The sequence below is a fragment of the Anoplopoma fimbria genome, chromosome 20, assembly GCF_027596085.1.
Source record: "Anoplopoma fimbria isolate UVic2021 breed Golden Eagle Sablefish chromosome 20, Afim_UVic_2022, whole genome shotgun sequence".
In the NCBI taxonomy this organism is placed as follows: Eukaryota; Metazoa; Chordata; class Actinopteri; order Perciformes; family Anoplopomatidae; genus Anoplopoma; species Anoplopoma fimbria.
This window is the reverse complement of record NC_072468.1, coordinates 3,903,431-4,047,609: the sequence shown is the minus strand read 5'-3', so window position 1 is coordinate 4,047,609 and position 144,179 is coordinate 3,903,431. Positions and strand designations below refer to the sequence as shown.

General features: G+C 40.2%; 1 protein-coding gene and 1 long non-coding RNA gene across 2 annotated transcripts; both read right to left on the bottom strand.

Moving 5' to 3' along the window:
- Window positions 1–46,581: 46,581 nt before the first annotated feature.
- Window positions 46,582–124,644, bottom strand: LOC129110012 (uncharacterized). Its single transcript, XR_008532109.1, has 3 exons — window positions 124,307–124,644; window positions 75,142–75,278; window positions 46,582–46,939 (listed from the first exon to the last, which is right to left on the bottom strand). It is a non-coding gene; the product is annotated as an uncharacterized LOC129110012 (long non-coding RNA).
- Window positions 124,645–133,800: 9,156 nt separating this feature from the next.
- On the bottom strand, window positions 133,801–136,277 carry sox4b (SRY-box transcription factor 4b). Its single transcript, XM_054621165.1, is given in 2 exon segments — window positions 133,801–134,708; window positions 134,711–136,277. Coding segments are annotated over 2 exon segments (1,254 nt in total). The 5' UTR covers window positions 135,588–136,277; the 3' UTR covers window positions 133,801–134,331.
- Window positions 136,278–144,179: the final 7,902 nt, after the last annotated feature.

The following is a 144,179-nucleotide window of genomic DNA, read 5'->3' as shown; positions in this document are numbered from 1 at the left end:
ATAGAGGTACTTTAGTGTGTGAACACGCTGTCAAACACAGATGTTTACAGGCTTTATTTATGCCAAAACACTTGATTGTTATTGTTATTTGATTTAGTGGATTGAGTTTTAATTGTTTCATTGATGTTTGTCAAATGCACATAGCACACAAAGTAATAATACTCTGTGGATTATCTGGGTAAAATAAAGTGATTGATTGACTGAGTGACTTTTACCATATCTTCAGTGACAAAAGAAGACACAATGGCGGAGTAGATGCTATAGAAAGATGGTATCTGATGAAGGTTATTTCTTGTGGGACAGAGAAAGCATTCAGCAGATCTTTTCGATCATTTGGATGGAGGTAGGTTTGCTTACCTAGACATTTTGGACATCTAAAGGGATGAGGGCAACAGGCCTGGTGAGCTTCTTCTTTTAAACTTTACAAAGTGGGACAGATTCCGGGTTGGCTGCTGGAATTCTACACTGAATATGGTCCCCCCCCATCCCCCTTTGTCTGTGCAGGAGCAGATTTATTGTTGTCAAGTGTGTGAAGTCTGTGAAACCAGTTATGGAAGGGGCTCCCGCCACAATACCTCAACTTATTCCAGATTTGACCTAACATGATGGAACGTCAGATGTATGTAACACTTGTTTAATAAAAGAAGACAAGATGGTGTTTTATAGTTGTTTTATCGTACATCTGAGGTGGTGAGCAGAAGGAATGCCAGCAGGTCCACTGCAATGTTTTGTCTCACTTTCATCACTCTCCATCCTGGAAGTGTGCTCCAAGAAGTTGCAACATTGCTTTTGTCCAGCTGATGACAAGAGCAGGTGGTGCACTTAGGATAGACGAATGCATCACAAAAATGAGGTCTGGTAAAAACTGAGAGTAGTGACCAGGTCAAGATGGTTGGTACCTGACAAGCACATAGACGGACAAGGTAGTTCATTATGTTGCTGCGGAGGCTAAAGAAAAGAGAAGGAGAGCTGCTGTTGCCCTTTAGGAGAACAGTCTGGTCCAGATGCCAGGTTAAATGGTGAAGTTATTGTGTGTGTGCAATGGAATGCAAAGCTAGTGTTAAAATCAACATGACCGAATTCAGTGGGATGATCAAATTCTGAGGCAACACTGGCTAAAACTATTCAAAGTGATATTCGCTGACTCAGCTCCAGGCTTCCAGTTGTCAGTTAGACAAGGAGAGAGAAACTATCACCTGCCTGCTAACTTAATCACAGTTTGTTTTCCCTAAGCTTCATGCTCCAGAGATCCCCACAGGAAAGACTTAAACATAAAACACCTGTACTCTCTCTCTCTCTCTCTCTCTCTCTCTCTCTCTCTCTCTCTCTCTCTCTCTCTCACACACACACACAAACACACACACTGAATAATTTCAGAACAGAATTGGGGATGAGTCTTTGACAGCATCAAGGGTAAACTTTAAAAAATACAAGGAGTGGAGTTCAAAGGTCAGCATAGCCTCTAGCTACTCAGATGTTAATGTTCTTTCCTTCTCCAACAAATTACCTTAAGTTTTCAACCCTTTTGTTCTCATCTCTGAAGTGTATTATGTCGAGTGTGTGCCTACAGCACTTTGCTGATTCTGTTATTTTCTTTAAGAGGTCATACCAATGCTGCATCCTCTGTGGACTGAGACTTCATGCTGTACAGAAGTACTCACAGGTTTAGTTTTATTGTGTTGTACAATGTGAAAAATGTCTGTCTATAAAATGTGCTGGGTCTTTGCACATGTTAATGTGGAGATAATAACCATAACATACCAAAATAATGTGGATAATGTCAGAAGAATAAGTTTTAAGTGTTTCATCTGTTTATGTATCCCTGGATATGACTAGTGCAGGACTGCATAGCCTTACCATCAAAGTAGGCTATTTGACCTGAACAAAAAGAGCACTGCCTAGCTTGTAATAAAGGCCTGATCTTCCTCAAAATGGCAAACTTAGGGACTTTTACTAAAACCATCAGCTGTGTTATTTGGTAATAAAAGGTTAAAAGATGTACAGAGGAAGAGCCAATTTGACAGAATCAAGGAAAGATCCAACTGAACCTCAGCCAGGAGATTTCTTGTACTAAACATTTAAATGGAGACCAAAACTGCACTTTCCTGAATTTATTTATTCACTAAACTTTCTATATTCTCTTTAGTTTTCAAGTCAGTAAGGGCCCATCATTTGAAAGCTGTTTGTTTTTGTGTAAAAGCTGGGTTCTTGGAAATACACAATTGTGTGTGTGTCTCTGTGTTTGTGTGTCTCTTTGTGTGTGTGTCTGATAAAAAAAAGAGTGCATGATTACTCTCACTGCAAATAAGCCAATATTTATTTTTCTAATTCTCACTCTACTGATTTTAGAAAAACAACCAGACTTTAGAATACTAAACAACCAATATCTAAAATAATTTATGATTTCATTATAAGGGTCTTTTCGACGCTTTTTAAGCCTTTCATTCCATATTCTGTTTAGTGCTCTTGAAAACACAATCTGGGTTTAAAGTACCACTGAAGCAGCTTGATGTGGCAAGCTAATGACATCAAAATGCAGATTGGAAGCTTTGGCTTTGGCACAAAAACACCTCTCACTTCTCTGACAACTGTATGCTGTACGACACACACACACACACACACACACACACACACGCACATACACAAATGAACACACATGTGTAAGCTAACTCATTCAGACAGACAGGCACAACTATGGTAGCAACCACTCCTCCCAAATGCCACACACACAACACAGTCCTCAACTCACACAGTTTGCACAGTTAAATCAAACTGATTTGCTACCATTGTGAGAGGAAATTAGCATAACAAGGATGGGATCAAATGAGGTAGTTACAGCTTGAATCATAAATTGCAGACTGAGCGAACGTGCGGCTGCAAATGGATTGTAGTTCACATCAGTATTCATGAGAAGAGAAAAGTAAGCTCCGGAATGGTTTGTGGTATTTTTTTCTTCATTGTCAGTTTTATGTAAAAACCTTGTATCTCCATTTTTGTCTTGTTCTGTAAATGACCACTTACAGTTCATTCAACATTTAGTTTAATTAAGTTTTATGACTCAAGGATGAAGCTAAATATTTACACAGCATTATTAATGTTTTGTTAGTGGGTAAATTAACCTTTTTTCCCAATTTCTTAATAGCTCATTTCTTGAATACAATTGATGATACATCCACTTCATTGCGAATCCATATTGCACTGGTGGCAATATTACAATGACGACACATTACTTCCTCAGATCAGCACCACCCATATCTATACAAATGTCCATTAAGTGCATATAAGATGGATGCTTAAAAGGTTACAATACGCAAAGCATTAAGACAATGATCAGCTACAATGATGATATGTTTTTCATGCCATGATCGCAGGTTACCCAGCCCCAGTAATGGTTTATGGTTTATATTCCAAAAATAAAAGTATTGGTGTTATTTATTAATAAAGTGCTTAAAGTCACACATAGCCTACATTAATACATCAGGATATTCTGCAAAACATTGAGGCCATTAACTAGGATCATATTCATTTTTAATATACTTCTGTCTTTGAGTTGATGTTAATTAAAAACGTAGGATTAGACATAACAGTGAAATATACAGTACTTGCATAACATCTGTTTGGCATTCTCATTACAAGTAAGATAATCTTTGATAATGTGCCTGAGAACACTTATTTATTCATTATAACACTGCATTAATGACCCATAGTCATTGTTAGAATTTTATAACTGGTGGAGTTTATATAATGATAATTAAAACGATTTCTCTCTCTCTTTCTGATTCAACATTTGTACTGTCTCACATCCCATCCTTTCTCTTTTAGTCTCTCACTTCTTAACATGTTTAATTCTTCTTTTTCTTCCTCTTATCATTTTCTCTCCATTGAAGAGTGAATGTTTTCATGCACTAAGCCAGCTGTTGACATCATGCTTATTCATAAAAAATTAAAGCAAACTCTTTCTGAATCGCTTGTGCCTTTGCAAATGCCAAAGCTGTGGTTATGATTGGATTAACAGGGGTCATAATGCATACCAATAGTAGGCCTGAGTCATGACAAGAAAAAAAATATTAAATACACGTCAAAAATATCACGCAATTTCAAAATAACTCAACACCAGTCTCAAACACCTGGTGGAAAATCCTGTATTTGTTTGTAATGGTGAATTTGTAATTAGGTAACTGTTTGCTCTGTTAAACTTGTGGTGCTGCCCCAAAGTGGCCCAAACATTTTTTATTAATGCAGGTTTACGAGCAAAACCTGCTCTTGAAAAGAGAAGAGCTAGAAAAAACTGGACCAGTGTAATGCATTGAGGTCTGTATTCTTATTTAGTAATGAATTGTTAAGTTATTAAATTCTTCATTATCCGTTAAGTTGTTACTGCATTCGTTCTTTTGAAAGTGCTACCATGCAAAGTGCCATAGCATTGAATTAATGTTGTTTGTCTTTAACCACCAGAATCATCTTTTAACTGTGGACAGAAAGTTAGATGGGATATATTTCCTCTGATGAACAACTGATTTGTGTTTTCCTGTCTCCTGTCACAGAAAGCCTGTCTCAAAATAAGATTACATTGGGTTGCTCAAATATCTGAACCGGCTGGCATCTCTTGTATGTGTACTTGTATCTTGATGAATTAAACAGACTTACGCATGTGCCTCTTGTAACAGTTGCATGACAGCTACATGGCATATAATCAAGAAGACTGGTGCATACTTCACGTCAGCCCTCATACAGTATTTATGAAATACCATTTTGTTTGGCACTGGAGCTTCAATTTATTAAGTAAATATTACCAAGCTAAGTGAAGTGGAACCATGTTCGAATTGTTTTTTCCGTGTGTGTTTGCATGTGTTGACAAAAAGATGCGATTGATGATGAGGCATACTGACCTTCCTCACCAAAGATGCACATACAAACAAAAGCACATACACACATACAGAGGCTTCATTTGGAAAGAAAAAAAATATGTTAATAACTTGCATAAGGACGTTTCAATATTATAAGGTTAATGACATATTCCTTTTTGACATTTTGCTTGCTAAATATTCACCATCCTGGATTTGGAAAGCTTAAACTTCCATATGAATATGGGGTTATTGAAAAATACATCCCAGCTTCCAGTCATGACTGATATCACAGAGAATCCACATATTAACTAATAAGAAATGGAACCCAAAACAGAAACTTTCGGTCTTAATCAAAAAAGCCTTCGTTACTTATTCTGCTCCATGGCTGATAGTGACGTTTCCCTGAATGTAATTAAGCTTGAGCCTGTAAGGATAAAAAGTAAGCTTGTTAATACGTTCCGGGAGTAATGAAAAAAAGAAATACAAAGAATAAAATACACACAAGTACTGTCTCCCATTTATTGCTTTAGAAATGATATTGGATCTAATAACCCAGAGCTGTGAGACCACATAGCAGGCTATCATTACGCCAAAATAACACCTGGCAACCGAAGGATAGAGGGAGAGAGAGAAGATAGAGGCGGAGGAAGGAATAGAGAGGGATTAAGAGGCGGAGGATAAGGGGAGGGAAAAGTGGTGAACACTTGTGGGGTATAGTGAAGAAAAGAGAAGAGTCTGGACATGAAGAGGAAGCAGAAATGCTTGAAGATTAACACGGACAGTGGGTAGACAAGACAAAACAATGGAATCAATAATCCACAAGACATGCTGTTGTCTTTGCATTTTAACTCATACGAAATCTCAATTAAACCAATGAGAGCAAATTGCACCAAGCCAAAGAGCCCAAGCTGGGAATGATTAATGAGCTGTAACAAACCACCGTGTGTTAATTAACCTGGGATTGATTTTAAGGTCAAATGTATTGTCTTTTCAAAGTTAAGTGAGACTTGGCAGCTCAGTGGCTTACCTTATTGTACATAGGGGATTGTGAAGAGGTATTATTGACAATAAAAAGGCAGAATGCATGAGAAGTTAATGGAGAAGTGAAGAGAGATTCCGTTAATACAACTATAATAAACTACACTCTTAACAAATTTAACACCAACAGTTATCCTCTGCAATGTTCTCCACAGTGATGTGACATGTTTATTAAAGTATCTGCTTTCCCTAGCCGTATAACATTTCATTACAAATGATTATACAACAGTAACAATATTTTAATGAGAAAATCCACAGCTTCTTCTTTATGGATCATTTTTATCTCCATTTGTATGGATTTAGACCACCCACTTGATGTTTTACTTTGCAGTGAGCACAGAAAACTGAGGCAATTATTCAATCTACTAGTTCATGACCTCCGTTTCTCAAACTGCCACGCTTCAACTTTGAGTTCATGCAGTTCATTCAAATGATAATCCTCACTTCAAACAAACAAGCCAAGACTTCCTGCAGACAGCTCTTGAAAACACTCCATCATCATCTCCACTCTCGTTACTATATGCATGCCTTCAAACATGCACATATACAATATCCTCGCTACACATAAACTTCACTTAATACACACACATGCAAACTGCAAATCTCCATATCAGTGCTGCAGAATAGCAGATCTCAGCAGGCATACAGTACTGACACACACATTTGTGCATCTTAACAAACAGCCACAGTGCCAAACAGGAGCACACACTCTGACACATGCGCACAGGCGCAGGCACACCTCTTTTGAAACTACATACGTTTCTTTTTTACAAGAAAGGGAAGAGGCAAAAAGGGGGGGCAGGGGAGCAATCTCCTCAGCAGCCCAGAGTCTTTACAGTGAGTCACCGTGAAGTCGGTTGGAGATGGAATATCCTACCGAGCATGGATCGTGGTAATTGCCTCTGTGTCTGTGTATAGGATAGAAAGAAAGAAAAAGAAAAATTATGTGTGTGTGTGTGTGTGTGTGTGTGTGTGTGTTGCCAACACCACCTCCAGGCTGAACTGATGAGCTCATTATTTTTGCTCCCAGAACCCCCTCCAGTCCCTGGAAACAGCAACACACAGCGGAGGTCCCTGTGAGTGTGTGTGTGTGTAGGACCATGGCCTTTCCCTTGGAGTTCTGCCTCTGAACTATTTATTGTAAAAGTGATAAAGAGAGATGAGAGATGTGGTAAGGGAGAGAGAGAGGAAAGTGAAAAAAAAAAAGAGACAAGCAGGGAGAAAAAGAAGAGCGAGAAGGGGAGCGAGACAGGGAGTGAGAGCTCCCATCACGTCATCGGCAGTGAGAGGTGGAAGATATTAGGTAAACTGTTTGTCTTCAAAGTGCAACACATGCGGTGCCAGCTGAGATGCATTTCGCTCACAAATCACAATTTTCCCTCAACCATGTGAAATCCCAAAAACAAAGACGTATGTGCATGAGAAATGCTTTAAAACAACAACAATATATAAATCCTGTGGTTAGAAAAGATCCATCTTAGTCGGGACAGACGTTCCCTGTTTAAGAATCTCACGCAGACAGCAGGCTGATATATGAAGTTAATCCCAGAATGACAGCAGAGTCACTGTATAATTAGCATTTCAATCTTCTTACTAAGCAAGATTAGGGAGGTTCATATGAAGGCACGCGCACACAAACATACACAAGGGATAGGATCCCTATCATTTTGATAATTAATGCCAATATAATAAAAGGCAGGACGTCTAAATTTAAGACTTTGGGAGAGACAGACATATGGGAAAATTAAGATGCATGATACAAAACAGACACACACACACCCAGCTGTGCTTTCATGTGGTTTGAGTTTGGAAATGGCGATGTTAGTGCATCAGTGTGTGTGCGTTCAGTTAGTTCAGTTCATCCAAACTGAAATTTACAGTCTTATTCCATCTTTAGTTTGTGCATGTTGTAGCTTGATTTTATTTTATTTTGTTTAATCTTTAGTAGTTTTCTTTCATTAGCAAGCACAGTTCAGGTCAGGTCAACTAAGCTGTTTTTATCATTTTCTTTTTCAGATCAGTGTGTGTGTGTGTGTGTGTGTGTGTGTGTGTGTGTGTGTGTGTGTGTGTGTGTGTGTGTGTGTGTGTGTGTGTGTGTGTGTGTGTGTGTGTGTGTGTGTGTGTGTGTGTGTGACTTAATCTCAGACAGCATGTGTATAATTAACAGCATGATAAACCCTACTGTGTTAAAATGCAATTAACACCACCACACATATCTCATATCAGAAGATCACACAGAGGCTTGAGCAGAGTGCTTCATCATATAAACTGAATTTTCTCTGTAATCATATTTAGAAAAAAATGTATTTGCATCCGAGCATCTGTCCTCTTATTCAGTACCCCATCTATCAATCTCCAATGATATGTTTTGGCATTTTTTTTCCTTTTATGCCACTTTCTGCATCCCTCTTTCCTTGTCTTTACATGAAAAGACAAAGTTACCTACTCTTTTGTTACTATTCACAGAGAGGACAAAAGTCAGATGGAGAACAGAGGCTGTGGTACATTTACTTGTAGTCTGTGATACTGCCTATCTTCCATTTTACAGTATACAGTGAAAGGGACCCAGATTTTGTTTGTGTTAAAACAACTAATATCAGTTATATTAAGATGTTGGATGTCTGAAACAGGTCCTGCCTGCTGGTGCATTTATCATTGTGTTAAGGTGTTCGGTTACAGAGCGTGTTTATTATTGAGTGAGAGGTGCTAACGTCAGATGTTTAGAGTATGAATGCTACCATTCATCCTCTAGAGTCTGGTTCACATAGTCCCTCTGTGGGACTTGTGATTACATCAAATGTGTCTGTTATAGCCTGGCCCTGAGAGAAGCAGGGCGGGAGGACACAGTGTTTTTTTAAAGATGTACAAGGTTGGAAGTATAGAAAGGGAATTCCTGTTGAAGTATGTGAAAATTGCTAGAGTCATTTATGCTGATCCAGTCATGACGTCTATGAGTTTTATTATGTCCTCAGAGATATGGACATCGTTGTTGTGAAATGAATGCAGTTCATTGCATCTGTCCACATGTGCTAGTAAAGAAAATCAACAATGCACAGCAGCTGCAAGAGATTGCAATGGTACATCAGGAAAAACTAATGCGCAGGCAACAAGCTTATCATCGCTTTAAAGAAAAAATTGTAAAACCTGACACAGTGCAAATGCACCTTATGTCTTCTATGACATCAACTGCTAAACTCTTTCACCTACCAGCCCCGAGTTACTATAATATCCAATAATCTAATGGATTAATTTATCATTTAAAAATGGGTGGCACGTTGTATGTATCACAGTCCAAGATCTTCACTTTAATGATGATGTGGCAACAATATCCAGTCCTAGTTCTCATTGGGCTCCAACACCAGACCTCTCTGTACGTGTCTGGCCTCGTCAGCAGCTGGAGCTGCAGGCCTCATTTACCAGATTCAGATCAGGTATGTTGCGCCACAGTTTAACTGCTGAAAGTACAGGAAAATAAAGAAAGATAGCATCTGAACAAAGAACAAACCCATAAAAATGTCCTCTAGCCGTGGCTATTACTGCGTTGTGTAATGCTATGACATAAAGCCAAACAGTGTTAAGAATTACGTTTTTGCCAGGTCAAAAGCAACTTCCAAAGCAGTTTTTGCAGTTTTTGCCTTTTCGCTTAGGTCTCAAGTAAAGTAGGAATAGAAGAGATGAAGGAGGTGATGTAGGCTACACTGTTGATGTAGATAAAAACAGACAGAGAGAGATTATAAAGTCAAAGATACATTAGGAATATTAAAAGAAATGCAGATTGATGTTATTGTTTACAGTGGAAAATGGGCAAAAATAAAATGGATTAAAATTACAGCTCTGAATGGAAAGAAGTTGTATTAAGCGTTGCCCCATGTATTACAGTATGTTACACAACAGAAACTGAATCAAGGTCCTCCCACTTGGCACCGGGGCAGAGAGATGATAGTAGAGAGGATAGAGTTGTCAGATCTGCTGAAGCTACGGGCATGAAAGCATGGGAAACAGCAGGAGGAGGAGACGGAGGTGTAGAAGATAGTGCGGTGCAAGATTGTTGCAGAAAAGAGAGAAAGAAAGAGGAACAAGGACAGGGGGAAAGACAGAAATCATCTGCATCGTGGGAAAGTGGAGTTAAGCAGGCTGGTGTGTCCAGCCATTGCTAAACTGCATGTGAGGGGGCAGTTAATAAAGATCGGCGTCCCGTGACAGAGCAGGTTGGCTCTGCTTCACTGCACCATCAAGCTGCTCACTGGCAAAAAGAGTAGAATGTTGATTTTGCGGTATAAAATTAGCATGAAATTATTATGTTTAGTTTCCTATATCACCACTACTATTACAAACGAATGATTATTTGAAGCATTTAGAGCTTTTTTTTCAGTCCACATATTATCAATTTAATTTTATTCTTGAATTATCTAACATAATGGCATGTTCAATACTAATAATAAGGAAAGTTAAAGGTACTAAAAATGAACTGAAGTACGCAATAAAGTACGGTTTCTGTATTTTTCAGGGTTAACCTTGTTGAAAACTGGACGGTGGGCACAATGCTTCCATGACCAAACCACGGGTCAGCAGTAAGCACAGAATGAGCACAGAGCAGCTGCAATTAGCTAGCCATTGGAGCGCACACACTGGGACTTGCGTGCACTGCCCAGGTTTAAACAATCTGTGTTTAAAATGTTAAACTGCTCCTATAGCCACTACAGTATATCAAACATGCAGGATAATAGCCTATTCAGTGTTAGGACAATTTAGCCTAACACTACAGTCGTATCACTTATTGAAGTTAAATGTCTATCTGAGTATAGTTCTTGTAACAGAGGAACTATTTGTTGTACATTTTATATGAGAAGGCCTTTTATTATTCTATTCAGAAAATAAATCTGTAGCACACAATCAACACAAGTAATCTAAAGCAACAGCAACAGCAATTTTGTGATGAAAGATTTATTAACTGGATTTGAATAACAGTGAGTTTCTGAAATAGCCACTGAATGGACGTGTTAATACACAATGTCACACTGAACTGATAAAAGGTGAAAATAATAGAATGTCAGAGGAGGGAGACAGTGAGCCAGCTTCAACCAGTTGAAGTGATTTTTATTTGTTAATAGAGAGACCGAGACAGAGCAATAAAGAGGATCATTTTCAGATACGTGTCATTTCTACAGCTCAGCTAGTAGATTGAATTTTGACATCCCACTTCACACCTCATCAGTGGTTTGACCTGCAACAAAGTTCTTAAGGAGAGGAGAGGAGAGGAGAAGAGAGGAGAGAAGAGGAGAGGAGAGGAGAAGGGGAAGTATTAGGCGTGTCAAAAAACGGATCAAAAAGAAAAGAAAGCGCTCACATCATCGAGAGCAAAACGATCCAGGATTCTTTGCTGAAATCTGCATCTTCAGCTTAGGGGCTGAAAGAGAGAGAGAGAGAGAGAGTGTGTGTGTGTGTGTGTGTGTGTGTGTGTGTGTGTGTGTGTGTGTGTGTGTGTGTGTGTGTGTGTGTGTGTGTGTGTGTGTGTGTGTGTGTGTGTTTGTATGTGCGTGTGTCGTCACATGACTGACGCAGCCAATCAGAAAACTGTGATTCAGGTTCACTACTAAGTTTACTGGGTCAAAACAGATGCGAGAAGAGGGAGGGAGCGCATGAGGGAGAGGAAGGGAGGAGAAAGGCGAGCGTGCATTAAGTACCAGTAACACATTTTCACTCTTGCAGGCATTATCTTTCTTTTGCACAATGTTTCTGTCATTCTCTGTCAATTTCCTCCCTCTCCTCTTTATCATCATTTTGTCCTTTTTTTTCTCTTTCACAATACATTTTTTATTGTATTGCAATAAAACTCAGTACCCCTTACTGAATATTACTCAGGTTCTAAATATATCTGTGTTGCCTCAAGTTTTATTAGAATTGTTCCTAAAATGCACAAGAAAATGAACAGAAAATATTTTGCAGATTAGTTCCCCTAGCAGAGAATTTTTTTTTACTGGGTGTGAGTTTACATAAAATCATGATAGTTGCTAAAAAAAATTCCTTCCAGCTAAACTCTTCGCTGTTTCTGAATTCAGGTCCCAGGTGGTTCAAAGTAAATCTCTGGCAGTACAGCAGTGGGGATATTGAGGTTGTTAAAAATCTAAATGCAGTATTCATTGACAGCATCAAGTTTATTATCATTCCTAAATTGCAATCACTTTGTCTACCTTCTTCCCCTCTGTCTCTTTCTTTCCTTTGCCCTTATTACTGTCTTCACTCCTTTGCGCCTCATCCTGATGCAAAGTAATTTTCTCTCTTTATTCTTGCATCTTTTTTTTCATGCTGGTTCTATTTCTTCTCTCTTCAACTGTTCTATGTTTGCTGTTATTTTAGACACCCAGCAGCATATTTGCATCCGTCACCATCCGAACTGGAGCTAAAAAAAGATCCCACTAAACTGTGTAGGGTGAGTAATTCTGTAGAATTTGGGAATTTTGGAGGGGAAAAAGTAAGTAATTTGAGGGATGAGATCCTGCTTTTTACTAAACATGCTTGTGCAAAATTGCATCGAAATACACTCTACGGTTGGGGGGGAAAAGCAAGAGGCAAAAGAACAACAGTAGATGAAACAGGGAGATGCTGGATAGGGACGAAAAGAAATCACAGGCAGAAAGATCAAGAGTAAAAAATAGAGTGTAGGAGACACTGAAAACACAAACAGGGGAAATAATAATAGGCTGAGGCAGCTGAGAGATAAGAATGAAATGTGAAATGGAGGCTTGATTGGGATGAAAATGAGATGACACAAATGAGATGGAGAGAGAGAGAATTGATATAGCGTTTACTGACAACACAAAGGATGCCACACACATTCCTTCATAAACAATTTAACTATATTTCCCATATAACACACCCTTAAGTTATTCTGCACCATATGCTTGTCCCATTTACTTATGGTTTCACATGCAAGCAGTGCTGTGGCTATAATTTAAGAATAATTTGTTCCTGCTGTTTCATATGCCCGTATCTTATTGCTACCCATATGGCCAAGCAGCGTGGCATTCAGTTTACATACAGTATGCCTCTATTTCCAACATCTCCATCAGATAGCATTCAGCACAATCACAGTCAATATTGGACTGGCTATTCTTTCTCTCATAGCACAATGTTTTTCTGATTACCATCAGAGGCAATATGGTGCACCGCAATTCACTTGCAAATGCTGCATGTATAAGACCGTATTATGCTTTTATTGGCATCTGAAAACATTTCTAATATAAGGACGGACATGGGGGAGGAATAAGAAGGCACTGTGCTGTGTGCAGCCTTCAATAATACAATTTTGTGTTCAGCAGCAATAGAAGACCCCCTCCTGTGCCGCACATATACTGCACTGGCCTGTCAAACAGGCTTTTATTATGAGAGACAGAGAGGGAGAGAGCATCTGAGACAGCAGGAACAATTACAGTATTATTTGGGCTTTGGTTATTTCCTGGCACCCTGTGTGTATTTATGGGTACATGCAAGCTGGTGTGCGTGGTGGGGTTTATCCTGTGTCTTTTGCCACATATTCTTCTTGGTTCACTTAGATAACAAATGAGAAATGCTTGCATTTCCTAAATTCATAATAAAAGGGCCACATGTGGAATATTAGATTGACCAGACTGATAGTTTTCTAATATTTCTTTCTTTGAACATTTGATTTTACATAAGGGCATACACGGTTTTTTTTAAAGTCAACATCAAACTCTCTGAAAGGTATATTTTTTCTTATTGTATGCATGGATATGAAGCAAAAAACTGTTACAACATACAGCTGACTAAATGCAATATATTCATGTGATGTGAAAACTGTGCCGATGATGATGACTCTTGTAAAGGCGCTAATCACTCCATCACTAATCTAGCAGCCTTTATTTTAACAGTGAGTAGACCTTTGTTGAAAGGGTTTACTTTTACTTGGTCACCATAAAACAAAATATTCTTAGTATTATATTATGCTGCCTGTGGCATCAACATGGCACCTTTCAGTAAACATGGTTTTTCGGTTTTGTTTATTTGTTGGAAATCCCCAACTATTTGTGTGCGATCACCTGTTGTTTGGCCTATTCTTTGAATAGAAATATGATACTCAGACTATAAACTTTATAGAGCAACATAAAATCTGACCTATTCTTTTCTTTGTGCTTGATTTAGGCTAATGGATTATAATGATCCAATACTGAACTGAAGCCCAGAATTTTTATAACAGCAGCAGCTCAACTCCAAATTGGCCTTTTGACTTAAATTAAGGAGGAAATTCTAGCCAGAGTGCCTATTGGCCATGGGCCAACCAGGTCCTCTCAGGTCTAGCTAGTCTGGTCAGTGGATAATGTTTATTGGCTGCCAACAGGGACGTGTTACGAGAAGCAGGTTTTACTGAATTGTCTGGTACTTCCAGAGTACCAGACAAGAGTAAATCCAGGAAGGCTTTTTACATCTGTTAATGTTTTTGAGGGGGGTTCAGATTTTAGGGGGAATGACATATTTAACTCAAAAAATGTATCAAGATATCTCAGTAAACCTAATTCTTGGACAGGCCACACATTCTGGAACAACTGCTGAGCTGTGTTTGTCACATCCAGTGTCTGGTGCTCAGAGGGTTGTGTTATTAAGTGATTTGCCATAAACTAAGGTAGAATCTTTGATGAGATAATATTAACAACAACAAAAATGGGGTTAACATACAGATCCTTGTGTCACAAGTATTTAGTACATCACCATGCCATAAAATCACCAGAATGACAATCACCTCTTCAACCTTAAAAAAGATGTGTTAATAGCTTGGCAGTTGTAAACAAAATAAGGTTCCTTAAATTGGAGCCCTCTTTCAGTGTATCACTATGTTGACAATGTAATAATAGGACGGCCTCTACTTTGATGGCCGTGTTAAATGTAATCAGCAGTACAGTTGCTGACACAGAGCTGTGACATTGGCAAAGCCAGCGGTAAGGGACTGAAAAGGTGGAGCTGATAAAAAATAATGAGCTCCCTCAGTTGCCTGCATATGAACCATAAGCTATTGATATCATTAACATTTGTCCGTTAAACATGACACTTCTTCATATCAATGAGTTTACAGTTCAATAGGGAAATAAATAATGAGCCCTCAAAGAAAACAAATCACATTTGCCTGACTTTAGAGCCACAAGACATTAAACAGCGAGGAAACCGAGCATTATTTGCTTATTGTGTTAGGCACGTTGCAAAAAACTTGCTTCAATGGCATAAATACAACACTCCTTTCAAAAGTCAGTGAGCTGCAAGTGATATGTAAGTTATGTGTTATCTATTTTTGAACATGAGGGAATTGCATCTCAGTATACAGGTTATTTTTAAGAATGTAACAAAATTGATGAGATTATACATTTTCATGCATCACCATGTTTGGGAATCAGTGCATAAAAGTTCAAACCCTGGCATATAATGTAATTAGTGTGATGCTTATTTTGAAACACAGAGTTTAAATATTTATATTATTATATTATATCTTAACCCCTACGTACTGCAATGGTCGCTGATCATCCAGTCACAACTATGCCACTGCAGAGTTCATTGCCACAGATGTAAGTCAATGAAAAGTAATTGGCTGAGCCCCATACGATTGAGACTGTAACACATTGATTGATGTTTTAGCACTCTACTGTTATTACTTTACTGAATATAAAATGACACTGTTAATATCAGGTAGAAGACTGGTGATATTCATCCATATGGAGTGAACAATTAAATAACTACAGCCATTTTACCTCCAAGGTAATCAAAACATCCAACAATGTGTCACTGTCAAAAGACTTAGAATGCAGAGAATCACTGAAAAGGATGAGCTCAATTGCTAAAAAACATTATTTTCCTGTGAAATTCTGACTCCCTGTGAGCTTCTGGGCTTCAGTGGTGAGGAAAAGATAGTGACATGTTGACTGGTGCTGTGATGTATCACAGAAACACAAAGTTGTGTAGTTGTAGTGCAGATATATAGGTATATTTATTGTTACAGCATTTTAAACCATTTCAAGAAGAGACAGACACACAGATGCAAGATCAGATGATAGTAAACTATGTAATGTGACATGGTATTATGTAATACGTCATATCATTATCAGATCTAATATGCGAAGTGGAGAAAGGCGATGGTGTGACTGCTGGCCACTGACATAGAGAAGAAACAGAGGAATGTAACACAGCAGATATGTTGGCTTTTGTGCACTGGTTTAATTGATAACATAAAAACAACAGCATTCCCTATAGTTGAATTAGTTCTAGGGTCCTGGTATTGTGATTGTTAGCTTACTGTTGTGCCATATCAGGTCACTTGATCGAACTGAGAACTGAGTATCAGATTTGCTTTTCCTGCTACAACAAGTCAAATTGTCTGCTGTGAAAAAATCAATTGGTCCATCAAGAGATATTCATATAATTAATGACATTTATGAAAAAGCATTATGGGAAAAACATTAGATGCCATTAATCAGAAAAAGAAGAGGAGAGTTTAATCCAACATCATCCCACTTGTAGGAATGCATATTAATATTATTACAAGATAAGATAATGAGAAGATAACAGATCTATTATTGATAATGACCCTCTATAACTACTTTACTGCAATACCAAGCGGTGCCTGGTTACTCAGCAGGCTTATGCATACACTGTGCTTACAGTATCGCAAGCTCTAATCTTGTCCTCCAACCACTTCTCCGTCATCACTCACTTTTCACTGATAAATTAATAACACCACGTTCTAGCAGATTGGTAGCACAAGCAGGAAGAGGGACAAGCTGAGCTGGAGGCAGCCCAGGAGGAGGCCAGATCTGTGAGCACTGAGCGCTTTAAAATGAAGAACTCCTATAAGGAGGCTTTAGGTCAATTAGAGACCCTTAAGAGGGAGAACAAGAACCTGCAGTGAAGAGTACATGGAGCAGGTTCTTATCCAAGGTTAACACTTAACTTTCTGTTCAAGTTTAACGAATTCAGAAATTCGAATATAAGACTTGAATACATTTTTCTTACATTTGCTCTCATATTTACATATATATATGCCTACAGCTAGACAGTAAATCCAAGGGAAAACACTGGGTCCAGTATTGTTGAAATTATGAAAAGTGTCTTTCCAACACTTTAATATTGGCATCTTTGCAGCGTTCTGTTTCTAAAGTGGCCTATTAGACCAACTAATTTCTCTCTGCATATGGAATAATATGGAGATGCATGCTTCAATACACAAGACTTAAAAAACTCACCATCAGAAACATGCACAATAGATAGCTTACTTTCAATTATTTCGATAGTATTCATCCATGACAGAAATAAAATTAAAAGGCTACCCTTTATAAATAAACATCATCTTCTGCTAGTTCAGTTAATGTGTTAGAGCCAAACATGATTTTGGGGAAAACACTATTAACAAGTATTGCAACATTAAAAGGAGCCCTTATAAAAACTCTAAAAATGTCTTATGGGAGACTTCGGATGATGACTTTACATTGTAGTGTTTTACTTTGCAACTTTGTTCTCCTTTAACATCTTTAATGTGGTTGTTGAGTGGGGGGGGGGTGGGGTTTTTTTTTTTTTTTTTAACCATAACATACAGGAGTGTGTGTTGACAGTTATCAAATGGTTTCAGTATACTGTGATATTACAGGGACTATTTGAATTCTAGCATCAAGAAAGAAATTTGCTTTTGTCTGATTGTTTTGTCTGTCGCTGTCACAGATGGCAATGTGCTAGTTAAACTATCAGTGTCGATGGAATATTCATAACATCAGGTTTGCCAGACCAGAATATGTTTAAATTTACAATGCACTGCAAACTTAACTAAAATAACTTCAAGAAGTATTTTTAATTAGAAAACTATGATTAGAAATGTCAGTAGAGTATGACATTTAAACTGCAATTATGGTATCATCTCCCTAATGCATTTCATCAGATTGATTTATTGAATTATTCTGCAACATTTAAAGATCCTTGATAAGGATACCTTTAAGCATGAGGAGTCCAAGATTCTGTGTGTTCAGATTCAGCTGAACATGGAGGTCAAGAGTGAAGCTGAGAGGAAGTTGGCAGAGAAGGATGAGGATATGGAACAAATTAGGAAGAATAGCCAAAGGGTGATTGACTCCATGCTGAGCATCCTGAAATATGTAGTGAGGAGCAGGAACAATGCTGTGTTGATCAAGAAGATGATAGAAGGTGACATGAATGGCGTGGAAATCCAACTGAGCCAAGCCATCACCAGGCTGTTTAGGCCAAAACACAGGCTCAGAGTAAGTTTTGGTTTTTTGATTCAATATAGCTGTAATCAAAAGGGTGCAACCAAAAGCCCAAGTTGTAATGCACAATCCTAACTTTTCCAGTGAAGACACATGATTTGTGTTATTCCTTTTTTGTTATTTATTGATTATTTGTTTATCTGTTTCTTTGTTTTTTTCTATCGTACAGTTAGGAACCAAATGAAAAATGTGATTTTGTTTGCGATTCTTTCCATCATACACTGCGTGAACAACAGGCCAAAAGCCACTCTAAACTGCACAGGCTGATTATGGGCTTGAGTTTAAATTACACAACTTCGGTTAAGTGGGGTGATTTACAGGATCTCCACTCTCCAAGCCAAAAATTCTGAAGGAATGGGCCACAAAAGATACCTGCAAGAACACAGAGGTAGTGATGAAACTTGCCTTCAGGCTGCGCTGTAGGAGTGAACAACAGAGGGAGCATCTATTTCTTACGTTCATCAGTGGCAGGTACACACACAGACACTCACACTTCTACAGTACACAAAACTACTGACGTTGATTTATACACATGCACAAACAAATAGGCACACACTCAATAGGTGGTCTGACAAAAGTGGTTTATTGTGCATGAATGCTCCTCAAATTTCACTGTGTTGCATCAGCCAGCCAACTGTGTTTTTGCTAAATTAGTTTGCCCTCGTATCCCTGAGCAAATGAAACAGCAGAGTATGCAGTGCTAATGACATTTAGATCTCACATTTAAAATGAACCATAGCTGTTTGGATATGTGATGTTTTATGTAGTTTCATCCACTGTCATTTTCCACTTACTTTTTTTCATCCTTATAATTTCTTTGATATACAGTATTTGTAATGACTTCAAAGCATAACACATTTTACAGACAGAACTTGGGGAAGAGATTGTTGAACTGGAACATTTTAGCATGGGTTTCTTAAGAGGAAAGTAAAGTCATATTATATTCACCATATAGGAGTTTGTTGCATGAGTAGACAGCTGCTTTAGGATCAAAACAAAGGGCCATATTGATCAATTTATGACAAACACTTGAAATGTACATGCAGGCATGTCCAGTCATTTTGCGTTTTTATGTTTTGTTTTGCAAATTTGATCCTTCAGGACTTTTTAAAAGTAAAATATTAACGAAATACTTCATAGTCTCTCTTTACGATATTCATAGCATTAATACAGCAGCAAACAACTATTTGCTGTGTCGAGATATAGTGGAGTAATGTCTACTTGAGAATGAAGTCACTCTCCCTCTGTGTGTTTTGTAATCCGGGCTGCAGCCGCATGTGTCTTTTTAGTGCATGTTAGTGCATGTGAACGTGCCCCACTAGCCAGCTCATGGCCGCTGCTCTGCCCTGTGCTCATATGGTGGTTGCAGCTGATAATGCTGTCCCGACTGACGGCATCCTGGAGGAAACCTATAGCGTTCACCCTCCTGTTTCCCCTCAGGTTGCACTGTTAGCTGAGTCAGCACTTTTACCGTTGTTTGCACATTTAGAGCTGTTAGCTAAGCCGTGGCCATTCAGAAAGCCATGTGGAGAAAAATTGATTTGCTCTGAATTTCGAACTAAGCATATAACATAATTTGGCAAGTTGCAAAAGGACAAGCAACACATATACAAACGATAGATTTGTTTAGGATCCTTCTAAAAAGCATCTTCCATCTCAAGTAAATATTTATGAAATAGATATTAAATATACATATTGTAATATAATATAACACCTTTTCTGCATTTTTGTAAAGAATTTAAAATACAATTCTGTTATCCCTAAAAAAAATACATCTCGTTCTGTGGTTACATTTTTCAGAAAACACTTTCTGATTATGCAACTGATGAGATTTTGGACCACTGTCAGCCTCTGACACACGTTTGGTTTGTTGAACTAATTTAATGATTAATCATTTCATTACCATTAATTTACTTGTTCATATATTTGCATATATTTAGTCATTCAGTGAGTCATATTATGAGATACAAAGACATTAATACCATCATACATTAATTATATTTTTGGGGCATAGTTAAGTCAACAGTTCACAGTCATGACAAATAATATCTTCATATTTGGTGTTATGCCCGGTGATCAGTGATGATTACGATTGTCTGTCTCCCTTTTTTCTGTTGTTAAAGAGTCAGATCTGCAGACAGAGAGAATCATTTTTTTAACACCCCCAAGTATAAAACAGGCCTGCAACTACTAAGTAGCACCATGCACACATCTCTGTCATCTATTATTCAAGTGTGTAAAAGCATCGCAACATTACAACAGCCCAACAAAGGTGTATTCCTTTGTCATTAACATGTCAGGCACCCAGATCATGAGACAGGAACAGAAGATCCAAGGCAGACAAATAAATGAAATTGTGATTGACAACAGCAATATTCATATCTTTACTTCGTGGAGCAGTGTCAGTGGACTTCAGCAGCCTCAATCCATCTGTTCTGAGGTCCTTAAAATTTAACACAAATCAGTCATATCAAATATAACATAAACCCTAAATAACAAGCAAGTTTTCTTCCTACCAAAGGCTTGTACTGTGCCTCAAAACAAGTGTTTTGTTTGTATCTATGTATTTTATCAAACGGCTCTTGTTCTTGGCTGTAGGTGATAGCTGGCACTGTAAATGTTTCATCATTCTTCCTGCCTCCTGTCTCAATAAGTACAAAAAAAGAAAAACGCGTGTTGTTTTTCAATCTCATAAAAAGCTGAAATTCATCTGCTTGTGTGCACCCTGAAATACACGTATACACATGCACAACATCAACACACACGTGCACACTGCAGGCCTGTCAGGCCTCGTTTCCTCGATGAAGTTACAGTGTGTCTTTCATCATGGTAAAGAGAATGTGTGCAGGGCATAGTGACAGTTTCACATACACAGACACTGAATTAGGCCCAACCCTGCTTGTATTTTTAGCTACCGAAAAACAAAATTCAAACTGAATTTGTTTGATAGTTACTTTGTCGCCTTTTATCCCCTTTTACATTGTACTGAACGCTCTTTCTTCTGCACATTGCTGGGTTTTGTTTTGTTCTACTCTTGGTTTAGATTGTTTATTTTTGTCATTTTCTACTATTGTATTCTATCCTATTCTATTCTAATATATAGCAGCACAAAGGGAAATGTGTACCATATGCTGTTGCAGTTACATACAGTGCCAGAATTCAACCTCCACCCCTTCACAGATATTTTTAACTCCTCTGACAGAATTTTTTCCAACAGAACCTATCTTTGATACAGACTGATGGTGAAAGTTGTGGTGAATTATTTGCTTTCTTGTGTCACTTTTCTCTTTTCTGATGTGCTGTGTTTGATTTCTTTGTGTTGTCTGTTCTATTTTAAGCTGCTTAAACTTGTTTCCCTCATTTTGTGTTCCATTCCAACCCTGCTGTATCACATTTGTCTATTCTATTCTTTTCTGACCTTCCTGTTATTCGCTGTGTTTTGTAGTATCTCTGTATCAGGTGCAGTGAGTGACAGTTATTGGTCTGGTGTCAGTGGCTCAGGCGTTACCTTTCTTTAAGGCTGATCTCATTTCCTGCACACTTCCTCTGTGGGGTTAACGGCTGGCAGGCTCATACACATCCTGGCTGAGGTACATGCTGTAGGAGGGAAAACAAAATAGGAGCCATTGCTGTCATGGGAGCTAACAAGTGGAAGATAACATGTGTATGGTGGCATTTCACAGCATAATGTCCAATTAAGCCAGTTGATTACAGGTGTCATAAAACACTATGCAGCTATGATAACCATAAGTCTTCCTTAATTGTCCCATAAAACCTGTCATTTTTCATTCTTGCTCTCCCTTACACAGTTTGTATGTGTCTGAACCCTAGTTGATCAAAAGAAGTGCACGAAACATCCCTTTTGCTTTCTAAAAAAAATGTTTTTACTCTGAAAACAAAGTTTTCCATGCCTCTCAGGAGGACAACCGGTGCTGCAGACGTTTGAAACGTGAGGAAAAAGTGCATTTTGATGTGAGGTATTTGTTAAGTGTTAAAATTGATGTCATTAATAAAATTACTTCCTCCAAAAAATTGAAAGATAGGCCTTATTTTGCTTGCAGTGACTAATGGCTTGAGAAGCCCCGTCCTAACTTTTCATCCTGTGTGTAATCAGCTTATTATTGTAGCTTGAGTGGAAAAAGTAGGGAGAAAATGAATGGTGAGGAGCAGACAGATTATGTTCAATAATGAAAGGTACGCACTAGTGGTGGTAATGTTTTTCATGGACTTTTTAAAAAAAAAAAATCACCTATTACAAGTTTAATAATAGAATTTGGTCTTAAAATGGGTATGTCCCTCACAGAAGACATGGTGAACACAAGTTGTGAGACACATATTGCATTAGTAGGCTATTCTATAACTTATGTTTGCCCTACTTAAATTGAATGTGTTATTCTGTATGCTACGCATATGTTTACTACTTCAGTGGAACTGAGTGTTCTACCTCACATGTACATGTGCTTAACGAAATATCATTAAAAAGTAAGAAGCAGGGAAACAAGGAGAACTTTTTTTTTAAACAAGAGCTGTATTCCCAATACAGCTCAAATGCTTTCAACCATGTCTACTCTATTCATCCAGAAGGAAATTATGTTCCTATTTTTTTACTTAAAGCTGATTCTACATTTCCAGCACAATTCATGATCCAGATAGCAGCTAGCAGGAATAAGGCCAGATGTTGGACAGAGCAGGTTCTACCCTCTGTTCCCTCTTAGGAAATCTGTTCATGAATGTCTCAATGTTTGACGGTATGACTGTGAAGCCAGGCCAGACTGACAGAAAGTATGACAAACTGCCTTAGAACATAATAAAATCCCTTTACCTGGCATTTAGATCCATACCATATAATGACGGTGAAATCAACTGAATCATGAATGATTTATTAAACCCCTTATTTAATCAAATTCAACCCTATACTGTTCCTGCAAAAAAACCTCAACAGACATTCAAGTAAAACCGTTTTACCTACGATTCAATTCCATACCATCCAGTATGTACAGGCTCATTTCGGCTAACGTTTAATCAATCCAATGTGTGCTTCAGACATTTATGTTCACTTGTGAGGGTTATTAAAGGAACACTCAGCTCAGACCTGCTTCCTTTTTTGTGTTTACTAGTGAGACTTTAATGTTATATATCATCAGCATGCTGTAGAGTGCAATATACCAATTGCACTGTAATGGTATGTCCCAAGTCTTTGATTTTCCTGTATGGCAGACTTACTGGGGGCCCAGAGCAGAGGGAAAGGAAGTGTGATAAACTGCCCATCGACAGCTGGGACCCAGGTCTGACCACTGTAGCTGGAGTTAGTAACCACAGACAAAGATGGAGGGAGGCAGATAGGGAAGCTTCAAAACTGTTCACTGCAGGGGTGTGATAGGGCTAACCCAGCTACAGCATTTTGAATTATTTACATGTTGTTGTTCTTATATGAAGAAAAGAAGCTTTTAATTATATGACTAATGACATTTCACTGTTTTGAACTTTCAAAGCTGTTAGCCCTGCAAGCAGCCACTCTGGTCTAGATTGAAATTTCACAAAAACTATTTAAAAGTCATCTGCAGAGATGCATGGTTCCCATAGGACGAAGCCTTTTGTGATTTCCTAACTTCATTAGAGCCACCAGAATGTCAAATTTTAGGATTTTAGTTAGATGTCTTGACAGCTGTTGGATTGATTGCCATTTAAGTTGGTACAAGCATATGACCAAACTAAGGCCACTGAAACCAGCCTCAGCTCTAAGCATGCTAACACGCCATACTAAGATGCTGATCATGGATAAAATAAGCATTTGTATTATTATCATTGTCAATATGTTAGCATGCTGATGTTCGCATTTAGCTCAAAAACATTTCCAAAGCATGCCTAGCCCCACAATGCCGCAAGCATATATTCTACGTCTTGTTTTTATTAGCCTATGTCAAGTCATCAAAGAAATAACTCTATCTAGACTTTAAGAGAAATTACATAAAAAGTAACCAAGGACCAAGGACAAATATAGTTAATAAGATACTGCAAGTGACAAGAGTTTTGTCATGAAAATATGTAATGTTTTTTTGAAAAAAGAAAATAAATAAACAAGGTCGTACGGTTGAGTCAAAAAGAAAACCGCATAATTGTAGATGTTAGGTAAAGTAAAGTATATTATTATTTTTGAAGGTGTTTCTATCAATTGCCGTCACAGGTAGGTGTGAGGCCCTGCTCATTGCAAGATATTGGCTGCCACAAGGGGGCTAAGGCCCACCCTCCTGTTCCCCTCGAGGTAAACCGTGTTAGCTCTGTTTGCAATCATGGTCATGTTCTGAATTTTTAAATGTAGCACCTTTGGACTTGATGTACCTATAGCGAAAAATAAAAAAAAAACAGCAACATTATTGCCGAGATACTTGTGACTGTGCTGTGCGTTGGTATATAAGCACCTACACACTCACAACTATGTCCGTACCACTGAAACAGAGCGGAGGACAACAAGAGACAGACAGACAAACAGTTCACATCACTTAGTTTGCTTTTCTTGGTTGTTATTAGAAATTTTGGCCATAAGTCCAATCTCCCACCCATTGTAGCAATCCACCGAGAGGGGAAACAAGAGGAAATTGTTCATCGTCCGCACAGGTCTCTCTCTCTCTCTCTCTCTCTCTCTCTCTCTCTCTCTATATATATATATATATATATATATATATATATATATATATTAATATGCTTTTGATATGCTTGTATTCCCATGTGGGATGGGCAAAATGTTTTGCATGACACAAATAAAAATAAATGAGATGAATGACTATATATATTTATATAGTATATACACACACACAGACCTGTGTGGTCACTATTTGCACAGCCCATGCGTCAGTTCTGTCCCTATCATTTTAGGTCAAACTGGACGTGCAAAAATTAAAGGATACACAGTAAGTGAACTACAAACATGTTACAAAACAAGGCTTGAGAAGGCTTTACTGTATTTAAGACACATTGCTCACTTTGCATCTTAAGTCTCAAGTGACATTACCACAGCACCCTGCAGCAAGCCACTCAACTCTTAAATACTTAAAGGGCTTTCCAACACAGTTGTGGTAGATGTTGCATAGGAAGAGGTACTTTATACAGTGCATCATTCCTACACTGCTAGATTCTCATATGACAAGTGTAGTCCCATGTTTTCATGAGTCCATTGAGACAGTATTAAAAAAATCTTTATTCAACCTTATATTACCTAGATTTGTCGCAGAACAATACAATGTTCATTAATAATCTATGGTGGGATGATAAAGTGCTACGCTGTACATATATTGTCACATTAGAGCTGTACTATCTGGGAATATTACTCCACAGAGCTTTACATATTGTATGTGAGTACATGTCGTTAATGTTGTATTTGGTCCCCCATGACCACATTGGGATTATTACTTCTTAACAGATACAGTGCACATACATGACTATGTTGTTGTACCAGACACTAGGACTGTCAAAGCTGTGTAAAACTGTGACTCTTGAGATGCATACATTGTTCAGACCACATGTTCTCTCAAATGTACATACATGAGAAGAATTAGGAAAAAGATATGTCCCGTGAAGAGTGCACTATTGTGGAACTAAATGTGGACAGCACTTTCACATGTATCGGTTAACATGAACACGAAAAAGTATTTTCATATATATATCATACACACCTACAGCGTAGTAGAACTCATGTTGGTCCTGAATTTTTTTGTAATCAATGAATATGTCAATTTTCATGGAGCTCTATACAAACTCATATTGTCTTAAGAAACATGAAGAAAAATTTGCAGCAAGAGCTGTCATGATTCACACCATATAACACATACAAAATAGCATCAATGCATAATGATTTTCAAACTTCAGTGATACTCGTCAGTGATATCCTGTGAAAAGTAACACTTGAGTGCATATCCTGATTTCTAATTTAGACCCCAAGGCAACCAGATGTTGCTAAAATATTTAAAGTGAAATACTTTAGTTGCAGGCAAAGGATTTATATTACAACAAAGATGATGAACATGTTACCATATATGTGAATGAAATGCATAATTAACTGTTAACTCCATCAGTTTTCCTCTTTATCGTGATTTTCTTCTTCATTTCGAAACAGGTTTCTTTGCACATCTGTATTATACACACAGAGCACACATATTCAAAGATGAATGCATGTTAATATGAACACATTAGAAAAAATTCAAAATATTAAAGTATAAAACAGCTGTCATTTTTTAATTACCCATGTTGTGTCTGTGGCGAAAATGCACACAATCAGCTTCAGTGAGACAGTCACACTGATAATCACCAAGATCATTTGTATATTAAATATTTATTTACTGTTTCATTGTGAATTTCTTTGCCAAAAGACTCACTAACATAATCTTTCACTCACCGTCAGAATTATGATATGTAAGAACATGGACGCCTTGACTGTATGTCTCATAAAAATAATGCAACCCAAGACAATGATGCTTTAATCACAGTAGACCTTAAAACTCTAGAAAAAATATAAGAAGTAATTGTAAGAGACTCTAGCGGCCCCTAGAGGTTGTGCTGCTCTTCACACCCATGTGCACAACCCTACTACCTGACTGCCATCCTTAGCCCCCTGTACTGTTGCTCTTGGACTGAAAGCCTTAATTCAGAGGACCAACTTTGCCTGTAGGAGCTTATGGTCTCTCTGATGGTCCCACATGTTGCCTTTACTGTACAAATAACAATTAATGCACATACTTGTATTGCATTTGCACTAAAGGCTATTATCTATATGGAGGAGTTCTGGAAGATAATGACGTTTGCTATCTGGGGAACTCAACGTATTATCATTACTCAGCATGTTGCAGAGTGTAAGCTAAACCCTGAGTCTGAATCTGAGTGTCTATGCAAAATGAAAATGGCCTCATAAATCACTACTCTTTAATACTATATCATTAAACAGGAACTGACATATAAATCACTACAAAGTCTATATTATCCCTAGGGGGTATGTGCGCTTCGCATCAGGCTGTCTGTCTCCCAACATGTCAGTCTGGCAGACTTCACTTCTGGATAACTGTTATTATGACAATCATAACATTTAACGGGGTATGGTATTTTAAACTTTCAAAATTGAAAGCCAGTGCCTTCACAGAGACACAGGATGTCTATATGTACAGTTTGATTTTAGACCTGAGGATATACAAGGGAACAACTGACAACTGTTGGTTACGCATTTGGGTCTCACTTTTGAATTGCATGTAAACTGTAAGTGGAACTAAATACAACTGATCAATACCTCAGATACAGCATATGAATATAGATTTAAGTCCTTGACACATTTTCCCATGTCTGTGTAAGCAAAGTAACTTTATGTGAAAGAATAGAACTCACAAAGGGTGACTTTTCCTGGTAGCAGCAAACTTGATTAGTCTGGTTAAGGGTTAAAAAGTAGCCTCCATAGTCATCAAAATGTTAAGATAATAGGTATGTTGATTAATAAGATAAACATGAGTGCATTTTTATGAGCATGGTTGAAAAGGCAATTTCATATGATGATTACGATCCAGGGGTGGTTCATAAATAGATAAATGTATAGTGTATTTAAAAGACAGAGATGTACAGATGTATGCATTTTGTTTTATTTTGAAGAGATCATGTGGTTAAAAGGAAGTAGGATTCGTGAATAAAGATAATACTGGTTGTTCATTGGTTGAGACAAGCGGGGTCACGAAGTAAATGTCAGAGTGTTGCTTGCGTTGGGCGGTTTGACGAACGGAGGCGCGACGCGAGCTCATGTGACTTATAATCGTCATGTGAAGATTTCTGAAAGTTTGTGCAAATAAGTTGTAATTGGTGTCTTAAAAAAATCTACTTGATAATCTTCACCAGACACTCATTCTACATCTAACCTGCAAATAACTGGAGATATTTCAGCTCAAAGTTTATCGTACAGTTATCCAAATCTTTACGCTCGTATTGTAGCAAACAGAGTGCTTTATTGGCATTCATTAGCAAAGTGAATTGACTCTTAGCCACTGTATAGCTAACACAGCTTACGTTATTGCCGCTATGTCATCGTTTACCACGTGAGGACCCTGAGGATTCAAACTATGGTAGTCAACGTGCAGTGACGGAGTTCATCGTACTCCGCGGTACGGGCCACGACATATCGGGACATCCCTATGAAGTCGTGTTTATCGCCGACGACAGAGAGTCAGGTAAAGCCTTTATAAACGACTCAGAAGTCGTTATCAAGGTACCACACGTTTGTTTTAATGGCTCTCTGAGTGAAGAACACTCGTTGCGATTTTCCACGCGCTCAAGTTTCCCATCAGGCCTGCAAGTTCAATCTGATTTGAGTTATAGCCTAGTAATTCTGACAGAAAGTTATTGTTGCTAAAACTAGTGTTACTTTAATAGAAAGACAAATATTGAAGTAAAGGTGCATGAATTATTTATTTTTTATATTTTAAAATTCCCCAAATAAATAAATTAAATGTGATATTTCTAAAACTTGCTTACAGTGTGGTGTTTGCTCATTTTCCTTGATAGAGGTTTTTAAAGGTTAATTGTAAAAAGTAGATATTTATCATATCATGCATTTATCTTTTGCAGTATGGCGACAGCTCAGATGTTGCTCAGCTTATTTTCCAGTGTGCAAATTTGGTAAAATGTTTGAGTAAAATCGTAGGTTAATAATGCTGCATTTCATTCAAGGTGAATATAGAAACTCAAGACAACATTGCCAATAGAGTATAAGTTAATGTAAAGTGAGTTATCTTTTTACATGAACTCAGGGCCCTTCCCTGACTAAACTAGGGATAAGTGGGCTTCAACCGCTATATGAAAACGCCTCATCTGAAAAGGAACCCAGTCCAAATAGGCTGGTAAAAGTCATCAAACCTAAATATAGTGAGATATTATTGATTTATGCTCAGAGCAGCAAATTAGACAAAATTACCCACCAGACTGTGTGTCTCCTATATCAGACAGTCAGACTATAACAGTGTGTCATCTAACAGGGAACACTGTCGTGACTCACCATGACAAATCAGACAGAAACACACGCAGCCACACGGACAATTGCTTCCTGTAATGTGCTAAAAGTTATCAATAGCTTGTGTATTCTTGCACAATTGTTGAAAATGTACAATTGTCTGCACTTCATTGTAATAGCCTTATCTTATCGAACGTGAAATCCTATTATTTTATTTGTCCAGAATATGTGTGCACGGTTATCTCAGTGCTTTCCTTGTCATCCTCATCATCCCTGTGGTCACGCGAGACCAACAATAGCCCTTGGTTTAATATTGAAAACATGAACACATGGTTTCTGACTAGCACGAGTGTCAACAAGCAAAAACAAAAGCAGTCACCAATCAACACATTAACAACAAGTCAGCTCATGCCACGATGATGTTGAAGTGAAGAGGCGAGAAAAGGAAGGTGTGTGAATAAAAAAAATGTGCATTGTGATGGAAGGAAAGGAGAAATAACCCGACACAAATTAAATCCCAATCTTCTTTTCCCTCCCTTCCTCTGTGTTCTTTTTTTCACTCCCTCACTCTGCTCTTTCTTTTTCAACTCATTTTGCTGCCTCACTTTCTCTTCACCCCTCCTCCCCCCTTCCATTCTTTCTGTCAGTCTCTGTCTCTCTGTGTCTCTCTCTCTCTCTCTCTCTCTCTATGAGCAGACAGGCAGAGACAAGGAGACTGTTGTTGTGCTTGCAGTCTGACACTATCAGCTCATAAATCCCTGTCAACAGCTTGTATGTCTCCTCTACTCTCTCTCTCCCCTCTCTCTCTCCTCCCTCCCTCTCTCCCTCCACTGGTGAAGGAGTGAAGGAACCCAATGACCTGTCAGTACGGGTTTGACTGGCACAGCCACACAGACACACAAATAAAAACACACATTTAGTATAAAAAAACACACATACACACATGCACCCATAGATGTGCTATAGATTGATAGATAGATAGATAGATAGATAGATAGATAGATAGATAGATAGATAGATAGATAGATAGATAGATAGATAGATAGATAGATAGATAGATAGATAGATAGATAGATAGATAGATAGATAGATAGATACAAACAAAGCCATGCTTCTATGATTCAACCTCCCCCTTCCTCCCTCTCTCTCTTCCTCCCTCTGTCTTTCCCTCAGGCGATGTTTGCCGGCAGACAGTCATCACTGACAAGCGCTTCCTGTGGTTGGGGGTAAACACCTGGGTAATGAGGCCACACTGCACAACAAGCCCCCCCCCCCCCCCCCGCAAAAACCTCCCACCAAGGTTGACAGACCTTTCTCACTGCAGACCTTTCTCACTGCACAAGACACATGCAAGCACAAAGGGGCACGCACACAGTCAGTCATTCACACACATGCACACAAATCCTGCAGGAAAAAAAAAATGCAAGGGCAGACATGCATGCACATAAACACACACACACACACACACACACACACACACACACACACACACACACACACACACACACACACACACACACACACTCAGACAGTCGCACATGCACATGCTTGGCTCAGACTGCTAAACAAGCAGTGAGCCAACCCAGCCATGTCAGCCAAAACTCGATACCCAGACTGACTGCAGTGGTGAAGGCAAGCTGTAGTGAGCCGAGGTGAGGGGGAACGAACCGAAGTCAAGCTTCTTCTGTTCCCTCACCGTCACTAATAGTTTATTCTCCAAACTTAGAAACAAATACTCGCTCCCAAGTGTTGTCAGTGGGAAACTCAGTTTGAACAATTTGCAGTATGTCTAAAACCCTGACTGACTGAAGTGCAGTGTTGTGCTGTGGTGAAGTGTGAGAGCTACTGCAGCGAAGCTAGAGCTGTCAGTCTGACTGCAGTGTTATGCTGCATGTCACTGAAGGAGTTTTTCTCTGTGGAATTATTGAGCCTTTAGAAGGGGGGTCCTCTCACCGACCCCTTAGCCTTATGTCACAATAATTAATGTATAAGTGGCAACCTAGGAAACTTAATATAAAGTCAAATGATGGTCGTAATGGTTTTGTGAAACATGTCTGTCATACCATAACTGCAGTGTGAAGATAAGTCAATGACCAGTATGCACATAATTGCATAAAACAGCTAGTTATGCATGCGTTTGCAGTATCAGTTAATTCTCGAGACTCAGATTCTATTTACACTGAACTCAATGTCCCCTGGATAGATTTAGACATGTTAAAGTATATATTTTTTGCTTTTAAAAGAGCTAGGCATATATTTCCTCTTGCCAGGCTAACACATTCCGGATCTGTTGTAGATGTACTGGATGCATAAAGATGAAACCGATATCAATCTTCTCATGTAACGATGGATTTGGCAGCACACACAGTTACTCTTCTTCTTTTTCTTCTTCTTTTTTGTATTCCGCTCATTTGTGGAGAAAATATTTAGATGTGAACATTCTCAAAGGCTTAAAACAGAGGAGAATCTTTTTGAGGCAAAAAGGATAGGAATATACCCGATAACTGCAACCAATTGTAAATCTTCATACCGCTCTTGTTCTGTACAATGCACTGATAAACTACTATTGTCAGATTGACATCTTTCTGCTCCACTGCCCTCAAAATATTGTGTACATATCAAAGCTTCAAGAATGTTCTGTGTCAAAAGCACTACAGTGCAAGTGATTCACTCAAGAATCATCTTGCTGTGTTATCTCTGGACAGTACGGCGCAGCCTGCATCTCATGTGTCATAGAGACAACAGGGAAGCCTGTGGTGAATCATCAGCCCTGCTAGGTTGGCGAAGCTAGAAAAGCCTTTGAGCACTTTTAGTTTTCCCAAGGTTTTAAAGGCCAACGGACATTAAGCAATGTTTTTTGTGTTAAGTGATATTAACTTTGTCCGAAAACACTATGTTACACTAATTATGTTTCCTCATATGGCAATGTCTGACTCTGCATGTGTCTGAATGCTTGCTTGTTTCTGTGGGTGTGCGTGCGTGTGCGTGCGTGCATGTGTGTGTGGCCCACACATGTCTTTTTGTGCAGAAGGAAATGGCTGACAGTGAAAAATGTGACCAATTCTAATTTTAATTGCCAATGAAAAAAAGGCCTCAATATTTATGGGCTCTGTCCAGACGAACTGACGAGAAGGGTTTAAGCATGAAAGCATATTCCTTATCACAATTAAAAAGTGCTTTAACATGACTGCAGCCCTTTGAAATTAGATTAGCAGTAATATTGGACAGATCGGCTCCGGCTTCGAACAATAGAAACTGAATGGGGAAAAAAATAAATTATTTAACAGAGCCAAAGGTAATGCTTCCCTTTCTTTGTCTCTTTTTTGACTTGAATTAGCCTCATGCTATTTTTTGATAGATTTTCTTGTGTGGAACCACTAATTTTTTCTGTCTTTTCAACATGAAATTACTTCACATATACATGAAAAAATATGCTTGTAGTCCAACCTGGGGACTTGATTGAAGGGACCAAAGAAGAAAGGGAGGGACAAAAGCTCATTTGAAAGCCCAGTTTGGAATCCTTTTTAGAGCATTTGAAGCCTGGAGTGAAATAAAATATCTACTCTGATGTAAACATGGGACAGTTGCTGAAAAAGATATTATCACAATGTATTTTGAGTCCTCATCCAAGTGTCTTTATTGTAAGGATTTTGCATGTGTGTAGCAGCCTATGTCTACACATACAGACACACAGTAAAAGACACAACAAACAAACAACTGTGAACTTGTGGGTTAAAATTCCCACCATTACAGAAGGAAAAAAAATATAATTCAGCCAGTTCTTACATAAGGGCATGCAAACCCATGGGAAGACACAGGACTGCAACTAAGGGCTGTGTAATTAGAGAGAATGAGAGGAGACAGAAAGAGAGAGAGAGAGCTTAACCCCCAGGCACAGAAACAGGAGAGAGAGAGAGGGAGGGAGGGAGGGAGGGAGGGAGGGAGAGGTGACAAAGTTGAGAAAAATCCTTCTGTGTTATCCCTGAAAGAGAAAAGAGAGAGGAACAAGAAGGGCACAAAAAGCAAACAGAGAGCAGCTGCTGAGGATTTATGTGCTGTAAATAATTCATGTAATCAGCTGTAGTAGCACAGAGAGAGAGAGATGGAGACACAGAGACAATAAAAGAAGAAACAAAATCAGGGCTGCAGAGAGAAAGAAAGAGAGATGGAGAAAGACAAACAGGTATTGTATAGTGTAATAGACAACAAAGAGAGATTGTAACACTTACCCCGGTAATAGTCCTGTCTAGACCCAGTGGTCTTCCCCTCTGACTCTCTGCCACACCTGAAATGTGTTATTCTCTGGTTACATGCACAGCTTCAGATTTCTGCTTCCAGGTTATGAATGAAAACTAAACCTGTACAGGAGTGAATTTATATTCCCATTGAACAGGTTGTCTGTCAGCTTTAGACATAATGCATGGGCTTTATTAGTCTTCTTAGAGGTTTGTGTATAAGTCTGCTATAAAGCCCACTACTATGAGTGTTGCAGGCCTATGGTGACAAAAAGAAAAGTTGGACAGGCCTCCAGTTTTGACTTCATGCTGCCTGGGACATTGCACACTGCACAAACTAAAACAACTTCCTGAGCAATGACCATGTCTAACTTCTCTGATCAGGTATTTATGTACTGTAGCTTCATTTGCTGAATGCAAATATCCCTGCAGGCAATATTGTGAATATTATCATGGGAGCTGAATTTATACAGAGTGCAAAACCCCAACAGCAAACATATTACATATGTAACAGCAATTATATATAACTACAGCTCACCATGTTTGAGTGTTGAAGCTTTATTTTTAAGTATTCAGGTTGATTAAATGCAGGGTGAGTTAATAAAGAGCCATACTTTATCAAACTTTCTGCAGTACTACTTTCTTATAATATATTATTTACTTAACAAAACTCGGGCAGAATAATCCAAGTGTCCTTTATCCAGCCCTATGATCAGTACTTCCCAAACTAAAAACAAGCATTTTATCTAAAATCTTACTAGCCTATTTAAAACTCTTCTGCCACTACTGTCCAACTTGCCCATGTGCACTGCGGGTCGTTGTGCACATAAAGCCGGAAGTGATTTAAATATATAAAGGTTTTTCGTCAAAATGCTTGTGTTTGGAAGTACTGAGCATGCGACTGGATAAACAAGACTTTACTTAAAGGCATAAAGGATTTTCTCCGTTTTCGTCTGATTTCGTTTTATACGTTCACTGTGGAGGCATGTGAGGGTTTCTTTTAAGAACTCAAGGGAACAGCAGTGAGTAATTGATATACAAATTTTAATTTTAAGGGCAAAGTATTTGAGCTGTATGAAAAACTTAGGCAAATAGCAATATAAGGTTGCAGGAATGCATAATTGGAAAAAAGGGACGGATACAAATTTAGAAAAAGACCCATCCAGGTAACATTAACAAAATGTAATACATCAGAGGTGAATTTTTAACCAGTATGATCAGTTTTTTAGAGTCTGACTCTCCTACATTATATCACCACTTGTCTTGTTCTCCTTTCCCCCCCTTTCACCCTCCACTAAAAACTGTTCTATACAGATTAAATCATAAAAAAGAGAAAAAGAGCTCATAAAAATAACGACCTCATTGCACTGTTTCTTTGCTGAGTTACACTCTGACGCCCAGCAGCTGTTTGAGAAGATGCTGATCCTAAAATTCCCATGGGTTTGGTGGACTGGACCAGAGCCAGTGGAAATTGCAAACAAACATTGGAGCTGTTGTGTCTGATGTGAGCACAAACAACCTCAAAGCCCTCATTCTCACACATCACATCTGTTCGTGCGATTGTGCATGCGTTTGGGTGTGCATGAAGGAAAGTGAGAGAAAGTGGGAGAAAGTGAGAAAGAGATTGTGTGTGTCTGTCTTTTTGTGTGTGAGATTTCAAGGCCTAGAAGGCGTTTCAAAGGCATTACAGCATTAGATTTATGAGGGCATTCGCAGTAACACTGGCAATTAAACAAAGATCCCAGCTCCTGTCAAAAGTTCACATTAGGTCTTACTGTGGCGGGAGAGTGTGCGAGGAAGCGAGGCAGGGGGAAAGAGAGAGGGTGAGAGAATGTGAGAGTGGGGATGGAGGGTAGAGAGCGAGGTGAGTCTGGTGGACCAGAGGAAAAAGACATTGAGAACAAGAGCTGGAGAGCAGAGGACACAAACAGAAAACCATTTCAAAACGGGGGGGGGGGGGAGAAAAAACCTCTTATGACAGGCCAAAGGCGACAAAGGACACAGCCAACAATTCAAAGAGCAACCAAAAGAAACTGTTACCAGCTCTCCCCTCCCCTCCTGTCTCTCCACCCCATGGTTTTAGCCGCCAAGCCCACACCACATTATGGGTCCCTGGGCTTTTTATAATGGCTGGGTGTGTTCTGATCCAGCACTTAAGTCATCGGCAGTTAAATCCCATTCCTAATTAGTGGTGGGAACCAGAATGAAAAAGGGAACAAGCAGATCGGTCGAGGAACAATTAAACATCAGTGAGGGAAAACAATATTTTCGAACAATATTTCACATCATGGCGTGCGATGGTGCCACACAAGGAACATAACATATACTCATGATGCTGTGGATTTCAACTGATGACTGGGAATATCTCACATCTCCTCTTCTTCTCTACTTGATACAGTATAGTTGTCGCTAAAAATTTCCTAATGTCTATTAAGGTAAATCCTATTATCCAACCAAAATAAAATACTATTTTTCATTGTTGTTTTTTTGGATACAGGGATTAACATAAATGGAAGGGATCATTTGAATCTTAGCTTCGTAAAAATTGTGAAGCTTATTTTCTATAAGCATATCTTGAGAAAAGTGAAATAAGATATGTGGTAATATTGGTGCAGAAATCTCTATTTTTAGTAAGAGCTGACATTTTTGGGTGAATTTTAATGCTTTTCTAGCTCGTACTGTAGAACAGAATGCTGTGGTGTGTGTGAGACCACATCTTACAGAATGTCTCAGTCAAAACACATTGTCTAATGACTAAATAAAGATTTTCATAGGAATTCCTGCAACTATTGGAGATTAGGAATCTTCAGCTAACAGATGTATGTGGTGAGCAAAGCTTTGAAGTCTACAAATGTGTTGAAAACTGTAACATGCATCACAGTATGGGCATTGCATGATGTCAAAAGGTATTCTTGCTTCTTAGTTCTTTGTTCAGATCACATTTTGGCTCGAGTAAGTTTGTTTTCTTTCTTTCAGTAAATTAAACACATAGAGAACCATACGCACACTGACTTGTCACAGTAACTGATGTTAATAATCTTAAGAATGACTAATGTAAAGGTGTCAGTGATGATAAATGCCGTTTTAATTGTATGTTTATAGATGAGTGAGGAAAAAAAAATATTTAGGAAGTGTGGATTAAAGGTGCCACTATATTGGTGATCTCTATTATCTCCAATATAATGGTGATAATAAAGATCACAACTATATACTTGAGTATGTAGTGTGTACCCACTGCATTATATGTAGATTTTGTGTTCACAAGAAATGCCAGGATGTATACTACAATAGCAGGAATTTCTGCGTATGAGATGTGAGCCTACTGCACACACTCAACTGCCCCAGACTGATTGTCAGTTTTGTGAGGTTTTGGGTCAGGCTAAAAGCTTTAAAATGTTTTCATGCGAGAAAGTTACCGTTTAGATTACCAATATGTTGAAAGTTTAGCCGAATATCGACCGTTTGGAAATTTGCTGCAATAGTTTTCAGAGATGTGAGGGAGCTCCTGGCGGGGTGCCTTGACACAAGCCCGGCTGTCAGTTGAACATACTTCAGAGTGAATAGTCTGCTAGTAAACTAAAATGTGTAAAACGAAATAACAGCAATATATCAATGGATTGCTCAGTTCACCCTTGTCGCACGCCTTACGATACTATCCAAGTGTGGCAATAATAATATACATTATTCATTACACTCACGATATTCTGCTCATTACTTTGGTTGTTGCCCAAACAGCACTGATCTACTGACACTAGAATGTGGTGAATATCATGTTATTCCATTGTGCATGGCTTCTTGATATCAGCACTGTAACGCACACATGGCAATTAAACAACACAGTCTCTAATTCATCAAAAGAATCGGCCCAATACATCATGGCCTACATCTGGCCCTCGATAGGCTTCAGCTAACGCCAACAACAGCTACTTTAAACTCAAGAAAATGGGAAAATAATCATAAAATACATTCATTGTTGGATATATTAGATTTAAAAAGTCTACTGAAAAGGGACAGGATCAAGTCTTCTTTGGAAAGCTACCACAGTATAAGTGTAGAGGCCATTTAAAGTTAGTGTAAAGACTGTAGCGTTCTAAACGCTAAAAATAGTACTTAGAGTAAATCTCTTCCAATCCATATGAAAACATTTGAGCTTGTGAAACTATGAGTTCAAAGACAGGCTGTAAGATGTGGCACAGTGATACAGCAATATATCATCAGCATACCGATTGTTTCATTGGATTTGTGTTTGTGCTAATTGATCTAAGCTGCAAAAACGCTGAAGTGAATATGAGTTTCTGATTATGAGTCACTGTTGGTTCAAAAGTAAAACTCATCCCATTGCTTGAAATATGAGTTTCTGTCTCATTCTTTCATTTATTTTTCTACTTGTCTTTTCTCGCTGCTGCCTCTCTCTGTCTCATAGTTGCCTCTCTCTAAGTGATTGTTCTTGTCAACACAGTATTTCTCACTGTTATGTTAGAAGCCAAATGTGCTGACTCGCAGCATGGCCGTGATGTCAACACACTGGAATGCACCTCCATCTCTGGAGGGGGTGGAAGGGCGGGTTTATATTTGATTGATTGACAGGTGGTGGGTCGGGCCATTGAGTGGTGGAATGTGTGCGGAAAGCAAAGAAACAAAGCAGAGAGAGAGGGGGAGATTATGACTGATTGACGTTACCTACTGAGCAATTAGGGTGAGATTAATTGGTTGGTTGTCACTTCATTGGACTGTTATTAGCCTAGCTTCTCCTCTCTGGAAACCATTTAAATGTGAGCTAATTGGCGTAATTGTTCTGAAGACGACGGAACTCCTGTGGTATTACGGAACACACTTCGCTTTTCCTCAGTGGGTTAACAATAAACTAAATGGTAATTGACAAAATGTTGCAATTTAGAGAGCGGAGGCGGCAGCGAGAGAAAGAGATGAAAGTCAGCAGGAGGGGAGAAAGAAAAGAGAGCTAAAGCAAGAAGAAGACACAATATTGTGTGTGCACAAGTGTGTTTTTGTGTGTGTGTGTGTGTGTGTGTGTGTGTGTGTGTGTGTGTGTGTGTGTGTGTGTGTGTGTGTGTGTGTGTGTGTGTGTGTGTGTGTGTGTACAGTATGCGTGTGCGTGTTCGAGCAGCATGGCGTTGAGGTCATGGAAACTTAACCGCCTGTGTGTTTTGGCCTGTGGATTAGCCAGGACATGCCTCCACTGTGGCTGGAATGCTTCTTTATCACACACACGCACAAGGTCAGGCCTGGAAATTAGAGCAGTGTTTGAAATGACCTTGTGAGGATACTTATATAATGAATTGTAATATAAACCAGTTAACAAGTTTATAGGATTTATAAATGATCCATCCAAAGCATTAACACAGATCACATCATATATTCTTGTAGCTCAAACTCATTGTGTATTTATGATCTTACTAACTCATACACTTTAAATGATGATACTGCTTTTCAATATTTAAATGTGTGTTAAATATTTGATTATTTGTGTATAATTAATGCAAATCTTACTGCATTATTGTCAAAAAAAAAACCTGAACTAATTTTCTTTAACTTCGGTCTGTGTGGATTTTTTAACCTCCCCAATAGAATATTTAGACTTCGCAACATGCATATCACTGAAGATCGGGAGGAGTCAGCCTCTAAAATGTCAGATCAGATCAGAAGCCTTCAGGATTTTGCCAAAGTTTGCAAAGTGATTAATTTAAAATACATCAAATTATGTGAAAAAGAGATTTTCTGAGATGTGATATAATCAGATTAAGTTTCTTTTCTCAACAAAATCTCTGTGTTTACAACCAAAGTCAGACAGTTTCCAGTTTTTTTTTTGTTTGTTTTTATTCGGATGAGTGCACATTTTTCAAACATTTTATCTAAGCGATGCAAATACAGTGCTAAAAAAGTGCTGATGACTGACAATACTTATATAGAAATCTTTTCTTCAAACCACTCTTATATTTATTTTTGCTTTGCAGCCTTCACGTCTTATATTTACATAAAAGATTGAGCTAACTGGATCCTTGGAACAGCACCGAAAGAAAACAAAAAATGCTTATGTAAAGTGGATACAATACAATATCAATACAGGATTACCTAATTATGAATGTCATGCCACATACCCTGTTACTAGTAGAATAAGCTTACTTAAATGTTTTTATTAAAGAGGTGTAATATTTAATTATGAAAACTGTTTAAAGTTTGCACGTTTTAAACAAATTAAACCAGTGAAAATAAAAGTTTAAAGGTAGAATAATGTTAAGAAACTAGAAAGAATACGCTAGAATTTAAAATGTATCCAACCAAAAAAGCCAACCCAGTGTTGCTGACTCTTTTCCAATGAAAGTAGCTAGCAGCGCTAGCTCCTGGAGATAGTAGACGGGCACGTAGAATGAAATGATTGGACAGGCTTTTTACAGTCCTGCGACAGACTAACACATTCTCATCCGAACTCTTTACATACTGACGCTTGATGATAACCCTTGGCATCACTTTCTAACTCAATGGGTAACCCAGCGTGTCAACATATGACCTTCACTACAGTCCCGGTAAACATGTGGTTTACGTTTTTAAATTCAAACAAAAACATTTTTCCTTAGTTAAGGAACAAAAAGTTAACAAATAACACTTAAGTTAAGTTTAAGATATACATCATGGTTGGGCTTTGAATAAAAAAAACAAAAAAATTTAACACAAGTAAGGAAAACATATAGCTTCAAAATAACTCAACACTTTGGGACCCAAGCATCGGTTTCAGATCACCAGTCTCTAGGCTGAAAGTCCTGTGTTTGTTTGATCCATCTGTTTCCCTAATTGTAGTTACTTGAAAGCCCAGACGCAAAAAAATTCCTTATGCGTCAGTATCAGATTTGGAGGGGCGTGTCAACAGTATTTGAAGCCCTGAGAATGAGAACAGACTGGAAAGCCACTGAAACAAGCCTTTTTTTGCCTTTTTTTTTTGTCAGAGCATTTGATTTAGTGATTGCTGTCAAGATGTCATGAGAATTTCAACAAATCTAACCAAAAATGTTTGTTTAAGAACATTACCAACCCTAGCTTTAAGGGACTTTAAATTGCTGAACATGTTTCCTGTCGAGTACTGTACATCCTCTAAAAAGATACAAATCCAGCCACCACCTGGAAAGAATTACAGTGGGTTACAGTTGGCCATATCTTTTCCCCAGTGAACAGGAAATGGCTTATTTCTCCTGAGTAGACCAAGTCCCAGCTAGGGAAGTGGCCAACCACATGAAGCTCGTGTGATCCAGTCTGTTTACACACAGTAATTTGCACAGGTGAGAGAGGCTGGGCTGCCGGGATGAATACAGCGGAGCCTTGTTTAGTCCCCCACCACTGGGGAATGGAGGTCGCTTGGAAAAGTCATGAATTCATTTCATTCATTAATCCCAGACTAAGATTTGTACACGTTTGAAATCACACGTGTTAAACAAATATGCTGAAACGGTTTTAAAAATAGTTATTTCAAGGTGGGAGCATAACTGTAAAATCAGTAGAGCAATTAAACGGTGTGGAATCTGTATTTAATTCTACATAACCACATGACACAGGACGCACATTCAGCAGTTTAATGAAGCATGGTTTTTGAACCTGCGCTAAAGGTGACTTTTCATTTACAAAAATGCCTCGAGCAACACACATGAAACAACCTAGTTAATACCACCATTACCTTTTGTCCGATGAGTAAAATGATAGAGGTGGCACGCAGGCTCAGTGGTAAGCACTGTTCCTTCAAAGCAGAACTCTCATGAGTTTGATCCTCACCAGGGTCAATGGGGCTTTTATTGAAGTTTGCTTTTTTACCCCCATATGTCTATGTGGCTTTTAACCAGGTGTTCCAGTTCCCCCCCAGTTCAAAGACATATCGGATGAATTGGACTGGAAAGGAACCTCCCTATAGCATGCAAGGCGAGGCTCCAAATATATTTCAGCTGAATAAATCATAGTCACATTTTTACATGAAAAGTAAGCTGTTTTTGCAAAGATGGTTTGTCTGTTGAAGCTATTTCAATCTTCCATTTGCCTGGTTCCTTTTCTTGGCTTTCCTGTTGTCAAGCAATCAAGTGTTTTCATTCAGTCTGTTGTGTAGACTGAAAGTTTTTGATAATGTCGCAGAACTGTCGCTGGCAGGATGAAGTCTGGCCCGTCACATGGGCCCTGAAGGGACACAAAAAGACAGACAAACACACACTTGTAAACACTTTGGCATCCCTCCAGCTTCTCCAAATCTTTCCTATATATTTATTTTGAGAGGGCATCCAACCTGGTCTATAAAACAATTTCCATGTATCTTTTTAGTTAACATCCCTTTAGATCCTATTGCAAACATATCCATTTTTATTCATTTTCACTTTTTCATTCTGCCTCTGTGATCCCCATCCTTTAAGTCAATCTTTCTATCCCTCTTCAAGGTTACTTTATTCTGACTTTCTTTTATCTTTTGCATAACAACCTACCATCCATCCCTCCTCCCTCCTGTGGATTTGCCTCTGTTATGAGTTTATTCAGATATGTTTACAACTCCCCCGCCCTCTCGCTCCCTCCAATCCATCATTCTTCCGTCATCATTGCTGATCGTCCATCATTGATACAGCCATCCCGCCATCTTTTTTCATCTGTCTTTAGTAGCGATTGTTTATGCCTGCTTGACTCTTTGCCATGCTGTTCACTGACCGTCCTTGCCTTTTTTGGGTTACTCTCCTTCAACTCTTCAGCCTGTCCTATTTATTATAACGTCTTTCCTCTTTTTCCATCCATCCATCTATCACTTCAGAGCAGACTTTTTCAAGCTTGTTATCTATAAAAATCACAATATTTTTCTTTCTTACAATGTCTCCATCCTCCTCTCTCACCTTTGCTGAAAGTTAAGACCTTGCTACCTCTTTCATCATCGCTCTCTTTTTCTTAGACAAGGTATTTGAAGTTATTTGGGATTTGTATCTAGAATTTCTCGACTTATCATCCCTTATACCACGTCAGTCCACGTATTTTTCCTCTCCCTCTATCCATATCTCAACCCTAAAAGTTAATTTGCAGACTGCAGCCCTCTCTTTCTAAGATCATACACAGACAAACTTTGTGGTCAATGCTTATTTCTCTCCTAAGATGAAAGGCTGCAAAAAGAAAATCAAAAAAATCAGACCACAACAAACCAGGGCAGACAGTCAACACCATCCTACATGATGGGACTGTGTGTGTTTTGTTGGGTTTGAAGGGAGGCTGAGAGGCAAGCATATGCAAAAAAAAAACACACATAGTCACACAAGCACTCACCAACCATGTCAGGCGTCCATCTTGCACTACAGAATTTATTTAATTCAGCAATCCTCTATTCGAGTCCAACTCTCCACTGTTCCTCTGACTGACCGGCTGCCCTCTGTTTCTTCTCAAAGTGTAGATTTTCATAGACCTTGAGCGAAAATGGAAGAATGGATGAGGGGGAGCAAGCGAAAACACAGCTCAGGTAATAACCTGATTTCGCCTCAGTTGGTTTTGATTTAAGATAGGAAGAGTGTGTCAGAAAAACAGCAGGCGCTCTCCTGTCTCGATTCCATGCCAGATTTTTGAAGGGAGAGGCGAGAAAGGGATGGAGACGCAGAATGAAAGGAGGAGAAAAAAAACTGAACAAAGAGAGATAGAGACAGTGAATCACACCCCGATGCCAATAAAATGAAGTGAACTGACACAAAGAGACAGAGTTACCAGTGATGAGTGCGCTACAGAGGGAGACCGAGGAAGGGAGATGGAGAAGGACGTGTGGGAGGGTATTACCAGTGAATTAATTTTGAATAGCATTGAGATCAGTCGTACCAGGAGCTTAAACAGAAATAAATGCCTTGCCTCCATAATTTAAACCTTATTTTTATATAAAAAAATTACCTAAAGTATGTTTATTTCTCCTAACAGGACAGCTCTTATCAGTCAGCAAACATGACATTGTGCCAGTGTACCTGACACCAGAGAGCAAAGGGGGGAGAATCTGACAGCAAGACAGGCAGGGACAGAGGCTTATGGGTAAATACAGTGTTGCAGTCACTGACACCTCACACGCACAGCCAGTTGATTACCCCAGGTGTCTGTATTCACACATGAGGAGCATTTTAATTTTTAAACTCCTCCAAAAACATGTGTCAGCCCTCACCCATCTGTCTGTCACCCTGCGACGCCCTGACAATAGCACGAGCACAATTAATGTAAAGCTGGGTGGATGTGCCAATTTACCCCCAATTTCCTGCTTACAGCACCAGACTTTTGTTTCAAATGTGTATTTTTGTAGCATAATATATGAGGCGTGCCATTTTCCCTGCCAAATGCATCTCCATATCAACGAGGGTGTCCCAATTTGCCAATTTGAAGCACATCCCAGTCCCATGTTTACTGTAAAACATCACAGTCTTAGCAGCTATATTCACATGTGCGCCTCCACACAAAAAAGGAGACATTATATTAATTATATTTTGACGTTTAAGTTATGTGTTTTTTTTGGTTCAGCATGTATATTTATGCTCTCAAGTCATTCTTGCTTACTAACAATGTGGAGGTTTATCATTTGTGCAACGGAATGACTAAAAGATTTCAAATTGGGAAATTTTCAGTCCACAACTTCATTCATTTATATTCTGTCTTCATTCTGCATGACGATGGATTTGTCCATTTTGCTGTCTATCAAAGTTGCACCTAACTGAGCCTGTCTGTTGTTTGAAGAAAAGTATCCAGAGTGATGTGATTAAAAGTTATGTACCATGGATATACAAGAGCTTTGTTTGGCTTTGTCTAACCATATCATGCATAAATTGACATGAGCGCAAAGTCAGGAAAATAAATAAAAGGGGCAGATTGAACTTGGATTTTGTTGCATTACAATACTGGTCTTTCAATCATATAAATATTAACTGACTACGGGTATGCAATGTTAATCAAATGTCAACCTTACTGTTTCTATGTGAAGGCATCCCTCCCTGGCGCAGTCTGTTATCCCTGCCTCAGAAATCTGGGCAGTAATATCTTGTATGCTAATATAATCAGCATAGCATGATGCATACAGCTTATTGAGAAAGACCCGAATAAAAAGATGTAAATAGCTCTGTCATTGGGCTGATAGTAATCGCTTTCTGCGAGGCAGGTAGCCGTCAACAAGGCATAATAAGAAAAAAACAGAAGAAAGTAAATAATGAAGGCCTTACAAGTCAGTGGGGTGTCAAGAAACGGGATAATGAGTATTCAAAAGCCTAAAGCTGTTATATTTACCTTATTTTTACCTCAGTTTTCATTTTTATGTTTGTTTGTGTTGCGCAATAGTTACATTGATGGAAGTTGCTATTCATAAGGTAGCCTTTGAAGCAGTATCTCAGCTTTTTTTGGTACAGTTTTTGGTACATTTGGTTTGCATTCAGAGAATATATGTAAGCCTGTATGTGGAATTTAGCAGTGGTTCTCTATTTGGTTAATATGAGGTTGAAGTAGAGCCCAAATCAGAATGATACAGGTCTTGTCAATTTATATCAATGACAGAATTCAAATAATTCCCCAATCTTTAAACAATATGTAAAACAAACAATGATCAGCCCTTCTCTGTTGTTTGAGAAATCTGTTGAGTTTTTAGTTTTTTGGGATTTTAAGGAAAGAGATTGATTCAAATTGCAACCATCAGTTTCAGAAAAGCTAGTTTTGAAGGGCAAGTTCAACGCTGTAGTTTTATAAGTAAAATAGCTCAACAACCACTGAGATTTTAGGGATTTAGTTGTTGTATTCTCTTAGCCAGGAGGATGAAATAATCATGCACCACACTGACCTTGTGCAAATTACAATGAATCCAAATTGATTTAATTAACATACAATTCTTTTTAAATCAGAACAGCTGTCGTGTTTCTGCTAGAATGCACGAAAGAGAAGTAAGAGACAAGAAGGAGAAGAAAAATAAAAATACACTGCTGTTCTGTAAGCCTCCCTTTGTTTACCCATGGTTGTGCTTAAATCTGTGCTTCTATTGTTGCCTTTCAGAATGGTAAACTAAACAGCTCTCTTTTCCACCCATCGATCAATTCACCAAGCTGTCTTCACTCTGCTGCTAAAGTTCTTTGGCCCATCTCTCTCGCTTTGTTTCTGCCTAACCGTTGGCCTCTACTCTTCTTTTCTCTCTTCCTCTCTCTATCTTGGACCTATCTAGGTAGCAGACATCAAACTATGTATTAACATATGCTATATATTGCTATACAGTATTTGCTGAGCTAACCAAACTAAAGCTGATTAAATGATGAATCATTTCAAAAATTGTTAGGCGCTGACCTAACTGGCACCCCAGGCAACCAGTTGTACGGTTACAGTAAATTCACCTTATTAATAGACATGGTAAATATATGAAAACATACCAGTTGCAGCAATTAAGCAGTAGGGCTTGGTAATCAACACAACCCATGTTGCATACTTATTATTATATTCCTTTATTGATCCCCATGGGGGAAATTCAAGTGTTGCAGCAGCTCAACTACACAGACACAGACAATAAATACACATACTATACAACAACAAAAAGAAATTGGGTATACTGGGTATTTGAGGGGCTAGTCCACCATATTTGTTGTTAGCTGTTGTTTGTTTACACATGAAGAGGAGAACACTGAGACAAACTGACAAAAACTTATGGTGGCAGAGTAATGGTTGCTCGAGTTAGGAATGGTACTAGTACAAAGTTTCTATCTGGTGCCGTTGGCCTTCTTTCATTTATAAATAATTTATGAATACACATGTACTTGCATAAGGCATCAGCCTGTATTCACAATTGGAAGGTAAAAAGGTAACTTTCTCTCCAAATGAAATTGTATGGCTGATCAGTGACTATACATTACAACACTTTTCCAAGTAAAAAATAGAGTAAATGTACTTGTAGTAATACTACCTGATGATGTAGTGGTGGCTGTACCAATAGCTACAGTAGTTTTCCTAGTAATAGCAGTAAGTTTCACAGTCTTTCAAAGCTTCTGTATGCTCATTTTCACTGTGTGTGTGTGTGTGTGTGTGTGTGTGTGTGTGTGTGTGTGTGTGTGTGTGTGTGTGTGTGTGTGTGTGTGTGTGTGTGTGTGTGTGTGTGTGTGTGTGTGTGTGTCATAGCAGTTAATGCAGGAGGTGAAATGTGCAGTTGTAACACATTTAACGATATCATATAGAGGCAGTGGTATTCTTTCCTGCACCTATTCGTATTATCATGAGCACTCACAATGACTCAAATTAAAAGTCCCATTAATCCGACAGTGTAATCCCTCCATTGCATGGAGCGCATTATTCAGCCTGATTGTGGATTAGAGAACACTGAGACCCTGTGTTGGTGGTCACTGATGTATAACACCTCATAGAGATAATATGTTGTGTGTGCGTGCGTGCGTGTTTCTTGCTGTGCTGGTGGTCAGCATTGAGTAGCACAGAAAGCTTGCGTGTGTGTATGCGTGCGTGTTGGGGGGGTATGTTGTACATGTGGATAATGTGCTTCTTTTCTTCCTTTGTGGTTACCTGGTGAAGGGGAAAATCCCTGTGAGGTGGTCTTCTTGCAATGTGGACTACATAGAAGGGGGCCTGTAACAGAGGAAACAGTGAATTAATAAAATAAGCCCCTCCAGAGTAGAACAGCATTACAAGTCAGAGGGCTCGGATACGGGATGGAAGGCAGAGTTTTAAGGAGTAAAGCAAAGGAGGGACCAAAGAGGATATGCCACCATTTGCAAGTTTTCTAACCCTATACCCATCCATCCAGAGGTTTACACATGTGCTCTAAATTTAGTAGAGCTCGATGCATGCTGACCATATTTCATGTGTCATCTTTGACGGATACAGACAACTTATTTCACATTTTCTCACCCACTGAGTCACACACTCCTTCAGAGGGTTTAGTTGGGGTCATCACACTAAATTAACCTCTCTACTCTGACTCTTAGTTTACAGGACACTTTTTTCAATCACCTTCCTCAGCCTCTCTCCAGAAACTCATCATGTTGGTCACACGATATCTGTCATTTGTATGCACAGTACCCGTAAGTATCTATAAAATCTTAATTCCAACCCCTGCAGAGTAAAAGAGAGCAAATACACCTCTTGACCCAACCATATCTCATTCCCTGAGATGATTCGTTAAATGCAAATTGGAACTGGTGGGCAAAAAAAAAAGGCTGATGGCGAATGGGGAAACTGAAACAGTAATAATAATAAACATTTATATCCCTCTGTTGCTGTATGGGAAAATCTATACTATACAGCCTTCATACAATCATGAAAAGGTATCGGTCAGAGATGCTCGGCTGCACAGCTCTCACTGGAGCTTGGAATGAATGTATTCATCATGCACTGTTGTTGCATCCCAAATGGGGACAATCTTAAAAGGTGGTCCCAAACATAAAAACAGTTTATCTTCATTTGAAGCACTGATGCATAGGGGGTGTGTGTGTGTGTGTGGGTGCATCCAAGAGATGTACAGTTTATATATTCATGGATGACTTTTATAGCCATGAAAACGAGGCCCACTAGTCTACGGTAGCAAACAGGAAGATATTATTCCATTTCATCACCATGAGCTTATAGCACAGTGAAGCGAGTGTTGATAGTTTATTATAAACCATCCACCAAGTCGAGTGTGTGTGGTCAGAACTGAACACAATGCATACTCATTAGTCTGTGGTGGTCTAGTGATAATGGTGTTTTTTTTTCAGCAGATACAAAGATGGGCACAAAACGATATTTTTTAACTCTCTTAAGTAGAACAAGAAAAAAAAATCCTGCTTGGAGTATATTCAATTCATGTTCTTTTTATTTAATTGGAATATCATAGTTTTATTAAACTCAAATCTGTTTCAAACTTTATATTATTGTCAGTTACACTAACCTTGGTAAGAAAAATCAATGGAGTTCTTGATTTGGAAATGGAACAACTTGCTGTTACTAAAGTCCAACATGCTGGCTAAGCTGTTGCAGCACCCCTGAGATGCATTGCTTACGGTGAGGCACCAATATCTTCCCGTTAGATCAGCAATTCTTGTGAGCAATGTGCCTTTTTCTACTGTTGTCATTTATCCATTTCTGCAGGCCTATTGGAATGTTTCCCAGCCCGACAAAACAAACTGTTTTCTGAAAATCCTGCTGTATTAATACAGGATACTTGGACCCTGGTCATGCTAAAAAAGCACGGGTGGGCATGCACAAAGTGTCAGGTACAGTGCAGAACAAAAATCTCCTAATCCTCTAACTCTTTGCTATTCATAATTATTTCACAGGGCAGCCGTCCCAAAGACATACTGCCCCCACCCCGCTCAGCCCAGTCTGCCAAGCTCCGACGCTGGGTTTGATGTTCCTCCAACATCCAACAGGGTATGATTATTTCATTCCTTTTTTAACATAACACATCAATTATTCAGCCTTTGCTAGACCAGATTTGATATTTCTTTTTTTTTTTTTTTTTTTTTGATTTAGCAAAAATGACTGCATGTGTGTATGGGTGTGCGTCCACCCATCTAAGGGGAGACTGAATATAAAATGTTCTGCAAAGATAATACCTCATGCCTTGGATGATTGATGGATGGTGAAGGGGTGGAGTAGAAGCAGAGAAAAAAAAATGCAAGTTCTCTGGATAAGTGATGACTGCATTAGCATAGGATGGCAAATGCTTCTTTCACTCTACAATAAATTGCCTCCCGTTCTCAAGGCAAACTGTCCGCACAACAAGTGTAACTGTGACAGTGTGTGTGTCTGTACGTGTGCTAGGGACTTTTCTTGTACTAACTCCGCAGGATTTTCAGGCTGTAGTAGCACTGCATCAAGTATAAGAATAAATTTGATTATCATACATTGACACCTCCAGGTTTTGCAATGCAGTCAATTTCAAATACCCACTGGGTAGCAATAATCAACTTTTACTCTATAAATGGGTGATGTCCTTAAAGTTAGAACTTAGTCCCTAAAGCATTTCATTGTTAAATTAATTAGCTTGTGATGCAAAAGCCTCTCATTAATTCATACCTTTACAAAAATGATTCCTTTATCCTTTGGCCTCATTTCTTCTCTCACCCCCCCCTTCCTCACTGTCTCTCTCCCCTGCCTTTCCTCTCTTCTCCTCACATCCTCATCTTTGCTAATGAGCCCACTTAAATCCATGCCAAAACACAAACAGCAAGAGAAGAAGAAATAGGTACAGTGCTTACTGGAAGCTCTGTTTGTTAAAGGATTCATCATGTGAGCTATTTTCAATAAATAATAAATGAAAACACTGACTTTTGTCTGCAGACGAGACTTCGGGACATGAATTATGCATTGTTATTTCTGGATAGGGCAATACAGGGACAGGACGACTGTGTGTGTGTGTGTGTGTGTGTGTGTGTGTGTGTGTGTGTGTGTGTGTGTGTGTGTGTGTGTGTGTGTGTGTGTGTGTGTGTGTGTGTGTGTGTGTGTGTGTGTACCCTGTTACATACAGTTTCTGAGGCTTGCAATCACGTCACCTATGTGGACACAACTCACTGTGATTACAACTCTTAAGACATTGTTTTGTGTGTAAATATGTACGCGATCCACACCTTAAGCTCCTGGAGGCTCATTTTGACTTTGTGTTCAAACTTTACTCGAATGGATCACAAACAGTACGGTTCAGTTATTAGTAGTAATTGATCTTATGCTAATCAAGTGTCTTGATTGGTCAGATGATGGAAAGCAGGATGTATATGTGAGTGAGTTTTCACTCATTTGTCCTGTGTGTGGGAGGTGGCCCTCCCAGCACATTAGTGTTTACAGTATTTTTTTCCCATTTGATCTCCCTTCTCTCCTCTTTTTTCCTGCTGTTTCCTACTCTGTAATCACTACAACAACAAAGGAAGCTGCGTTCCCACTAGACAGTGGAAAGGTTCCACTAGAAATGCTAAAAATATATGCGTGTGTGTGTGTGTGTGTCTGTGTGTGTGTGTGTGTGTGTGTGTGTGTGTGTGTGTGTGTGTGTGTGTGTGTTTCTCAGGTTTCTCGTCTGTTGTCACCGGGGAACATGAGTGGAAAAACTTGATTGAAAATCAGGAAAAAAGGGAATAATTACAAAGAGGAGAAAGGCACCCATCCACCCGCGACAGCAATCATCAGTGATCTCTGCTGTCATTTCATTCCGCAGTAAATAATTCATCAAAAGAAACAAAGGGGAAACAAATATGCAAATAAATCCCGAAAAGGCCAGTAACATCGGCCTACCACCACATGGGAAGAATAGTAGTGGATTATTATCATGGCAGGTTATGATTGTGATGAATCTGAATTTCTTATGTTTCATCTACCTTGACAGTACTGAAGTCACACATGCACATAGAAAGAAAAAAAAGAAAACCTGGAGGGATTTGAGGATTTGATTGAGGATGGAGGGATTAAGGACAAGGGGAATGGAAGGATTGAGGGAGGGGGAAGGAGAGGCAGGGAAGAGGGGTAGCCGACATTGGAGGGGAGAAGAAAGAGATTTGGGAGGGTAAGGGAGGACGGGGGGGGGAAGCTTTTGAGGGTGTATTCGACAGTACTGTGAAAGGTAGCCATCAAGAGCTTTGATGAAAAGTGCAGGCCATCTAAAGCTTAGGAGTGACAGCATATGATTTGGTCAAAGCATGAAGCTTTTCAAAGGTAGACATTCTCACTCCTCATTTATCTATCTCAGGTTCAGTGTAACTTTTGGGCTGAGCTCTGGCAAAATTTTAAAAATTGGTTTGACAGATTGACTGCATGTGGTATTGTCGACTGCGACTTACCAAGAGTAGGCTAGCTGGAAACGTCGACATCCTGAAATGAAGGGGAATTAAATGTAAGGTTTCAACTGTCCTAGATTAGAAACTATGCTATTTTCATTGAGGAAGTGACAGTAATTCTGTGCGCTTAAAAGAAACCTCATTATCACTGCCCTTGGTTCTTTAGCCATACAAAAGTGCTTAATAAAAGAAGCAATGCATGAAAGAAATTTAGGTGTTTGATAGGCATGGCTCAAAAATCATGTCTCTTAAAACATTCAGCCATCCCCGACTTCTTCCAAAAACCCATTTTTTATTTATTTCAAGCAAGAAAAACACAGAATTTAACACATTTTTACGCATTATGAAATCACCTTCTCCCGTCCCTCATGCTACAAACACAACCCTTATGGATGTTATATGTGTTTCTTCAGTTGGCAATACCTTAACACTCAGCCATTTCTGTGCCAATGGCCACCTAGTTTTCTTGGAGTGGTGCTTGAGGCTTATTAGCAGTTTGGCTCCGCAACAGCAATATGGACAGGCTCTCTGAGCCAACAGTCGTTAAAACTGAGGGTGGAGGTTTACTGTCCCAGGTCAGTGGTAACATGCAGCCTTACAGATGATACCACAGTGTCATTTTCACACAAACATACTCAAATACATTATGTTGGAAATAGCATGCAATTTAACACCTAAGCACATAGACGGACAAACACACTCATGATACTGCTCTTTACATGTAAAAGCATGCATGTGCAGAAAATTGAACACGCATGCCGGTGAGGCTCTTGTCTGATAATGGTGTCTAGTTCACTCTTCCGCACAGTTACACACACAGATAATAGTGTCTAATTTAGGCCCTCATATCTGTAGAGTTCTCCAGAGGACTAGACCTCATCAGGAATATATTGGTGACCTACATACTACAGTAGAAACACACACACAGACAGACACACACACACACACACACACACACACACACACACACACACACACACACACACACACACACACACACACACACAGACACCGGCATAACTGCAAATGCTTCTATACTGGAACACAGACATCTACAGTACATGCATCTGCAGAAACGGGATGCAGAAACGGGCACATACACATACCTGTACACCCTTCATATAACTAAGCCCACACAATCAGATACACACAGACACAGACATGCAGGCGTATAAACATGTCCATATGATGTATACGTGTCTGACATACTGTATGCAGAAAAAGATGCACTCCCACATCTTCTTTTCAAAGGTCAAAATGTGTTTCTAAAGCTGTCATAAAAGAGCAAATTTATTGGTAATCTATATTGAAAACTGTGATGTGATGATGGATGGAAAAGTTCTGCACATATTATTGAGCTGGTTAAGTAAGGGTCAAAACCACTTATAGCCTGCTGCCTTATGTAGACTGGTCTTAAAAACTATTAGGTTCTTTGTTAATCTTCAAGGTGGCAAGGACTTAAAGGTTTATGAGTCAACAAGATTAATTGAGAAATCTAACATAAAATGAGATGAGTCTATCATACTTATTATTAGATATTTTTTGTAAAAGAAAAAATCAACTTTTTTTACGTTTTAGCCTTGAAACACATTGAAGCGCAAACGCTGTGTTACAATTACTAAAATATGAACAAGGTGAGAAATATTAGAATTAAGCCATTTCTTAAGTAGTGGTGGTCCGAATCATGCCTTCAGACCCCCTTAGCTGGTTACTTTAACCCACTAACTGGCTACTATGTATACTTGTGTAAGGCACTGATTACTGTACACAGCCTCCCTAAACGTGTTGGGAGAGAGCTTCAGATAAAAACATAAACAGGGAGCTTTATAGTTCACAGTCCTAAAGGACACTCATATTAACACTAGTCACTATTGACCAACCAACATATCTTACTGACCCCCATTCAAAGCAGTCTATAACCAGGCTGGAACAATCATTACCATCCCATAAGGTTCTTATGCAATGAAAACATTGTTCTCTGCTTCAGTATTTGGACGGATCTTAGATATGACTTCGCAATGGAAGATTCATTGAAACCTTTGGCTCTGCTACGAGCCAGAAAGCTACCATCATGCTAGCAAGATTCAAAGTTAATTACATTAGATGTGGTTGGCAATCAGTAAAAATAAGTTGACAGTATGTTCAACATCAAGACTAGTTAGCTATCCATTGTCCCCAAATCACACTAATACACACTAATTTTTGTAAATGTGTTTTCACCCCCAAATTTTTTTATTGTAGCCAGCACATGGATTTAGAATGGTGAAGAGACAGTATAACCATAACTACTTAGTAGGTGTCCATTATCAGGAATTAATGGACACCTTGCAGCAAGTCAAAATCGAGTATTAACCTAGACCATAGTATAAATAAATTGGCGACTGTGGCGACTGATTGGAGGGTCGGCGGTTCGATACCCGGCTCCAGCAGTCCATGTCGATGTGTCCTTGGGCAAAACAGTTAACCCCAAGTTGCCCCAGAAGGCTATGTGGATGTTGTATGAATGTTAGTTAGACTTAGAGTCCTGATGTGCAGGTGGCACCTTGCATGGTAGCCCCTGTCATCAGTGTATGAATGGGTGTGAATGGGTGAATGATATGTAATGTAAAAGCGCTTTGAGTGGTCGGAAGACTAGAAAAGCGCTCTACAAGTACAGTCCATTTACATTTTTATGTAACAGTAATCGTTGTGGTTGATCTTTTTTTTGGCATTATGCATTCTTGCCCCCAACCTATATTGACTGAATGCTGTTTTTGGTGTCTTTCAACTCTAAGTGGTTGTACTTTTCTGCCGAGAGCAGATCTGCCAATGATATGATACAGTACCCTCACCATGTGTCTGATGCAGAGGACTGGAATCGCTGTATCTATGCTGTATTATGCATTCTGGTGGCACCAGACAGACCTCCAGTCATCATTCATCATTCATGGGCATCGTATGTCAGCTTCACAATCTACTAAATGTCGACAGGACCTAACAGAGAGTGTGAAAGAGAAAATCTCATCAAAACAAGCCAGAAGGGCCTGAATCATACACAGTAAGTCAAAGACATTGACAAAGTAAGAGAGAATAAGATGTGAGATGACATGACAGAGAGATAATTAAGGAAATTATTATGAATACTTTGATAATATGGGTCCTAATATGTTTGGATGATTAGAGCCAAACTATATTCAATGGCATGTTGAGCCCCCCTAAAACTTATCTGCCAAAGGGTGGAGACCTACGCTGACATTTATGAGTGACTGTCTGCTCAGCACCACGTTTATAAATGGCTCAAAGAACCTGACACACACAGTCGTGGCGGCTACGTATAATGGAGAAGGAACTGAGGTTGGACCACGACTGATCTAGAAATAGGGATTTGAACCAGCATGGAAACACATTAACTATTTTCACGTTAATGGGTGGTGAGAGGGACTTGGCTCAATGGCCCAGAGGACCTGACTCATACATTGGGGGTGTCCTTACTTACAACAGCAGCTAAAATGTAACTGCAGCTGTTGGAGCTCGTGTTGGACCACAGCACTCACTCACACTGTACCATCTATTGTGTCTTTGCAATCAGTGATAGTAGATGTTTGGATGCATGTCCGTCAATAAAGACAGTGGGGATTGCATGACTGAGAGACAGATGTGATTTGATGTGTTGATTTTGAAGTATTAAAGTCCCAGTGATAAGGAAATTAGATTGTCTTTAGCTTTTGTACTGTGATGAATTCCCCTGTGATATTTGAGCTGTGTACAGTAACAAGAGGGATTTAAATCAAATCCTTTACTTTTGATTGGACCACCAAAAAGTGGGTGGGTTTAGAATGTAGCGTAATACGGAGTTACTGTTGCTCTACACACACCTCCTTTGTTGCTAAAAGTTGCAGATTGATTGATGGATGGATGTCAGGATATTATTGTTTGAAAGTGGTTGGTACTAGCTTAGGAAATAAAGTTTTTTATGCATTTATTGTTAAATAGTTGCACACTATGGCCCGGGATGTGATCTCAAAGGGTTAAAAGGGTATTTTTAAAATAGGTTTACAAAACAACTTTTTCTCAGTTAATGTGAACTGAACTGACACTGCATAAAAGTTGATCCTGCTTCTCTCACAGAATGTGTCTAAAAAGCACCAGTCACTGATTGTGTAATTATCTGTTGCCTTCGTGAATCAGAGCATAATTACAGGCAGATTCTGCGCACAAATTGAATGAAATTTCAGCTGTGCTTTCATGTACGTATGTTCCGCCCTTAGAGGCAGGACAGTTGAAAGTTTGAACTCAATAAGTTGAGAGATGTTTATTGTGTCTGAATATCAGAAAGACTCACACAAAGGGAGAAAAAGTTGAGACAGCAAGTTTTACTTTTTTAATATAACAGGTTGTAGTAAGAAAACACATACACTGTATTTCCTATACACGTTCCAAAAACAATACGAATAAAATATCACCAAAGTTGTGAAAAAGTTACTCCAGACTTCACGACCATGCGAAAAATGAAAAGCTTCCTTTTCTATTGGGGAGACACAGACGTATGGCAGGGCAGAAACTCAATACGTCTCCTGTTGCCTCGAGGCAAGACAGAAAGAAGACAAATAAGCTGTGATCCTGCACTGGGCTGTCTTACTGCTCTATACAGAATTGATGTGTTCTATAAACTGGCATAGATAATGGATACATGAATAACACTAGAAAATCTTCACATAAAAAAATGTATATTTATCATGCATTAGTCATCTTTATTACCTCTGCCATGATATGTTTTGGACTTTGGATTCAAATGATATTGGTTTGAGTCAAGCAACAAGTTATCGGCTTGCTGTGAGAATCGTACATGTTAAGCCCCAAATTTACCTCTTGCACCACCATAGGGTGGGTATTTTTGGTTTTTAGTGAAATGCTTTGACAAACATGAATAATTGTCATAACTTTGTTGACCCCCTGATTTTTACCTTGACCACTCATCAAGTCAAAATCAACATTTGTCCAATACTTTGGTTTATGACCAATAACTGCAAAACAAATGGCATTCCCATAAACTTCAGCTTCACTTTGTGTTTATTTGCATTGTAGCACCCTAAATTACGATGGTAAACATTATAGCTGCTAAACATCAGTATGCTAGCATTGTCATAGTGAGCATTACAGTATGCTTGAACTGTGCCTGGAGTAAAGTTTCTCACAGCCTAAACGTGGCTGGAGATTCTTAGTCATCCGTTTCCATCTCAAGCTAAACAACTTCTACCGGTTGAAATTTATCAAAACTGTTATTAGACATTGTTCCCAAATATGTAATCTGATTTAGGACCAGGTATACGTTGATCTGGTTGAACTTGAATAAACCTATTACTTTTTGAAAACATTCTTTAGAATGTCATTATGTTTACTTTGATGCAGATTTATAAGTTTTATAGTTACTCTGGTTACTCTTTATTTAGTTTTGACTGCATGTCTAGAGATCCAATATTATTTTAACCATAATCATATTTTACCATGATTCCAACTGTCCTTCTCTTCCTTTACCTGCTATTTCCTTTGATTAATGCGTTAGCACAAATGTTACCTGTCATGTCAATAAGGCAGGTTGAAATTTAAAAAAATTAGAGAGCGTGCAGTGCGATGGTGATATGTCTCGATTGCATGTTATTTTTATAAAATGAGTCAGAAAGCGAAGGAGAGGCCAATTTAAAGGGACAGAGAACGTATGAGAGACTGACTGACTGACTGACAGACACGGAGTAAGACGAGGGCGAGAAGGAACAGCCAGCATTTTGTAATCGTACATTCAGCGTGTGCTACCAAAGAGCTGAGCCACTGTTATGTAAACCAGAATGAAACATTTATGAGCAAACCATCGTCTCACTCTCAACCCATTGGGAGAGTGCATGAATGACCCATATGGTGGGTTGGCTGAAACTCATCTATGGCAAACGTGAACACTTTAAAAGGTTCAATGAACTAGGGACCATATCAAACCTACAGCGAAAGAGAGATGTGTGCGAGGGTAGGAAAAAGGCACAACCTTTATTGGCATGAATGGAAAGGATCATCTGTTGCCGGAGCAACTAAGGTTATATTTAAAACTTAGGAAAGGAAGTAGATTGGGGGCTGAAGGGAGAAGATGAAGGACAGAAAGGGGGGTATGGGAGGAACGAGGAGAGAGAGACAGGGATTAGGCAATAAAAAGACAGATGAGATCAAGAGACAGCTCTGACATGCTCAGGCAGCGTGTGTTTTCTGTGAGCCTGCAAACACACACACACATATGCAGGAACGTTGTGATGTGGTTAGCTGTGACTTTGTCTCTGACTGGGTGTATATATATGAGATGTTTAGAGAGGGGCCGTACTGTAGGAAGTTGTGCCAGATCCCCAACACCACACCCCACCATCATAAGGAGAAGGGGGACTTAGTGGGCTTTGGGGCTTCTGTTGTGGTTACTTTAATTCTCTTCCTTTCTTTTCTTTTTTTTCCTGTCTCTGACTCTCACTCTATCCCGGCTCTGCTCCCTGTCTGTTTCTCGCTCCAACGCTCTGTTTCCCTTCGGCTGTTTCTCAGCATTTTCTTATCTCTATATCCATCGATCTCTCTCTCATCCTTAACCCCTCCATCTCTCACTTTCTTAGAGGCAATACAAGTCCATGAAAAACGTTTGCAATGATCAAACGACGTGGTATCTGCATTCAAATAGGCAGTGTAAATGACTTTAGCTCAGCAATATGAGTAGAGCCTTAAGACCGTGTGTTCACTGGGACACTATGAAGTGTGGAAAAGTCACAAATGTTAAAGAACCTGATCTTTTAGACATGTGTTGGCCTGCGTTTTGAACCATGAACACAGGAGGAGTTTAGATTATGACTGTAATAAGTATAAGAACCTCCTGCCAGATAAACCGCACGGCTCTGTAATCATAAGGTGGTGGGCTTCATTGAGGTTCAGGGCTTCAGTTGTGGTTTGCTTTGTACTTCAGTGTTATTCTTCTTTTTCCGGGATTATCATGACATTTACTCAGCATTTCTCCATCACTCAACCTCTGGCTCTCTCAACCCCCCAGTCCTCCTCCACAAAGTGTGATTTCAATATCCTTTAATGACTTGAATATGATACGTGTGTACAATACCCAGAGCTACATTTTGCCCTTTGATTTTCTCAGGCTGCTCTTATAGTTTCTCCCCCTCCTCTCCCCTCTTTCTCTCTGTTCTTACATAAACCTCTGTCTGAAGAAAAAAAGATTCCATACCTCATTCTAACTTAAAAGAAATGTTAACCTGCCTTTTGTGTCAATACAGCCAAACAAGCTGGATTAAGACTCTTCTGATCTGAGTAATCAAACATCCACACACAAACACACACGTATGCAGACAGACACATGCACACGCCACAAAACACACACATACAGACAGAGCTCTGGGTGCACTTATACACACATGGAACCGAACAATCAGATTTTTTTGTCTATTTAAGCACACACACTTTTGCCATCCACCCCCACACACCCCTTCTTCCCCAGTTTCCTAAACCTCAAACACCCACACACTGCCTCTTGATTCAATTAAACTACAGTGAAGTCTGGATTGTGACATATACCCCATGGAGGGAAGTGGGAGATGTGTGTGTGTCTGTGTGTGTGTGTGTATGTGTGTTTTTTGTGTGAATCAGAAAACTTTGTGACCTCCTTTGCCATGGCCCTTTCTGCTCATTGTGGTAATGAATAAGTGACCTTTGACCCCTTAATACATTCTGTGACTGCTTTCCACTGCTGCTCCCTATCTTTCTTTTACCCCCATCTTCTGTGTTTTTGTTTGTTCTCGCCCTTCCCGTCTGTCTGTCAGTCGCTGTCTCACTCAGTCTCTCTTCCCTAATGAGACAGGGACGGTCCTCCCTGTGGGGAAAGAGGTCGCAGCCGTTGACACACACACACACGCGCGCACACACACACACACACACAAACCCACGGATTAGCATACAGACGTAGACTGCACACATGCATACACATGCAGAAAGGACACATGCAGACATGCACACATACATGCAGATAAAAGGACAAACCCCCACCCCTACTGACACACACACGCACACGCACACACACCACATACACAGACACATGCACACACTGACCCAGAAATCCCATCTCTATTATGCAGAACATCAGTTAGCTGATGGTGGAGCTGATTATGCAGCTACCCTCTGCTAGCCCACAACTCCCTGTTGGATATCTGCCTTTAAAACCCCAATCCCAAATGTCTTTTTAGCATATCAATAGAGAATTATATATTCCTAAACAGTAGGACTTGCATACATATAGCTTTTCACAACTGTCTCATCTCATCATGTCAGAGAATGAGCCTATTTGAAAAGAGACACATTTAGGCAAACACTTCACACTAAATGCATCCAAAAGTTACATTAAGCTGTCACACAGATTACAGAGGTTCCCCAACATGATTTGTTTATCTATCAGCATATATTCTATAAATATTGTATAACCCAGTGCATATATATTATTTTCATAATAAATATGATAGATTACGCTGGTGGTCAACTTGCCCATTAAATAATTAAAACATATTCTTATCAGCCCACAATTAGCAGCAAAACTTCAGCATGCACTTTGTTCATTGACAGCAGGTGATTGGCATCTCAAAAGTAAGAAAAAGCAGTAGAAGTTTAAAACTATACAGTAAAGTAATGTTCATCTGTCCCATAGAAAATGTTACAGTCGGGAGGATTTGAACAGTCCAACACTTGAATGGACACATGACTTGAAAGTGAGAACATTTTAATCATAAAAAGGTATCAAGGAAAATCAGAGAGAAAGTGGCCTGATGTCACATGGATGAGTTGATAGTCCAAAACCTCACAGCCTGTCTTCTTTTGCTGCATAATCTATTTATCTTTAATCTAAAATCTGTGGTAGAAGGTAAAACAGTCAGCAGCAGCAGCACAGAAACTAACTTCGGATCACTCCACAAACACTTTGGCTTGACGCGGTCCCAGAGGGCTGGCTTTATAGATTGGTGCAGTGCAGGGGTGAGGAGTGGTGACCCCAACAAAGATTGCTTGCTAAGCAAATAAGCAGAGTAATCTAGCTCTATGTGTGCGTGTCCACACATGCGAGTGTGTATACATACACCATATGCTTGTGTATTTGTCAGCATGTGCCTGAGCATGTCTGCAATTGTGTGTGTGTTTGTGTGTTAGTGTGTGTGCTTGCCTGCTTGCTCATGAGAAGCTGAAAAGGGGGGGGGGTCCCTGTTGCATGTTCATTGATAATGCCATGCATTGCCATTCTGCATGTTTTAGCTTGGTAATTGAAAGGCCATCTGTGGTCTACTGGGGAGGTTTAGGAAAGGGTAAACTACGAAGCTCATTATTTCAGGAGACGGTAGCCCTTGGAGGCCAAAACAGATTAGTTTGTGTCCAGTTTAACCTTCAGAAAACTCAATTACTGTAGGTGAAGTGTATGCATCTGCAGTTCTCCTGCATGTTTTTGAGAGTTTGTGCACACTAGCATACATGTTCTCAAACAACAGTCATAAAACAAAGTCAAGCTGACCTGTAGTCCTGGGTAGACAAAACCAGCTACTACTTTGTCAAACCAACAATGCTGTCTTAGCCAAAACGTTGTCCAATGGCACACAAAACAAATAAATTGATTACACAGTGAATGTGTATGTGCTGGTCTGCCTTTGTAAGTCTGCAGGGTCCATAAACATGGAAACAGACTTGACCTGCGTGTCTCAGCAGTTTCCTGTGTAAGCCGAGCTCTGTCTGTGTGTGTGTCCCCACGGTTCTCCTGCCACTCCTCGGGCCTGCCGAGCAAAGCCTTCCACTCCATTAGAGTGTCTGAATGTCTGCGCACCAGCACATGTGTATCTGCCTTTACATGTATGTGTGTTTCCATCTGTCTCCTGTCACCAGCAGTCCTCTCCATTAGGACCTGTTAAGATCAAGGGTCACTTCTCTGAAGGTCAAAGTTCAACCTTCAGAGGGTGATAGGCCAACAGGGTCGGGTCTGGTGTGAGGTGACATTGAACAGGCACAGAGCTGGAGGCTTGACAACCAACACCTTTGGGAACTTAGTGAACATCCCCTGTGGGCGGTCAACACTATATTCAATATAAAGATGTACTGAAGTTTTCTTTTATTGGTAAAGTGACATGGGGATCTGCCGTGAGAGAGAAGTGGTTACGAAACAAAAAAAGACCTAAAGAGTATTATAAAAAATTAATGACTTACAGTTGCAAGAATTCAAAATAAAGCCCCTAATGGGTAGGATTTTTATTGTCTCTCACTTTGGCAACTCCTTTTAGTAGTATCCTAAAAGACAGTTTGACGGAGAGAAATGCATGCAGCACTTTACCCTCAAAGATCCAACCAGGGAACACTTGCATTAAAGGAATAAAATCAACACATAAACTGCAGCACCATGTTTATTACTTTCTACAAACCAAAATGTAAGCCATCAGAATCATTTAAAAGATGCTATCACATAATGTATAGGCCAAATAATGGTTGAAATATGCTGAAGCTGCTAAATTAGCCGTATACAATAGCAGGATATTATTAGAACAACAAACATCTCAGTAAGGATGAAGGAGGGAGGAAGAGAGATGAATCATTGAGAAATGCCTCGTGTCAGTCTGTGTTGAAAAGAAGACTTGAAAGGGGAGGAAGTCCAAGTTCACCCTGGAATTAAGGATAGGGGCTGTGTGGCTTACACACACAGACATCCGTTAACATCCACACACAAACACACCCGCACACTCGCACTAACACACTCGCATGCACACTGCCCAGACAAATATCTCACCCAAGCACCAAGTCAACCCATTCACCCAGCCCCAGCAGTTAAAAACTAAGTTTTCCCCTCCAGCTAAACTCAAGCCTCGCCATAATTGAGTCTGTGCTTTCAAGTGAGTTTATTGAATTCCACTTCACTGCAGTATTTTTATTGTTTTTACTTTGTTTTCTGCACTCTGTTTTATTGTGTGTGTTTTAATGTTTGATACCTCGGGAAGAATGGTGAAATAAAATGTCAACATGCGACTATACGTTCTTTTCTTTATGATTTGTTTTGAAGCATTTCGTGAGGATATTTGCTGCTATCACTGCTGGGATATTTGCAGATAAACCCATAGGTTTCTTCCTTTTTTCCCCCCTGTTAAAGGGTTTTTTTTAGGGGAGTTTTTCCTGTGACGATGTGAGGGATCCGGGACAGAGGATGTCACGTGTACAGATTGTAAAGCCCTCTGAGGCAAATTTGTGATTTTGGGCTATACAAAATAAATTAAATTGAATTGAAATGAATAGATATGAACTTTTGGGATATGGTTAAGGCAGTGCAACCACAACAATTATAACTAGTGTATTTACTACATTCAAAGTCTGATCAAAGCAAAAACATAACCAGATTTACCATATAATTAGAGTGAGTGTCTGTCTTTATGTATGTATGTATGTAGGTCCTTTTGATTTTCTCGATAACCTTTAATCTGAATGACTTCACACTTGGAAGATGTATCGCTGAGCACCAAAGGACGTGCAATGTCAAGTGCGTTCACTTGCGGTCTATGGGACACATTTATTAGCATTGCGTTATGTGCACTCTGTTTAGCGTACTGAGAGGGGACCCCTATTAACTGTTTTACTGCCAAAGGGCATGTTGGGTACAGCTCGCTCTCCGTCGACATTGCTAGTGGATGCAGCTATGGCAGGTGTATAGTTTAGGACCCAAGGAGGTGCAGTGTTGAGTGTGATGTTGTTTGTATGAGCGGTTTGCAAGAAAGCAGCTATATGGAGGCCAAGTGAGTGGCCCGTTTGAGCTGGCACTGGAGTAGAAACCATAAAAATGGGAAGGCCCCATTCATTTAATTCTGTCTGCAATGTCGCTTAATCACCAGTGGCTATAGCTGCTCAGCCAGGGTTCATTGGTATAGAAAACATCTATCTAAGAGATGAGATAAGAACTGATCTTCAGTCATTAAAGTGCTGTAAAAAGAGACTGACAATTAAGAGTCTCCTTCTCTTACACATACATATATTTGTACATACCACAAGTGGACATACAGTATATGGATATACAACATAATAAACTGGATACATCATACACTGGTGCTACTACCCAGTACACACACACACACACACAAAGCTTAGACAGGCATAATGGGGGCTAATATAAGGCTCTGAGTAGATGTTATCACAAAAGAACAAAGTCATGTAATCCAGCAGAAAAAAGAACCCAGAGCGAACTCATCATCATTGTCTGGCAGGACAAGAACCTAGGTTGCAGAGGCAATGGGTTTTTATTTTTTTATTTGGGGTATTTTTGTTGAATGGACAAAACCCTGGTGCATGCAGTGATCAATAAATGGTAATGTTATTGGCAGTAATTGTCAAAAAACTTTCAATTTTTCAATAACAGTTTCTATATTTCTCCTACTTAATGTGTGTGCTAACAATATCTCCAAGGCATGTTTGATCAATTTTGCGCACATTCCTTGATAGTCCCGTCGTGTTTTTCTACCCTGAACTACGCACATTGGTGAAATCGCTAAACCTCTGAATTTACTCCCAGCCCACACAAACCCCAGAGTGTGTGGGTGTGCATATGTTTGCATGTGTGCCCATCTTCTCTCCAGTTGAACAGGATGTGGGAGGTCAAAGGAGAGGGTCAAAGGTCAAAGCCTGACTAAATAATTACCAGATATTCTTTGCGAGGACAAAACGCACACACACACACACACACACACACACACACACACACACACACACACACACACACACACACACACACACTCAGACACACAATCAAATGCACAACTTCCTGACTATATGGTTTGTTATTTTTGAAATGTCTGGACACTGTCTTCCTCTGTGACCCCCTTAGCTTGTGCGCACACCTTCACCTTTACGCAAACACACACTTGAACGTGCTCTCTTTTCCTCCCTGTCTCACTGGCAACCACACAACAACCCACACCCCCCCCCCCCCTCACACACACATAATGTCCCGGCATGAGTGCTTGTCCTACTGACAGGCTATCAGTCAGGAAACAGAGGGGAGAAAAGGAGACGAGAACAAGAGCAAGAGGCAGGGTGGCTAGATTTAGCCTGTCAGTCACAAAAGGTCAAGGGTCGCACTGAAAAGCCCATTGACATGTATGCACACACGCACATACGTATGTGTGTGTACACACACACACACACACACACACACACACACACACACACACACACACACACACACACACACACACACAGACACACACACAGACAACAGTGTTCATCAAAACAAGGTCAGAGGTGGAGGGCAGACAGCTGGCTAGGTTTACAGAGAGAGAGAGAGGGCAGACAGCCGGGTAGTTTTACTAGCGTCTGCCCCTTAAATAGAGACTGGAAGAAAGTTTAAAGAGGGCACAAGTGAATGTTTACAGCAGGGCAAAGAGGTGCAAGCACTTATTTCAATTGTTTTGGATTAAGTTATTACCAGTAACATACATCAGGAATGAACTAGCACACTGAACAAGAATCATTTGATCAGCTTAAAGAGGTTCCTTATGATGTAATTGGATCGGATTCAAATTTTTGTCATGATATTTTTGCCAAACTGCTTAGTCTATTTCTGGCATTCTTTGTAAACTGCTAACAAAAAGAGAAGGAAGCAAGTAAAACAAAAACAATTCCCCTGCCAAATCCTCTGTTTCTCACTCCATGTCACTGTGGCACACCTAATCGTCCAGATTAGTCTAGGCTGGGACACGCCAATCCACCTCCTGTCTCTGTGCTAAAAACCTCTGTCCTTCTAAGTCCACACCCGGGTTATTAGCACCATAATAAGAAGCCATAAGCAAAGAGACTAAGGCAGAAAACACACACACAAAGACAAATGGGTATATCCTCACACTTAATCACACAAACTTCACATGTTCAGATACACAGACAATGTCATGCGTTCAGACAGGTAAGGTTATACAGAGAGACATGCTCTTCCCCTAGACTTCCACTAACCACAGCGCCCAATGATCAGGTATTTGTGCTCACAAGCTCTGACCAAGACAAATTATAACTCTATTGTCTCTGACTGCTGGATAATTTGGCTGTAAGGGGAGAGAGAAAAGAGTTTAGAACAGGTAGAGAGAGCGAGAGGATAGAGGATTTTGATGTAGATTCTGATGGCAATAAAGGTGTTAGTGGTTAATTGTCAGAATGGGCTTATGATGTCATTAGCAACTGACACGAGCCCTTTGTCAGTCAGTGTGAGCTGGTCAGCACTGGTGGCATAGTTAACTGTCTTATTCATGTAGTATAATTTGAGTGTAAGTGGTGCTCCTGCATTATTAGTTCAGTGAAGGTGGATACCCCTGCTCATTAAGTGGCTCCCAAAATGTTATCTGCTGACACAGAGATTCCAAAAATAATTTATAGTAAACAAAATTGTACTTGTTTGTACCGGTTGAGTCACTTGTATGGAATACGCATTTGCAATTGAGAGTAGCAAAATGTATTTGTATGAAAATGTCCTATAAGCCACTTTGCATTTGTTTAGTCCTCCCAGTAGGATTTGTTTTCATGGAGTACAATTTTCACCTGCAAGGACCCCACATGGGGCCACAAGGATGAAAAAGTCTGAATAATGTGATCACTCAGTGCAACACAATAAGCCAGAACAACATGGGTGGTCAAGGTAGAGCGGCCAGGTGGGTTAAAAAGAAGAACCCGAGGTGAGGAGAATGGAGTAGAGCATGTGGTCGACACAGCGGGAAACCCAGTGGTCATTTCACCCATGGACACACACACATACACACACCCATTGGTAGACTTACTGATAAAATGAAAGATGCATGGTTTATCCAAACATGGAGACAAACAGCGAGACGGGCCAGAAGCCAGATGAACAGATAGGGATGCATGCAAGGCTACAGACACACACACCCAGACACACTAACAGACACAGACAAACTGGTCAACCTGGCCAGACAGGCTTTGCTTTGCCTGTGGGGATGATCAAGGGTAAGCTGGGATACGCAGTGATTTGTCTTATTAATGTTGCACTGTCTAGGTCACAAAAACAACCCCTTTTCTCACTGCGCATGTAAGAGTAATGCTTTCCTTGTGATTTTATATTATCATCTCATCTCCCAACCCACCATTGATCACTTGTGAATAAAAGCCCACACGTTCGATGCAATGCAGGTGTAGCATAGGTACGAAGTGAATAAGTAAGCAATGCTAGGGTTAATATTTCATTTACAAGATCACTTATATTTTTTATAAGGCTGTGTCGAGAACACTACGAAAGTCATCCATCTAGCAAGTAATTTCATCTTGCATTCAGCCTTCAAGTCTGTGTGGGACCATTTTCAATGCCACAGCTGCCCACAACACTGTTTCTAATAAAACCTGGCACCGTCCCACAGGACCAATAAGATACGACGCATTATGGATGTTTTTAATCTAAAGAAATGCTAATGCAGTTACTCACCTTTGTACTAAGAAACATTTGAAACACACCTTGCACCTGCCTAAGGCAATGAGAACTAAAAGTTGATACAAATCATTATTTTTCTCAAAGTTCATCTTGTTTGCAATCGCAATAAATACAAACCAGACGTTAGACTATTGGATTTCAGATCAGCATTGTTAGTTTTACTGCTATAAGAATGAAACCATCTACACAATGCCCAGAGTAGTTAGCTTATCAGATTTGGATGCATACAGTTTGTGGAAGAGAATGCAGGCTAGGCCCATTAATAATAGAAGTATAGCAATAGAAATGTAATACAAAACTCTTTCAAAGAAGAAGATGATGATGATGCTGACCACACCGTCCCACCTACATGGGAGTTAATGTATTTCTTCCCCCACAACATTTGTTTTGGGTCTCGTAGGATCCATGGACTCCAAATCACCCTGCAGCTCTCTAATTTCTACTAATGGGGTGAAATAAGAAAACTGGTTTCTCCTATACATCTTTTCAACAAGTTGTTTTATATTGGAAACAACCAAGAATACAGAAATTATTCCAATCACATTGGCAGATCAGTTTGCAGTCTCAAGCTAAAAGCAATAAGCTCTAGAACCCTTCCTGTGTGTTCAGACAGAACGCAGAGGAAGCAAATATTTAAGGCAGCACGATTGCATATAAAGCCAATTGAAAACTGCAATAATTCGCCAAAATTCACACTAGCCCTGGGCTTTACCAATTGGAAAAAAAAAAGAGAAAGAACCAGAGATTGTGGTGAGTTCTGAGTTCAGTCAGAGCTTGAGCTGAAGGCAAATACACATACGGTGGCAGTGCATATGTTGCTCGCTAGCATACAGCTAACCAACTGTGTACTATTGCTACGTTGGCCCAAACGGGCAAATAAACACAAACGGTCCAGTGTGCCAAAGATGCCCAGCCAAAATGTGCTTTGCCGTCTGTCTGAACACACCTTTACACTTTGTAATCTTCTGCTAATTTGAATCCATATTGACTGTATTGAAAGCATTCACTTAAATTGGCCTTGACTATGTGTATGGGTGTATTCACCCACTGTGTGTGTATTTATGGCTCCGTGTCTACAAATCAAGTACTGCCCATTGCATTCTTTCTGACGTGTATAAAACGTCTTCAATCGTAACCAGCGTAATTGCATGTGTAACAGTTTATATTCTGCATGTCTGCTTTGGTCTAATTCCATCCACTTTTAGTTATGGGATATTTGCAACCTTTCTGCACAGCTGTTTTACCTTAAAATAATTCATTTGGAAATAAACTAAAGCACTAGCGCAAGATGGACATGGAATTTAGAGCCTATCGAGGCTACTAGCTGGATCATTGTGTATCTGTGTATCCATATTCATCTGAGCCAGACTATAATAGTGCATTATTACGATGTGGTGTGACAATCCAATCTGATGGCAATAAAAGCTCCACCCAACCACACTGGGAGTGGAAAGATTTCATGCAAACGCCTTCTCTCTTGCTAAACCAGGCGAAGGGAAACGACGCATGGCACAATGGCTCTGTTGTATTATTAGCCCTTCAGAGGAAGCTACAATTGTCGGATCAGACTCCAAAAAAAAGAGTAAAGTAAGTCTGGGAAAATATCAGCTTCCTGTCCATGACTTCAGGGGTTTAGCCTGAGTAAGTGTTTGCCTCTGCCTTTCTGCCTGTCTCACTGCTTCACACACTCTCTGACCCTGTTTCTCTCTCTCTCTCTCTCTCTCTCTCTCTCTCTCTCTCTCTCTCTCTCTCTCTCTCTCTCTCTCTCTCTCCACAGTTATTTGGCTGGCTCCTTGTTTACTCAGATCAAACTTGTTAAGGAAAGCCAAGTGAGTTTAAACAAACACATGCGCACAAGCACCCAGACACACCGTTCATAATAAGATGGCATGGAGGTACCACAACACATCACTGCTAAAACACCAACAGCACCACTTTCTGATTCTCTTACGGTACACCAGAGATTATTGCTGTAATTTATGCTGACATAAATAAATCATTCAAATCTGTGTGTGAGACTGTGCGTGTGTGTGTGTGTGTTTGCACATGGGAGATGAGATGGTGAGCGAGGCTGAGAAGTGATAGGGAAATGAGAAACAGAATGTACTTCATTTATTATCAGTATTATTTGCTGTCTGTCTGGGCTTGCAACGCTCAGTGGGAGCAACAAGCTTTCAGAAATAAGAGACAGAAAGAGGAAATACCAGGACATCGCCTTCCAACTTATCTGGTTGGTAGCCAGCCGGTATCTCCCGGGGTAGCACACACTGTCTGTCTGACCTCAACTGAACTCAACTCAACTGCAACAGTAGTCTCACTGCTCATGAGGTGGAGCTGGAGGAGAGGGAGTTTGAAAGGAGCTAAAGACAGCAACAGAGATAGACCGGAGGGGAGCAGGATAAAACAAACTTGCTTTACATGTTTCTGAAAAACAGACAAAACTCGAGTCATCCTCTCCATTAAAATTAAGAAACACTGATACAACTCAAAGAGCTAAAATTAGTCAATATTCAAAAAAACAATACATTATCCATCAGGTGGATTACACACCACATACAACAAAATCACGTATGTTGATTGAGAATACATCTTACAATTACTGATGAACCTCATAAACAGAGATATCATTCCAAATCACCACAAACTGATGCTTTTGCTTCCCTTTTGCCTTTAGAAGGGCCACTTTCTGGAGGACTAGGTAGCCACTACGGTCGCAGTAAACGCAGGGTTAACGTGTAAATTCAATAAAAACGATTGCTTAGTTTTTCGAATTACTTTGCAGTTGGGCTTAAAATAACCACGTAAACTAACAAAAAAGACAAACAGTGTAACATAAGCACAAAAAACGTGTAACTTTAAAAATAACTCAACAACACTTTGGGACAGAAACACATTTCTCAAACACAGGTCTCCTGGTTAAAAGTCCTGTGTTTGATTGACCCATCCACTTTCCCTACCACCCACAGTTATTGGGGTCTTTAATCTATTGCAATACTCTCCCGAAGCATTTTCTCTGAGCGTCTAATAATTAACATTGTAGATACTTGAAAGCCTGGTGTGTCTTGTACAGATGCTAAAGGGTACTTTGTGTGTCTGTATCAGACGCCAAGGGGTGTGGAAAAAGTGTTGGTGTTTTACACCCTGGACATGAGTACGGGCTGGAGATAACCTGGTAATTGAAACATGACACATTTCCCCAAAATGTCTACATTTTGGGGAAATAAGCCTATCGTTTTCGTTCCTGTAAATAAATGCATTTCCTTAAATGTCTAACTATTCCTTTAAAGAAAATTCCAATCTCGTTTTTACATTCTTGATTGAGGTATATTTTAACGATTGGTGTTCCATCCTTTTCTCATTTTGTGTTGTAGCTAATTGAATTTTTTTTATTTTATCTCCATTTGAGAAAAGAATTACAGTACACAGGCTGATTAAATTAAATTAATGATTTACTATTCTACTTCTTATAGCTTTTCTTCTTCTGTTACTGATCAACATTTCTTTTTCATTATAAAGTCAATGAAGCATATTTAAAGATGAAAAAAATGAAGGGGACAAAGAGAAACAGAAAAACAGAGGGATATAAAGGCACTGAGACACAAATGCACATGGAGGGGAATAAAACGATTTGAGATTCAAACTTTGGGAATAAAAAAAAAACGAAGGATGGAGTGATGAAAAGGGAAGGAGAAAGACTAGGAAGGAAGAGGAGAGTGGGTGTCCATAAGTGTAAGACATAGTAAGGGAAATGATGGAGTTGGCACCAGAGAGCAAAGGTAGAAAAGGGGAGTGATGAGTTTGGAAGAAGAGTTCAGCAAAGGCCTTGGATCCAATCAAAAGGCTGTTTTTGATTCTGTTTTTCATTTCACCTAAAATAATGTTTCAACTGTCCCTTGCTCATAGCTAAGCATCAACCTTGGTCTATGAATGGGTTCTCGTCTTGTGCAGAAGACTCCTCTGTGGCCCCAGATGAACTGTGCAAACTCACAACTGGGGAACCAAGCATTGCTGGATTAGCTAACCTTGTATCACTCCCATGAAGATTTATTCACTCTTTTTGAGATGCGGTTTTGAGCTAGACACTTGATTGTTTGACATTGCTGGAAATATTTGAACCCAAAAGGGACAGAACAGAGCCAGTTTAGGTTGTGTGAATATTTAGTCCGGGTGCCCTGCATCAGTTAACCTCATTATGTATGAGTTCACAGTGTCATGTTTACATTAAGAGTTTAGTAACAAATATGGGTTGGTAATGTTTGACAAGACTGACATGCCATCATAAGTGAAATCAAAACTAAAGGTAATTTCTCTAATCATAAAACTTTCATGGGTTGCACAGCCAACTATAAACAGAATGTCTTTAACCATTACTGCAGTTTGGAGGATGTGATGTGGCATATAAACTCATTAAACAGAACAATTGTTATTACTATTTCTTAAAAATAATTGAAATCAACATGTATTACCTGTAAATGTAGAGTAAAGTATTGAGATCCGGGTTCAGTATGTTATTTTCTTTGCATCACTTGTATCCTTAGGAGATACAAACCCAATCCCTGAAATGTTTCTAAAACTTTGACAAATTTTATTTAAAAAAATCTGACTTTTTTGACAGCTCGTTGATAAATTCGAGGTAGAATTCTTCTTCAATGCTTTAAAACTATGATATGGGACACTGATGTAAAAGCCAGGAGGTGCATTGGTAGCAACCCTCATAAATATAGGATCTATTACTACAACAAATAATTACTGAAAATTCAGCTCGGTCTACATGTAATTCTCATAAGAAATAAAATATGGATTAGGATCGATATAGAGAGTGTGAGCAGTACTGTTTTTCAGTAGAGAAAAACAATGAGTTCTACAAAGTGTGTGAGGTCTCAGTGGTAGCGGTGTTTACAAAACTGAGCAAGAGGCACAAAAGCAAAGTGCAAGCTCATACAGAACCATTGTTCAGGCCTCATTACAAGCACATACAAAAGTGTCCCAGAAGCTCAACAAGGTCACATCAAATGTACACAGTGAAACAAGCATGTGTGTACAATTCCTCTGAGACAAACTTGTTTTTCAGAGGAAGAAAAAAATATTCTTTCACAGGCACAAACAAACGCAAATGTGAATTTTTTCAAAAATACAAACTCCTAAAGACACATGAAGCCTCTAACAAATTCAGAACACAACCTGCATGTATCAAGCTCTTCACACACTCATACATGTATGCATAAAGGTTCTCACATGCACACACGTGGAGTGCGGCTGTCTGCCTCCCACATGCAGTGTTTGTGACGCATAGGAAAAGTCATTAGACCCGCACTTCCTCTCCAAACAGAAGAGAAAGAAGAAAAGACCGTCTTACATGAAACACAGGAAATGTGTGGGTGACTGCCTGTATATGTGTGTGTGTGTGTGTCTGTTTGTGTGTTTGTTCACATTGCATGTGTGTGTCCCCTGATCTAAGGTTCTGCCCCTATGGCTGGTGACCAATGTCTTGTAATTGCTTGCCTTTGATTGATTTCATGGAGTAGTCTCCAGCTACAGTTACAGACGATAAGAACGCACAGCTAAGGGTTGGCCTGCTCAGCAGACAGAGGTGATCTTGTGGGTTCAGCATTTGTCTGAAGCATCTTCCTGTTATTACCAGATTTAGACATGACTGAAGACATGACTGAATTATATTAAACTGGACATTCCCCAATTAGGTAATGTCCAATTCTTGTGTGATGAATCTGCATCTGACAAAACGGACTGGACGCATTGTTAATTACTGTAAACACATCCCATATTCACTTTAAAATAATGACAGATTGTGAGCTTTCAAAAAAACACAACACATAACGGTATGTAGCGCTGATTGTTTTGATTTATTTGTGTGCTGGGTGATGCTAGATATGTTTTTCAAACAAGGCAACAGAATGTAAACATCTTAACTCATATGTGGCTTCAACTGACTTCACAAGTTTCATTTCTCCCTTTGCAAAGGTACAAACAGTTGGCAGCTTCTGCTTTTTATTGAACTTATGGTTCTAATTGTGTAACTAATCAGTTGACGTGTATGTGTGTGTGTGTGTGTGTGTGTGTGTGTGTGTGTGTGTGTGTGTGTGTGTGTGTGTGTGTGTGTGTGTGTGTGTGTGTCGCGTGTGTGTCGCGTGTGTCTTTGAATACTTGAGTTATAATTTTACATATCAGCCAAACCAGCACTTCCTTGTGGTTCTGCGTGGGTGCATGTTTATCTGCATCAACAGTCAGAGGTACTGTATGTGTGTGTCTGTTTATGAATGTAGAGAACTGTATATGCATGTTGAAAAGGTGTGTGTGAATGCATATAAATGAGACAAAAGTGTCAAGGAAGACAGAAAGATCATAACGGAAATAGGAGCTGAAGAAATCCAAAACAACGAAGACAGGGAGAAAACAAAAGATAGAAGGAGGCAGAGGTGAATCCTGGGGTTTGAACATCTGTTGTAGTTTCACAAAACTCAATCACTTCTCAGCTGAGGGTGGAAGTCTTAGCTGTCTGCACTAAATCATGCCAACATCCAGTGCACACACACACACACACACACACACACACACACACACACACACACACACACACACACACACACACACACACACACACACACACACACACACACACAATGTGTTTGTGTCAAACAACACAGACAGGTGAAGGACAGTTTTTTCTGACTTCCATGGGGAAGAGTACTCCCCTTCACACATGCAAACACACGCATACACAATCACACACACGCGCACACACACTCACAAGTGGATTAATTTGGACACTGTCTCATCTGTGCTTACCTCTGCTATGACCATCTGTCTCCTGAGCAGGATCCAAACTGTTAATCAACATGCAAAAGCATGCTCACGTGCACACACACACACACACACACATGATCTCCATTTCTCTCTCACACATACACACCTCCTTCAGTCAAAATAGACGTCTAAATTTGGCCGAGTCTCCAGGTGTAACTGCTTCAATATTTAATCACTGTCTGCGTACACACCTGCACCCACTGCCACCCAACATAGCTAAGACATCTACATCTTGTTTTATTTTTTTGAGATAGAACTATCCATGTTCATACAATAAGTTAATACTGATCCTTATTCAATATAAAACTACATTATGTTGTTTCTCTTAAAATTCCCAATGGTATGACTTTCTTCTCTGCTAACAGCAAACAGTTACTCCTCAGGTGCTGTTTATTGGCACGTGAAAAGGGAAACAGTCTGAGTGCTCTGAATATTCCCAACAGAATACTAAATCGCCCGAAAACCAGCAGACACAAAACAATGCAGATGTTACTAACTGTAATCATTAACTTTTCAGCTTTAGGGTGAACAGTTTGCATTGCACTCTTCAAAGGGACAGTTTAAGTGTTTTGGATTCTAATCTTTAAAACAGGTTTGGAGGATGTGTGTGTGTGTGTGTGTGTGTGTGTGTGTGTGTGTGTGTGTGTGTGTGTGTGTGTGTGTGTGTGTGTGTGTGTGTGTGTGTGTGTGTGTGTGTGTGTGTGTGTGTGTGTGTTTGTCCCTTTGCATCTGGTTGTTCTCTGCTGGTCTTAGTTATTCAGTTAATTCAACCACAATAAACCTCTGTTTAAAATAAATATTTGTCATAAAATGCATGACAACCATGTCCTCATGAAGTTGTATTTATGTTGAACTCCTAAGGTGATCTACTTTCTGTTTAAAGGGCATGCTGCGGTGGGACATAATGAGGGGAAGGTTCATTGCAAAGTGCAAACCAAAGAAGCAGTTTGGCAAAATGCCACCAAAGTGAGGTCTAAAACAGAATACAGTTTGAACATTTAGAGACTTTTCTGCTTTAACTTAAGTTAAAACAAACAATCTGTGTTGTTGATATTGGCGATTATTGTCAAAAATCTAGAAAGTTTTTCTGGTTAGCCACTTCAGGCTGCTCTAAAGCATGTGATTCATCAAGTGTTTCATCCTCTTGACTTTCACTATCAAAACTTGGTTTTGTGGGTTTATAAAAATGAATAGGACAACATTTCCTGTTTCGAACGGTGAACAACCTACATGTAAACACCGGTGGTGTGACAGTATTATTTAGAACTTTTTTTAAACTGCTGTAGCTGAAATGTCAATAGCAACTGTGGGAAACTGCACATAGTTGGATGCATAATGAAGGGGAACTACCAACAGAACTCTGTTGCAATTTCCCTTCTGTCAGTAACTGAATAGTTTTATATCCCCCAGTTTGGTACGTATATACAATAGCTGTCTACTTTGCAACATATTTATGCATTTATTTTACTACTTATTCCTCATGTTAGGGTTTTGGGGAAAAAATATATAAATTTGCTCACATTTAATTAAACCAGTGTTGTTCATTATCAGGCATTTCTCTAAAACACTGCTAAATTACATGTGTATGCATAATTTGTATTCATTTTTTATGCATTCAATATCAACATCCCATTACATCATAAACACAGGGAACACGGTAGCTGTAATTTAAAAGGTTATTAGTGTATATTGCCAGCAAAAAAGACATTAGCATAGCGCCTTACCTTGGCAGTCCAATTCCCCTGTACATTCCCAGTGTAGAGGTCTGGAGCCAGTGAGGATTCCTCCAGTGTTAATTAAACCGTATGTCTTGGAGAGAATTAAGGTCGTGATCTCCCAGACCTCACCACTCCCACACTCCCTGAGAAGAAAAGGGAGAAGAAAAGAGACTTAATGAAGGAATAAAAGGATGAAATTACTTAATGAACTGCCTAACGAGGCCTGCGGCCGTTTAATAAGGGCTTATTAAAGCTCAATTAGAGCAGTAATCCAGCTTGTTTGGAGTCAGTCAGTGTTGACTTGTGGCTGATTGTGTTTTTATGGTTACTGCATAAACAAGGAAGCATTGTCACTCCACAGGAATGAATACAAGTTCAACAGTATGTGTGTGTGCATGGGTACGTGTGCGTAATTCAAAAAAGAGGGATTCATAAAATGATTAGGTGAGAGCTTCGGGCGGCTGTGGCGTAGTGGAGAGCAAGGTAGTTCTCCATTCAGAGGATCGGTGGTTCGATACCCAGCTTCGGCAGTCGATGTGTCCTTGGGCAAGACACTTAACCCCAAGTTGCTCCCGAAGGCTTGCCATCGGTGTGGACTGGATGTAAATGAATGTTAGTTAGAGTCTGATGGTGGCACCTTGCATGGTAGCCTGTCATCAGTGTGTGAATGGGTGAATGATATGTAATATACTACTGACTGTAAGTCGCTTTGGATAAAAGCGTCTGCTAAATGACTGTAATGTAATGTAATGTAATGTAATCACACGGAGGCCAGGTTAAGTCAAATTAAAACACTCCTCCTGAACATTAAAACAACTCAAACCAAAGCAGATCTAAACACAGTTATGGGCCATAAACATATTGTCCCATGGATGTCAAGGTAGCCCCATATTTGTCAATACTTGACCAATACATGGTCAATTTCTCAGCTTCTCAAAGACAGTCGGCTGTCATATAATACCTTCACATCCCTATTCGACAGCCGGAGCTGAAAGCACCACACCTAGTTTCACAGATCATGTTTTCGGATCTGATACGAGGAAGTTCCTTTATGGACCTTTGCAAATGAGTCACGTGGTTTGTATAACCCCAAACGATTCAGCTGGCAGACTCCTCATTGATTCAAACACAATACACAATGTCTCCTTTATAGACATCAGCGTGACTCACGCGAGTCAGAGACGAGCTTCATGTGCCTGAGGACACATCTAAAGCGAGTGTAAGGTATACAGCACACTTGGAGCAGCACATTTTCATTATTCAGACGGTGACGCCATCACCCCTTAGAGGCCTGAGTCAACCTCACAGCATGTTGTGTCCTACTTGTATGTATGGGAATGCCAAACCACTCTCATTACTACAGCTCTCCGCTCTGTCTCTCTGAGTGATTCGTTTTATATATCAGTGATTCAGATTTGTGATGCCCACAGGCCCTTTCATGGGGATTAGCAATATCCAGTGGTCTCAGCAGTGAAAGGGTTTACTCATCCTTCCTGCTGATCATGTGAGAACCTCACCAGATGACCCTGTCAAACAATACTTTGTATTGAGTCATACAGTATGTTTAAAAAAAGTTGATTGAAATGGATTAGATGACTAGGTAGCTGTTCACAACTGCCCTGACTTTATTAACTGTGTTGGTATGCTGTTGGGTGGTGGATAAAAAGCAGTCCAGGAACATAACACGATAAATAGAAAATGAAAGGCATCATCCTATGAACTGCTAACTCCATGGAGAACATCTTTACCAGTAGATCCTTATTATCCACACTTGTGGATCAAAAAGGGGGCACTTTCTCAAATATAGGAACCCATTAAGCTAACAGTTATGATTGCAATCAGCCTTTTGATCCAGTACCAAAGAGTTAGTAACATAAGTAATATAATAATTATTTACTGACATAGGGTGGGACATGGTTGGAGTGACGAGCAAGCAGAAAAACAGCACCGCGCTTGAGTAATAAGCCGAGACTCCTTGTCAATCAGGCTTCCAATCCTACCTTTCTTTAAGCCCGAATATCTTATCACAGCTACGTTTCCAAATCCACCTCAAGACGGACATATGCAGTAAAATTAGCTTTTGAGTCTGTAATCTTATCTAAAAACTTAATTTGACTTTGTGTATCGAGGCCGAAGTGGGGATCCCTTTCAGCCCCTTCAATACCGGAACAGTTTTCTTGAAGATAGTGGCCATTAAAACAACTGCAGTAAGGAAGAATGAGGAAAATTAGCAATTAACCAAATACAGTGTGTTTGTAAAAGGGGGTGAAAATAACGATAGTATCCATGAAGAAAAAAAAAATCACTCACTGACACATGTTTAATATTCTGTAATGTATGCTGTATAAATTACTTTGATGCATGTTGTATTTTCTGATTAAAATTGCTACTGTAAAATAAATTAAAGTAACAGGCATAGGTAGATACAGTGGTAGCAATATGCATGTGTACACTATTGCTAGAGCTAGATTTAAGATAGATTACATCACATAGTTGTCAGCTCTCTGTGAAAACACACCACATGGTTATAGTGGTGTGTGTGTGTGTGTGTGTGTGTGTGTGTGTGTGTGTGTGTGTGTGTGTGTGTGTGTGTGTGTGTGTGTGTGTGTGTGTGTGTGTGTGTGTGTGTGGGTGTGTAGGTGCGTGCATGAGTGTGTCTCACTCACTCATTTTGAGCATTTGGCATTTTTTATGTGGCACATCATCTACCACAAATACACACACACTCCCTCTCTCTCCTTAGGAAACTGCTGACAGATAACAAACACACACCTTTCTGGCGCTGTGGTCATCATTTCCCACCATGCTGTCACTTTCAGAGTGCTAATCCACCAGAAGAGTTCTTCACACTACTATTAAAGTCAGTTAGCATTACCCCTGCCAGTAGGATTTACCTCATTTTGCCTGTAGCACTTTTGGTTTTAGTTAAACACAGCTGAATGATTCCCTCAATCACTTCTAGCAGATAAATCCCTGCTTCCAAGTTTCACTAATTAACTTCCTAAAATCAAAACCATTTGGAGGGTGGAGGAGGCATGGTGCTCTGTGTTTCGATCCAAACATGATGGGTTTTATGTTTCTAACCTCGAGCTCTCTGTGGTTATGATTTTTCAGATGCTTTCAACCTTCTTGTTCCCCCATTTTTATATCAGTTTCAGGTTTTACACATATTCTCACAGTGTCTGGAAATTATGTCATTTAACCCAGGGGCAGACTGAAGTCACCTTCCAGAGGGTTATTAAACTGATTTTAGACATTAAAGCGCAGACACACTTGGAGCATCGAACAGAGATGTGTGACAGCATTTCACGAGTAAGGTTTGAACCCTTGCAGTCACAGTTCATGGACCGTGTCTCTGGCAAGTCTACTGCTCTGCTAGAACACTTCAATCCCCTCCATTTATTTCCAGAACGCCAAACAGCTGACGATTTCCTGCAACGATTTCCATTGTTGCCATATATCTCCCCTCTTCCAGACATATGTCAATTTTATGTCAGCGGATTAGGGATGCCAGTTATTGTTCTGCAGCGTGAGGATGATGTCAACTTTCCTACAGGGCCAATTCTGTGAGATGTAGACAGCAAAGCGGCTCACAATCCCCTGCAAAGATGCCAACACATCACATCATTTACACAACTACGTCCCTGCTTCTTCAGCTCAGTCAGTTGTACCCTGGAGAGTTATAGAGGGGGAAAATAATGATGTCATCTTTCCAATGGGGCCCTAAATCTTGGAGCTATTTTGCTAGTGTGCTGAGCTCTGTAAGATGATGATGATGGTGGTGGTCAGAGCAGTGTAGATGATGATGGTGCCGGTCAGTGGAGTGGTCATGGTGTAGATGACAATGACAATGTAATCTTCCCTAAAGCCTTTTCCCTTTTGAACAACATGAGCAGTTCAGCTCTTCTCTCTTGGTAGCGCTGTGGAAAAAAACAGTCTTCAGCTGATTTACCTCTTTTAATCAAAACACCCGTGTTGAGTGGTGGAAGCACTACTACTCCTAATGTCCTCTGTAATGTATCTATTAATATTAATATCATGAATGGACCATAAATTGTTGGGGAAACTAAGCTTACTTTGAATTATAACATGATGTGTTCCCATGCTCACCAGAAAATCATATTCCATTATCACATTTTCAATATAATAATATATATATGTTTAAACACACTCAAACTGTGGTGAAAGGATTGTTATCTGAATGGTAAAGCATTTTGTAACTTTAAATTGTAATTTGGTCCCACATGATTTACTGATATAGTATTACATTATGGAGCCTTTTTCCCATACAACTTATTTTTTGGGGATGTATAAAATGAGTAATATACTTTAATAAGAGAAATAATGTATTAACTCTTTCTGCAATATTACATAATCTCTGCCAATTCTGCTATGATGTATGATGTGATATCAATATGTTTTATATTGTGTTATCCATTTACTCAAATGTATTTTAACAAGAAGGACTTCCTTTTTCTAAGAGCCTTTTGCGAGGTATTCTCTCACTCTAAATCATGAGTTGACATGATGAAAGGACCTAAAATGATTAGGCTGATCTGATGTCATTACTGGTGTTTTTCTGAAAAGAGCCCACATGTTTATGAGGTGTTTAAACTGTAGGCTCCAGTGCTTAGGAGGCAGTCCATTCTTTATTGCCATTCTTAGCAAAACTTATGAGACACAGTGTGTGCTCACTGTCTGTATCACCGTCAAAAGCAATTACTTCAACATGCTCGAGTTTCAAATGTGAGTGTATAACACATCATCATGTTTTTTTTTAATTTCACTTATTTCCAAAGATTCCCTGCTATTTGCCAGTTCCACCCCTGTGTGTTAGTGCTAAACTATAAATTATGTCACTCTGCCACTGGGCTTCTTGCTCATTATGGCTAAACTGATAACACATGCTGAGAAGCTTTAACTGTTCAAACATTTCAACACTAAACAGCTGACTATGCAAAAGCTTTTAAAGGGAATGCAACCAAAAATCAATTTGTAGCAAAAAAATCAATTTTCTTTAGCCAGGCCGTAGTGAAACACATCAATACAGGCCAGAGTGTCAACAATGCTTTCATACTGTAAAGGATACTATTGTTGCGAGGCTGAGAGGTTCGACGCTCTTAATGGAATTCAAATCTAACATATGATCTGATTCAAAGATTGGAGTTACAACATCTGCTTTAGTGTTTAGTTTAGCACATTTCCAAAAAGCACACTGAGCTTTATCCTTTAACACTTTGTGGGCACTTGTATCTGTGTTTGTTTCCACTGGTTTCGGTTGTTTCCAACAATCTTCCCCATTTCCTACATTTTCAAGTTACACCCTTGTGTGTTAAACTATATCTAGTTTTTCACAGGGCATGATGTCATTCTGCCTGCGGGGGCTTTCCCCACATCCCTGGCTCAGCTGATAACATGTGGTGGAGAACTGTTAAAAACACATGGGTGTGTAGCAGTTTTTAAACTCCTAACCCATATCAACCTTCCATGAGAAACAGAGAGGAGGGGGCTTGGCAAAGCAAACAGGTCCCTTTTTCCTGACCAGCAACCATCAGCTTTAAAGCTCATCTAGATTGTGATTACCTTGGCTGAATGCGGTAACCCAGCCCATGTTGTTCCAGGCAGGTTACAGCTTTGTCCCACTCAATAAAACCCCCCAAAAATAATTTCATAACCGTTCCCTTTACCTTGCTTATTTACAGAAGGACAAGCCTAAGTTGATTACATGTACAGGACTGCAGGGCCTTTTTAAATGGTCAGAGTGAAGCTGTTGAATTCCACATGCCTGAGAGTTGTTTGACATCAGTGTAGGCTGTGGTTGCTCTCTTGATCCTCACTGCTGTGCAAATACTGCTCCACCAACAACCCAGTGAAAAGTCAGATGCTTTCACTTGGTTAATCTGTGCTGTGAGTCAGGGAAACTAAAGCAGTTACTACATACATATAGGGATAACACCTGACTCACCAAACTGGTCTTTTGTGGGCCTGCAGCATGCTAGTAGCCTGTTCTTATTCTGTGTTAAGCACTGTGGAACTAAATACAGTATTGTGCAGAGTAAATATAGTGTCATGCAGCTGTGTGAAACGACAAAAAAACGAATACAGAGTTTAGCTGAAATGAACCAAAGTCCCAGTGGGGCACTCACAGGATAAGGTCAGCTGATATGGACCCATGAGAGGAAGTTGAACTTGTTTATGAAGGCAATGACATCATCGGACATGGACGAGACAATGACCTCATCCTGACAAGATAAGAGAGAGAGAGAGAGAGAGAGAGAGAGAGAAAACAAACTGTTTAGTTTGGCTCCAGGAGTCACGTGTTGAAAGGTGGCTGAGTGCACCAAGGTTATTTTTAACCTTTAAAGTTTAGTGCTTAATATATTTGGGAAATGGCTGCTAAGCAGCATTGGCTGATTTTAATGGATAATGTCAGATTAATGGTCTGTTTCTTGATTTGCTGGTTTGAAACAAATATGCAATCTGAAAATGTAGGCCAAATTTTCTCACACAGAAAGAATGTGAGCAATCTGTAGCACCAGTTGCCTTGGATCTTTAGAGCAGTAGAGGCTGTGGTGTCAAATCTTCATGGTTTTGGATTATGGATTATGACACTAGGACAGGAAATTAGCTGTTTTCTAACATCCCACATTGCAATCCACAGGTGGTAACAATTTTTTTACAACTGTGGGGTATTGTTCAACCTATGTGTGTCAAAGCTTTAGATCTGTGATGTTACTTGTGGATTGAGATAATGAGGACAAGCAATAGAAACATGAAAATGTATTCCATTCAAATTTCAGAGTTTGAATAAAACCTGTGAGGAATTTCAATGAATGTTTAAGCAGAACATTTAATTTTCTTGGACAACCTCGACTCCGGGGGGATTCAGATAAACAAGATTTTCCGGAAAGTACAAATTATTAAAAGATAAGCAACCTATTTCTGTTGCTGTATTGTACATGCCTTTTTTTTTTTAATGTTGCTGTTCCAAGCCTATTCACTCACTCAAGGGACCATTACAACTTTCCAAAACAACATTCTGTAGCTCTGCACTTTCTATAAACTGCTCCTCGATGACCTCTAATTGTCTTGGGGATTGGGACAGCGTGATTGAAAATAAAAATCCTTCACACCAAAAATGACTGGAGGGGGTTTGGATGAGCTGTTGGACCTCCCAAGAGCAGAGCTGGACTAAAACCCCAAAACAAAGCTTGCTGCTGGGTTAAGGATTTTAGAATATGCCCTGGATTATAGAGCCAGGAAGCCAGAACCTGCCCAGGGACAGTGGTGGAAAACTAATAAATAAATAATGGAAAATGGGATGATGACAGTATTCAGGGGATACAAATAATGGATTTTAACAGGGGGAGTTTGCTGTTAGCCAACAGTTTGTTTATAGTGCATTTATCCATGAGCGGTAGGCTAACATAATAAGAAATGATCAACCAAAACCCAAATATTTTTACTTAGCTTAACCAAAGTGCATTTGTTTCATAAATCTAACCACAGGAAGCTGTCAAAGTCCTGTGCTTGGCATGTTCACTGTTTTAGTGTTATAAGATTTCCTTACATTAATATATTCAGTTTTTTTAATGCAGTTAATCAAGTTGAACAATTGATTATTTTTATAATTAGTTATTATATTTCAGCCCATAGGTTTTCTCTTGAAGTGACGTATTTCTACATAAATGTAACATAATTCAACATAAAAGTTTCAGCTAATCCAGTGTATTTCTAATGAAAACATTCTCAGAGGCCTGTCAAAGAACACATTTCCAGGCCAAAGGCTCGACAAAGAAGTCGAGTGAGTTAATTTACACAAACAGAATGGTCCCATCTGGCCCGATTAACATACTACATTGCTAATGCTAACTTTTAACGGTGTGATCATCTCACCCGCTCATTTTCACTGAATCCTTAATGCAAAATTAGCATATTAGAACAACATATTGTCTCACACTCGCCCAGGGGCCAGATGCAAGGTGGTGTCAGATTCCATTTTTGTCTCACTCTGCAGTTTGAACAGCCTACAGTAGTGTTCATTTAGACATTTTGAGAAAATAAAGATCATGTAAAAGCATATGTTCTTGGAAAATAATGCAATTTGATTTATTGCCTGTTTGACATTATTGTCAAACTCCATCAAACCAGTGATGCATTGCAGATGTGATTACTCTTCACAGTGAATTCAGAATGAACAAAAAAGTAGTTATTAATGTGTATACAGGTGAGATAATTCAATTCAATATGGTCTGCCCAATGTGTCCAGTAGTATCAGAATTCAGAGTAAATTAGAATTGCATAAATTTTGCTCTCCTAAGCATTTTCTTACATCTGCAAAAAAAGCCCATTTCAATTTTTCTTGTTCAACTTTCTATGAAAAGTATGATGTGAGATTTGATATCTAGTCATTGAAATGCATGTAGCACAGACTGCAGTTTAGCTGGTCCGCCCCAAACACACCCACCCTCCCCTCCACACACACACACACACACACACACACACACACACACACACACACACACACCAAAACACTGTCCTCTGCAGAATCTGTCGCACTAATAAGTTATATAGCGTCTCTTCATGCAAGGAAGAGGAAACATAAAATAAAAATGCAAACGCCGGCAACAGCCTTTTTAATGTTGCTATAAATCAAGAAGGACCATCAAAGGCAGTTGAAAGATGCAGTGGAATAACTCCCTCTGTTAGCAGCACCGACACACACACACAAACACACACACATGCAGACACACACGGACTGCCAGATAGATTGAAACATATGGAGATTCAAAAAGAAAGACCAAAAAGTTAATTTCCCTTGATGGAAGGAAAGACCTCCACTCACAATAAAATAATTCTAAGTTAGTGGAAATATATGTATCCATATGTACATATATATATATATATATATATATATATATATATATATATATATATATATATATATATATATAGCATGTTACCTCAACTATTATTACTCACAGTTCCTCGAGAGTAACACTGCATGGTATAGATATGAGCTTTGATGAGTGCTTGTGAACCTCAGTCAAGTACACAGGCCTCAGACCACCATTGGAGCCAATAATAACTTTGGCTATCAAAGCAGAGACAGGCTTTCTTTTCAGCCTAGAGAAAGAGGTGGAGAGAGAGGGGGGGATAGGAGAGCAGGAGACAGGTGGGGGGAGGAGAGAGAGAGAGCCAGCATATTTCACCTACATTCACCTGCTGACACGGCCTCTCAAAGAAACCTTTCATTAGACCTTCAGAACAGTCAGCTTAGTCTGTCCAATGCCATCAATTTAGCTGTCATATTACACTGGCTCACTTTCTGCTCTTTCATCTCGGGGATTTTTCATCTCATGATTTTCATACGGGAGGATTGGCAAAAGAGGTGAATGTGCGGGAAAAAGCGTCAGAAGTTGAACCATCTAATACATCGGTTAAGTGATTTAAGGTTTGCATGGTTAACCTGCATATACCTGAATTTAACCGAGCAGAAAAAGATAGTGCTTAAGGGAGTGACACCTTGAAAGAGAGCCTTTCAGCAATTCGTCACTTAAAAAATAAAGGTGTCTCTGCATCACTTCGGATTTATCAGTCAGGCATAGTTGATCAAATACAATTTGTTACTCATGGCAAAACAGCTTAAAACACTCCTGCAGGCTGCTTTTCCTTCAGTGTGTTCCAGGGCTTAAAATGGGCCATGACCCATATTTTATTCAAATATTCTCCGACCTTTTTAAGGTTTGTTTTTTTCAGGTTTGGATTGACAAAGAGCTAAACAGCCATGGTTCATTAGAGTTTTGAACAAAATGTTTTTGGATTTGGGTGGGGTTAGGCTGCTTCTTTCTCAGCTGAGTTGAGCTTTGCTGCAGATATGTGTGGTTCAGATATGTGATCTCAATGGGTCCTTTCAGAAAGGGATAATTTAGTCTGCCAACACCTCTTCTAAATCATTAACTTTAGGGAAAGTTAACCACAGCCAGCTTATATTTTTCACATAGTTGTGCGGTGAGAGAAATGCCCCGTGCAGAAACAGACACAGGGAGGGAGAGAGGGAGGAAGAGAAATATATAAGAGAAATATATGAGAGAGAGAGAGAGAGAGAGAGAGAGAGAGAGAGAGAGAGAGAGAGAGAGAGAGAGAGAGAGAGAGAGACTCTTAAAGCTCTCACCTTAAAATAGAGCACATCAATAACACTGTGATGTTGATGTAAGACTTGAGAGGATTGGCTGGTTTCCCTTTCCTCAGAACAAGCTCAAACTACCCTCCTCTCTCTCTTTGAGGCCACCCACAGATCATATAGAGACTCTCTATAACGCTACAGCTTAAGAGTGGTGTCAGCAACTTCTCATACCGTCCTCTTGCCTCTCTCTTTGACTGTGTCTGGTTAAACTGACTCCCACAGCTTTAACTACTTTTATTCATGTAAAGATTATGCAGTCCATCATGTAAAACACATCAAATCTGCCTATGCCCATATCAACTCCTAGGATCTGCAACACAGCTTTTAAGAATGTTCATATTTAGAGATGTTTTTCTACCCACCTGTGACCTTTTTCAGCTGAGAATTTTGCAGAAAGTTTGTAATTATGACTAGTTTTTTTTCTTGCTTGTTATCTAGAGACACCATGAAACTTTGCAGCCCCACTGTTTCCCGAGCTCTGGTCAAAGCTTCTTACTCCAACAACTGAACATCTATGCATACAGTAACCCGGCTGACACTGGGAACCATAGAATCCGTCATCCAATGGGGAATGAACTGTCACTCCAACAAACAAAAGTTTATTTTGCAAAACTGTTAGCAAAGCTATTTATTGCAGGGTTACACAGTACCTTAAAGGCCCAAACAAAAGGATGTCCGCTTACAGAAAAAAAAAGCTCAAGAATACAGCAGTGACACTAAAAGCTTGTTGGAGTCAACATTGGGGTGATATACAGTAAGTGTTTCTAAGTTTAGTTTCAACTATGCACCTTTCCCATTTCTGCTGCATTCTTAATATTATTAGAAATGGGTCAAAGATACTGTATCTCTATTACTGCAGAAGGATTTAATCATAGGCTCGAACAAACAACAGTATACTTGCGTTCAGAGCATGAGAGCAATATCAAAACTCCATCTCAATTATTCATTAGCTGTGTAAAGATAATGGTGTCGAACAGCTAAAGGCAGTGAAGGGTTATTTTGTGACACCCTCTGCCTGTACCAACTGCCGCGGTGCTGTTATGTAGCTAAGCTTGACCTTTGACCCCAGTTAAAACAGAATATGAGTGAAGGGATCAATAGAGCATCATATTACAACTGTTACAACACATCAACAACAAGAGACTTCTTTAAAAGCCTTGCAGACTGCTGATCTTCATGTTACAATGTGAATGCAAGTCTGTGAATTTATGAGCCCTTCCAATACAGTACTCTGTCATTAAAGGCTTTACTACAGGTTTAAAAGCTGTGATAACATAAAGATAACAGCGATGCATCACACAATAATGTCTTTTTGTTTGCAACCCCCTCCCTGTATATGAATGAATCAAGGCTGTTGAATTGCACATGCGGTATCAGCAGTGTATTTTTTCTGCCTAAGACACCTAAACTACTTTGCCCTGTGGTGGGACGAGCCAGCGGGAGTAGTCCGAGCTCACATAACAGAAAGTAATATTCTCCGATGTCTTTTTTTGCTGTTTTGACATATATCTTAAATTTGGAGTCCTGTACGGTGGAATAAACACAATCTGAGTCATGAGAGGTCAGTGTGGCCACAAAGCTACACAGACATTCATCCACAAGAGATGCAAATAGACAAACAACAAAAAACCGACATATAGGCAAACACACATGCAGACAGATACGCACAAACACACGCAGTTTGGCCACCCAGGTTGAGCGAGATAGATGGAAACTTTAACTGTGTTTATAACCTAACTCTGGATTACAGGGTAGACAGAGAGCGAGAGAGAAGGAGAAGGAGAGAGAGAGAGAGAGAGAGAGAGAGAGGAGAGAGGGGAGTTTCAGTTGCTCAGCTGTAAATAATTAAACTGCAGCCCACCCCTACTTGCTCTATCCTCATCTCTCTCTCTCTCTCTCTCTCTCTCTCTCTCTCTCCTCTCCTCTCCCCGACACACACACTCTCAAACACACTTCCACAGCACCTCTATTATCTTTATTATAACTTCCCCTCCTGATATATATTGGTTGTCGATTTTACAGGGAACTAGCACAGCAGGCTTATCTTGTTAAAACACAAGGTGTGTGTGTGTGTGTGTGTGTGTGTGTGTGTGTGTGTGTGTGTGTGTGTGTGTGTGTGTGTGTGTGTGTGTGTGTGTGTGTGTGTGTGTGTGTGTGTGTGTATCTGTTAGCCTATGTGGTTAGGCTATGTCAGGTAAATAGAAAGGAACGGCAGGTTCCACCACTGCTGATAAACACACCCTAGCACTCACACACATATCTTCCTCTCTAACAATAGGTCATAGTGTTTAAAGGTGGCTCGGGGGGTTAAATGGTTCCTTTAATTATTTTGGATTCATTTAGTGAAGCTTGCCCCATCTCCAAAGTCATAGACATGCGACAGGGTGACTGACCCAGAGCGGAGGTCAGTAACCTTACCTCACAAAAATCTGTTTTGGCTGCAACAAAATGCATTTTGAAAAGTTTGAAAGCCACTGTGCGTTAAAGTCAGCTGCAAGCCATTTACTGTGGAGGCTGCGGACTAGCTGCCAAGTCTTAAACAGCATGTCTTATTGGCAGAGCTAACACACAGCTGAAAGCCTTATACATGAAAGACTTATACTGTACTAGGCCTGAGGCTCATAAAAGCATTAATAGTGTGAAAGAGGCTGGGAAGATTACTCTCAGAATGTAATCTATTACAGATAACGGATGACCTGCTTCAAAAAAAACACAGAACTCCTTTAATTTGTGGGAGTTAAACAGAGACAGGTTTTCCGAGCTAGTGTTGGATGCCAAAATGAAACCACTCAAAATGATTCTCCACATGACAAATACTGACATGTTTTAATGAGCGTGCGGGACAGGAAAAGGGGAACATAAGTGATCCAGATGTAGTGCAGTGATCACACTTAAAAAGAATCAAAACTGCAATTATCTGATTTATTTTTATTCTAGCTTTGAATTTTATACAGTGCAGACATGTATCAGTTTATACAAAAAGCAAGAGTTTAAAAAGAGTATGTCCTTCATGCAGTGTGCAAATTAGGATGTATATTGTAATATTTTGAATGTGGCCTTGCTTTGCTGCTTGTTTTGGAAGACGTATCTATTTTTTTAAAGGCAAAAAACAATCTCAAACCAAACCAACATGAACTATTCTCACCTAGCAATTACACAGACACACACACACACACACACACACACACACACACACACACACACACACACACACACACACACACACACACACACACACAATTGCTGTTTCCTGAGCTGTCTGCCAAGCAATGCAGGTCCTGAGCCAAGGATTTTTTAGGTTAAGGGTTCAGTTCATGTCAGATGTGAAGTTCACTAAAAACATCACAATACACACACAGAAATACATCCAATCCCACAGTGCATGTCCTTTTGACCCCTAAAAAGGGCAAAGGGTCATGAACTCTCAAAACTTTAAAGAGATGAGCATTTTGTAAGGCCTACTCTGAAAAAGTATCCTTAATGTCCATCTGTTACATCTGATTAAACAGCTAACATCATCTTCCTGTCAACTGTATTCTTTGCTTTCTTCTTCTTCCCGATATTTATCCGATCCAAGACGTGGACATACACTCTAAGCTGTTATTTCAGGATTTAACTAACTTTTACCTTTGTCTTTTTTATCCTTTTGCTTCCTATTTTCCTCACATTTTTCTGATGTATCATTTATCTTTGCTCTTTTCTATCTATTTATAGATATATTCACTCTCCAAAGATATCCCAAAAACACTGAACACAAAATACAGTCAAGGCAGACATGTCATTGCAGGAAAAGCACAGGTGTAACTTATAACATTAGTAATGGGTTATTAGGTATGCAGAGCACACCCCAGAATTTACTGCAGCAATTATTGCTGTTATTGGGTATGCATTTGTTTGATTAGTTAAAATGTCTGCTGTGATATAGGCTGTGTCCTATGAAAAAAAATAAACAAACCAAAAACATCCAGCTGATAAATTAGTTAATCTCCAAAACTGTAAAACAAGAAAAAACTATTCAATATCTGCAAATAGCTGAGTTCGAGTGCAGAATCCATACAAGCCAGCTCCTGGTGGAATCACTGGAAAATCATCTGCTAAACGTCTTCAGAGCACCTAGTTAGGATGTATATGGATTTATCACTTCAAAGCCCTTTTTGAACCACCTGTAAACAGTTAGACTGAGATAGCAGAAAACCAGAACAAACTAAAGGAGCTTCAAAACATAAACATAATCAGGCACCCCAAGATTTGCCCGATCACCCAACCTGAGCTTTGACATAAGACTCTAAAGGATAAAAATGCTTGCAGACCATACAGCAGTCAGCAATTATGAAATTTTCTTTTGGAAATAAAAAGAGCCACCTTGAAAAAAACAAAACAATATACAGCATTTAATAAAAACCCTTCAATGATATTACCACCAGTCACCCAAATCTTTCATTACAAAGGCTCTTTGTTGCCAGGAAAAGAGCAGTGTGGAGGATCTCCTCAGACTATTGTTGCGGCTCATTGTAACAGAAAAAAAAACATTGGAAACAAGTGATAAATTATTTCTACACAAGCAGTTCACAGTAGCAGAATACCTGGTGACTGTGACTGAACATAACATCTTCTAACAGACAGTGGAAATTGGTCGACCCAGACTGAGAGACCTCTTCCCCTGACAGGACACACTGCCTTCCCAGAGCTAAATTGCCTTTTACACTGCAGACAAAAATATTAGAAGCACCTATTTTTCAAAATGTGATCCCAGCCAGGAAAAAATATCCAGTAGAAGATAGGGAGTTTGCTATTATGTGACAATGTCAAAGAGGACTATATGCAATGAGATGCACATCCATCCATCCATCCATTTCCTTCCGCTTATCCGGGGCGCGGGGGCAGCAAGCTAAGGAGGGTCCTCCGGACGTCCTTCTCCCCAGCAACACTTTCCAGCTCCTCCTGGGGAACCCCGAGGCGTTCCCAGGCCAGACGAGATATATAATCTCTCCAGCGTGTTCTGGGTCTACCCCGGGGCCTCTTACCAGTTGGACGTGCCTGGAAAACCTCTAAAGGGAGGCGTCCGGGAGCCATCCTGATCAGATGCCCGAACCACCTCAGCTGGCCCCTTTCGACGTGAAGGAGCAGCGGCTCTACTCCGAGCTCCCTCCGGATGTCTGAGCTCCTCACCCTATCTCTAAGGCTGAGCCCAGCCACCCTACGAAGGAAACTCATTTCGGCCGCTTGTATTCGCGATCTCATTCTTTCGGTCACTACCCAAAGCTCATGACCATAGGTGAGGGTTGGAACGTAGATGGACTGGTAAATCGAGAGGTTTGCCTTACGGCTCAGCTCCTTCTTCACCAAAACGGTCCGGTACAACACCTGCATCACTGCTGACGCTGCACCGAACCGCCTGTCCATCTCCTGTTCCATTTTACCCTCACTCGTGAATAAGATCCCGAGATACTTGAACTCCCTCGCTTGGGGCAGTGACTCACTCCCAACCCAGAGGGTGCAATCCACCGTTTTCCGGAAGAGAACCATGGCCTCAGACTTGGAGGTACTGACTCTCATCCCGACCGCTTCACACTCGGCTGTGAACCGCCCCAGTGCGTGCTGAAGGTCCCGTTCTGAAGAAGCCAACAGAACCACATCATCTGCAAAAAGCAGGGATGTGATTCTGAGGTCCCCAAACCGGAAACTCTCCTCCCCCCGGCTGCGCCTTGAAATCCTGTCCATGAAAATCACAAACAGGATTGGTGACAATGGGCAGCCCTGGCGGAGGCCAACACGCACTGGGAACAAGCTCGACGTTGTGCCGAGTATCTGGACACAGCTCTCACTTTGGTCATACAAGGACCGAATGGCTCGTAGTAACGAACCAGGTACCCCATATTCCCGCAGTACCCCCCACAGGACTCCCCGAGGGACACGGTCGAAGGCCTTCTCCAAGTCCACAAAACACATGTAGACTGGATGAGCAAACTCCCATGCACCCTCCAACAGACCTGCAAGGGTAAAGAGCTGGTCCGCTGTTCCACGGCCAGGACGGAATCCACATTGCTCCTCCTGAATCCGAGGTTCGACAATCGGACGGAGCCTCCTTTCCAGCACCCTGGAGTAAACTTTCCCGGGGAGGCTGAGCAGTGTGATGCCCCTATATTGGGTCCCCCTTTTTGAAAATGGGAACCACCACCCCGGTCTGCCACTCCACAGGCACTGTACCCGACTTCCATGCGACAGTGAAGAGACGTGTCAACCAAGACAGCCCAACAATGTCCAGAGCCTTTAGCATCTCCGGTCGAATCTCATCCACTCCTGGCGCTTTGCCGCTGAAGAGCTTTTTAACTACCTCAACGACCTCCGCCAGGCATATGGACGAGTCTTCCCCTGAGTCTTCAGACTCTGCCTCTTCCACAGAGGACGTGTTGGTTGGGTTCAGGAGTTCCTCAAAGTGTTCTTTCCACCGCTCGACAATATCCCCAGTCCGGGTCTGCAGTTCTCCCCCCCTGCTGAGCACAGCTTGAGAAAAGCCCTGTTTCCCCTTTCTGAGTCGTCTCACGGTTTGCCAGAACTTCCTTGAGGCCATTCGAGAGTCCTTCTCCATGGCCTCGCCAAACTCCTCCCACACCTGGGTTTTTGCCTCAGCAACTGCCGCAGCTGCAGCCCTTCTGGCCAACCGGTACCTGCCTGCTGATTCAGGAGACCCCTGGGCCAACCAAGCCCGAAAGGCCTCCTTCTTCAGCTTGACGGCCTCCTTCTCGGATTGCCGCCACGACAGGCACCGATCGCCTTCCGGCCACAACCTCTAGCAGCAGCTTCCACAATGGAGGATTTGAAGATAGCCCACTCGGATTCCATGTCCCCAGCCTCCCCCGGGATGCACAAGAAATTATTCCGGAGGTGGGAGTTGAAGACCTTGCGGACAGGATCCTCAGCCAGACGTTCCCAGTTCACCCTCACTACACATTTGGGTTTACCGGGTCTGTCCGGCAGCCTCCCCGCCACCTGAACCAACTCACCACCAGGTGGTGATCAGTTGACAGCTCTGCTCCTCTCTTCACCCGAGTGTCCAAGACATACGGCCGCAGGTCTGATGACACAATTACAAAGTCGATCATAGACCTTTGGCCTAGGGTGTTCTGGTACCAAGTACACTTATGAACCTCCCTATGCTCAAACATGGTGTTTGTTATGGACAGTCCATGACTAGCACAGAAGTCCAACAACAAAGCACCACTCGGGTTCAGATCGGGCAGGCCGTTCCTCCCAATCACACCCCTTCAGGTTTCTCCGTCGTTACCCACATGAGCATTGAAGTCTCCCAGAAGAACTATGGAGTCCCCAGTCGGCGCCCTTTCCAGAACACCACCCAAGGACTCCAAGAAGGCTGCGTACTCCGAACTGCCGTTTGGTGCATAGGCACAAATGACAGTCAGAGACTTTCCCCCTGCGATTCGCAGTCGCAGGGAGGCGACCCTCTCGTTCTCCGGGGAGAACTCCAGAACAGCGGCGCTCAGTCGGGGGCTTGTGAGTATCCCCACACCCGCCCCACGCCTCTCACCCTGGGCAACTCCGGAAAAGGAAAAAGTCCAGCCCCTCTCCAGGAGTTTGGTTCCAGAACCGGCGCTATCCGTGGAGGTGAGCCCAACTATATCTAGTTGGTACCGCTCCACCTCCCGCACCAGCTCCGGTTCCTTCCCCGCCAGAGAGGTGACATTCCACGTCCCTAGAGCTAGTCTGTGATGCCGGGGGTCAGCACGCCCAGGTTCCCGCCCCAGCCTGCCGCCCAGCTCACATTGCACCCGACCCCAATGCCTATCCCTGCGGGTGGTGGGCCCACAGGGTGGCGGCACGATGTAGCTTTTTCAGGCTGGGCCCGGCCGGGCCCCATGTGCCAAGGCCCGGCCACCAGACGCTCGCCGGCGAGCTCCCCTCCCAGGTCTGGCTCCAGGAGGGTGCCCCGGTTTCCCTATTCCGGGCGAGGTGCCACAACCTTGCATCGTCCGATTCATTGGAGTTTTGTGAATCGCTCTTAGTCTGACTATATGCAATGAGATGCACAGAAAAACTTAATTTCTACAAATATGTCTTTATCGCTCACATGCTGCAGTTGATTTTCTCTGTCGTGTTGTTTTGCCATAAAAGTTAGAGAGAAGAGGGAAGGATGCAGTCAAAGGAGAGGAGGGGAAGATGACAGAAACTAAAGGGAGAAAGATGGTGGGCATCTTGCCAGAACTTCATCTGGACAGACATTACTTTGCATGGAGACAGATGGAGGTACAGAAACAGAGAGTGACCAGGACCGAGCTGTCAGGGTTGGCACAGTGCAGCCAGCTGTGTCAAATGACTGACCTTCCTATAAACCTCTCAAATCAACCTTGCCAGCTTTTTCTTGCTGCCAGTCGGTATACGCTCTCAACCTCCAGCTCTCTCTTATCTCCCCCTCCCTCCATTCCCCCCATTTTCCCCTTTCTATCCCTCTGTCATCTCCTCCCCCTCCGCCTCCATTCATCCCATCCATCTCTCTGTATCCACACTCGCCCTTCCTTCCCTTCCTTCACTCTTGGCATAAGTCTAACCTTTGCAATGTCAAGTCCTTACTTTTTCATTACCGTTACACAATAGACCCCGTACCCATTTTACTCTTTGTCAGGCACAACAGTAATGATTACAATCTCAATCTCCTCAATGCTCCGATGAAGGAAATACTCAATTTAATTTATAACCTTTCATTTTGCTCTCAATCGACATAACCTTTCATTTTGTCCACAACAAAAGGACTGTTATGTTCACTTTGGCCTGACAAGGGTTTATAATGGGCCTTATCATCGCAAATAATGGAAATGCTTCAATTCGCCCTTTTGACACATCTCGTACCAAGTGATAGTAATTATGATTAAAAAACATTTTTGATAACAAGGTAATTCACCGTAATGTTAAAAGAAATACTTATGATAGACAACTGGTAGATTACAGTTTGGTTTTGGGTTACATTTGGCGTCGGGTCAGATCGTCAAACATTCCCAGATCCACTTTTTAAAGGAGCTGTATTTAACATTCAGAGCATTAATATAGCAGCAAACTCTTTGTCTTGCAAAGATATAGTGAAGTCTAGCTGAGCAGAGAAGGAATTAACTCTCCTTCTGTGTGTGTTTTGTAGTCCGTTTTTTTCTCCTTGGTTTGGCTATGCATACTTTGAGTACACGTTGTACGTGCGTATGAGCGGAAATTGTAAAAAAGAAAGTTATATAAAAGTGGCCAACAATTCAGAGAAAAAAGAGTTGATTAAGGTTTTATGATTTTTTTTAAATTATTTTTTACGTACCATGGCTAATCGTTCTCAGTCATAAAGTCTGTTTGTAATACGTCGGTCATTGGGATAGAATGGTGTGTTTCAGGGTGTTCTTTCTCAGTAGGCAGTGTTTAAATTGTGACCAAATTAATCATTATAACTGTCTGCGACTCCTCTCGCCACGTCTGGCCAAAACGGATCCTCTTTCTGCGCTCCCCTTATCTCTCCTATAGCTAACCTTATCTCACAAATGGGCCCCATACAGACTCACAAATGATCATATACATCAATGGCACCAAAGTGGACAAACAGACACAAAGCACACATATCACACACATTAATGGCGCTGGACTTGATCTTTTTCCATTTGCGGTGAAAGACACAACACATTAGGAAAAAAAAAAGGAGGAGAGAAACCCTTTTTCGACGATGAAATGAAAGGCTCATGTTGCAGCGATCTGTCAAAGCAAGCAAAGGTTCATCGGTGGGTCAGACTACCGGGGGATTTTTTCACTGTGTTCCCTCTCAAATTACATGGTGGAAGAGAGGAATACAAGGTGAGGAAGGGGGTGATGCATAGAGAGAAAGATTTATATATTCAGAGGGAGAGAGAAATAAAGAGATTACATCTTCAAAAAAGTTCCATATTCATGAAACTTAGTGTGCACGTTTTGTTACAAAAGGACTTTTGTCCCATCTTAAGATAATTAAGCAACAGTCATAAATTGAGCATGGCATGATAAAAGACTAATTGGTTCTGGTCGTCCTAATGCAGAGTTCATAGAGGAAGAAGTTCGGTGCGACTGAGAGGCAGACCAGAGGCAGTGAGGAAGGAAGAGACGCCAGGTGGATGGAAGGTCAGCAGGGCAGTATCAACATCAAGGCAATATCTAGCTGTACAATTCTGCCTCTCTCTTTCGCCCTCGCATCTGTCTCTCCCCATGGCTCTCTCATTCCCCTCTCTCATCCTGTTACTCTCTATTGCCTTGTCCTCTCCACTGGATCTTTCTGTCTTTCCCACTACTCCTGTTTCAAACACATACACCAGCTCCACAGTCAGTTCAATCACCAGCCGAAAATGACCGTAGGCACTGGGAGAGAAGGGAAAGGCATTGTGCGAGTGTGTGTGTGTGTGTGTGTGTGTGTGTGTGTGTGTGTGTGGGGGGGGGGGATGAGATGAAGAAAGAGAGGAGGGGGTGGCATGTATGACAGACACAGAGGGAAGCGAATGGGGAAAGGGGACAGACAGCGAGGGGGACTCTTTCATCCAATGAAAGCCGGGGTTAAAAAGTCGAAGGCATCACAAGCGTCAAAGGCAGACTACAGAGGCCGTTCCTTAGGCTGTCTTCTATTTTTTTCCAAGTACAAGGCTGTAGTGTTAGACTGAATTATGGCTCATTTCTGAACAGTGAAGATGTTTCTATTGTATGCATCGAAACAATGGAGGGCCGCTGCAGAGCACATTTCTAATGCCTCTCAAGTAAATCTTTGAAAAATCCTTTTAATATCCATGCATGCAATTATGGGACTTCAAACGGATTGTTCCTATTCTTGTGCTTTATTCGTTTTAGCAAGACTGAGCTACCACCTAAAGAACTGTAAACACCACTATGGAAATGCACATGGCTATAAAACAGCATGTTGCCTGCAGTTTTGACTAACTGCTGGTTTAAAATGTACAAACCGCGGATATAACCACATTAGACATGATTTTAATATGAACATGCCAACCCAAAGTTACCACTCGAATGTTGCTTAGCAACCGCCACTTGTTTAGCAACTGCTCAAGGACTTTCTGAGAGGAAAAATTACATTTAAATCTTATTTATTAAAAAGAAAATGTCTTGTACAGTTTTGGCCTTTGTTATTGCACCAATGTATTACCAGAATTTCATCCGAGCAATGAGCCATGCAAGGTTGCTCTTTACATTCTTTTTTAGTGCAGCTGAGAGCTTTCCAATAAAAATACTTATTATTCAATTTACCATACAGAAAATAAGTGATTGTTTTTGTTTGAATATGAAATCTAACACTTTAAGCATTGGCAGTAAAACTCAAAATAGGAGAAAACAGTAAAAGACATGAAACCGCAGCATTAAAACATTACCACAGGGAGAATACAGAGGAAACCGTTTCCCATTCCACCTTACTTCTTCCCATATAACATCTGACAAAGCTGAACTGCCATAAAAAAAGAATCTAGAGGGAAATAAAAGATAAGTGTGCCGGAGCACCATGAAAATGAATACATTTCTCTCTGCACTGTTACTCAGGGAAAATGAGTCAGTGTAGGGAGATGGCACATTTAGGAGTTATAAACAACTCACGTAGAGATCGAAGAGATTACACAGACAAAACCAGAACAGCAGAGGGTAGAAATCACAGAGCACAACTAGGAAAACAAGGAGAAGGAGAGAAAAAACTAAGTGAGAAAAGAAAAAACAAGATCCAGCTTAGACACAGACAAGTGGATAGTAGCAGAAAACCAATACGAGCCAAGACGTGAGGATGACTCTTAACGCTGAAAGAAGAAAGGGATGCAAGAGACATGCGGAGAGGGGAGAGGAAGAGTCAATGAGAGAAACACAAATGAAGGAGAGGGAGGAAACAGAAATGGATTGTGATGAACTGAGAACAAGGATTGATTGTTTTGGGGAGTTTCCTCACTGCAATGAAATCACAGCTGTTAATCTCTCCAATATTTCCCCCACTCTGGGAATTTCTTTCAACAATCGAGAATGAAGTGAATTCAAGTGCTGTGCATTACATAATTTAAAGGCTGTCTTTTGCAGAAAATTTGATTGCATAAATGTGCTGTGGTGCGACACAAGGATGTTGAATCATGCCCATTTTTTCCTTATTCTATTTAGTAACAGGGCATCCAAACAGTTGAAGCAGGAATACAATGCAACAAAGAATTCTTGTCATGATTAACCCAATAATATTCTTGGAGCCACTTGGGCATGGCTACCTTATTATTGGCACGCTGCTACCACGGCATTATCCGGTCTGGGAGTTATCTGCGTTTTTCGTCTTACAACTTTGACCCTTCCACAGGGTGTTTTCAGTTATAAAAGGTAAGTATAACATTTTGGTTGCCTAAAAAAGGTCTTATTAATCGTACAGTTGTACTTAGCTCCACCCTCTCTTGTCACGTCGAGTTTCAAAAAACCAAGATGGCGACTTTAAAATCGTAGTCCACAAACCAATGTGTGAAGTCACAGGTAGAGTAGGCACATTGGGCCAAACTACTTTAAATAAAGGGAGTTATGGTTTTGTGTGTAGAATAAAATGTGCTCTGTCTACACCAGACTAGCTTGTGCAGCGAAGACCATAATCCCAAAATTAGCTTCATTCTTATCCCACCATGATTAGCAGGACTGGGCAGAGTTGACTTGTATATCTAAGGAGGATGGTCACACTGGAGCCCTGTAAAAGTGGTTAAAGGTGATCAATAAAATCAGAGTGAATCTATTGCCACCACACGGCTCTGAGCCTTCATTGAGCCGGTTGAGCCAGTGGCTAGTAGTTATTGGTGCTAAAAGCACAATCAGTGCAATCAACAGCAATAGTGCTGACCTAGCAGTGTTTACCTGAGGTAGGAACTGGAGATTGGGCGTTATGCTTCTGTGACGACCCCGTGGGTCAGGACAGTGTTATCAGCGCTAACTGCTTATCAGCGCAGTGCAGAGCGGCAGCCATCAGCTAGCCAGAGGGGCAAAACAGAGACTCACGTGCACTAAAACGCACGTGCGGCCGACCCGGCAACGTAAACAAAGCACAGACAAGCTTGGATTATAACACAAACAGACAAAGAGCGACAACATTCTCTGCCCAGGTAGACATAGCTCCACTATATATTTACATGAAAAGTCGTCTTTGCTGCTGTATCAATGCTCCGATTCTAGTATATTAACCTTTAAAGAAATATGAGAAATATTGAGTGAATTGGAAAGGATATGTGATTAAAAAATAAGTCCATGAGTGGAGTCTGTGCCTGTGTTGTTCTGAGAGGGAAGGTCAATTTTAGGATAGGAAAACATTCGGAGGGAAAATCACTGCCAATCGGAGTTCATCTGTTAGTTTTTTTCTATACGTTTTTTAATTAAGAAGCCACCGACCACTAATTTAAAGTTACCTTTGGTTGGCCAAATACCTGGTGCAATGCAATCATGTTTTTGCTCTGTACTTCCCAGGAATCATTTTTCAGTTAATTACTGTAAGGTTTTTATGTTTGGATTTTCTGTTAGCAATGGATTTCCTTTTTGCCCTTTGTCTGCTCAGCCAGGATGGCCTTCACTGCTCGTGCCAGCTATCTTCCTCCTATTCTCGCATGTTTAGAACAACAAATGTTACACCTTACATGAATTGTTGAATAGTTAGCGAGCAAACCAGACCAACTAATGGGAATTTATGTATATTATAACTAATCTAAACTGAAGATTATTTTAACAGTACCACCTATTAAAGCTTGTGATCATATTCAATATACATCCATCCACTCTATGGGCTTTTTTCCATTTATGGGTTACAAAAACACAAAAGTCACACTGCACTGTAACACATCTCCACTCACATATATTTAAATATTTTCTTTAATTAAAAGAACACTTTCATTGTCACTTAAAGCAAGCAAAAAAAAATCTAATCATAAATGAAGAGAGGTTTGAGAGAGAATCTCCCTTATGAGATTTGCAGACTGTTATTTTCACTGAGATTTGTTCTGTTGTGTTTCTCCAGTAGGCTGTTGAGTTCTGTAGCAGGGGGATAGTCACGCCAGAGCTGCTTTGTATGAATAACATTTCATGTGCAATAATCTGTGGCTTTCTCGTCGCAAAATAACACACACACACACACACACACACACACACACACACACACACACACGGTAGAGAAATGGCCTCAACCATGGACACAATCACACAGTCTCTCTCTCTCTCTCTCTCTCTCTCTCTCTCTCTCTCTCTCTCTCTCACAGACAGACCTGAAGTTGAGAGACTAACAAGAGTGACAGGCTTAAATTAATGAACATGTGGCCTTCACCATAGGAACTGGTTGACCAAACCAAAACACGTCTAAAGTAGTAATCGTGGCAATTCCTATAAATAAATGTCTGTTTTGCATCTCCCTTTTTGCATTTGCATTGCTTTCTTCTTTCTTTTTTGTCATGCACATGGGAGTTTTTTATCTGTCAGGCATGGTATTAAAGTGACATTCTCTGACTTTCTAATTGAAACAAATGTGAGTTTTATAACTTTTGTCAGTTGATATTCCTCTTTCAGCCTCCCTACACTGTCCCCGTTTCTGTCACTCTGCACTGTGAAATAAGTAGATAATGCTCATCCTTGAGACTGTCAAACTCTATATTAAAGTAAGAACTTGTGACATTTTGATATAAATAAATCTCAGCTTAGTGATGTTGCATTGCTGACAGATTGCAGGTGATAATCACTCAGCGTGTACATTTACTTCTTGAAGTATTTTTCACTCAAGAGCTTCTCTAAACTGAGACAGGCATTTGATGAGAGAGAAAATCAGCCACAAAAGGGAGAGAGATGGAAGTGAACTACAGCAGAGACAGAGACAGTAGAAAACTGAAAAAGAAAGCTAGACGACAGAAAGAGGAGAGAGAGAGAGAGATTCCACTTTTATTTAACCTACCTCTTATTTCCAACCTGTTTCATTAACTCTCGGATATGCTAACCTGTGATGCAAACCCAACGCTATGATTTACTAGCTTTCTTTTTCTCTGGGTGTCTATGTGTCCTTACTAAATCCCACTGCATTATATAAAGACTAAACATTTGTATTGTAAAGTAAACTGTAAGGTGTGATAATGATCTGATTATAAAGACCACATTAAACAAAGTAATGTACCAAATATATTTATATCTATGTTCTTTAACTCTGCAGCTTTATTGATTTTAAGTGCTTTGCTAAACAAAAGATCTCACTGCCGTTCTCAAGCTTGAGTTAGACTGACGTGAACTGTATGAAAAATGTTTCTCACCAGTGCGATGCGAAAATGTGCTTTTGGAATATGGAAAATTTGCATGCAAATCTTCTGTATGACAACTATTCATACTGGGTCCGATTTAAATTATCGTTGTTGCCTTGTTCTATTTTTCGTCACATGTAAAAGCAATTCACCTTCGTACAGAGCCAGGCTAGCTGTTCCCCTTTTTCCTTTCTTTGGGCTAAGTTAACTAACTAGCTGTTTTAAACTTGGGCAAGTTTTCTGAATGAGGCCCCATGAGGTTCCTCCTCAATAGAGCCGGTTCCACTTCACACAACAAAAACCTATCCAGACATAGGATATCTAAGGGGTCAACGTTAACAACACATTATATAAACTAATTGGAGCCCATATTTTATGTTAACCCTAGCGGTTGTTGCTAGCCCTGTACAATGACCAACAAATAATATAATTGGCGTTATCAAGATATATGCTGTCCTTTATATTGTTTGTCATACAATAATAGCTGAAACCAAATTGATAAAACTGTTCCCCATTTTAGCAACAAGCTAGCGATGACCTGGAGATATGCCATCAATCAAAACAAAGTATTTCATTGGTCAAACATATATTACCGCAGGCAGAAATCCGCTGAAATGGTGGTCCATCCAGATATTTTTTGCCACACACAAATGTTTGCGGCAGTGTGCATTTTAAAAGAAGTCAGGTTTTATAAATCCCTGTGCGACTTTTTCAGACCAAAATCCGTACTAGGTTGGTAAAAGTTTAAAATATTTTTCAAGCTGTCAAGGGTTATTATGTCATATCAAACTGTAGTCTTTTTGGCCCAGTGACAAATGTTGACAAGTTGCTTCCCACTCACTCAATAATGAAAGATGTAAAAAAAAATGTACATTTTGCATTTTCTATATTCAATTAAAATCTTCATCACACTGCATGAACAATGATTTTTCTTAATTGCTCTTTAATGTATCTGCACATTTTAGTCAACAGCAGAACAAACAGGGCTGTCAAAGTGTCACTTCCCTCTAAGGGGTTTGCAATATACACAAAGAAGCCGATTCAGCAAATGCTGAACAAAAATCGTAAAAGATGAATCCAAATTAATGTCACTGTGGGGCTTTAACTTAATAATTAAGAACACTTAAAAGTCTTGATCGCTCTGTGCAAGACACTTCAACTGTGTGTGTGTGGGGGGGGGGGGGGGAGTTTACCTGTCTTTTGGGGATAAATCGGATTAGGTGTGATTCCTGCTTGCGGCATTAGAAAATGTCCGCACTGCAAAAGTGACACGACACCATCGGAAGCGGCCCTTCTATGTGGACCATGAAACCGTGGGTTTACACTGTCACATTGTGGGGACAGGTTAAGTTTAGGTTAAGGTGATGGTTAGAGTTAGAGTTAGAGTTAGGATCAGGCAAGTTGTGGTTATGGTTTGGGTTTGGTTAAGTCTTTAGGAAATCAATGTAAGTCAATGTAATGTCCCCAAAAGTAATAAAATCACAAATGTGTGTGTGTGTGTGTGTGTGTGTGTGTGTGTGTGTGTGTGTGTGTGTGTGTGTGTGTGTGTGTGTGTGTGTGTGTGTGTGTGTGCGTGCGTGCGGGTGTGTGTGCCTGTGCAACAGTGATTTTCCCGTACTCCAATTACCAGTCATAGCTTGAAAAAGGTAATTGCAAAGCTAAGTGGGAGACTTAAAGTCATGCTGAGACACATAACGTTAACACACACATTGTGTGAACAAACACAAACAGACTGACACTAATTCAAAATGATACGTCAACACATCAACGTTAAGGAGGATCACAATGTTCTACACTGTGACAATTAAATGCCGTTTGAGCTTTTCTTGAATTATGCAATGCAATTCTATATGGATAAGTAATGTATGGTAGGTATTTAACAGAGTGATATGATAATCATCAATGGTTGTTATGATATAATATAAAGAGAACAGAGACAATCTGAAGAATGATGTCTGATTCTTTAATGAAATGAAATCCCAGTGAGATAAAAAACAATGTTGGCAACTGAGTAAGTGTGATAGATTTAAGGGTGACAGAGAGGGGGAAAGCATCTGATCAAGCAAAGCAGATCCTACAAGTAAAAAAAGATCAGGCTGGTGAAAGGGACTTAAAGAACATTATAAAATGTCAAAGATTGTAGAGGTAGACGGAGGAAGACTGCTTGGACACATGCTAATCTTTTATGATCCGTAAATATAACCAAAGTGATTGTGTTATTGTAAGATTAAATGGATTGTGAAACACTAGTCACGTAGCTTTTACTTTCTTACCAGTACTAGACACGCACATCCTGTTGGTTGGTCAATACGGATCATAACATCAGCTGAGACGTGCCTAGACCACACACCCCACACACACATACACAGACATGAGTTATGATACTATCACACTGTTCCCAATGTGCTTCACACTTTGTCAAAATATACCTGATTAGCGGGTTGCTCAGCCTTACAGTCACGTCATGCAGATGTGCTGTGTCCAACTTTTATCACCTGTTTTTCTCAAAGCTGTTAATGGTGACGTGCAAGCCAGGTCAACGGGTGCAACATGTGTTTTTCTTTTTGTGTGTGTGTGTGTGCATGCGTTTGTGTTGTGTGTGTGTGTGTGTGTGTGTGTGTGTGTGTGTGAACAGAATCCTTGTAACAAGATCAAGTGATATGTCCAGACTTGTCTTGGATGATGCCAAAATGGATAAGATTGATCAGTAATCTAAAATCTAGGAGCTTTAGATACTAAGGAGTTTTGTTGAAGGTTGAAATGGAATACTTTAATTGTTCACAGTATCACTCATCATCATTTATTTCACTGTTAACATTAAATTTGCTGTTAAAAAAAACTTACTTCCTCCCTGTTAGAAGTGATGTCAGTATTTGTAACTGGGGTATAATGACCTATGAGGTGATGAGGGTGTCCAGGATGTTTCCCGTGAGCCACATAAAGCCTTTCCTCCGCACATATGGAGCTATTTAAATGGAACAGGTGGTGGGGCAGTGAAGACTGAAGAGCCTGACACACGCCGACACACAGCCGTGCACACTGTCTCGTTATCTGTGCTCTCAGTTAATTTACGGTTTTAGATCAAACATTTTAAAAAAACTCCTGACACTAAACCACATATCATAGAACGAAATAATAAATAGAAGGCGGCTGACTAGCATCTGTCTTATAATTTACAGTTCTGTCATCACTGCACATTGTACAAAAACAATAAGGCACGAGAACGTGTCTGATGACCAGATACTGCATGATGTTACCACACGGCGCAGGTGCAGATGTGAAAAAAGACAGAAGACAGTTACCCACAGCTGTTGGTTTGCGACTTGTAATTATTGTCATAACCATAACTGTCATTCAACACCACATGGCCTCATTTGCGCGCATGTCGCACCACACTGTCAGAGAGCTTCTCTGTTTTATAGTTCCTTTGTTTAGTTTGTTTGTTCATTTCCTTGCGCTCATTTGAGTCATGATATTCTTCTTTGTCCTGTCACCTCTGAAAAGTAATGAGCCGGCAAACAAATGAATGGTCTATTGGTGGCTGGATGCATGGCTACATGAAGTTTTATCACATTTCAAGCACATTTATTCAAATTTCTTCCCCTCTTTCTTTCATTCTTTCTTTCCTGAATTTCTGCCTCTCTGCCTTTTCATTTTGACACCTTTAAAATCAATACAAATCTAACCAAATGTAAAATCCACCATGCCATGAATACATATTTCACCAATATCATTTCCCTCTTATTTACGCCACTCTGAAGCTGCTGCCGCCACAGGAATGACAACCCTTGTTGGGATTCTGTCGCATCAAGCCAGCAGATTTGAATGCTAAACCCATTAGCCAGGCATCACTCACAGTCAGAGCTGGCGATGATAAATAACCCAACCAGAGAAATCTGATTAGCAGAGTCTGAGGCAGGGGATCTAAGGGAATGAGTAACAGCAATGTCGCCGTTATCAGGCCTCAGTCAGATTGGAAATCACACACCGAGAAAACATGAAATGTTCATCTGCAGTGGGTTGTGTCGGCTGTTTTTCCTAAATCATGGGTTGGGTCCCAAAATTGGGTCTTTGGTGGGTTGCAATTAAATGAAAGCTGAACTTTGCGAGCCTGTTGCTAAGCTCTGATATGCCAGAGTCACTGATCTGCACAACAGACTGGTTGGCTGGTTAATAGGTATATTTTAACTTGCAATAAACTGGGAGTTTTTGGGTGCTGCTTCTGCCTTGAGGGTGAAGCTGCGGTTGGGTGAATCATTGAAATTCACCTGGCAGACAACCACGTACAAGCTGACAGTTAAAAACACCGTTTGTGGAGTGTCTTGAACTCTAGCTCTGTTTACTGTTTTCATCTTGCTCTGGCTGATAATCAATACAACTGAAGGAATATGGTTTATTATTCATCATATTTTGTTGATATCTGCTTTATGACAAAAAGTTGGCTGACCTGAAAAACAAAAACAAAAATTGAAGGGCATGTGTATGTATTTTTGAGATTTCACAACAGATTTCAGAAGCGATTCTTCATGAGACATGGTCGGCAAGTTAGAACAAAATTTGGTGAACACAGAGATCTTCAACAACAACACAGACACAGAAGGCTCACACACTACATTTAATTATGCCCTTTGAATTATTTATTCATTTTGCGGCAACTGTGAATATTTGAAACTGCAAGCAGCAGTTTTGACTGTTGCTTGTGTGACACAATTTGTTACCATGTACCTCATTTGCTCTTTGTTGTACCTCCTCTGGTTTCCATAGCAGACAGTCATGCTTCACTGGATATACAAGGACTGGCATCGGGTGTGTTTTGACTCTTAGCGCTCACCAAACTCACTCAAGGGAGAGGCCTCACAAGCTCGGTATATGAGATGTTTGTAAGTACAGATTTACTTTGGCAGTGTGAGCCTACACAGCATAAATACCCAAATGCAACAACGTTTTTTTTTCCACACCAGGGAGTTATGCTGTACTTTTCTATCTTTGCTTATAAAGGATGGGACCTTTTTTTTAAGTTGATACAATATTTTGGTGCTCAAAGTTATTGGTCACGTTAAATGTTCATTAATACTGTGAAGTGATCCCTTTCCAATGAAATAACAATGTGAGTAATTTTTTTGAGGAAATGTTTTGACATCTTGGTAAATACACTTGCTCACCGTTTTGCTGAGATTTAGATGAGAAGATTAATAACACTCTCATCTCTGTGCCTTAAGTAAGAAACCAGGAGGCAATCATATTAGCTTAGCATGAAGACTATAGAAGCAGGTGTCAATGGATGCTTGTCTTTGTCCAAAGTTATTCGATAAACGCACGTAAACGCCTCACTAAGTGTTGTATTTCATATGATTGTTATTTACACAAACAGAAATGTCAAAAGGATCATTTCTATTCTGTTGCCATCACCTCCAAAAAATATTTTGTACTGTCTTATTTTTAACTGTCTAAATATAAAGCCGTTATTTCTTCAACATGAGAAATGTGCTATTAGGGTTGTATTTGGCTGTTTTTTTAGAGCACCATTTCCAATCGTTTCCACACTAAAAAGGTCAACCTGGACTCAGTATGCAACATCCCAATGAGACAATCGATTCAAACCCCTTAACCTGGTCACTCAGGTCAGATATACACATTTACATTAATTATAGTATCCCTTAAGGTCAAACAGAATCCAATTACATAATTCATCACTATACAGCATTTCAAGCTGTGGGCAGGGTGAATATGTGCAAATGAAGGTGTTGTAATCTTGTTAATATCATAACTGAATAAAAAATAAATCTATGTAATGAATGACCAGCGGCTCAGAACGCTGTTATGTTTTTTCCCTTGGAATTAAATGGCTGAGCAGGACTATTTTAATCTAACGGTGACTGTACAGCATAGAGCAAGGACACACATTACGATACACAATACATCTGATTGCATATCATTAGCACGGTTTTCCCCCTGCAGCCCAGGACACATAAGCACACCACAACATCAAACCATCGGTCCTGGTTAATTATTAAGAGCAAATTCAATTTACCCTCACCAGTTCACTGACAAGCCCATATACCATCTAAACCCCGGCCATTTATAGGTTGCATAAGCACTCCCTGCAACAAACAATTACACAAACACACACATGCACACATACATCGATTGACCTTTCCCGCTGAGTGTTATTAATACATGCAGGTCGTATTAGGAAAGGTTAACGAGCAGTAAGGCCAGCACACGTGGAATACAAACAGGAACAGTAGAGTCCTAACCCTGCGTAGGCGAGGGAGAGGGTCAAGTGACTTTTAAAAATATATTTATATTCATGCAATATCTTGTTGTAGTAATATTTACTCGCAAAATTAATGTTAATTATAATAATTCACGGTTATGCATGTACACCGTCACGCGCATGCACATGTCAAGGGCAGCTCCCTAAACTGTAAATATGTTCCCACGCACATGATACAAACACTTAAAATTAAATGAGAGTCAAATGTGAATTAAGAATTTTGCTTTAGAGGCAAAAAGATGCCAAGCACAGAACCTGCATGCTAACAGCTACAGTGTGTGTGTCATCTAGGAAAGTCCAGCACAGGGAAAAATCCATGTGTGGTTGCACAGAAAAGACACAAAATACATCACACATGATCTGAAGCTGCTCTCTTTCTTTCTTGCATGTCCAAACAAATGTCCCGAAGTATAAATCTTCTTCCTTCCCACATCATAGGGCTGCCATGTGTGGCTCAAAGCTTTAATAGTCTTGGAAACTACTTAAAAACATGTGGAGTCACAAAAATAAATGTAAGTCACAAATGACATGGAACATCTCTCTCACCCTCTCTCTCTCTCCTCTCTCTCCCCTCTCTCTCTCTCTCACTGGGTCAGTGTGATGATGGTGTCAGTGTCTGGACTCAGCAGCAGCATATTTGCATCAGTCATCCCAACTAGACCGTGAAGAGAAGGATTTCCCTGCTCAGCTCAGTGAGTCAGTGAAATATACCCTCATAAAACCCTGCTGGCCTGAAAAGAGGCCTGAGGAAAACTTTGATCCATTTAATGGGCTCAACTTCAGGCTCTTTGCTTTTGGCAATGCAGATTCTTTGTAAGTGAAAAGTAACTTCCCAAGAGAGCATCACATAATGATGCTTATAAGGCATATAGACATCTTTCTTTGGGTATTTTGTGAAGGTTTTTTTGGAGAATGGATATACACATTAGGCCTCTGCTGCAGTATTGCCAATCCGCACTGGTTGAAAAACCTGACCACTCTTACTGCGCCCTTGTTTCCGCATTTATTTTTAAATAAAGCAACGGTTGAATAAGAACAAATTAATGAACATGTTCTTCTGGCTAAACAGAGGGAAACTAGATTCTCTTTTTGCTTTGATTTTATTTTAGTCTCAAAATGATGACAGCCAGGTTGCTTTCCTTAAACACGTCATGATTTTTTCATAGCATGAAATGAGGAGTGGCAGGAAAAACATTCGGGGCTGCGAGCAACATCAACACTTGTGATGATATGCACTCAATTCTGCTGAGACGCCAAGACGACCCTCTGGTGTGCTTTAAGGTTGGATACAAACTCAGTGGTGCAGCCAACGCTATGCAACCAAACTCAACCTCTAATTAGGCCGGCTCATCCAAATTTAGAAGACTGTGGTAAAAAAAAAAAAAAAAAAAAAAAAAAAAAAAATGTTATAAGCAGCCTCGGGACATCCTTGAAAATTTGGCTGTGATTGCAACTTTGGGGCTTAATTAATTGAACAGTCTGGCTTGTCAGGTCATATCAAAGTAGCTTGGGATAGTATTACAAAATTGCGATGTGGCTGGAAGGTGGTTAATTAAAGCCACCGTGAGAGCTGGGCATAACTCACATGCTGCATATTCAGTTACAGGCAGCCATATTGGTTCCTTGTCTTACCGCTATGAGGCCATGCAACGGTTTGAATGAAACACAACTGTGTTCATTCTTTTAGTTATGAAGATGGAATTTGACAAAGCGTAGTGTGATACCGATAACTCAAATGTTGCATGGCACAAGTCTGTTTTCATTTGTGTCTATCATTCTGTCATTCATGATTTTCTCCAAAGTATGAGGTATGAAGTAACAGTAAGAGGAGGACTGACAGGAAAAAAACATGTACAAATATTAAGACAAATATTAAGACTGACTCATCACCTCACTGAATCTCCCTCCCCACCGCCAAGGTTCTCACCCCAACCTCTCTCTCTCTCTCTCTCTCTCTCTCTCTCTCTCTCTCTCTCTCTGAAGTATTTGATAATAACTTCCACAAATTTGAAATTGATGTGTTTTCTATCTTTTTTTTTTGCCTGGAGTCGGGTCAGCTGAGAGTCAGCCAGCTGGGCCTTGATCCTAGCTCACTCTCAGGTAAACTTCCAACTATAGAGACCCTATTTACTTTCAACTGTTTACCTCCCTGCTCTCCTCCTCCTCCTCCTCCTACGCCTCCTCAAAGTGCATTGTTGATAAGCCCTCTTTAGAGTTCACTGGTCTGTCGGAAGATTTTGCTCACCCCCTCACGCTATTTGAGTAATGGGAATAAGTCTTGTGATGTGTATCAATGTGTGTTTGCGTTTGTGTGTGTGTATACACCAAGATGTCCACACTGCTCAGTACAGATGAGTTTAAATGGCACACTGATAACAAATCTCGATACAAACTCTCTTTGGAGCCTCTCTGATGTGGACGTCAACTTGTCGTGATCAGCAGGATGCGTCACACTCACGCTAACATGCGTGAATACACAGAGACAGCGGTGACAACACACAAGTGTAAGAATACCACGCTTATTCTGTCATCATCAGAGCGGGCCTCAGACTCAACTCCTTGTTCAGAACAAACTGAGAGATACTTAGTAGGAAGCTACACTGATCTCACTCACACACACACAGACGCAGGCTCACAAACACATTTGATCAGTGGTACCGCTCGCTGTGCAAAAAAAGGACAGTTCTCTTGCCAAGGCAACATGCTGTTGGCGAACGCTGCGAGAGGCTGTCGTGGAGTCTTCTGCTCACTTAGCACTTCACACACAGTCTGTCATTCTCTGCGTTACTCGATCAGCAAAAGCATGAAGTGTGCGCAAGAGTTTTTGTGTGACTGTCCAAAAAACACAGTCCTGGATAACCTGGAAACAAAGTAGAAGAACTGATTCTAAGGGTTTGAAGCTTAGTCCAGAGTTGTTTCAATGAGCTCAGACTGAAGCCAGCAGGGGAGAGAATCAACTGAAGGGGATGCTTGATAGCTGATGAGTGACTCTGCAGGTAACACGACATTTCAGCTGCATCTATTCTTGCCAAGTTGATGAAATGTTGTATAGTGTTGACCACAAGGGGGCCAATAATACAATGTGAAAGTATTAGTGCCCCCCCATAACACACAGTAAACATAGTGTTTAGATAAAAAATGTCCACATGGAATAGACTCGCACACTTACACACACACCAAAGTCACATATGCTTAGACATCCTTCACTTCCTTTCTCCCCCTGCTTCCATGTTGATCATGCTGACACAAATACACCCCTCACACACTGCCACACTCACATATGCACACACACACACACACACACACACACACACACACACACACACACACACACACACACACATCAAACATCACTTCTCCTGGCATGCACACAAAGAGAAACAAATACCTCCCCACACACACACACACAAACACACGCACACACAAATAGCCACTTTGTGAGAAAAAACACCTGATGTTGGCCAACTACAGTGAACAACTGAGAGGTGTTAGTTTGGTGCCTCCTGTCCAACTGACATCTTGCATGTGTGCATGAAAGTCAGAGAATTTTTTTTAAACTCACTGATGCTGATCTTTAACTTTATGTCCAAAGATCCAACCTCTCTCTCAATCTCACACACACACACGCACCACCATCAAAACCCCTAATATTCCTGAGCATGTAGAAGTGCCGACAGTCAAAGGCAAAACACACACATGCACGCACGCACAATAAACACAGTGTGACATCAGTTTCACTGCAGGCATTTTAAACACCTTACACAGCTCAGCACTCTGCCAAAGCCACTCTCAAGTATCTCTCTCAGGCGTAAGGTGGGTGATGACAGCATGTGTTTGTAAGTGCACTCACTAGTAACACTGTGTTAATGCCTGTACACCATCATCTATTTTCTTAAATCACATCATGAAAAGTCTGGATCCTGAAACTGATTTAGGGATATTGGTATAGTAGATACCCATGCCATTGTGTTACATAAATTATGGCAGTCAAACTGGGTTTTCATTTAATATGCACTTATATTGAAGTAATTTGAAATATGAATATGATCAGAGCCCTTGTGAAAGTGGAATGTCATAGTTTGTAAAAAATAAAATAAAAAAGACAAAAAGTAAGCTTTCAATTGTTGTTGCACATTTGCGTTACACAAATAATACAATGAAAAGTGACAGAAAACACAAATCTCCCTGAGGGCGACTTAGACTGGAGATTAAGTGCTTAGAGGCTTTCATGGGTATTTGCCTGCTGAAAAGTCAAAATATTTCACCAAAATGAGTAGCTGCTGTAAACATCAGGGATCAGTCTGATCTGATGCCCTGTTGTTGTTGTTTTTTTCTCTGAATGAGCGATGGACTTGATCCTGCATGTCAGTGAGGACTCAAAGAGACACACAGATCAACTGACCTGAACCAATTAAGACTGAGTCCTGTCACTTACTGTCCCACAGCCCAGTGTCAGTCAATGACCCACTCTCACACTCTCACACACACACACGGACACAGGTGTAAACACACAACACACGTGGTGTTGTGTGTTTACACCTGTGTCATTGCTTAGACTTATAGTTTGGGTTTGTTATCATGTTCCTCCATAACATTAGTCTCAGTATGGATTTTTTGTGAAGCTCTGCTTCCTTATGAAAATAAACACTAAAGGAAAACAATATAAACAAAAGGTTCGTGTTGAATTACTTGGAGACAAAATCAATTCATTACAAAATCCTGTTGGATTATCAATTAAATCTAAATGTAACTAAATCTCACTGAACACAGTCACATATTAGGTAACACATGTCCATACATATGTACTAGTCTCTCAATTAGATCAGTTCCTAGATCAAATGAAAGAATTAAAAGACAGCTTTAGGTCCATACGTTACCCTCAAGTCAAAGTTGAATAAAGGCTAAATGCATATGGAAACATGTACATAAAAAAATCAGCTAGCTCCCCAGATGTGATTAATGAAGTGAGAGTCTCAGTTGACCCCTCTGACCTGCACCAAGGCCGTATACGACTAGAGCTACAGAGCCCTGAGGCAGTGTGCATATTTGTGTCTTTAAATGGGGGAATGAGAGAAAGAGGTGTGTGTGTGTGTGTGTGTGTGTGTGTTACAGTCTGTTTTTATGTGTGTTTATGCATATGCATACGTTCGTGTGTGTCTGCAAGTGTGTCTGTGTGTGCACTCAAAGCAACATACCCTGAGGCTGTGACAGACGGACTCTAAACCACGTTACCCACACACCCCACTGCCTCGCTTAATAGTGCATGAGATAAGAACATTTGGACTTCAAAATAACCCCCCACCCCACCACCACCGCTCACTCCTCCATGGGAAATTGAGTTTAATGGCTCCCCAGATTGAGACAATGGCTCCAATGGTTTGGACACTTGAAAAGGAAATTCCATGTCAACAACTGAATGTGTTGACTAGGAAACCTGATATAAACACAGACACACTCAGCAGCTTAACATTACAATATGGGTGAAACTGCACACGTAGAGGCGAGCGCACAAACTACACACATGGGACCAGCAAAGAAAAACACAGATATGTAGATTAGCAGACATGCAGTGACACAGATGCACAGGCAGACACATTGCACACATGGACATCGAACATACGGACACCAAGGGACACAAACAAGCTGGCATACAAACAAAAAGGCAAAGCAACGACACGCTACATCATGATTCGTCCATCGAGATTTACTGTGTACAAAACATTAGGTCCACCTGCTCTTTCCATCATATCAAGTGATCAGGGAGGCAGTTAAGTCAGCGCAAGTATATTTTGCTAAGTGTCATATATCAGCAGGATACATTTGTGTGAACAGAGCCCAGTTAAAGTGAGAAAGCTGCGACTTTGAAAATCATATGTTCAAAATGAAAATCTGCTATTGGACAACATTAAATTTAAAAGGGAACTAAGCCCATTTTTCCAAAATTCATACATGTTAATCCCATGGTCTTGAGAGACACTAGCCATGTTCACAAATATTGATTTAAAGTTCCTAGGCGATGGAAATAACATATCAGAATTCTTAATTTAGTTTTTTTTTACCCTTTAAAGTACCCTTTCCAACAATGTAATCCTAGTTCATTCTCCTCGGCATTACCTGTGCAGTTAAACAAAGTAGCCCAAAACTCAAAAAAGTAATACATCAGCATTCTTCTAATGCAAGTCCGAGGTAATCTGAGGAGTGGAACCTTCTGAAGCAGCAAACTCTCACAGAGATCAGGTGAACACAGCTGAACGATAGTGACGAACGCAGATCTGCAAAAAGTTTATGTACCTGGAAAACTATAGTGTCTTGCTAAGAAAACAGGAATGTAAAAAGAAGCATTACTGGTAAGAAGACATTTATGCTCAAATGCAGAAATGCAGACAGAGAGAGGTAGAGAGTGGGAGGAAGAGGCAGACAGAGACACACAACCAGACACCTACAGCGAGAAAGAAATAGAAGCAGACACTCAGCCAGCCAGAGATCAAGATATAAAGAGAGGATGAGACAAAAAGACAGACGGGCATCCCTCTTGTGACAGGCGGACCACGTTGGCGCAAGGAAACTTTTAGTGCAAATACTGAAAGACAGCCATACCAGCGTAAGACAAAGAGTGAGAGAGGCATGGAGGGGAGAAAGTCAAAGTGCTACAAGAGGGGATAGAAAAAGTGACAGAGGAGGTAGTGCAAGGTGTACAAGTGGGAGCTTGAGAAATACACACTGACTGAAAGAGAGTGCATTACTCAGCAGAGAGTCTTACATGCTTGTAAGGGGCACAGTCCAACAGACAAAAGAAATACTCCACATGACAAGGACAACTTGTCTTTCCTCCACACTCTCTTAGCTCGCGTTGTGAGACTGTGAAACAGGCTCTAACATAGCCTGTCAGATGACCAGTCGTCCACACTGTAAAAGATGGCTGCAGCAAACAGTCAGCTTTGTTGGATTAATCAAGTTCTCACAAGGACATTAAGTTAGGGACTGCTCTGACTTCTGCTGAGACTGTGTGTCCCAGAATGCACTATTTATTTTTTTAAAATAATGATGCCACTTAGTGGGGTATTTTTTTGTTTTTGCTTTCACAAGGTCTGGCTATATTTTTAGATAATTTGGAAGCTCCTGGGATGAGATGAGTCAGCATAAAATGACAGCATATTATCAGTCTACCACACTAAGATACCGAGTTGTCCTCGGAGACAGGAATAACAAAGACCCTTGTCTAAAAGTCTGGAGCTACCTTTTCAAGTGAATGCAAATTGGTAACTGAAGTTTTCAGGAGTAATGTGAACATTTGTGGCTGGCATGGTTGCTGTCATTTTCAAATTTGCATTTCTGTCTAGCTCCATTTCTGTCAGCGTGGAGCAGAGTGAACTGTCGGTGAACTGAGGAGGAGGCTGGCTCAGTGCTCTAACTGTCTACTGTGGCTCAACAACATCTCACTGTGCGTGTGTGTGATAGAGGAAAATCAGACAGAAAAATAAAGCCAGAGAAAGAATTAAAGAGGCAGAGAGAAGAGGAGGAGGCAAAGGGGTAAAAGAAAGATTGAACATAAGACAAAGGGATAGTAAGAAAGGGAGTAAAATGGGGGGAGAGAGCGTTGGAGATAAGGTGTAGGCACCTATTTGTGAGCGACCTCGTGTCTGCATGCCTTCATTCTGAATATCTTTGTGTCTGAGTGGCCACGGTTCACTGTGTCAGCAGCTCTCATTACCACACACAGCTGAGGACATCAGAGAGCGTGCTCAGTAGCTGATAAAGCGGTCTCTGTCTATCGGAATACAAACAACAACAGAGACAACAAACAAATAAACAAACAGCAGTAAAAATAGAGAGGCTAACAAATGAACACAGAATCACTAATGCACATTAAACACTTGCACACCCACACATATGCATACTGTCGAGGCTGGAAGTGGATTATCTACCCAACCCAACTGCAAAGTAGTCTGGTGCGTAGGGATTAACGTTGTGTGTGAAAGAATATTCAAATTAATCTGAATTTAATTTTAGCCAGAACGAGGCCAGTCAAGTTCCTCTAGGCTGCGTGAGGTAGTGATGTGAAGGCAGGTAAGTTGGAATACGAAGTTAATGAGTCATATAAATGGACAATTAAGTTGCATGTCAACATTCTTAATTCCCTCTAGGCCAATTAATGTGTTTACATGGGGCCACTCAATTTAGAAAGAGAGCAAATTGGTCCTGTTCACAAAATATAAGCCTGAATGTAAGATAGCCCCAGCAGATACACGTAGTTAAACGAGTGGTGTCCATTTAAGAATTGAATTAGAATGATTAGTTATGACTAAGTCAACAGTACATGTTTAGGGAGTGTGTCATTTTTGGATGGTTAACTTGACAATTTCTGAATTCCATGTATGAATACATTAACATGCCCACAGATTACAGGGTCACTTGCAAATCCACCCTCTGAGATCTATCTGAAAGCTAAGACTGCCTGTTCGCCAGAGAGTGCAGGCTAACAGGCTAATGCATAATTTAAAGCATGACTCATGCTTACTCAACTCATTACTCTGCTGAAGCTGACGTCTTGACCTTGTCTGGAAAAAAAATGTTGTGTCCACTGTGATTCAGCACTGGTTGGTTAGTCCTAATAAGAGCAGTGTCTAATGTTGAGGTGTTGTGAACATTGCCGCAAGCTATACCAAACACTGTGTGCGGGCTGGGCTTGCGTGTGTGTGACAATTTCAGTGTCCGAGATTGTCAGCGAAGTCACACGTGCACACACTGTACAGTACACACAGTTTGAGTCAGAATCTAATTTTATAAAGCAAGGACATTCGCCAAGTGCCATGAATTTGACCTTGTGAGCTGGCGCTGGCAACACAGAATGGCTACCGGCTGACGCATAGTAATTAGATGCATAATAATCAGAGCAGGGCATGTCTTGGCCTTATTCAGCCACATTCCCACCAGAGATGACGTATTGACCTCATATGAAAATACCTATATTAATATGACAGCCTTTATTCTCATCTGGATGTCTTATATTGTTTATAAAACGCCTCAGTTTAATAATGCAATCTGGATTTTTTTTATCTTGTACAAAGATTTTTGAATTTGTACAAAGATTTCTGTGTTGTGCCATGTTTTATAATAAACTGGGCCTGTAACCGGCCGTATTCAGCACACAGTGCTGTATCCAGTATGGAAGTAATGTACTACATTATTGAGTGCGGGGCATTTACTTGGGCTTATTCAGCCCATTTCCAGGCACTCAGATTATGCCTCGCACTGGACTGGAAAATCGTGTCAGTGCGGAGTTACGGGAAGGCTTTCATAGTCTGATGCATATTCTGCCTCCAGGAAACCCAACATTTTACATTATCCATCACATGGCTATAAATGGCACACCCGTACATGAAGATTCCCAGACATGAAGATCTCTGATGACGATTATTTTAAGAAAAGTGTTCCAATCACAGATACATTTTTTCATCATTTTACAGTATGCTACTACGGCATCATGCAGCATTGTAATTGATGTGATATCAGCAAAATGAGCATCTGAGAAGGGAAGACGATTCAGATGGTCAGTGTACATACAGTATCAAGAGCTCAGAAGACAAACAAACTACAAAACAAGAGTTACAGACTGGGGCCCTAAAGCAGCATGTGCAAACATATTCAAACAAATCCTGGTCCAGTAGGCACATTGTTCAGCTCTGGGTGCTGTCAGGCTGCCGTTACTGGCTGCCTTCATGTGATCAGTTATCTCTCCAAGGGACAGATACAGCAATGCACAAGAAGACGCAGAGATCTTCATCCTACGCTCTATCATTCGTATGAAAAACCTCATATTCCCAGATGTGGAGTTGTTTTTATGAATACAAAAGGGGGTGCAGTAGAGACTGGGACAGTCTAAACTTTGATATCTCAGCTAGTGTTACAGGATATAATCTGATGTATCACACTTTATCTAGTTTAGCTCAAATGTATCTCAGTCAAAACAGATCTGATTCAGTACTAGTCAACCATGGTACACAATCCTGACAAGGTGTTATGCAGCGAACAAAAAAAAAAGATTTGACAACAGATCATATCTTGGATTGCCTTGCTTGACTATTACTGCTCCAACCGTGGTAAGGATATAGCACACAGCATCACATAAATACACACCCAGATATTACTTTAGGTATTCAATTCAAAATGCTTTCTGTTTAATGCTGATATGTCACCTCACTATAATCTGACATCTTTATCCTAACAAGATTGCAGCTCATCGCAATACCTCCAGGAAAATAGCTCTAAGCTCTCAAATAGCCACATTACCGGGGATTAGCATTATATTAGACCAGTACAATATCAACTTTAAACAGGTGTTTTATATTTATCGTTTTCCAAGCTGTTAGAACGAAAAATTATTCACAATGCCTAGATACCTTGAAATAAGTAAGGACAAACGTATGGGATTGTACTGTATAATCTAAAAAAGGAGGGAAAGACATTCTAATGGGACACTTTATGGCTTTACCTCTCTGTAGATTATCAGTCATTTCTTGTGCAATTATCCCCTAATGAAGTATTTGATTTTTTTCTGTTGTGCAAAGTAAATGACTTAATTATTAGTCTGTATGGTGGTTACCGCCATGTTTTTCTACATCAGCCAAGCACGGACAAACCAAACAATGGCTCTAAGAGAACTTTTCATGTTTTTATGTTACCTGAAGGCCACCACAGCTCTCAGAAAGGCTTGGAAAGGGAGGGGTGAGCAGAGGGGTATTCAGTTGGTTGCTAGATGCCACTTATCTTACACACTTGTCCTTTAACTGTTGTGTCTGACACATTTTTATACAAGTAGAAAGAGGTTGTAAGCAGCCCCTCTGTCTTGTCTTATCTCAGCTCTTGCTTTCCAAAAAGTTATACATAACCTGGAAAAATGCACCACCCGGATCTAGAATAGAAACATTGCCCAAGTATATAGTATAAAAGTATGGTTGCAAAGGTAAGCTGCCCTTCGGTCAAGGTCAAGGACAGTTTATTCTATGCAACAGCTGCGACACTTCTAACTCATAGCAAAGGAGATGAAACATCCCCAATAGTATTGGTCAGGGTATAACGGAAGCAGCGCCCACTTGCTATAACTGCCCAAAGTGTAGCGCCTATGTATGTGGTAGGCATGATACCACAGCAGACCATTCAGCAGGATGCAGCCCCTATGTGATACTAGAGTCATGGCACCGTCATCAGCTACACCACCTCCCACACACCTTTATCCGATGAGAAGAAAAAGAGTGGAGCCACGAGTTTTAGTGTGGGGCAGGCAGGGGGTCAACCAAAAACAACAAACCAAGAGCCATGGGCAGCTATCCTAATCCTCCCACTGTTGGAGGCTTGACATATCGTAGTCCTGCTCAAACAGGTTTGTTCTTGCTATGAAAAGGTCAGAGGGATAACTGTGCATGGAGAAAAGGCAGTGACATAGCCGGTCATGTACTCCCACACAAGACAAATAAACACGGACACAAAAAAAGACAAACACAGGACTTTAGTCCAGGAGACCACTGTTTGTGTCCCGTGTTAAACTAAAAGTGATGTAGACATTCAGTCAGTAAGTCATGTGAAGCATTAGTGTTTTAAGTCACGTGACTCGTGAGTTGCTAATCACTTGAGTTGTTTGTCAAGAAAATTGGTAGCCTGTCAAATTAACATCAACCGCGCTCTTTTCCTAATCCTTATGAAGTGGTTTTGTTACCTAAATCCAAATTACTTTAAAGACAGAAGTTCATTTTGAAAAGACACTATGCATGTATCAAGCAGATATTGACACGCTATTACCAGCAGGTCCTGAACTAGAGGGGCATGAAGAGCGTCATAGTCTCAAGCCTAGGGTCGAGAATGTGTTAGCATAGGCACAAACACAGGCATGACCATGTTTCTGGGTAAAATTGATCTAATGGACCGTTTGCCACAAATGAACCAAACTACAAAAGCTTGTTTGGAAATCTTTTTTACAGAGACTGTTAATCTGGACTCAGAAATCGTTGGTGAACTAGCAAGGCAAACATAGCCATTTTGGGTCAACAAAACAAATCAGAGAAAGAGGCAGCACAATAATGGACTGGCAGTGATTGAAAGGAGATTTATTGAAAGTGTGATGTAAAAACAGAAATAAGTGCATAGAAATAAAAGCTGTCACCAAAATGATTTCCTGAGTCTACATGGACTTATTAAATCACAGTATTAAAAGGTAAGCTGTACTGGTGTCACTGGACTGCCCTGTGCATTCAGAAAGCAAGCCGGTGTTCATCCTCTAATGACAAGTGTGTGTTGGTGTCTATAGAATCACTGCTTCTTAATCTCCTAACAACCAGACAATAACAGATTTGTCTGTGACAAAAATCCTGGGCTTTACACATGTGACTGTATGTCTACCAGGCGAGTCTACCTTCATATGTGTGTGTGTGTGTGTGTGTGTGTGTGTGTGTGTGTGTGTGTGTGTGTGTGTGTGTGTGTGTGTGTGTGTGTGTGTGTGTGTGTGTAGCTGCTCTGTCTGTGTGTTCCCATGTGGATATTCCTGATGCATGTCTGTCCATGTGTGTGTGTGTGTGTGTGTGTGTGTGTGTGTGTGTGTGTGTGTGTGTGTGTGTGTGTGTGTGTGTGTGTGTGTGTGTGTTTGTGTGAGGAGCAGATTTAGCCTTTGATAAAACCCCAGTCTTTAGAGGGATTATCAGTCCATCCCCAGACAGCAACATGCTGTGCATTTATGGAGGAAATAAGTTGACCTGTAATAGACAGACAACTGGCTAAAGCTCTTATTGGAATTTGTGTCCCTATATCTACACCTTTGCTAGGAGGAGAAGAAAGCAATATCTTCAGGGGCAGATAGGCCCGCTGTGCAACACTCCCATCCAGTGAATTTTGATTTGGCGCATACCTTTATGGGTTTTCCGAATGATTTGTCATGCTATTGTTTGCCATTCGGTCTTGATTTCACTCACATCCCACCGGGCAAATGTGCAGCAGGCAGAAAAGCACAAAATGTGGCACAAAACAAGACATTAACATTTAAACCCAAACATAAAATTACTAAATAGAAATCTGCATGACAAAGTCCTGTCCTCATTTTCCCTCAGATCTCAATCATTGCCTTTTCGCACCAAAAGCAATGACAGTGTTTTTAGTTGGATTTCAGTCATTCAACCATTTTTAAACATTATCCATCAACTATTTCTCATTGCATGATTTGGATATCTCAAACTAGGACACAGTCCATCAAAAGGTCATACGATGGTGGTTGCAGGCTGAATGGTTTTCATGTCAAAGCTTTAAAATAAATCTGCAGAGCTTTTATTTGCCAAAGCAAACCTTTTTGTTGTTCATGAGCTCATAGCTCATTCAAATGTTACCTATCTGCAAAAATAAAGAAGCTCTGGAGGACTAGGTTTTCCGTAAACTCAGTCACTGTCCGACATAAAATGACTACCCCATTTCGTCATGGTGAGAGAATTACTATAAACTGAAGAGAGACAGATATAAAGAACACTATAAAGCTTACTATATGTCTTATTCTTATCTTATCCTTTTCCTCCCTCTTACCCCGAACCCTCTCATTCCGTCTTAATGCTCCTCTCTGGCTTTCCCTCTCTCCCTCCTTTCTCTGCGGCCCATAATTCACCCCCATGTCTCTTGTCCTTGCTTCATCTCCCTATGTTCCCTCTCTAACTCTTCCTCCCCTCCTTCAAATGCTCTGCCTTGTGCGCAGTCATAAAGAAATAATTTATTCCTGTCCCCCCCAGCGCGGGTATGTATTAGCATGCCAGCAGAGCCCGTTAACTTATCTCGCGGCTACAGGCACAGAGTGGTAAAACTAAGCTCTGATAGTTTGCAACAGGATGACCACAGAATGCCTGTAGCTTGGAGAATTAGGACTGTTGTCACGATTAGTGATGGTGGGGACTAATGTTTTTACTGCACTGTAACTTTACTGTACCCACAGTGCATTGTCCTGTATGAGACGCTGGTTTGTATCAAAAAGAAAATCAACACATATCCAGCTGGTGAGAAAAATTAGATGAAATCATTTTTAGACTGTTTTAGGGGTACTCATATTTATCAATTCAGTCTCTTTTTCTTGACAACTAGGTATCAAATACGAATCTGTTTGTGCGGCTCTTCCGCTTTGATGATCCAGTTCGAAATGTATTTGTCCATGCGTCAGTGCTTGTACTGGACCATCAAATATTATATGTCAGAGTGCAAAAATAGTATGAATTCAATTAAGCATAATGTAAACATATACAGCCATGGGTCAACAGTGTTTCATGTGTATCAAAAACAGATTGGACCTTAAATGCTATTCGTTGTAATTCTGGTGTTTGATGAACCGTAAAACTTAACCAGTGTACGCATACATGTATTGTAGGGATTTCATGTTATGCCCACAAGCTACATGCAGTGGTAAAACTAAACCTGATAGCTTTCCGGGGGCTGACCACAGGATGTCTGAGAGAGTTAGGCTCTTGGTAGTGATTGGTTATTCTAGGCCTAATGTTGCGGGCCTATTCTAGTCTAATGCACTGTGCATAACATCAAGCCAGCTCATGGACATGTCATGCATTACAGAAAAATAACTAGCAAAGAATTACGTAAACTAGAATGCATTGATGTCTGGGTTGGTGTCAATGTACTACTTTGCTCCTACACAGTAACCTGCTTTGTGGTCCTAATCAGACTTCACCAGAAAATGAAGTGCTTAATATTAATGTCATAGCAAATACAGATGGGATGAGAGATTATGCTGGTGCAGATTTAGTTGTGCATATGCTGCAGAGACAGAGATGGTGTGAAACCATTGCCCATTTTAATGAGCATTCCAGCTTAGAGGGATATTGAGACTTCAGAGCTGGAAGATGCCACAGATTGCTGTGCAAATGTTGTCCCATGTAACTCAATGGATTAGCTTTAGAAGCTCAACTCCCACTGGGACGGCCGTACGAAAAAAGAAACGCATTCTCTCATAAAGCGTCCACCAAATGGCAAATGTTATGAAAACTGCACTGTACTTGATAATAGCATTACAGATAAGCAATGTAATTAAGCTACACACAGCGGAGCATACTGTATTGTAGCAGAAACCATACCATGCAATGCCTATTAAGAGCTCAGTGCTGGGCCTGTCATAATGATTAGTTATGCTAAACCTGATGTTTCTGTTTTACTCACAAGTTCATTAACTGGGTACTGGACTGAATCTGCACACTTGTATTCCACAGTAGAATAGTAGGGCAGAATGGTTTTAGAGCTCCAAATGTTATAAGCACACTTAACTTACAGAGCATTTGCACATTAAATGTGCTAGAATTAAACACATATATTATTCTTATATAAAGCTACCATGCTCAGAGTTGAAATAAAACATTTGCTTAGCAGTGCAGATGGCCATTCAGCTTTTTACTCCATATGACATACACAATTACATTTACAACAATGAAGCAAGAAAGGTGAAATTCAAGGGTTGCTGAATCAGAAATGAAGGTAAGTGTGATTCCGACATGTCTGGTGGCTGGCCCAGATGAAATGCACTGCATAAACTCTCTTACCACATGACAACATCTGAGCATCCCTTTCTTTTTCTCTCTCACGCATCCTCTGGCCCTACTTCCTGTATGTATGTATGCATGACTCATCAGCACCCATACTCTACCACTGACCTACATCTGTCCCACCTGTGTGTCACAGTGTTTACTGACCCACATTCACACTGATCCACTCATTTACAGACTGTGACCTGAGCCTGTTACAAAACAGCAGCAGGGAGCCGTTTTCCCTGAATCTTAAAACTCTCCTGTTCATAAGTGCAGGTAAATTGTCTTAAGGCTGACATCGATACTGTTGGGTAACCTTACGTTCTTTTCCTTATAAATTCAATATTTTATGCTGAATTCAGGTAATTTTTAGAGTTAATTTTCTATAATTTAGCCTATAAAAGCTTTCATTAATTTACTGGCACATAAATAAGAAAATATCAGTTGCCTGAGCTTACCATTTAAATAATTGAACTTAATCAGTCTGGATGTTGTTTCCTCATTCTCATTCAAATCTAATGTTTCAAGGGCTAATGTATTTTTTGGCTAATCATTAATGTAAACAAAAAGAAATGCCTGTGCACCCCTCAGGTTGTTCCTTGCATATGCTTCCACTGATAAACAAGCTATTTTTGAGCGAACATGGTATTTTACTGTAACATCAGCGCACACAGCCACGGGCAACATCTCTGTATCTCTGCCTCTCTCTGCAGCATGGCGACAATGTGATGCTGCAGGACCATGTGGGCTGCCATGCACAGAGGCCGGAGGCGGAGCTTGGATGCCGACAAGTACCACTGCAGGCTCTCATTGGCTCTTAATGACATCATTGATTAGTGAGTCTCTCTCTCTCTCTCTCTCTCTCTCTCTCTCTCTCTCTCTCTCTCTCTCTCTCTCACACCCACATATTGTTCAAGAACAGGTTAAAGGGCTGCCTGCATCTCTCAAGATTTAACAGGCTTGCCTTAATTAACTGCTTCATAAAAACAGGCACAAATACAAATGTTACTTCTTCATTTTAAAGCTCATTCTCTTCTGTACCGCCCCCTCAGTGAACTCAAGGACTTTGAGGTGACATGTGTCTGACTGGGGTCAACTGGACAAGCTAGAACTGTACCACCCATCAGATGGCATGTAACACAGAAGAACTGATTATGAACAAATGAATTAAGCCAAACCGACCGAACTGGGTAAGTCAAGTCTGCTTACCAGAAACTTTTACCACAATGAAGTTGCATACAAAATTGGATCAGTCAGGAAAATGTATGCAATCTTGTCAAATAAAAAAACAACGGCCTATGTAGTAGCGGTGAGAAATATGATCTATCATTAACTGTCAACATTCAATTATCTAATAATTACTCTAAAGCGTACAGTAAATAGGCTGGTGATCATGAGGAGCTTTAGGGCAAATGTGTTTCTAACTGTGTGTACGGCAAGTGGGAAAAGTCAACCCGTCAAATTGGGCTTCCATTTATGAAACCCCGAGGCTGTGGTATATGACAGAGTATAAACCTTTTTCTTTTTTTTTATCCTGATTGTTGTCCAAACTGCTTTTATTGACTGCATATCTGGGGAACAATGGGTATATATTTATCCATTATAGGATATGATGGCTGTTTAAGGATGCTCCAAAGCATTGATTTATTTTTGAAAATCTAGTTTATCTTGATTCTTTCTTGCACTTAAAACAACTTTCCCACAAATAGCCACATATAGGGGCAACTCAGCCTCTAGCAAAATGTAAATGAAATTAGGAAATGAATGTTTGTGTTCTGTGTTTGTTTGGGGTGCTTGCTGGACAGTTCTACTTCCAAGTGAGCAAGGCAGCCCTACAAACAAGGACTTGAACAAGTGCTGAATCCAAGTACAAAGTGATATCACCTACCCATGTGGAGGCCAAACGGATCATAGAAGCAATATCCTGCTCTCCCAGTGACTTTGGGCTGGGACGCTGTCTTGTGGAGAGACACATTACACATTTTTTATAATCCTTAAAGTGTCTCCATGAGTTTCAGATTTCCAAGCGTGCCTAAAATGCATCCCGCCTGGCACTGCAACTCCTGAGGTTTAAATCCTTATGAGATGAGTCTTCACCTTCTCCAAAAGAAAACTGCACAGTCTCTTAATCCTCCTCTGCCGCTTAAAAGCTGCTTGATAGGTGACTCTGTACATCTTCCATGTGATTTCCACATATTTTTCCTTAACCACCAACTGGAGAAAACGCTTTGCTGGTTAATCTGGTGTTAAAATCCACCTAAGGACAGATCCCTGAGGAATCAAGAAAAAAAAATTGAAAGCATGTAGTAAAAACTTTATGTAAGTGCAACACATTTGCTCATTGCTTAAAACTGGTATAAGAAAAACACAAAATGAATCTATACATTTTTTATTAATGAAGTTGAACCAAGCAACACTTAAGGTGCGTGAGGCTGTGCTGTGTAAAAGTCTGTATGCGTGGTATGATCTGGAAAAAGTTGGAAAAACAAATGTATCCATACCAAATTTTTTACAGAACGCTGAACTAATTTTGTTTCATTTAACAAATTAATCAAGAAAGGGCCAACGGTGCCTAATACAAAGTCTCAGGGTAGGGCTACTATACAATGGAATGCAGCAAATTCAAACAAGTTGTTTGGCCACACCTTCACATGATGAAGAAAGTTTCTTAAAAAAATCATGTAAACTACATTTGTTATGTTTTAGACACCTAATAAAAAAAGATGAAAGTTTCAAATAAAGCTTCCACAGTTAGTAACTACGCCTATTTATATTGACGTGCTCCGGCGGGTATTATATATTTAAATGAAAAATGGAAAAAAAGAAGCTTATTCTACACTTTAAAAACTAAATTCAAAATATTTTTTTATCAAGTGAAAATAATATCAGGCGTTCAAAAAAAAGTTGCTTCCTTGTGGATTTGCGCTCCTTTCTGCTGGTTTTCTTTGTATGGACTGAGAACAAAGGAGCCTTTACTGTAACAAAGAAGCTGCAGCGACTTATACCTGTTGCACTGTTTCCAATCAACTATAACAAGTTTCATAGTGATTTTCGAGACCAAACTATTTTGCGTTAATCTTTTTTTACCTCCAAAACAATATTCCTCATTCGTGCAACAGGTTTAATTCTGTCACCGTTTTGTTTCTTAGAGACTTTACACCTGATTGCATTGTTCTGAATTCCCTCAGTGCACTGGCAACTTCGCAAGACCACGAACACCACTGTCATAAAACTACTGGACTGGGGGGGGGGGGGGGGGGGAACTAGTTACTAGTTACAAACTATTTATGAACTAATACTTGTCTTTTTGTCACTTTTCCAGCGTGCGTAAAAAGGTCCCTTTCTCCGCAAACTTCTGACAGGCAGTTTGCTTTGTCTTGTGCGTCGCAACATCCCCAAGAGACACAGCACAAACCCCCATCTCACCTCCACCAAGGCTCACTGACAATTCATCCTAAATATATATATTTGTTGAGTATTATTGAGCGTTTTTGGAGATGCGTGCCTGAGCATCCCCTCAAGTTCTCTCCTCAAAGCGTCAGACAAAGGAAAAGGGGACCGCTCCTCTCTCTCTCTCTCTCTCTCTCTCTCTCTCTCTCTCTCTCCCCCCTCATTCTCTATGTCTCTCACCCTCTCTCTCTCCTGCTTTGTGCTCAAGTTTTGAGCGCTGACGCACCAACTACAGCAGCAACTTTTCACTGGAAAATGAAATTCGAAAATCACACAAATAAAAAAAAAGGAGCAGAAGACAACTCACCTGGAGGTGTTTTGCTCTGCGTGCGTCGTGGAAAAAGTTTGAGAAGGCACCTCCAGCTCTGTGTTGTGGAGGAGTCCCCCCTTTGTCTGCACGTGTGATAGATGGATGGGGCTCCTTCTGGCCGCGCCTAGTTCATTTCGCTCTCCAAAGAGTCCCGCCCTCTCAAAGTCAAACAACTACATGCACAAAACAGTGTAGAAGGACTGTGGATGTGTCTTATGTCTGATTTATTTATTGTATTTAACTCACCAACTTCACTTGATTCATTTACTTAGTTTATCTTTTTTAAGTCAATCAAGTACCTGTCTCTCTCTGTCATGACATAATTATTTATCTTTGTTTCATTCATTTTATTTAATTAATCATTTTTTTCATTGTGTATTCACCCTTTAGCATCCTGCAGGTTTCCCCTCTTTCTCTCACTTCTCTTATTCTAGTGGCCACTTAAAGTAACACTTTAAATTTCTTCACTTGATTCATTTACTTAGTTTATCTTTTTTAAGTCAATCAAGTACCTGTCTCTCTCTGTCATGACATAATTATTTATCTTTGTTTCATTCATTTTATTTAATTAATCATTTTTTTCATTGTGTATTCACCCTTTAGCATCCTGCAGGTTTCCCCTCTTTCTCTCACTTCTCTTATTCTAGTGGCCATTCATTTACTTAGTTTAAAGTAACACTTTAAATTTATCTTTGTTTCATTCATTTTATTTAATTAATCATTTTTTCATTTGATTCATTTACATTAGTTTCCCCCATTTGAGAACCTCTTTTTATCTTATTCTTTTAAAGTAACACTTTAAATTTCTTCACTTGATTCATTTACTTAGTTTATCTTTTTAAAGTCAATCAAGTACCTGTCTCTCTGTCATGACATAATTATTTATCTTTGTTTCATTCATTTTATTTAATTAATCATTTTTTTCATTGTGTATTCACCCTTTAGCATCCTGCAGGTTTCCCCTCTTTCTCTCACTTCTCTTATTCTAGTGGCCACTTAAAGTAACACTTTAAATTTCTTCACACTCCTTGCTTCATAATTTCTTTCTTTTTTTGGTCTGTTTTCTCTGACTGACTGACTGACACAAACTTTCCTGGATGCAAGCGCCTGAGACTACCATTGTGTCTGGGCAGCAGCAGGGGAACAAAGGAAAAGACAAAAGAAGAAAAAAAAAAAGGTCTCGTTGTTATTTAATGCACAGAGTGGCAAATCAATATAAATAATGGCAACGCTGCTACAAGGTGAAACCTCTTAATCTAAAAAAAGCATAATATGCAAAGTAAGCATGTGAGGTTTAGAATAAAATGTCTCATTCATCTTGTTTATTCTATCCCTTTATTTTTATATATGATGCAGTAATATTTTTGCATTAAACTATCATTATTCAATTACTTAATTGTACAACCCTTATTTAATTACATAACAAGATGAATTGTTTAATTCTATATGCATGCAAATGTGGTAGTTTTATTTACTAGACTTGTAAGATTTCTCTGTTTACATCATCAGTCCAGTCTATTATTAACACCTGCTACTGATTACAAAGGTAAACTTGATAACAACCCGTTGTTGTGTTAAACTGGGGACAACGGGTAGGAATCTTTAGTTGTGGTTATACTTCTATATGCAACAGTGTTTTCTTTTTAAGACAAAGCACAGTTTATTACCTTTTAGCAAGCTCATTCCCAGGTATATAGCAACACAAAATGAGAAATGTAACAGAAGATGCTATTGGTCATGGAATCAGTGGTGGAAGTGGTGGTAGCTTTTTCCCTGTGTGTGTTGGGAGCGGAGGCAGGAGAGAGAGGGAGTAATAACTGTGTCTCCCCTCTGCCAAGTGCAAGTCTAAGAAATAAATCAACCAGACACATAACAGACACGCAAACACATGCAATAACAGTCATTAGACACACACACACAGACATGCATGTTAGCAGGCAAATCAGAATGTGGTCCTGCCTGTTATACTGCACTTGCTTCAAACTCAAGGACAGGTAGTTCTTCCATCTCTTGGCAGACACACAGTAGACAGACACATTGGAACCATTCTCACCCACAACCACCTGGGGTTTTTGAAAACAAACCAGTCAAACAAGCAACAACTTCTCTGTGAGTTCCAGTTTGCGTGATGTTTCCGTTTTCAAGTGAATGCAAGCCTACGGGAACATCTCAGGTACATAGACGGAGCCAGTCAGGTGGAGACCAGAAAACTAAAGAGAACAGACACCACCACTGTGTCCTCCATTCATATGCCAGTAAACATGAAACACGTGGTGTTATGTAGTACCAAAAAGAATAAAACAGAGAGAGGGGAGAAATAGTCATACCCCCACCATCACCTAATCCACTACACCATCCTGCCCCTCTGGGCTGAGCGTAGATCAGCTACCTATACAGACAGGCCAACATAGAGACACAGTCATGCCTCTATCACCCCCCCTCCGGCAGAGCTCTTATCCTCCCTGCTGTGGTTTTACTGGGCCACTGACTCCAGCAGTCAGTCCATTCTGCTCCGCTCTGCTCTGCCCTGGCTGCTGCCTGCATATCTCCCACTGTGGAATCAGCTGCGCCAGGCATGAGACTGCACACTGAGCAGGCTACATACAGCTTAGAGGAGCTTAACGCACACACACACACACACGGAAGTGCTGGAGCTGTTAGAAAAAATGTGCAAGATTACACCACACACTGAAGATATGATCTCCTTGAATGATACATTGATACATATTTATCACCAGGGTGTTAAATAGTAAAGCAATATGCATCGGGGTATTACAAAACGCATATGACTGCCAGCTGAAAAGAAGACAGTGTTTACATTATTTGTAAAACCAGTGGTTACACACAGCCAATTAAGCTCGGAATAAATGCATTTATCTGCATACTGGTGTGATCCTGCAAGGAGTTAGTTGTAGCAGCTCCATAAAATCACTTATGGATTAATGCACAAGTGCACACTCACTGTATTTCCTCTGCAACCACAAGCAACGCTGCTTCTTGCACACAGCTACTAAATGTTTAGTGTACTGTATAAAATACAGACATGTGTCGTCTGTTTTGTTTCTTTCACTTATCTCCTCTCCTGTCGTCCCATTTCTGTGAATCAGAACTCATGAAGCGAGGCTACGTCCTGTACATAATAGTGTATATGTTAAATAATGTGAACCTGATTTTAACCTAATAATAAATGTTTTATGAAATACATATTAACGTCTTGTTACTTACCTACTCATTACACACAAGCAATTAAACTAATTTGGCATGCACAAGAGTGCTTATTTAAATGATACTGGCTTGTTCCATACATTACATAATATAGCACATTTTTTTTATGAAAGCACATGCTTAAAGTCTTGCTATCTTAATTTAATTTTGCATCCAATTACAACATTAAGAAACGCAAAGCTCTATGAACTGAAACAACCGCTGGTGTTTATACCATACTTAATGGCTCTATATAGTCAAATGTAACTGTTATTTCACACACCTAATTAAGCTGTTGTGGAATAGAATGAAATAGAATTTTGCTAATGTATTGCTTCGAAAAAGTCCCACATAACAAGTACGTACTGCAAGGTTCATGCTGCATGCTGAAGAAGCCTTGATGCTACATTGGTAGACAGTTGTGGGTTTTATACAACAATTAAAAAGATATATCCGTTAATGTGTGAGGTAGACATACAGTGCATGTTTTTTTCTGAAGGGAGAACCATGTCATGTGGTTCAATTTTATGCATAGAATTTCAGCCCACACACAGACACACACACACACACACACACACACACACACACACACCGTAGACAGACAGACATGCTCGTCAGCTATGCTGGAGGGCCCTTGGCTGACTGCTGCTAAACCAGCCCTTCCCCCCATGATAAGGGTCTGTCTGGGAGAGGGGGAAGGGAAATCATGACTGTCTGAACACCAGACAGCCAGCATACAGCACAACGGGCTGGATAGATAAATAGAATCCGTTTTCCTGGGATGAGGCCCAAGAAGATTTACCTTTTGAACTGATAATTGTGTTTTCTCCCATAAACAGCCTTTTATTACAGCTACTCCTCATCATTCGGCCAATTAAAGTGACCCTGGTATGTGTGCAGATTTTATTAATGTTGTAAAGGTGCAACATTTTATTCTTCTGCAGGAATACATTTTAGGCAATTAGACAAACCTAAGCAGGCAAAATAACTGGCCACTCCAGAAGCACATTAGTAATGAAACAGTGCTGTTAGTCATGGGATGGTGACAAAACTGCTCGTCTTCATCGTGTGGCCGCTAGGTGAATGGATACACTACCTTTACAATGTACAGATGTGTTAGTAGTAGCCCTCTCCCTAAAGCTACATCTAGTCAGGACAGGTTAGCCTTTCATGTTGGTTTCTTGGCTTTAGAGAAGTCTGTGCTTATTGACTATCCTGGGGATGATGTGACAAAGGATGCAGGCAGTACATATTTATATCTGCAGGTGTTTTCTATAATGTATCGTCTTTTAGACAGTAATTGTTTAGTAAAATATCAAGGAGGAAACATCAATCTGTCAATGCATTGTTAGCCATTATTATGTTTTGCACTTGTGAAGATTCATGTGAAGGTAATGTTATTGATAATTTTGTAGTGTTGTTTGGTATTTGTGAAGACTTCAAACCAAACGATAATCCGAGGTACATGTCAATGAATGTGCCTCAGTGTTGTTGGGATTACAATTTATGTATAGTTCTAAACTATGTCAGGTTTTATGGCCTTATAATCATCAGTATGGGACATCCAGTCCCTAAGATACATTTTGAATGCATGATGTAGACTTAAGCCTTATGGGGCTTAACATGAAAACCTATGAAATATGTGTCACGATAGGGTTAAAATAATCTTATTGATTTGCTCCGTCTGAGTCTATATAAATGCATCTATTTCTTGGCTCCAGGGTGCTGCTGTAAGCTTCCCAAAGGCTTTAGAGAATCAAGACCATGCATCCTAAGTCTATAGAGGGGGTAGCCTGCTATAAAACTCTGAAAATCAGTCTTGCCTATTGTAGTGTAACTGGGAAGTAAAGTGTGTGTGTGTGTGTGTGTGTCTGTGAGCTTTTTATAAGATAAGATAAAATAAGATAATCCTTTATTAGTCCCGCAGTGGGGAAATTTACAAGCTTTCGAAAAGCTTGGTGGACCATCTGTGGGCCATTCACACTCAATGTAGAAAACATTGTTGTGCATTTAAAAGTCTTAAGACAGGTGTGCAGACATGGACAATAGCTACTCACTTAATGTGAAACGACGTCCCTTTTTCTATAGATGGAGATGTTTGTCTTTAAATAAACAAATGACCTATAGAACATGTGATCTTTCATTTTCATTTCACATTGTAGTCCCAACAATAAGGTTTGCTTCCCTCTTAAAAAAGTAAGTGATTACTGTTTTGTATTTGTTATCAAACAATTTTGGATTTATATCTTCTTGGAAGAGTCAAAGAGAGATTAAAAGAATCAAGAAAGAGTTGTAGAGTTTCAGTTCCAGCTGATATTTATTTCCTTCCTTGAAAAAGTTCTGTACACAAGTTTATATCAACAATCTGACAGGCAGTGAATGGACACAATTTAGCTGGCATGAGTCCCCCCCTTTCTCTGAGTCTCAAAGAAAGGGTGGTTCCTTTGTTTATGGCATGATTAGAGACAATAAATGATAATTCTACACAGCATATTGCACAGGATGGATGAAAAATAAAGTCAATATATTTAAAAATGCTTTCATATATATATAAAAAGAGTCCTGAACTGACCACCTTAAATGTAAGTAAGGATGTGTAAAAGATAGCAGTTCTAGACAGTGCCTGTCCTCGATAGCACGACGTACATAAACACACAATCTTTTTGCTTTATGATACAGTCAAATATACAAAGATCGAGTTCACGTTTCATCGTTTTTCCTCATTTTTTCTATTTTTTTCTGAAAAACACAACAGCTAATAACCTGAATCTGAAATACAAATGCTATTCACCATGCCATAAAGATACTAAAACAAGTATTAGCTAATAGTTAGCTGACAAGTACAAAAGATTATATATTCAAATACAATGAGAAACGCAGAACAAGAAGGTGTTGCGGAACTCAAGTCAGAAATTTGAATATGCTTGATGTTATCATCCTTGTTGTTTGCTTGCTGTATTGATAGCCTGTTCAATCCAGAGGTTGATTGGCAAATGTGACATCAATTAATGAAAACATCAAGAAATATGTCAAATTTAAAGCTACAATCTCCTCATTTGTTGTCATAGGCAAGTTGTCTGAAGGGAAATGCAAAAGAAAAACAAGTGGCTGCTTAAGATAGTGATGCTGTTAAAACCACATGGTCCACAGGAATAGCCTCTAGAAATAATGCATTCTTGTCTTTAAGGAGCCTGCAGACTGGCACTGTAAACGTAGAAGGTAGGCAGATACAAAGGCTGGTGCTGCTTTCAAGTGCTGTCGGAAAGAAATCGCATTTGCATCCTTTAACTGCGTGGTTAAGTATATCATGCCTGTACTGACAATTATGGATGTTAAGAGATCTGACATCAAAGGAGTCGAGTCAGTATGTGCTGGTACAAGTTAAAGAAAGTTTTCCAAATTTGTGAATTGAAACACACCTAATAATATCACCTCCTCTGGTTGGGTCAAGTAAATAAAAAATACCTTGGTGCCTTCAATTCCTTCAAACAAACATAGGCACCACAGTGATAGGAGGTCTATTTTGCTGGCTGTCTTTACAAAAGCATCTGAACAGGCGATAGAAAATCATAAGTACGAGCTTACCATGAGCACTTGAAGGCAGCATGAAAACCAGCCCGCCGGGGTATTAAAATTAGGAAATCCAATACAGCTGTATTAGCAGGCTACACACACCGATTGTTGACTCCCCCATTTTCTATATAGATTTGTACAAAAATACACTGAGAAAATAATCAAACTGTTTCCTCTCTTTAAGTGTCCAAAAAGTGTGTACATTTAAATATAAAATGAAATGAAAAGTTGTGTTTTGAAAACTCTAGCCCTTCGCCTGAGAAGGAAATGTGACAGACAGACATACAACCGTGTAAGAAAAGAACAGGACTAGATCATGTATACAAGGAAAAAAAACAAAAAAATGATCAAGTCGAAAATGCTTGGCCCAGTATATAAATACAACATCCCATATAAAATGGCATCTGAAAACATGTACAAAACAAAGTTCAGAGGATGAAAAAAAAAGAATCGGTGAGGATTTCTCTATAGCTATCATCTGAAAGGAAAGAATTTTGGTCCTGAATAGTAGAGAACACGTGTATAAAGTTCAGCACAGATTTGAAGTTACGTTTGAATCCTGAAGTTTGAAAAAATTACAACAGCTGGTGATTATTTCAATGTCCTTTTTTTTTTTAAAAAAAAGAGAAGAACCGAAAGCGAGCGCCACCTATCCATTTAAATAACCCTAATACTAGTTTCAAACTGCTCGACAGTCTCACAGAAAATCTCAGCACAAGATAGGAACAAAGTAGGCTATCATGCTTAACATGTTTTTTTGCTTTTTGAGAAAAATATTCGACTTTAAAAAAAAAAAAAAAAAAAAAAAACATCAACCCACCTCGGTTTTCATTAAAAATACCACAATAAAAAAAAAAATGTCGCACGACAGTCCTATATCTGTACCTTTTTAGTGGTGAAGTTCACTTGGCGATCGGTAAAAAGTTGTGAAATGTCCCCTCTCTTTTTTTTTTTTTTTTTTTTTTTTTTTTTTTAAATCAGCAACAACATTGATTAAGTGAACGGCGGACCGCAGGACGTGCAAATCAATCACAGTTAAGCTTGTTTAGTTCAAAAAAAACAGTTCAGGACTGAGCGTTTCACTGTCAGGAAACCCAGCCAGTCTGTCATTTCTCCTCCTTCTCGTGTTTGCTCCACTTTTGTGGTCGAATCCCCCCCAGTCCACGCATCCGAAGAAAAGTACAAAAAGCTACTTTTTCCGCTTTAAAGTTTAGCTTCCCAAGGATTTGCAGCTCTTGCCTATTTGGACGAGACGGGACTAGTTTCAGTGGGTTGTTCACTAGTTTTGTGTACACAAACCAGTACGCCCACCGTGCCAGGAACTGCTGTTTCTGGTCAGATTTTTAGCTATTTTATTTTTTGCATTTTTTGCTCACTCAGTATGTGAACACCAAGTTGGAGATGGTGGACTCCAGCCAGTCCCCGGAGATCATCTCGCTGACTTCGGGAGTGCAGTAGTCGGGGAACTCGAAGTGGGAGCCACCGGAGCCGGACTCAAAGTTCAAATCCAAGTCCCTGTCCAGCACCGAGGAGCTAAAGCTGCCCAGCGACATGCTATCAAAGCTGGGGCTCGGGTTGATGTCGAGCAAGTCGTCCTCGAACTCCTCATCCTCCGAGGAAGAGGAGGAGGACGAGTGGGACGACGCGGAGGAGTGGGAGCCGGAGGGAGTCGGCGAGGAAGCCCGCCGACTGCTGTATGTGTGCCCGCCGCTGCGATCCGAAGACCCGCCCAGGCTGCCGGTGCTGCCGGGGAGGCGGCGTCCTCCTCCCTGCCGCTGGCCGCGTCCTCGTACAGGCTGAGAGGGTCGCTGGAGTCGGCCGAGCTGCTGAGGGTCGGGCTGGCCGGGACCACGACGGAGGACGCCGGGCTGACGCTCATGTTGGCCCCGAAGACGTACACCCGCTTGGGCTTCTTGAGATCCGGTATCTGCTTGGCTGCTGAGGAGACAGATTTGGACTTGTAGAGAGAGTTATGGTGGTGGTGGTGGTGGTGCTCTGATGTGTGCTCAGAGGCAAAAGGTGATGCTTTGGTGGTGGTGGTGCTACTACTGCTCCCGAAAAGTGATTTGTGGGGTTTGCTGCTGCTGGGTGATTTGGATCCATTCTTCCGGGAAGATGAGGATGTCTTAGTGCTGGTGTTGTTGGAGCTACTGTTGAGTTTCTCTCCCTTGTCCCCGCCACTGCCAGGCTTGGAGGCGCTCGATTTCACCTTCTTCCTCGGCCGGTACTTGTAGTCGGGGTAGTCCGCCATGTGCTTCAGCCTGAGCCGCTCCGCCTCTCTGATGAACGGGATCTTGTCGCTGTCTCGGAGGAGCTTCCACCTCTTCCCCAGCCTCTTGGAGATCTCAGCGTTGTGCATGTCCGGGGACTGCTCCATGATCTTCCTCCTCTCGATCTGGGACCACACCATGAACGCATTCATGGGTCTCTTGATGTGGCCGCTGGGTGTCTTGCACCACGCTGGGTTCTCTCCCAGCTTGTCCCCGGCGGTGGAAGACGCCGTGGAGCCCGGGGAGAGAGGCGAGGCGGCCGGGTCCAGGTCCATGCACGCCCCGGAGTCGGAGCTGGAATCCCCGGCGAAAAAGGACAGAGCCTCGGCGGTGCTCTCCGTGTGGCTCATTTTCTGCACCATGCTGCCCGGTTGTACACACACACACACAACACACACACACACACAGAGGGAGAGCAGTGTACTTGCTCTTTCTCTCTGCTTGGTCCTTCGATTCACTTTAAAGCAAACTCAGCTCTTTTCTCTCCCTCCTCCTCCTCCTCCTCCTCCTCCTCCTCCTCTCTCTCTTCACAGTTTGAGTAAAGAAAAAGAAAAGTCACTCCTGAGATGTGCAGTAAACTCGAACAGTTCAGTCCAGTGTAGCCTTAAGAGGCTAGATGTGTAAAGAAAAGGGAAAAAAAAAAAAAGTTTAATTTCCAGTTTCTGTAGGTGATAAAACAGCACTGAGTACCCTGTTATCTGTCTCTCTCTCTCTCAGTCTCTCAGTCTCTCTCCCTCCTGTGTTAGAAAATCAATTCAGCCGTGTGGTGACTGCACACAGTCTATGCAGTCTATCCACACTGTAGCCTTCAGTGTGTAAAGAAAGGTAAGTGCTTTTCTCTGCATCAGCTAGAAACAAAAGCCATGCATGCTGGGGAGGAAAAAAAAGAACCTAGAGTTACACTGTCCGCCTTCCATCTGCAGACCTGCAGTCGAGTTTCAAGCAGCCCTCCAGTCCCGGCCCCCCTTGCTTGTATTTATCCCTTCCCGAGATACAACGGCGATAAAAATCCACCAATGGCCCGCTGTCACTACCCTGCCTCTGCGCTAAATCCACACCCACCTCTCCACCGATTGGCCAAAAATGGAATCTAATAATAATCAGCGTGTGCAATGAGGAGCCTCGTGTCTGACCTCATTCCAGAATACAACAAGAAACTTCAGTTTTTTTAAAGAGACACTGGCTTATGTTATGGAACCCCTTTTTTTTTTTTTTTTTTTTTTTTTTTTTTAACCCTCCTACCACCAGCCCATGTGTGTACCATTAACATATAGAGCTATATAGGAAGTTAAGTATACTTTACCATATGGAAACTTTAACACGGAGCACAGTTTGTACTGAGAATACAAGAAACACACCATGGCTTGCAATAATTATCTCATTTTCTGTGTTGGTGTTATGAATGGTGCACACCTTTGTTACTGAACAGAGACAATCTGGACACAGAATGCATTACCTATAACGTGTATAGTGATTAGTAATATCAAAAGAGTTGGCCTTTTACTCATTTCTACCATTGATAATTGTTTTTTAATGATGTGATTGTTAGCCTACAGGTGGCACAGTGTGAAACAACAGTTGAGCATCTCTTCACAAACAGGGAAATGTCTGTCGGACACATCATGGTGGTTAAGCTGGTGTGAGAAGAGAAGACTCTGAAGCAAGCTGTATGTGCTCTGTGCTTTCACCCTTCTCTCTCTCTCCTTCTCCTTCTCTTTCTCCCTCTCTCTCTCTCTCTCTATGAGGCGGGGTTGGGCGGTCCTTTGTCACATAACACACATCGAACCAACCCCTCTCCAGAGCACCAGACAGAGAAAGGAGAGGGAGGCGAAGAAAAGCAGAGTGTGTCTGCAGAGCACCTCTAAACTGTGACACAAACAAGACAAACCCACGGCAATGCACATTTTATTATTATCCATTTTACGCACGGATGACGTTCTATCCAATTTACTACAAACAAGATAAACAGTGTCTATACAATAAAGAATGGACAGAATAAACACAATAATGCTCAGACAAGTGAAATCACAACATTGTTAGCCTGAAATGCCAACTTTACACTATCCGAGTGATCATAATCATTACCTAATACTATGTTTCATTTGTTTCTACTTTTTTGCTTTTAACAATAATAAGTATTAACAAACACCATTATGTAGTAAACACCTGTCGAACTTTGTTTTATTTTTTCTTCTTTTTTTTTTTTGCTAGTTCCCCCTAACAAAATAATGACTGAATTTATTTCACTTTTAAAGCATCAACGAGTCTAGAAAAACAAGGTGAGAGATGAGGAGGGAGTCCAGCAGACACACTGTGGATGGAGGTGTTGGATGGTCGCTAGATGGCGTCGCAGAGCCGGAGAGGACTCAGCTCGGCTCTGCTGCAGAACATTTGGAGAAGGTAACAGAGATCAGACCGAGCATCCAGAACAGTTACCAGGGGTGAATTACATAATGCCTCTGTGATAGAGAGACATCCAAGCGTGCTTGTGTGTGTGTGTGTGTGTGTGTGTGTGTGTGTGTGTGTGTGTGTGTGTGTGTGTGTGTGTGTGTGTGTGTTGTTAGAGCAAAGTATGAATATCATAACTGTGGAAATGTAGACCATGCAGTGTAATAAATATGGACTTGGTAAAAAATCAGCCTCAGTCACCGCTGAAATGACTACTGCACATCAAAATTACATCAAAATATGAAATTAATTGGGAATGGGTCTGTGTGGGGGGGGGAGAAAGAGAGAGAGTGAATGATAGATAGATGGTCAGACGTTCTGTGTGTAAATTAAAGGAGAGTCAGAGGTGACTAAGATCACCACTGGGAAATTAGTATGAAAGTATAGTCACCAGTGTTACTGGATGCATTTCACTGCGTACAATTATATTCAATATGGCCTCATATCTGCAGTGCATCCAAGTAAAGCAATGGGTAATTGGGCTCCAATTTGTGTGTTCATGGAGCAGAACTGCAATGGAAATAAGAATGTTAACTCGTAAACTCTCACTGCTGCTCAATGCCATTTTAATAAGCAACTGCAGGGAAAACGTTATAGCGTCTACGCTATATAGAAAATTCCCTCAGGAAAGAATACTTTAAATCATACTCTAAGGTTTAAAATGATTCTGTACACGTATAAAGTAAGGACATCCAAATAGTACAAACCTTTTCTTCATACTTTTTTTCTCTCCTCCAACAAACTCTCAGGAACTCAGTGCACCTGGAGTGACAGCTGGCAGGCTTTTTAAGCACACACCTTATTCAGTACCTTGAGCAGGTGTCCTCTATTCTATTATATTCTTTTCCACAACCCAAAGATAAATAAGACCTTTCACCTAGTTTGGGCTTCCTAGTTAACTTGAATACACATGCCTTTTTTTTTTCTTGGCTGCCCATACTTCTCTGTCTCTCTTTCTTTCTCTTTCTCTCTGTCTCTCCCTCCCTCTCTTAGTGCACACATTAGTATGCCACACACACACCCAGACAAACACACACACACACACACACACACACACACACACACACACACACACACACACAAACACACATACACACATGACCTGAAAGGATAAGTAGTGCATTCAAACTTTCCTCTCTCGCTTTCTCTGTCTCTCTCCCTCACTCTCTTTTACTGCCATTGTTCCAGTGAGGTGCAGCTGCCACGCGAGTTGGAGTGGGTCGCGTGCCAACCCTAATCTCAACAGGTGTTCTTTTGGGTGCCCCCCTCCCCCACCTCTTCTTCTCCCTTTCTTTGTATGTACTCACTCTCTCTTTCTCACTCTCATTCTCTCTACACCCCCTCACCCCTCACCCCCACCCCCCATGCACTTCACTTTACTAACTACTTCTCTTGCTCTCTCCCTCCCATTATAAATTTGCCTTACTAGAGTGAAAATGAAGTTCACTCCTGCCAAAGCATGTTGTACACAGTTTACTATGTATATATATATATATATATATATATGTGTATGTGTGTAAGAAGATGAATTATTTGAATATGACAACATTATATACACTGCACATACACAAAGAGTTACAAAGAGTTAGTTCAAACAAATAGTTAAAGAATAGATTTATCATTTAAATAATGAGATGAGGAAAAAGTTTAACAGATAAAGGTGAGGATGGTGAGGACTATAAAAGACAAGAGATCAGCACATTTTGTAGGAGCTCAGTCCGGTTTCATTTTTTTTCCCTCAGGCTGAAACATATTTTGTTGCTTCCATGGCAATGTCAGTTCTTCATATAAATATTGAATTTTGTTTTGGTCTGAGAGCTTGTCAAACTCTTGGTATGGTAGTTTGATTTTGGCAAAGAACTCGATCTCTCTGTTTTTATACAGGCTTGCGGTGTACCAGGAAGTCTTGCTCCCTCTCTGCTCTCACTTACTATCCCCCCCCCCCCTGTACTCACTCTTCTCACCCGTCTCTCATTCACTCCTCTGTCTCTGCTCTTTGCCTCTTCTCTCTCCATCGCTCAGCTCTCTCTCCTTCTCGCTTCAGTTTAGCTCAGCTTGTTTTATTGGCATGAATATTAGATGAACAGTGTTGCCAAAGCACCCCCATCTCTCTTTCTTTTCTCTCCCTGTCTCCCTCTCAAGATAAATCTGATCTGAGGTCATCTGTTATTCAGAACACTGACACCATATGGTCAGCCACCCACTCAGAGTACATCCAGTCAGTTTCATGAAAACTTAAAATCTTCCCATATTAAATATCGATGGCGCTTTATATTGACCGGCTGTTACAAACCCTGCTTAGAGTTTAGCCTGCTAGAACTTTGAAATAGGTGATCCATGATAAAATATGTTGACCTTAACAAGTCAACTTTTTAGAAAACATTGCTTAAACAAGGGGCTATATTCAGACATAAGTAAAATATAATATAAAAAGAAAAAAATGCAAGAAAGATAAAGAAGAGCACTGTTTAAGGAAAAAAAAAATACTTTAAAGTATACATCAAAAGGGAAATGTCTGCCCGTGTACTTGAAAGCCATAACAAAAAACACATTTATGTTACCAATTATGATTCTGCTCTACTACATCATGCTGTTAATCACAGCCACAGCAGGTCAACCTCAATTGCAATAAAAAATATGATGCTTCAGGCACTACCTCGGTCAGAACCTCAAAAAGCAACAGACACAGGCAGCGGTTTCCCCTTCTCAGCCGGTGTTGTTCTATTCTTCGGGGTGTCAGTGATGTGAAGAAACAAGAAAAGTTTTGTTTGTTTCAGGATATTTTCATGGAACTGATTGAATGTCGTCATGCATCCCTAGGATGTCACCATCTTTAACGGTCCTGACTATCTTCACTGCATAAACTGGTGTGCTGTATCATACTAGACAGATGCACATACACTCCGGTATCTTCGTTGTTATTTTGCAACAGCTTGATATTGTTCGAGCAAGAGTTAATCAAGATAACCAGTCGATCTGGTGCGTACAATCACACTTTGACAAAGCCAGCCACTCAAATGAGAGACGGCAGGTGGACCACATACCTACCTCCTTCAGTGGCTGTAAAGGGATTTAATCAGCGGGAAGAGGAGGCATTTATAAAGGATGATTAGAGATGTGGGTGAGAATTAAAAATCTGTGTGTGTGCAATTAGAAGTGTCTACTGGTTGAAGACAGTATGATCAAATTTTATAAAGTTGCTCAAGTTATTTAAGAGAGGTATATGTGGATACCCCTTCACAAATGAAAGAAAAGCCACAGGTATACTGTGCAAAGTACACTGTTAACCAGGTAGATGCAAAACACTGACACCAAAATTGCGATGGGCGATTGGATAACTCCATACTGTGAGTTTTAGGTGAGAGGAAAAAAATAAACTCTACCTCATGAAAACATTCTGTCCTCACATGACAATAAGGCCCACAGCATGTATCACAAAACTAAAGTAGATACAATGAAGCTCTTTGATTTATTATATTTTGACTGTCATCAAAGTCAATGTTAACAACACAGACTTTTACAACCCTATAACAGACAGATGGCTGGTTACTGTATATATGAAATGTATTTATTCAGTCGTATTTCTAAAGCTTTGTTTGAACAGGTGTTTTCAGACACAGATACTGACAAAGATGCAGACATAAATACACACAAAAGAACACATACACACACACACACACACACTCTCAGCAGTCAAACTCTTATCTTAACTAGAAAGAGCAGCTGCAAAGTGTGACCCTAGCTTAGCTGTTAATGATTGGTGGTGCGTGTGTGTGTGTGTGTGTGTGTGTGTGTGTGTGTGTGTGTGTGTGTGTGTGTGTGTGTGTGCGTATGAGTGTATACTTATTTTGCCCCCACAATCTCTCCTCTTTCTCAACTGACAAGAGCACATTATTAGTGGTCCAGCTTTGATTTGTGAAGTTCAGCAAGGTGAATTTGAACATCTGTCGCATTTCAAGGTTGTTTCTGTAGGTGAGAGCAAATACAGGCTGTGGGGCTAAACTATACCAAGGTAGTGAGTGAGTGGAATACATACACATACACACACACAAACACACATTAAGCAAGTAAATGTGAAACAAGGTAATATGCATGATTACTGCATTTACACATTTGTTTTATATTTGCACAATGTTATGAGGTCATATGATAAAAGTTGAATCGGTTCTTTACTTTGAGAAAATATGTGCATAGGCAATGCTGAATGTATAAAGACTATATTTTGCTAAAAGCCTCAGACAAAGTTTTAGCATCAATATATATAGTAGGTCTGTATATTATTAAAGTGTTTATTATGCATTTATTGCCCCAAAATGTGCTTTTCACAAAGCAACATAACTTGGAATACACAATCTATATTTCTATCAAAAGCTGGAACCAGGGTGGCAAAGCAACTTATTCAATAAGCATGTCAACAGCACACAATTACCAATATTAAAGATACTTAACTCCAAAATAGTTCTTAATTTGTATGCCCTGTTCAAGGGTTTGTTTGGGCAGTTTTTCCTTTTCCGATGTGAGTGTCAAAAAGGTCAGAGGGTGATATGGCAAATCAGTGATTTTTGTAATTGGGCTATATAAATAAAATTGACTTAATTAAGTCAAGTTTGAATATGTTATAGCTTTTTTACATGTTTGTAACTTATTGGAGGTTTGTCATAATTAGAATGGTAATTATATGGTGTCCAAATCTGATATATGTGAGTCATATTGGATAGAAAGCTTTCAGCACAGTTCCCCCTAATTACATTTGAACATTTTCCCAATAACAATGTCATGTAATTAACTGAGTTTATACCTGAAGAGTTTGATCCTTAAAGATTGACACAAGGACATTTTGAACAGGCTGTGGCAGGGTGTATAAGGCTCACCTTGCCAACAAAGGAATAATTATCTCGCTGTCATTCTGAGAGTTAATAATGTCACACACTTCATGTGGGGCATGAATACTAAACTACTTATGACATTTGGCATCTGACCTTCATGTGGAAAGTGCCACAGTGTGAGACACCATGTTCTCTGTCAGTGAAGCAGGTGACTGGTCACCGCAGATGGGTGTGCCTCTGTGTGCATATTCTTGCATTATGGATTTTTGTGCATATACCTGACTTCAACTGCACATTTATATGTGTTTATATTTGTGTGGGTGGGCAGATGTGTCAAGTCTGTATTTACATATTAATGTATGTGTGTGTGTGTGTGTGTGTGTGTGTGTGTGTGTGTGTGTGTGTGTGTGTGTGTGTGTGTGTGTGTGTGTGTGTGTGTGTGTGTAGGTGTGTCCAGTCAGAGGTGACCAGTTGTCACCGAGCTCTGACAGTAACCAGGTATCAGAGACACATGGTGTCACCTTGTCTCCTCCAACCTTTACTCCTGGGAGCCTGTGGTTGTGTGTGTGTTTGTTTGTGTTTTGTGTGTGTGTGTGTGTGTGTGTGTGTGTGTGTGTGTGTGTGTGTGTGTGTGTGTGTGTGTGTGTGTGTGTGTGTGTGTGTGTGTGTGTGTGTCAGTGTCATAACTCTCTTGAGACACCTCCTAACCCACCCCAGGCAGACTGCATGGATGACACACATGGAAGGGTCCCAGGAGGGAACCTCAGGTGATGAGGCAGCAGCATATGTGCATGGTTCACATCTCTTGAGATTCACCACCTCCTTTAGAGACTGGATAACACACACACACAACACACACACACACACACACACACACACACACACACACACACACACACACACACACACACACACATATACACACACACACACAAAAACACACACACAAACAGTCGTGTTTTCATGACTTTTGGGGACATTACATTGACTGAATTACATTGTTCATTTCCCGGATACTTATCCTAACCATAACCATAACTGCTTCCAGCCTAATCCTAACCCTTACCAAAACCATAGACCAAGTCTTCAACTTAAAATGTAATGATTTACATAGTGGTGACTAGCATTTTGAATCCAAAATGAAGGCGAGTCCCCACAATGTGCCTGTGTAATCAAATCTTTGTCCCTATAAGTAAGGTAAAACACTCCCCGAAACACACAGATGGTTTTGACATAATGAAGGTTGAACTCTGCTCTTTCAGGGGCTTGATGGTGCAGTCAGTCAATATTAGGGTCAAAGGAGAGAGGAAGGGTGTTAGTAGGGAAATAAAAAGAAAGAGAGAAAGACTGACAAAGGAAAGCAAGGGAAGGAAAAAGAGATTGGGGACAAAACTCTGAAAACATCTAGGGTTAAAAGAAGATTCTAATTGGCTGATTTGGGGAAACTAAGTTTTTAGTCTCAGAATGATTCTCATTTTCTCAATTTTTAGCGTTTAAAGTGAGTCATAAGTCTGAGAGAAGTTAGAGGCAGTCCAGAGGACTAAGACCTGTCACAAATGCTGAAGGAAATGTGCCTCATCCCGCCAGTGTTTTGAAAAAAATACAACAAAACTGAAATTTAAAAAGCATATTTTGATGGCGCCTGAGTTCATAAGAACCATGTCACCTCATCAATCCAAA